General features: G+C 36.4%; 2 protein-coding genes, 1 long non-coding RNA gene and 1 other non-coding gene across 6 annotated transcripts; 2 read left to right on the top strand and 2 right to left on the bottom strand.

Annotated features, from left to right (window-relative positions):
* The first annotated feature begins 14580 nt into the window (after positions 1–14580).
* On the top strand, positions 14581–79125 carry USP53 (ubiquitin specific peptidase 53). Of its 2 annotated transcripts, XM_019418539.2 has the most exons (16): positions 14581–14771; positions 29331–30011; positions 40803–40895; positions 44393–44527; positions 45870–45983; positions 46131–46213; positions 49052–49157; positions 50157–50303; positions 51093–51242; positions 59013–59175; positions 60243–60395; positions 61857–62003; positions 63113–63848; positions 65355–65431; positions 73532–73628; positions 75604–79125. In XM_019418539.2, exons 2-16 carry the CDS (start codon positions 29868–29870, stop codon positions 76589–76591), a joined length of 3333 nt encoding a protein of 1110 aa, XP_019274084.2. In that variant the 5' UTR covers positions 14581–14771; positions 29331–29867; the 3' UTR covers positions 76592–79125. The 2 variants fall into 2 exon arrangements, with proteins under 2 accessions (XP_019274084.2, XP_019274087.2); XM_019418542.2 differs by lacking the exon at positions 50157–50303.
* LOC128776815 (U7 small nuclear RNA) lies at positions 36501–36565 on the top strand. Its single transcript, XR_008421975.1, has one exon. It is a non-coding gene; the product is annotated as a U7 small nuclear RNA (small nuclear RNA).
* Positions 79126–79984: 859 nt separating the features above from the next.
* CUNH4orf3 (chromosome unknown C4orf3 homolog) lies at positions 79985–83068 on the bottom strand. Of its 2 annotated transcripts, none has more exons than XM_019418634.2 (2): positions 82860–83068; positions 79985–81372 (listed from the first exon to the last, which is right to left on the bottom strand). In XM_019418634.2, coding segments are annotated over exons 1-2 (207 nt in total). In that variant the 5' UTR covers positions 83066–83068; the 3' UTR covers positions 79985–81371. The 2 variants fall into 2 exon arrangements, with proteins under 2 accessions (XP_019274179.1, XP_019274189.1); XM_019418644.2 differs by having other exon boundaries at positions 79985–81352.
* Positions 83069–83820: 752 nt separating this feature from the next.
* Positions 83821–86378, bottom strand: LOC109248725 (uncharacterized). The gene is made up of 3 exons (XR_002072223.2): positions 86096–86378; positions 85568–85697; positions 83821–84337 (listed from the first exon to the last, which is right to left on the bottom strand). It is a non-coding gene; the product is annotated as an uncharacterized LOC109248725 (long non-coding RNA).
* Between the last annotated feature and the right edge of the window lie 19543 nt (positions 86379–105921).

Raw genomic sequence — 105921 nt, 5'->3', positions numbered from 1 at the left:
AAAGTAGCAATATCAAAGTATTGTATTTACATATACCGAAGTTGTAGAGAATTTGTATAATTTAAAATATATCTTTAAATGTGTATTTAAAATATAACTTAGTTTTACTTATGTCTTGGTGTTTACCTGTTTTAAAATAGTAATGTTGGCATCTGTGATAAGCTAGATGTGAGGCTCCCACCATACCATTTTTTGTCCATTTTTAATGTTTTAAAAAATAAAAATGAGTCATATTCTATGATGCATTATGATGAAATGGTTTAATTTTTATTAGTAGTTTGAGATGAGTTACTATTTTTCATTAAATTGAAATTTTATTGCATGATTTCAGCTATGTCCAAATAACTAAACTCTATGTTCAGTATCCCCATTCTGTCAACCACCAAAAGGGGCCCAGCGATAACAGTACCGACCCCCCAGTACCATAAAGGAATATTTAAAAAGGGAAAATCCTAAATATTTTTTTTAGGATTGGATACAAAATGATGGAATAACTCTGTTCACTATTGTATTTCTTCCTTTCCTGGAAGTATCTGTTAATTCTAGTTCAGCTGTCTGACACCTTTAGAAATGCCAAAATTTCACACTCTGGTTGCTACACAATCGAGAATTTGAAAGCAATTTTGACTAGTTTCCACTGACCTGAAAAACAGCTAAATATTTCAAAGTCTGAAGAAACAGAATAGTCTTTTTAGAACAGCAAAAAGACTGTGGCATCTTTTCCAGCCAGATTTGTATACATGAAAAACGGAAGAAAGGAGAAAGAAAATTAAAAGAAAAAGTAAAAGAATAAAAATAACTTTTATTGATAGATTACTAAGTGCCAGGTACTATACTCATGGCTTTATAAAGACTTTTTAACATATATTCAAAATATTTTATTTGCATAATTATCCTGTGAGAAAGGTATTATAAGTAATCTTAATTGTATAGAAAAATTAAGTCTTAGAGAACTCAGATGATTTGCTTAATTCTAGCTCAAAAGGGAGAGAACTTGATAAGTCTGGCTCTAAAATATATGCTCTAAAAAGTCATTGTTCGTCTTGTCTTTCAGAATAAAATTCAGCCTTAAACTATTTTATTACATTAGATAAAATAATAATAAATCTCCATTATCTCAATTGGGGAAAATATAGCTATAAATTGAGCAATTTCCAAGTATCCCTCCAAAGTCCTTCAGGCACTCATGATCAGAGGAAGCTGAGCTTTCAGACTGTGTTGAAAGTGAACTAAATAAAACAAGCAACATGCATGTTTAATTCTGAAATTTGAGAAACACAAAAATGCATTCTGATTAAATTTGCTCATTTCTGCTTTTAATCTGTGTCATCTTCCTTTTCTTTCCCCTATAAAGGCAAAAAAAGGAGGAAAGAAAGAGGAAAGAAATGCAGGACACTAAGAAACCATAAGGTTGAAAGAAGTCATCTAGTGTGATAATACGCCAAAGCCATTCCTTTAAATGAAAATATTTTCTGCTTTTCAAAACTTTAGAAGGAACCCACTCAATTTCCATTATACTGTTCAACAGACTTCCGGATCATGAAATTATATCTCCTATTTTATGTAAGCCAATTTCCTGATGATCAGCTGGCCAATTGTTCTCTAGATAATAACTACAGCCACATTAATAACTAGAGTTATCGTTAAAAGGCCACTCTCTTCAATCATTTCTCAAAGTTAGGATTTTGCATTTCTTAACTCAATATTCAAAAGTACTTGATAATTTAAAATAACTAATTACTGGCTATTACAAAATCAAGGCAAATAAAAACAATCATTTTGAGTCAGAATGACCATTTATTGAATCCATTTAAACTTTTACATTTTCTAAATAGGCCCATTTATAAATGTTTTAGCAGCTTGGAAATGGAGAGAGCCAATTATTCTCACAAAGGCTAATGTGGAGCAAAATGTCCAGTCGTGAGTATGAAAAGAACATCCTGAACTTTCCAACTCAGGGCACAGCTGTACCAGCAGACTTATTAATTCTGGAATTTCCTCACTCTGCTGCTTATGCAAGATAAAACTTGCATGACATCATTGCAGTTTCTCAGCTACGACTGCTTTTTATTAAGCTTAGGAAAGTGTTGCTTTGAACGATTCTTTTCTTATGAAAAATACTTTCAACCTCTACATGCTCTACTCTGTAGGAAGAAGGGCACTTCGCTTTCTATGAAAGATGGAAGAGTGCCAGCTTTTGCCGAAAGAGCAAGCAAGGGGAATCGATTCTGAACTAACTGATCAGGGCACTTCATAAATATATCAAAGAATATTTAGAAAATTATAATACATAAAAAAGTTAAACTTTCAAAAACTAAGAAAAAAGTAAGTAAAACTGTGTCAAGATTTCCCTGGCTTAAGCTGGAGTGTTATTAGATAAATAAAAGGGTGTGTCTCTTAGAATTCCTTAGATGGAAGGGCTAGATTTTAACCTAGAATAGAAAGTTCTTCCGCTTTCTCAATATAATGTGACATCAATAGGAAGATTTGGCCCATATGGGCAAAAAGGGGGAATATGCTAATTTTAAGATGTTATATAGCTAAGATCCAAAAAGGATGTGCTTATTTTTCTAACTTGTGTTATATTTTGAAACACATTTCAGTGCCAACTTAGGCACTGAAGGAGATGGAGATGTTTCAGGAAACAAGACCGGAAAAAGAAGGAAAAAAGATAAACTCAATGTCATACCCTATTTTAAAACTGTTGATTGAAAAAACTAGTATAGAAGTTACAGCACTAGCAAAATAAATACAAAGGAACAGGGCAAAATGGGAACACCAGAATGAAGCAGGATGAAAGGAAATATGGGCTAGCCTGTACAGGAATTAATTGTGTTATGCTGTGGTTTCTGCAGGATTTTCCTCATATCTTTGGAAGTAGATTCTGATTCTGCATGTACCAATTGTGTAATGTGAAATGTCATCTAAACTGATGCTCCCATTACACTTTCTTTATCATCACTTACCTACAAATAACATACAAAAGCAGTTGTTTGAAGGTGCTAGCTATCTACTGATCTACCACCAATCAGTGATGTCATCTCGAGCAATTTACTTCACTCTGTGCATCAGTTTTCCCCAATTATTTATGTGTTGAAGTGCAACCTCTCTGCCTGAGACCTTCCCTTGCCATCCTTATTTAAGAGCATCTATTTCTAACCCTTATTATTTTATTTTTTCTAATAGCACTTGTTACCCCCTAACATAACATGTTAGTCTGGGGCCTCAGAAAAGCAGATGCCAAGATGGGGTTATATCTGAAAGAATTTAATGGGAAAATGCCCTCAGAAGTGAAAATGGCAGGGGCACCTTGATGGCTCAGGCAGTTAAGCCTCAGACTCATTGGCTCAGGTCATGGGATTGAGCCCTGTATCAGGCTCTGCACTGAGTGTTAAGCCTACTTGAGATTCTCTCTCCCTCTCTCTTGTGCCCCTCCCCTGCTTGCACTCTCTCTCTCTCTTTTTCTCAAAAATAAATAAATAAACTTAAAAAAAAAAAAAAAAGAGTGAAGAAGGGGAAGGAGTCTAGCAGGCTGGGAGAGCCAAGAGACTTCAAATGGAAGTGCATGGACTTGCCCCACACTGCCATACAGTCTAGGGAAGATGCAGCAAAGCTGTTGGAAGATCCTGGAGTCAAAGTCACCTGCAAGAGAGGCCCTGTGTTTCCCTGAAACAGTTCCACTTTAGTGTCACTGTGACAGTCAGTCATTGGCTGGCAGCCGACCATGGAAAGCAGCCTAGGCACAAATGTAGTGATGGGGGTTGCAGTGCACCAGAACTGGAACCCTTGGTCAGTAATGTTGTTGGAGATCTGCAAGGAGCGTTCTTATGGCCACCACATATAATATATGTATTTGTTCCTTTACTGTTTATCTCGTCCACCAGAATGAAAGTTCTCCAAGGGCAGAGACTTTCCTTTTTTTTTTTTAACTGCTCTACCCTCTATGCCTGGTGAGTAGTACAGAACAATAAAAATTTGTTAAATGAATAAATGTTTCTGAATTATGGGGATAATATTAGAATCTATATTAAAATAAATGCATTATAAAGTATACTACCACATACACAGTAAGTGCTCAATAAATGTTAGCTATTGTTATGAATATAAACATTTATCAACATCATGCATTAAGAAATCAAAGGCATTTAGAACTAAGTTAGATTAGAGGTTACATTGAAACTTCTTTGGGATAAATAGAGTAGGCTCTGATTTGGAACTAATATATGTTGAAATAAGGAATTTATTAAATATAGACATAGTCAGAAACAGTAAATAGGCCTGACTACTTTTTAAGATAAGCATGAGCTTTAGCTCAATTCTCTAGACTCAAAATTGCAGATGAGATAGTTTTTTTTAGGATCTTGATAGAGTAGTCTTATTTCCTGTGATCCTTTACATATTTTGTATGTCAATTAAGATTTTTTTTTCACAGTGCTTGGGCTCTATTTAATATCACATCCGTAACCAAGAGGCAGCTTGGAATTCACAGTCAGCACACAGCCAGAAGGCCCACGGCTCACCAGGACCCACTTTCTCCCAGCCCACCCTTCACTGACATAAGACACAGGGCCTGCATGATGAAGGTGTGGGGGTTACAGGTTTTCACAGATCACTTACAGGTTTTTAGAACCCTCATAATGTGAGTTCCTAAACCAGCTGCTTCTTGTGGAAACTCGGACACTGGATGGGTGGGTCAGGGTAGGCTCTGGTCTTCTTTTTTATTTCAATCTAAGCTTGTTCCAAATCACCTCCAGGTCTATTTTCCCCATGAAGAAGATGATGGCAAAATTGGGCTGTACCAGTCTCAGTTATAATACATGTGCTTCTGAAAATTTTTACTTAAAAATTCCTGTAAAAGTCATCCATTTCTCTCTCATTCAATGTCGCTGTTTGACCCGATTCTGCTTCAGTTCCCAGGCTTTAAGCTTTTAGTCTTGAGTGAACAAGTTCTTTTTTTCTTATGAAAAGTCAGATTTTGGTTTGCCCAGAACTTTTGGTTCCATCCTTCTGTTTCTTGTCTTAATTCTCTTAGCTTTTGCTTCAACGGTGATTCATTTTCAGGGATATCAGAGTGAACAGGTCGATGGTTTACATTTTTATCTGGGATTCCTATTCAATCATGGCAAAATGTTCTTGGTAGAATCTTGAGACTGCTCTGTGCTGCACTCCCACTCAGGGTGGGGGGTAAGCTGATAGCTGGGACCAGCAAATTTGCTGAAAAAAGAGGGAGAAAGGTCCTCATCCCAGGCAGCAAAGCCTCACTATGGCCCCAGGTTGCCTATTATTAATTTTTAAATATCAATATGGTGGATACTTTCTTACCTCTTCAGAAAACATATTATGTAATCAAAAAGGAGTTCCCATGGATCTGATGGCTACATAACCCTTCCTCCCCCCCCCCCCCCCCGCCCGCCCCCAACTAAAATGAGTTTTTCATTTAAATTCTTGTTTGGAATATTCAAAGAAAGAAGCATATTGCCCCTGGGGCACCTGGCTGGCTCAGTTGGTGGAGCCTGCAACTCGATCTCACCGTTCTGAGTTCTAGCCCCATGTTGGGTGTAGAGATTACCTAAAAATAAAAACAGAATTAAAAAAAAAAACAAAAAACCATATTGCCCCTGGATTCTAATGTTTTGGCACAATTATCTCTAGAATATAATTAATAAAAATAATCACTCCCAAGTCCCTTTGGGGGCTGAGACAGTCTGTCTTGCTCAAAGAAATTAGGCATCTGGAGGTCATAAATAGGGGAAGGAGTTAATTCCCCTATGAGCTGATGCTAAAATAATGAAAAATTCACCTCAATTCAATCTACCTGAAATAACCTTTTCTTCTTTTCCACCTTACCTTGAAAAAGCAAGCAGGAATACTTTCCAATTTCCACTGTCAAGCTTAATTTTAAAAGTCACTTTTTAATATCTATTTTACCTTAATTCCACCTATGTGAAAAATTGGGACTAATGAAGACTCTACAACATAGCTGATTTGCCTTAGGTCCCAGGCCTCCTCAGCAAGACTCTGTTCTGGGCCATACAGCACTCCAGGCTCAGCACTTACTTTGGAACATAGAGTCAAATGTGAACATGGGCCACATTTATTTAAGAAAAATATTCTTTACTTATGATATATAGAAAGAGATGTGAACACAGTATATGATTACAGTTTTCTTACAAACTGATCAAAATAATAAAAACACACCAAACTTAACATAAACTTACAAACCTATTAAGGTATAGACTGAATGTAAGTGTCTCCTTTAAAATTCATATGCTAATATCCTAACCCTCATTGTGATGGTATTGGGAGGTGGGGTCTTTGGCAGGTGATTGGATCATCTTAAGAGTGGAGCTCTCATGAATGGGATTAGTGCCCTTATAAAAGAGACCCCAGAGAGCTCCCTCACCTCTTCCCCTGTGTAAGTACATAGTGAGAAGACAGCCATCTGTGAATCAGGAAGCGGGTTCTTACCAGACACTGAATCTACTGGCATCTTGATCTTGGATTTCCCATTTTCCACAACTTGAAAGATAAATTTCTGTTGTTTATGAACTACCCAGTCTATGATATTCTGTTATAGTAGTCCAAACACACTAACACGTGTAGCAACACAGAAAAATTATCACATTTTCAGATGCATATATGTATAAATGTATCAATTATGATTAATGATCATAATTATCGGAATGTATTAGACTATGCCATTTGTATAATTCCATATCTTGATATTTACTTGTGTTCTCTTGTTAGCATAGCAAAGGAATATTAATATTTTAGATACAATAATAAGAATAAGCAATGAACAAGTTGTTATTTTGCCAAATTTAATCCACTAGTTCTATGTTAATGGCATAATAAAACACTCTTTGGTTTAAATAAACAACCATCAAAGAACTTTAGACACTGTCTTAAAATATTCTAGATCAATTCCCTCATTTACAGAATGGAAACTTAGATCAGAGAAGTTAAGAAACTAGCCCAATCTCACATTGCACATCTAAAATTAGGACCCAAGTGGCGCCTGGGTGGCTCAGTCAGTTAAGCGTCCAGTTTCGGCTCAGGTCATGATCTCATGGTTTGTGAGTTAAAGCCCCTGCATTGGGCTCTCTACTGTCAGTGAAGGGCCCATTTCGGATCCTCTGTCTCCCTCTCTCTCTTCCCCTCCCCCACTATCTCTCTCTCAAAAATAAATAAAAACATTAAAAAATGAATTTATTTAAAATAAACAAACAAACAAACAAACAAACAAACAAACAAATAAATAAATAAAATTTGGACCCAAGAATCCTGCTTCTGATCTCACGTTCCTTCCACTATCATATTCTCTCTACTATCTCAGTTAAGAATACAATCCATAGACATCATCCACACACCTTCTGGCAGCATACTGTAAATAATTTCATGTTGATCTATAACTATATAGATACAGCCTTATATAATTTGTACATTTCATTTATTAACCACAGAGAATTAAAACTGTGAATAGGGGTAATGTTAGTAAAATGTGGAGCCAAAGAGTAACGGCCTTTTTACAATGTTAGGAAGTTTTTAATCAGTGAAAAATTCTTGATGTGGTAATATCAAACAAAAATGAATATTTGTTCTAACCAGATGGGAGTAAATTTCCACACTATATTGAAGAATAAACTGTTCCTTCTACTAAAGCCCTCTTGGTTACAGCTTTCAAACTATAGTTGTGTCTGTTAGGCTGTCTGGGAATCAATTTAGTTGGTTATGATCAGAAGCTTTTCAAATGAAATAGAAGAGAATAAAATATCAGAGCGCGTCACTCATAGTAATAATCTTGTTTTAAAAGATTACTGGTTTTAGGCAACAACAGATATTGGCAAGGATGCAGAGAAAGAGGATCTCTTTTGCATTGTTGGTGGGAATACAAGCTGGTGCAACTACTCTGGAAAACAGTATGGAGGTTCCTCAAAAAACTAAAAATAGAACTACCCTACGACCCAACAATTGCACTACTAGGCATTTATCCAAGGGATACAGGTGTGCTGTTTTGAAGGGACACATGCACCCCCATGTTTATAGCAGCACTATCAACAATAGCCAAAGTATGGAAAGAGCCCAAATGTCCATTGATGGATGAATGGATAAAGAAGATGTGGTATATATATAAAATGGAGTATTACTTGGCAATCAAAAAGAATGAAATCTTGCCATTTGCAACTACGTGGATGGAATTGGAGGGTATTATGCTAAGTGAAATTAGTCAGTCAGAGGAAGACAAATATCATATGACTTCACTCATATGAGGACTTTAAGAGACAAAACAGATGAACATAAGGGAAGGGAAACAAAAAGAATATAAAAACAGGGAGGGGGACAAAACATAAGAGACTCTTAAATATGGAGAACAAACTGAGGGTTACTGGAGGGGTTGTGGGAGGGGGGATGGGCTAAATGGGTAAGGGACACTAAGGAATCTACTCCTGAAATCATTGTTGCACTGTATGCTAACTAATTTGGATGTAAATTTAAAAAAATAAAAAATAAATAAAAAAATAAAAACTATTATTATTATCAAAATATATTAAAAAAAAACCTACTGGTTTTGTTTTCTATATATCCATGTGAACTGAATCATAGTGTAAAATATACTGCTTTCTCTCCGCTGCAGTCCACAGTGTTTGAGACCTACAGTTCTACTTCTTGCTAGCTGCCGTTTGAAACTGAAATGTCAGCACAGTTTTTGACAACTGAAATGACTTCTCTTTGTCATATTAAAACTATTATACTAATTTGATAAAGAGAGGTATTCTAATTAGATAAAGAGAGTTATTCAGAATTAAAAGAATTTGAAACAGTAATAGAACAAACGTGTAGAAAACAATTTAATCAGAAAACTTTGATTTTAAAATGTACAAAGTCTTTAACATACATTCCTGGGATATTATTTGCCAAGAGTTAGATTGTTTGTTTTTCCCCAGCACACTTTCAGTTTTAGGGCTTGTTTTAGAGATAAGAGAATGAAAGACTCAAGAACAATAATAGTTGAGAATTAGAAATTTCTGTTTTAGATATACCTATAATTCTTTGAAGTATTTCTATCACTGAATATTTTCCAACAATTTTTATTACTCTATTAAAAAATGTTTTATTTCCCTTTTTTCTTTTGACTGTGAAGTGAATTTCAATAAGGAAGTTCAACTTGAAAACACCGGTGCCCTGAATATTTTTGTCATCTTTACAAAGAAAAGTGTTCTCCAGGGCAACTTCCTTTGGGTTCAGTGCTTCAGCCAATATGCTATGAGCAAAAGACACAATGTTATTCTACTATTGTATTTCTTTAAGAACTACTTTAAACACAGTCAGTCCAAGATATAAAGTGTGTGTGTGTGTGATGTGAGTGTGTATGTGTGTGTGTGTGTGTGTGTGTGTATACATGGCTTGGATTTCTCCCTGGGGTGAGAAAATAAATTTGGTAAATTTCCAAACATCTTAGTGTTTTTCATAAAGTCAGAGTACTAGCATAGATACCACAATTCAGAAAAGGAAAATCTTATGGAATGCTCTTGACTTCCTTCTTATATGCCCCTTCCCTTGTCTTTCAAAAGGGTACAAAGATGCCAAGAATATTTATCACCATACTTGAATTTAGAAGAAATTTCATTGCACTTTAAGAAACAAAAGAGTACTATCTCTTATGAAACCTCAGAATATTTCAGGGAAAATATTTCACACCAGGCCAATTCCAAGTGTTTAGGAATTGGGTTTCGGTTCTGGTTCTACCAGCATCTAGCGTGAGCTTGTGTAACTTTACTTCCCTGAGCTTAAGTTTTCTCATCTGTACAATGAGAGACTTTAACAAAGTAATCTCTAAGATCCTTTCCATTTCTTTTTTTTTTTTAATGTTTATTTATTTATTTATTTATTTATTTATTGGGTTATTGGCTTTTTTAAATATGAAATTTATTGTCAAATTGGTTTCCATACAACACCCAGTTCTCATCCAAAATGTGCCCTCCTCAATACCCATCACCCACCCTCCTCTCCCTCCCACCCCCCCATCAACCCTCAATTTGTTCTCAGTTTTTAAGAGTCTCTTATGTTTTGGGTCTCTCCCTCTCTGACTTTTTTTTTTATTTTTTATTTTTTTTATTTTTGAGAGAGCCAGAGCGGAGTGGGGGAGGGGCATAGACAGAGGGAGACACAGAATCCAAAGCAGGCTCCAGGCTCTGAGCTGTCAGCACAGAGCCCGGAGTAGAGCTCGAACTCAAGGACCATGAGATCATGACCTGCCTGAGCTGAAGCCCGATACTCAGCTGACTGAGCCACCCAAGTGCCCCAGATCCTTTCCATTTCTAAGAGACTTATTCTTTCCATCTAAAGAAACTTACAAGTAAAACATGTTATAAAACTTGTTTATTAAAAATTTTTAAAAATTATATTTACACACAAACCATGATTGGGCTAATTGAAAAAATCTGTTTTAATTTTTGGGCGTCACATTTTTTTTTTCAGAAGTTAACACCAAAAGTGCATCCTGAATTCAGTTTTATGGATGGTATATGAAATCTGTTACTGCATTTTCCAGGGACATGTTGATGAGTCCATTGCCCATGAACATAGATAAGAGCCTCCTTAGACGAAGGCCCTCATGAGGGGAAAAACATTGCAGATGATGACAGAAAAATGTTTTCCTGTTACTGATAACTTCCATATCATACCCACTTTTGATTTTTAGATTGGAGCCAAACAAGTTTAAGGTACAGACTCATGCATATTTTTGTTCTTTTGCTCTCATTCTTTATGTTCTACTGGTATTACAATCTCATAGCTCTGATTCTTATTATTTATATTTGATCATTATGTTATATGTTTGAATTCATTTTATTATTATTATTTTTTAGAATTCATTTTAAATCCTTTGTAGGATGATATCAAATATTGTGAATGAATGAATTCATTAGCTTAATATTTACTAGGCCCTCAAAAAATTATTGAGAGAACTGAGTATATTTACCTTGAAAAAACAAGTGTTTTCAAAGTTAAACAGTGTCTTATGGAAAAGATAATATAGATTTCTGTTGCTACAAAGGACAGATGTATGGAAATTACAGGTAGATTTCAATTACATTTAGATTTCAATTCCCTGTGATGAAAAGTTCTTAACAGTCTTAAAAAGGAATAGGCTGTCCCACAAAGCATCACATTTTTTATCATGTTACTATATTTGAACAGAACTTGGACAACCACTGGTGGGGATGATCCTTCAGTGAGTGGGAGGCTGGGCCAGATGTAATCTAATGCCTCCCACATCTTTGAGATTGTAATGAAATACATAAGGCAGCAAGAAAAACAATATATAGGTTCTTATAGCATCACATTACATTGATGATAACAGTATTGGTAATCATAATAATAGCACTAATGGCCATAATAACACAGTACAGTACTTTACTTGCTTTTATCTGGGTCAGTATCAAAAGACATCATATATAAGTATTATTTCTCATCACAGTTTTACAGATAAGAAAATTAGAATGTTTCAAGGTGAAATAATATACAAGGATAATGAAATTGCCTAAGCTGGTAGTAACTCAGCAAAAATTAAGGAGGCAAATGTTGACTCTGGTATAGCAGAGATCTAAAAGGATGGGGATGTAGGGCTAGTAAAGTTTTGGCTAAGGAAGAGCTGGCTGTGATACTAAGGATATTGAATTTGATCTTCTGATATTTAACAAAATGTCATGCTGCAGACCTTTGAGGAATCCAGTGAACACTTAACTCCTTAATTCCCTATTTTGGAAGAGGATAGAGGACCTTCAGGGACTCTCTTCTCTCTCTCCCATATTTACATTACATTATTTACATATTTACATTATTCTTTCAGACCAGCGACTCTAAAAGGCAACACACATTGTTACAAGCAGCTCTCAGCTCCCATCTTTACAGCTTTGCAACCAGAGAAAAGATCCAATTTGAAACTGCTGGAAAGGATGCTGATTAACCTGAACAACCCGTACACCAATCACTGGGCTAGAAAAGGCAAAATGCCCGACATGGAGCTATGCCCACCCTGTGGTTATTATTAAAACCTGTGGGTGTGTTATTATTAAAAGCAAGAGAAGACATTCCTAGCTACAAAGTTTTCTGGGTGCGATATGTGGTGCAATGTCAGTGTTCCTTTTTCTCATCTGTTTGCTTCAGACTGCTCTCTTGATGCTTAACTTGTGACCTATTACAAGCCTATAATTTAAAACTCAGTTCTTAGATATGCCAAGAACTGGTAGAAAGTTTGAACTTACAGGATTAAAAAAGTGTTCAGTCAGGATTTAGTCAAACTCTCAAGCAGGGTGAACTAAAGGGCATTCTTCTGTAATCTCTAAGTGAGGAAAGGAGATAGTATGAGACTTTATTATCCACAGTTCAAATTATTTTTTAAGAGTGGAGATAGGGGTTGCCCTGTCAGTTACATTTGCAAATAATGATAGTACAATATAATTGTTATCATAGAAGTAAGTCCAAAACGGGTGAAGGAAAGGCAAGTCTGTCTTAGAAAGTTATGAAAAATTCAATGGAGGAGGTAAGTGTTCAATTCAAATGAGACCTGAAGGATCTTGAAAGAACCTGGTAGGATCACAGAAAAGCAAGGAGTTCAGTGTGGCTAGTGTGGAGTAAATGGGCAAAAATGGCAGATGATGTTAACAGTCTGGAGCCAGATCATGAAAGGTCCCCATGGTGGTGGGAAGTCCCTGAAAAAATCTTGGCAGAGGAATATTGTGATCATATTTTCATGTTAGAAAAACTATTAATAGCATGTAGGTTGGACTGGAGTGGGAAATAATGAGTGATTGCAATTGTCCAAGGAAGATGAGTCAGGAGAGGTGTTAATTACTTGATGGACTAAGACAGTGAGAGTGAAGATTGAAGAGGAGTGGATTTGAGAGATACTTAAGTAGATAAGAGTCAATAGAATTTGATGTTAGGATAGAGGAAGTGATGAAACTGTAATATAGGGGGGTATTCATGGATTTCTGTCTTGGGTAACTGGGTGCCATTATCTGAAATAGGGAATGAAATTGGGCTAGTTTCTAGATGGGTGGGGAAAGTCATGGCATCAGGAATAGGTAATGGTAAAGATACCAATGCCAATTTAGGACCTAATTAAGGTATCTGTGTGATATCCAAAGCAGATGCTGTTGCTTAAAATAGTCTAACCTGAAGATATACATCTGGGAATACTTGGTGTGCTGGGAAAGCTGGTAGCCAAGTCCATGATGGCAAAGAGACTGCTCAAGGATACAAGAGGAGTAAGGTCAAATTAACAAAAGAAAATGGAGAGCTTGGGAACAGAGGGCCTTAAGAAAAATATTTAAAGTGTATCAGAGATACAGTTGCAGAACCAAGATTTACTGGGGCTGGGGAAACCAAAGGGAGAGTTAATGCTGTCATCATTTTTTAATGCAGAGGTTTTTTCCTCCTCCAGAAGTTTTACATTTCTTGAACGCAGGAACTGCCTTCACTTTCACTATTATTTCATGTTTAATTCAGTGAAAGGAATCTATACACGCTCAATACATTCTCATTCAGTCTTAAGCACAATGCACCCATATCAATGTAAAATGTTTCTTCATTCTAATTCTTCAAATAAACTTCTAGTTGCCCATGAGTTTACTTAAATCAATTTTTATAATCTGTATGTTCTGCCGGCACCAGCTTTGAAATGAGTTTCAAAATTTTATTTAATTCTTATTGAGGGATCTTTGATACTAAAGATGGTAGTGTTTTTTTTTTAACTTCTGTTTTTAAAAAAGTTTATTACAAAACAAAGTTTAGCCCAGTTCCCAAGCAGTAGCTTCTAACTTCAAACCTGTTCTAAAGCATAGTAAAGAGACAGCCAAATTTTTCTTAACACAATTAACCATTAACCGAGTCAACACGGTTATTGCAGCTTTGATTTTATTAACAGTCACGAAACAACCAGTTAGGGAATATACATTCATGCCAATGGAAGCCATTTAACTGCAAACAGATCATAATGATTCACAGAAAGCTAAAGGAATTGCATATTCGCAAGTAGTTTCGGTGCCAGGCAGTACAGATTGTTCCCTCTCAGGTAACAATGCCTAACTAACCTAAAGCCCAGTCCTTGGTAGGTCCGCGTTCCTGAGCTTAGAAAATACCGAATATAATGACCAAGAGCACCGGAATAATCACCTCCACTTGAGGAGAACTAGCCCTCCTTCTACACCACAGAGCCAACCTGCACGCACCTTTCCCAACTGCTCAGCAAGCCCTCCCACACCGCCCCTGCCTTAGGGGAAATGTTCAAGCTCCCGCTCTCGCGGGATCTCGCGCCTTGGAGTAAGTCAACTGGATCGCGCGCCCAATCGAACCCCCGCGGGAATACAGTTCGCCAGGTCCGGAAAGCCGGGAAATCGCGTGCGGGGCGGGGTTAACTCGGTGAGCGTGAAGGCGGAGCCTTTCCCAAGGAGGCGGGGCGGGCGCGAGGCGGAGATTGGGGCGGGTCTCCCGGGACCTGTTGATCGCAGGTGTCACTGTCCTGACTGGCCCTTGGGTGTTGGGGCGTGTGCGCATGCTCCGTGCTCCAGGTCGAGCTCTGGGCGGCGATACCAGACGCCACTGCTCCAGTTCCCGGTGAACCTCGGCTACGGTGGCAGCTGTTAGTATCAGCCGGGTGTTGGCGTGAGGCAGGGCTGGGCCAGCGGGAGGTAGCCCTGTGGAAGTGGAAGGCCCGTGTTTCTCTACCTGGACCGCACGCTCCTCTCGTTAGGAGGGCAGAGCTCAAGGTAAGTCTCCGAAACTAGTCTCTAGATAGAGATCCAACGACTGGAGACCCCGGGCCTGAGTGGGAGACCCCAGTTTCAGCGCCAGACCTTGTCTCTCCCCTAGCAGCAGCCCTGTGACATCCTCCGCTCCTGCTCCGCGGACTTTTCGCCCGGGTTCAGGCGCCCGAGGGCACGCAGCCTGCCCGCCTCCTGCCCGTCTTGTCCCGGCCTGGCGGAGATGCCTCTGGGCAGGCTGGAGGCGCGCGGGAGGCGAAAGGAGGTGCTCTGTTTACTGGGTCGTGGCTGTTCTTGCTGCTGGGTTTGAGGGCGGGCAAGAGGCAGAACCTGGAGTCCAGCTGGGTGCGTTGGGATTGTGAATATAGCTTACTTGGCCCCTGCGCCTTGCTTGCGAAGCCACTGCCACTCCCGAGCAGCAGCTCTATAAAGGGGTCCAGATGGTTATGTTGTCCTCCTTGGAGAAGAGAGATGACTGGATACGTAAGAATCTTTGGGCTGGTGGTTTCTGGTTGGTAGTAGTAATTTATGAAGTTAATGTTTAGCTTTTAGACAACAACTTATGGGACATTTACCAAACTACTTTTAAACATCGTTGGAGAACAGGAAGTACTTGTACAGGTGTACTAGGGAAGCCTTCTAAAGACTGCAATCTGAGCGTGTTCTGAGGTTTTGTTATCTTGCTGCAAGGTTTTCTGTATCAATGCAAAGTCTGATTAATGCTTGCAAAATGTACTGGAAGGCTTTGTTAGACAGCAGAGTATGCCAGAATGTTTCCTTATCTGGAAAAATATATATACACTTTTGCACTGGATTTTCAAGGCTATTGTGAGGGATGTTTAAACTTCGGAAGTTCTTTGTAATTAGGGTCTGATTCGCTTTTAACTCTGTTCTTTAAAAGAACATTGCTAATTCTCAGTGTTTAAAGGAAGTAACAAGTACTAACACAAAATTCTGATTGAAATGAGCTTTTGGCTAAATGGGTACTTGTTAGTTTAATTTTCTATTTTTGGTTTCCTGATGATGGCCTAGGCAAAGCTCCTTCATCCTGTGAAGGAGAAATTAGAAAAATAAAACTTATTTTGTAAAAATAATACATGACTTATCTGCCATTGTCATAAGAATTCAAATAGACAAACTCAACTGTAAGTAAGAGTTAATTACAGTCTGGAAAAAACACAGGTTTTGTTTTTGTTTTACATTTTGGAGGCTCTTAAAATGAGCTTTTTTGGACAATTTGTCTACATTCGTGATTACTGGTAATAAACTATAAAGTGATTAAGTTTGTTCACAAATTAAACTCATAGGTAGTTATGTGTATTTTTTCCTGCAGTGTAGAAAATAAGTAATCAAGAACACCTTTATTTCTTTATTAGTTAAAAACTTTTTATAAACATATGTAGATTGTATATTGTTCATGAAACTTGACACTAGTTGTCAACCCATTAATATTCTCTAGAAGATACAAAAAGAAGTTTTTTAAAAGATAGCTATTTTAATATGGGAGGGGTACCGTTCTCCACCGTGTTTGTTCTCTTCCTTAAAAAAGAAAATTTCTTTTCAAAATTTTTTATGATTTTACAGTGTACTGTGATTCAAGATTTTTTTGTATTATATTTAGTGTCAAATAAATGTTTCTTTTAAACTGTAGTATCAAACACAATTTTAGAATTATGGTTTAGAAGTTTTAGCAAGACAAAGAGTTAAAAAATAAAAATTCTGATTTATTTTAAGGTGATATGCCCATTAAAGAGTCAAAATCAGAGTTATTTTTATTTTCCCTGTTGATACTGTTTGGAACTCACTCACCTACCATGCTAGGGAGGATGTTGCTGTACCCTACAATTTTCCAAAAGTATGTTTGAAATCTATAAAGTGGTAGATTAAGTTATCCTACAAAGACATTTAGTTACTACAGTACTGAGCAGATCTTGTTATTTGACAGCTTTAACTATAAGGTGTTTCTTAATTATAGATCCCAAAGACAACCTACAGTGAGGTCGTTTATGTAGTGCATCTGAAAGTATTCTGAATACAGAGCGTGCTAGGTGTGCTGGGGCCCAGAAGATTGTCAGTCTAGCCTACTAGTACTCATGAGCTCTTGGATTAAGGGAGGAAGTGTACTAGATGTCGTGTTTGGAAAACTAGCTAGAGATTAGTGATGATACAAATATAGCATTAGTATATTCTTATTAATTTTGTACAGATGAAATGATGTTAGAAAATTTTGCATTACAACAGATGCACATAGTAGGAATAAGAAATGGAAGCAGCCTGTTCTACCACAAATAAAACCTTCAAAAGTTATTTAAACTTTAAATATTAACTTTATATAATATCCTAATCTTGGTAATTTATTATGAGCTTTTTTAAGATAATAGGAATATTACATATATATGGGGGGGGTGCTCTTTAGGTAAGAAGTGTCTATTCTTTGCTTTTCCAAGTTAACTGATATCCTCTATCAAGAATTCTTAAAGGAGGGTCCATGATTAGAACTGTAGTCTGTGGTTAGAACTGAATTTTAACATAATTGATGAATTATATTATGAATTTTATTTTATGCATTTACAAACGTTTTCCCACGGAGTCCATAGGCCTCATTAGGCCACCAAAAGTGTCTCTGACATACACAAAAATGCTACAAACCATTGGATGTAGTTGAAGAATTTTTGTTTTATGAGTCACTTCAGAAAAGTTGCTGCTTATATTCATATTTGTAATTCATCAGAAACTAAAATATTATGCAACATAAACCATGTTTCAGTACCTAAACTATCATTTATCTGAATTGTGATTTTTTAAAATTAATTTGGTATTTTTGAACACATTTTGTAAATGTAACCTGTGTTTACTTCTATTTTGTAAATATTGACTTGCAGAAAGCCTTTTGAAGAAATACTTTTCCTTTGGAATTTGGAGCCTCCAAATTCCAAACTTTTTTTACTTGTTGTGATTTTCTGAGTTAGCAAATTTATTCAGTGAACATTTATTGACCTATTGTATGCTAGGCACTAGAGAATCAAAAATCAATGAGACAAAGGTAGTCAGAAATAGGAGGTCTTCCTTTTCTGAGCCTCATCTCAGCCTGTTCCCAGTCCTCCCCCAAACTGAAATGAGTTTCCAAAGATCCAATAGTTCATGTTTTCTTATACCTTACCTTTGTAAGATACCGCTTCTCCTCCTCCCATTACCCTTTCAACTTACTGGTCACCCATACCACACCTGTGAAGTATTTTCTAAGCCAGCAAAGGACAGTAGATTCCTTCATTTTTGTGTTACCACTGCACTTTGTACATTTCTTTTAAAACTCTGTACTGTGTTTCTGTAGAGGGAACGCGGAGTAAGAGAACCTGGAGATGACGGTATGTGTGCTGTCATCTCAGGTGTACAGAGAGTACCATATGGACACCACGAAGGGTGGGAGGCAGGCAGAGGAGCTTTCTCCGGGACCCAGAGACATGATGAGAGCAGTGTCCAGATGCATTTTGGGTGCTCTAGTTATGTTTTATGGCTGGATGGATCATGTTATTTACGAATTAAAGTTCTCATTAAGGAAGTTTGTAGTTATTTTTCTGAAAAGTGGTACATAGGTTGAATTTTTCTAAATTAAACCTCTTTTGTTTGCATTGTTATTCCAGAGTTGCTTTCCATTTATTTCCGATGCATTGCCTTCTAATGTTTTAACTTAATTTCTCTTTCTCTAGTCCAAAAGGTTGTAATGAATGTTTAAAACAATACTGTGATGAGTCCATTTGTAAAGTGAAGCATTCCCAAACACTTTTTTTTGTAAATTAGAATTTTTCATGTTAAGTTTCTTACAGTAGGATAGCTCTGTAAATGAAATTGTTTTATTTTCTACTAAGAATAACTTATTCACAGATACTAAAATTTAGAAATTGATACTTTATTGTACAATTTATCTGACCTAACTAAGGCTATAGTCAAGATTGATACATCAGTGTAAGGAAATGGAGAAAGATAGCAAAATGAGATATATATAATACAGCTTTTACTTTCTTTTCAAATGTTTCTTTATATTATTAAAGACCATTTACCTCAAAGGTAGTGTTGCTGCTATCATTATAGTTAGCTTACATTTATTGAATGCCTGCTTATTTTGGGCATTTATTAGGTATTTTATACATGGTTTATGATATTTAACAACTACGAACCTTTTTATATCATTATGATTATAGATTATGTAACTGATATGATTTTAATGATTGAATAGTTGAGTAATTTTCTGTGATGCTAGAAGCTTTATCATTGGTGGAATAAATAATTGTGGGACACTTGAGGTCAGTATCAGACCATAGATTCTGTCCTTGTCAAGAACCTATCAGGGCATTCTTTGTCCACCAGATGTCTTCTAAACTTCTTGGCCTGCAAAGTAAAACTCTTGCCCCTCTCATGGTGGCCTTCCGTTTCAAGCAGGATGTTTGAATTCTGGAAGACTTTTCCTCCTATATAGTATGTTGTATAGGCCTGAAATAATCCTACCTCCTTGGCAATAGTACTGACAATGATGTAGCTGCCACTTGTTGGGAGATTGTCCCGAGTCCTGATTGCCTAGGTCATCTTTGTTATAGGAGCACTGATTTGTTGATTGAGGTTTCACTTTATTTCCTGAGCTTTCTTTAATAAATATTTAGTGAGTACTTACTGTGTACTGTGCACTGTTTTACATGCCTGGGATTCCCTTTACATTCTAAGATGATTGAGAGGAGAAACAATAATAATCCTAGTAAGTCAGTTATATAGTATATAAGATGGTGATAAATGCCAAGGAGAAAAGAAAGGTGGTAGAGCAGGGTAAGGGGAGTTGAGAGTGTGGAGTGGAGGTTGTGGTTGCAATTTTAAATCAATATAGGCCTCATTTAGAAGGTGTTTTTTGAACAGAGCAATCCCGAAGGGAGCCAGGGAGAAGTCATGTGGGTATCAGGGGGAAGTGTGTTCCAGGCCGAAGAATAGCCACTTTAAAGCAGGTGTTTGCATGGTGTGTTCAGAAACAAGGAGGGTGATACAACTGCAGTGGAGAAAGTATAGGAAAAGTATTTAGAGGTGAAGGTGAGGGGATGGGCAGGTGTGACATAGTAAGAAATACATACAGTATTTGATCTCTGGCACCATTTTCTGGCACACAGCTTCTAAAACCCTTGGAATCTCTGGAAGCAATAAATGTGTTTTTTTGCATGCTAATGAGATGACTGGTGGTTCAGAGCTCCTAGATAGCCTTAGGAGGGGGTGCTGGTTGCCAGGGGAACCAACTGTGTGATTAGAGGAATTGAACTTTCAGCCTGTCCACCTCCCTCCACTTCCAGGGAGGGGAGCGCGGTGGATTTCGAGCTAATCACTAATGGCTAGTGATTTAATCAGTTGTGCCCTGTGTAATGAAGCCTCCATAAAAAATCCTAACTGAAGGGATTTGGAGAGCTTTTGGATTGTTGAACATAGGGAGGTGCCGGGAGGGCGTATGTCTGGAGAGGGCATGGACATTCCATCCCCCTTCCCACATACCTTACCCTTTGCCTCTCTTCCATCTGGCTGTTTCCGAGTATCTTTTCATAATAAACCTCAAGTCTAGTCGGTAAGCTGTTTTCCTGAGTTCTGTGAGCCATGCTAGCAAATTAATTGGATCTATGGAGAATGTCATGGGAACCTCCAAATTATAGGCAATTAATCAGAAGTACAGGTAACAACTTGGGACATGTGATGAGCAGCTGAAGTGAGTGGGATGGTCTTTTGGGACTGAGCCCTTGTCTTGGGATTTGACACTGACTGCAGGTAGATAATGTCAAAATTGAGTTAAGTTGTAGGTATTGTGTTGGTGTCCACTGAGAATTGGAGAATGGCTTGTGGAAGAACACATCTGGTCTCATTAGTGCAGTGAGAGTATAGAAAAAAGTGTTTTTTACTTTTGGCAGGTAGTATAGGGCCTTGCAGTCCATTGTAAAGACTTTTTGGGTTTTAATCTGAAGGTAATAAAGACCCATTGAAAGATTATAAGGAGGGGGATGACATTATGATTTAATTTTAGATGGTTCTTTTTGCCTGTTCTTGAGGGTAGGTTTTGTTGGGTAAGGGCAGCATCTAGGAGACAATTAGGCTATTCTAGCAATCCAGGCAAGATTTGATGATGGATACATCGAGAATAGTAGAAGCGAGAATAGTAGAAGCAGAGGGGGTGAGAATTGGTCACATTCTGACAGAGGTAGGTGAGAAAGCAGAGTCAAAGATCATAGCAAGATACTTGTTCTCAGCAACTGGAAAGACAAAGTTACCATCAAATGAGATGAGGGGGAAGATATAGGCAAAGCAAGAGTTCCGTTTTGGCCTTTGTCAAGGCAAAGAAATGTTAGGTTATGCCTGCTTTGGCATAATTGGCTTCTGAAGTCGTATCTTAAAACAGATTGCTATAAGCCATTGTCTTTAATGTTCATACTCTATATTCTGGATACACATGAACTCATGTCTTTCTCTGGTTAGTTATCAGTGGGAACTAGTGAGTAGGTAAAAGCCATGAGAGATAAAGCATAGTTCTTTTTTAGATGAAAAGAAATAGTGCAAAAAAGTACAGAACATTGGGAATTACTTAAAATTTGCTGTTTTTGTTTGTGGTGGTACAGTATTTTCTTATGACTTTAATCTCATTTTCTGTCTTTGTTTTATAAATGTTCTAGTACACTCTTCTCCAATACCTCCATTTGTGGGGTGACAGTGGTTTTGTGTGTCAAAGGATATCTGTTCTTCAGTTGTATCTTCCTTACTCTAATCCTTCAATTTACAGAAGTCAAGATACCTCTATAATGAATTAGGCTTTTAATTGCTTCACCTTGCTATACCTCTTCACCTTGCTATCGAGTTATTGAAAATGAAACCTTGAATACTTTTACTAGTTAGGTGAACAGTTGTAGTGTACCAATAAAAAGTCTTCAGCGTGTCTTTGAGTTGCTGTATTGCTTATTAGTGAAAAGATGTTAAAATGAAATTTTACTGTATAGTTTGATGGTTAGGCCAGGATACTATTAAAAATATATTTCAGTAGCTTTATTAGCAGTGATTTTATGTAGGATTATGGGTATTCTATATTTTCCCTATGCAGTACTTCTATGTTATTTTAAAAATCTATGTAATATTTTATAATCAAAACAAATCCCAATAAACGTAAAAGAACAAAGGAATTTCATAGCTTTATTAGCGCTTTTATTAGTTTTCTAGGACCGCTGTAGCAAAGCAGAACAAAATGAATGACATAAAACAATAGAAATTTATTCTCTCACAGCTCCAGAGTCTGGAAGTCCAAAATCAAGGTTGGCAGAGTTGTTTTCTTTCAAGGGCTCTGAGCAGAAGCCTTCCTTTCCCCTTTTTGCTTCTGGTGGTGGCTGTCAATCCTTGGTATTCCCTTACCTGTAGTTGTATCGCACCATTCTCTGCCTGTCATTAAACAGTATTCTCTCTGTGTGTTTCTGTCTCTTTTAATGATAACTGCTAGCCTTATCGGATAAGGGCCCACACTAATGACCTCATCTTAACCTCATTACATCTGCAAAAGCCCTATTTCCAAGTGTTCACAGGCACTGGAGGTTAGGACTCTAATATGCCATTTGGTGAATACAATTCAATTTGTTTTCTAGCTTAATATTCACTTTTAAATCAATTGAAGAAAAGGGAACACATCCAAACTCCTTTTTATGAGGCCAGCTTTACCCTGATAACAAAGATAAATAAGGACACTACAAGGAAAGAAAATATAGGCCAATATCCCTGGCAAGTATAGATGGAAAAATTCTCAGCAAAATGTTAGGAAATCAAATTCAGTAGCATATTGTAAGGATCATGTACTATGATCAAGTGGGATTTATTCCTGACGTGCAAGGATGGTTCAATATTTGAAAATCAATAAATGTCATATACCACATTAAAGAAAGGAAAAATTACATGCAGAAAAGCATTTAACGAAATTTAATACCCTTCCAGTATAAAATTTCTCAACAAAGTGGGTATAGAGGGAATGTGCCTCAATATAATAAAAGCCATTTATGACAACTACACAGCTGACATCATTTTTAATTATGAAAAGGCAAAAGCTTTTCCTCTAAGATCAGAAACAAAACAGGGTGCCCATTCTCACCACACCTATTCAACATAGCACTGGAAGTCCTAGCCAGAGCAGTTAGTCAAGAAAAAGAAATAAATGGCATCCAAATAGGAAAAGAAGAAGTGAAACTATTAAGGCTCCAGCAGGAACTGTTAGAACTAATGCTCGAATTCGGTACAGTTACAGGATACAAAATCAATGTAGAGAGATCAGTTGTATTTTTATTCAGTCAATTTTATCTGAGCCTAAAATTGCAATATCAAATTTCTTTTCATTTGTTGTTTTCTGGTATGTCGTATTTATTTAAATTTTTTGTGTGTGTATACACGTACATAACTTATAATGTGTGAATGTAATTAAGATACATACTATAGGTTTTTTCCGTACAGGCTTTTTTTTTTTCACTTTTATTTTCAAGTTTGGCTGTCCATCCCCATTTTAATAAAACATATACACACTCTTCCTTGTTAAGAAGTTCATGTAAAGCATATATATTTTTTCACATATGTTTTACAAAAATGGGATTATATTACATTTCTGCATTTTGCCTTTGTCACTCAAAAACACCCTCATATAATTATGTTCCTGTTTATGGATATTCATTTTGATTCTTTCCTTATTTATTGCACCTACATAGTATAGCTCAAAAAGGTAATACTTTTGGGGGGGCATAGAATCTCAGTATTAGAGCTTTTAGATTGAAGGGTGTTTGTTTTGGGGTGCCTGGGTGGCTCAGTTGGCTGAGTGTCCAACTCTTGATTTTGGCTCAGGTCACGTTCCCAGGGTTGTAAGATCAAGCCTCGTGTCAGGTTCTGTGCTGAGTATGGAGCCTGCTTAAGATTCTCTCTCCCTTTCCCTCTGTCCTTTTCCCCTTCTCTCTCTCTCTCTCTCTCTCTCTCTCTCAAATGAAAAATAAATAAATAAATAAATAAATAAATAAATGTTTTTAAATTTAACGGTTGTTGCCAGGTTGATGTAATATTTCTGCAAGGGTAGTACAGTATAATCACATGTTTTATTAGTCAACAAGAAGAGAAAGCACTTCTTTCCATTTATCCCAACCAACAGTGTCTCTTTTAACTTTGCAAGCCTGGTAGAAACAAAGTACTTTCATAATGCCTCTGTGTTGAGGTCTCCAAGATCCCTCTCATTCCCAGGTTTGGTGATTTTGTAAAACTCCGAGTACTCAGCATATAGTATTTCCTGGTATGCTTTATTAATTATGGCAAAAAGAAATAAAGCAAAATCAGCAAATGGGGAGCGATCATGGGGTGATGTCTGATGGAAATCAGGCACAAGTTTCTCACAATTTTATTCCAGCAGAGTTACAAAAAACACACGAATTCCTCCAGCACCAAATTGTGGTGACAAGTAGTGTTGTCTGTCAGAAAGCTGTTTAGAGACTCAGTGCGTAGGGTTTTATTGGAGTAGTCACATAGTTATCCTCTGCTTCATAGGTTATCAAAATTCCATACTTCCAGAAGGAAAACAGGTGTTCAGGATAAAACACAGTTCAGGCACAGTAACCAGCACTCACTAGTTATTGTGGTGGGAATCCTCTCAAAAATTTAAATTCCAAAAGCCTAAAACCTTGCAAACAGGCCTTTCTGAGATGGCAATCTCTGGTCTTGCTATGTTGTCTTTTTTCTTTTTTCTTACATAGTTTTATTGAAATATAATTCACGTGTCATACAATTTACTCATTGAAAGTACAATTCAGTAGTTTTTAGGCAGACCTATCACCACAATTTTAGAACATTTTCATCATCTCGAGAAGAATCCTTGTATCCTTTAGCTGTTACTCTTCCCTTCTCATCTCTATAACCCCCATTTCTAGAGTCAAAGCAATCACTGACTGTCTCTAGATTTCTCTGTTCTGGACATTTTGTGTCAATGGAAACATAACGTGTGGTCCTGCATGACTGACTTCTTTCACTTAGCAAAGTGTTTTTGGTGTTCATCCATATGGTAGTATGAAAAGTACTTCATTTCTTTTTTTTTTTTTTTAATTTTTTTTTTAACATTTATTTATTTTTGGGACTGAGAGAGAGATAGAGCATGAACAGGGGAGGGTCAGAGAGAGAGGGAGACACAGAATCTGAAACAGGCTCCAGGCTCTGAGCTGTCAGCACAGAGCCCGACGTGGGGCTCGAACTCACTGACCGCGAGATCATGACCTGAGCCGAAGTCAGGCGCTTAACCCACTGAGCTACCCAGGCGCCCCAACTTCATTTCTTTTTATAGCTGAATAATATTCCACTGTTAGAGTATGTATACACATGTAACATGCTCATACCATATGTTGTTTATCCCTTCCGTTAGTTGATGAACATTTGGGTTTCCACCTTTTGGCTGTTGCAAACATTGCTTTGTTAGCTCTTTTCTGCATAACCTCCCGAATATTTATTGAAAGCATAAATATAGAATCACATTTGCATTCCTGGAATAAACCCTCCTTGACTATTCTTTTCAATAGTGTATATTATTCTTTGACACATTGATGCATTATGTTTGCTAGTGCTTTATTTATGAGTTTTATATCCAAGTCACATTAGTCTGAAATTTATCGTGTTTTGATATTCAGGTTATGTTAGCTTCATGAAATGATTTGGGATACTTTGTATATTATTTTTCCTGTGCCCTGCAATAATATACCATTAGAATTAACGGTTCTTTAACTTTTAGATAAAATTGAACTTTGAATCCATGTGATCCAGATGGCATTTGCGGTGGGAGAACTTTTGTTTCCACATTGTTCTAGGTTTCAAAAATATTTTCTACTTTTTCTTGGCTTGATTTTGTTAATTTGTATTTTTTGGGGAAATTACCCTTTCCTTTAGATTTTGGAAGTTATTGCCATAAAACTTAAGTGATATTCGTTTATAGTTCTTTTGGTTGCTTCTGTATCTGTGGTCATTTCTCATTTATCAATTTCCTTGGTGTTTATATATGTTTCTTTTTTTCCTTAATCAAGCTTGTGAAAATTTTGTCTGTTATATTAGTTTTTACAAAAGTTTATTTTTTGATTCATGTTTTCTTTCTTTTTAAAATGTATATTTTGAGAGAGAGAGAGAGAGCAAGCGAGCAAGCTTGCGTGTTGGGGGGGGGGGGGGGGGCAGAGAGAGAGAGGGAGACAGAATCCCAAGCAGGCTGTACACTCAGCACAGAGCCTGACACAGGGCTCAATCCCACCACCCTGGGATCGTGACCTGAGCCAAAATAAAGAGTCAGAGGCTTAACTGAGCCACCCAGGTGTCTCCATTTCTATTGTTTGCCAATAAATGGGCTTGAAAATCTCTTTTTTCTCTCTCTTTTCAGTTTAAGCCTTCATAACTTTCATCCTACTTCCTTCCCCACATCATGTGTGGATTTTTTTGAGTTATGTATTCTCTGTCTGTGAGTTTTTTGGCTTTTAATTGTGGAAAAATCATAGTCATTTTTAAAAGTGTTCACTCAATTTAGTTTTTCTGGGAATTCTTTTAGATAGTATTGATAGTTTTAGATTTCACTCATGCCTTTTAGCTTTTTTGAAATGTTTATATTTTCCACTTCTTTACTCCTTTTTTAGTACTTGCAGGAAAATTTCCTGATCTGAGCTTATTGCTTCTTAATATGGTTTTCACTTCTATCCATTTTGCTAGTTAAGTCATTCTTTTGCAAAATTGCAGTATTTTAAAAAGCTGCCATATTCAGTTGGTGGATATTTATTGTTTATTTTAAATTTGTATTTCCTTCGGTCTGTTTATTCTGTTTCCTATGTTGTAAAATGTTCAGTTTGCTCCTACTCCTCAAGTGTCTGGTTGTCTTTTTCCTGGAGTACAACCAAATTACAAACTAATAATGTTTACATGAGACGGGTGAACTCTCATTTGTGTTTATTCAAATGATTTCAGTGAGTAGAGGTAGGATGTGAGTAGAGGGGCTTGATCTGGAGTGATGCAGCCTGAGACTGTTACCCAGCCTAGCGGCATGATTTTTTCCAGATCCTACTAATCTCTGTTCTATTTGTGAAGTAGGCATGAGAGAAGAACACACAGGGCCCTTGCAGGTCCCCGTACTTGTTACCAGTTCCCAAACTGGTAACCAAACTGGTTGTGCTCTAGTGCTTTCCTGTTGTTATAATGTTATAATCTCCCTTACACTCCAGATGGCACTAGCGGGGTAGCTGAACTTTCCTGTTTCATTGCATTGTGTGGGGTGGGAATTCTCTGCCGAGAGCAATGTGAAGAAAGGAAAAGGTCCTAACTCGAAAGCTCTTTTCCAGTCTGTAGCACTTGTCCCTCTCTATTTCTTGGCTGCTGTTTCCTTCCCACTTTAGAAGCCAGTTACTTTGGTGTCCTTAAGGTTTCTTCCTGTTTCTCATTTGGCTACCTATTCCTTTTGTATAATCTCCAGACTTGGGCTGGGGTTAGGGAGCAGAGGGCATATACTAGTTTGACATCTTGCACAAGAGTGGAAGCCACAGTATTTTAAAATTATCTGTTTGTGTGTTTGCCCTTCACCAAAGTAAGCTCATTAAAGGGAGGGGTTGTTTTATATACTTCAGCACAGTTCATGATGCAAACCTGGTGCCTAGTAAATGATGAAAGAGTATCATTTTAATAGGATTCTTTCATTAAAAATACAAATTTACTACCAATGTAGAGCTCCTTTAATGTTGTAATATTATGCATTTATTAAAAACTTAATTTATATTAAATATTTGGGGATCATTTAGATCACTTTAGGGAAGGTTGCAATCCACAGAGTTAAAAAGGAAACAACTAACATAGTATAGTGTTTTAGAATTCTTGAAACATTTAATCTATGTTAATTGGGGCTATTATTGTTATCTCCATTTTATAGATGAAGAAGCTGTAAATCAGAGAGGATAAGGATTTATCTAAGACCGAACAGCTAATAAGTGATGAGCTAATATGTTGGGCTGGAAGTAAGCCCTGGCTTTAATTCTTTAGATAAGATGCTTCTTTATTCCTCAATGCTTTCCTTAGTGGGCATTTGACCATTGGTATTGAACTGATCTATCTCATTCTTTCGTAGGTTTTTGTGCTTTGAAAAAGAGTTTAGAGCCAAAGTCCTCACAGAGGTTTTTCAGTGCCCCACATGATCTGTTCCCATCCCTCCTTTTCATCTTGATGTTCTTTGTTCACATTTCTTCTGCCACATTGAATAGCTTACCATTTTCCCAACATGGTAAGCATGCTATTCAAATTCACTCTGTTCGGGATGTCTTTTTCCCAGGTGGTATCTTCACCACCTTCAAACATTTGTGCAAAGGTAACAATTCGCAACTAAACTTTCCATGACTATCCTGTTTAAAAGTGCAAACTGTCTCACCTTATATGCATTTTCCACCCTCTTTCCTTGCATTGTTTTTCTGTTAGCACTCAGCACATAGCTCTTCTAGTACAAGTTACAAGTTGTTACTCATTGTATTGTCTGCCTTTCCTCATTATTAGTCCAGTGCCTGGCGGAATACCTGGCTCAGTAAATGTTTGTTGAGTGAATGAATATAGGAAGGAAGTTTAATTGATTAAACAAAACTTATTAATAATACTTGTTTTATTTTTAAAATTTTATTTATTTAACTAATCTCTACACTCAATTTGGGGCTTGAACTCATGACGCTGGGACCAAGAATTGCACGCTTTTTTGACTGAGCCAGCCAGGCACCTCAGTGATAATTGCTTTTAATTAAATTTAAAGTCCTTTTAGTCAAGAACATGCATTTGTGAATAATGTAGAAATTTACTTTAGTTCACCAAGATTTGTTTATCAATTTAAGGTTTCTTCTGAGTTATTTTATTTATTTTTTATTAAAAATTTTTTTTTCTTAATACTTATTTTTGAGAGACAGCATGAGTGGGAGAGGGGCAGGGAGAGAGGGAGACACAGAATCCAAAGCAGGCCCCAGGCTCCAAGTTGACAGCACAGAGCCAACGCAGGGCTCAACCCCACGAACCGCGAGATCATGACCCGAGCCAAAGTCGGAAGCTTAACCGACTGAGCCACCCAGGCGCCCCTCTTCTGAGTTATTTAATGCATATCAATTTGTGTAAAATCTCCTGGGTTTCTTGGGAAAATGATATGATTCTGTGTAAGAAAGATAACATAGAATGTCTGTATAAGTATTTGTTTTAATAAACAAGGCAATTTAGTGTTGACAACAAAGTTAGTACTTTTGAAAATACTACCTGAGATCTAATTTAATTCTAGTTTTCTGTAAAATATTTGCCTTATGAAACCACTCACCATTGAAATGTTCAAGTAGGTTGTGATTGATGTCACATGGATATTTTTTAAAAGTTTTTAATGAAGAATAATGTTTTCATTTTTATATTTTAGAACATTATTAGTTATAATCCTCCTTGGGTATATATTCGGTATTTGTGTTCAAATAGTAAGGTAGCAATTTTCTTGGTTAGCCTTTACTTTTATTTAAACATTTATTTTCTTTCTTGTAGATTTGCTTTGAAGTCACGTTGATAACAAATATGGAGTCACCTTTGATAACTTCACCTGGAAAAGAGAATCTTCTTATTAAAAAAACATAAGGAAAACAGATGACCAAAGGAATCGTGCCAAATGCGAACTCAACATCTTTTTGTATCATCTGGTTTTTAAATCATCAAGACAGATGGCTTGTACTTCAAAGAAAATTATTTGTTCATTGACATTGTTTTTAGCAGTTTAAAAAAAAAATCTTTTTTTTACCGTAACTATACAACTCTCTTATAAAATTAAACACATATAAAAATTTTAAGGTCATGTTTAAAATAGCTTTCTTTTTTAGAACTTCAGTGTTTGTGTGCCCTATTTTTGCTTGACAAAGTCATCAAAAATTTACAGCAACAGGAAAGATATGGACTTGGAAACTTATGTTATTATAATTGACTGCATTGAATTTAGGTGGACAATTCAAGACATCATCCCTTTTATCATCAGAAATATCATGTAATATATATTATTCTTAGCTTTAATGTAAACAGAGTTTCTTGAAAATGGCATGGGTGAAATTCTTACGGAAACCTGGTGGCAATCTTGGAAAAGCTTATCAACCTGGAAGTATGCTGTCCCTAGCCCCTACCAAAGGCTTGTTAAATGAACCAGGACAAAACAGCTGCTTTCTTAATAGTGCTGTACAGGTGAGACCATAATTTCTTGTTTAATTTTCAAAAGTGCTTTTCAAGAAGTCCTTTGTTTAATGTTTCTTATACTGTAAATTAAGAGTAAAGTTATTATTGACTGGAAACCCTTTTTAATATTACTTTTAATTGTATCAAAAATATTTTGGCTTGGCATTTTGTTTTTTTATTATAAACAGAAGTGAATATTATTTGTTTAATATAAATGGGAATGTTTTTGCAACAGAATAATGCATATCTATGCTATAAAAACATCTTTTGACTTAAAATGTTTATTTAGTAAGTTAAAAATATGTTTCTGAAATACATAAAATAGTTTTTTTGAATCAACTAATCTCTTCCCCCCCTCCCCCTTTTCTTTTAAAAGGAATCTAGTGAAATCCCCATAGATAGCCTGGGTTGAGATGAGAATGCACAGTTAATTCTCAGGATTCAAACTCCCTTCGCCTTCCACTGCAGCCTTAAATCGTCTCTGTGGTATCATAATTTAGATACCACTATTTTAGTGGAATTGAAAATTAATCCATTTTGCTTCAGTCCTTGTTGAGATTCTTTTAATTAGCAAATATGTACTAACCTTGCTTTTCTATCAGCATTCTGATATACATTGGGACCCTTAAATGGCAGTCACTGTTCTTCCCTGGCCTAAAGATCCCACTGGCATTAAGTGCTATGAGAAGTGCAGGAAAATATTTATTGAATGGCACTGGATATAGGGAAATACTGTATACCAAAAAAACGTGGAATGAAATGCTTTTAATTAAATCAGCTGTGAGAAAGGGCTTCTATCACAAATATTTTTCTGTTAACCCTTTTCTAGGTCTTTTTTTTTTTTTTTAAACATATATGTATATATATTTCTCTCTATTTCTGTCCTTTTCTCTGGCTTCCAAAATGCAGTATGTAGTTGTGTAAAGCATACTTACATGGTACAGAAAATGGATAAATATTCCAGTGGCAATATATTTTTTTAAATGAACATTCCATTGCTCTTTACCATGAAGGTTATTTATACTCCTCTACATAGTTATTGCCGTTTCTGTTGCTCATCACTCCTTTGTGTAGATCCTGGTATCACTTATTCTCCTTGAAGGAAGTCTTTTAACATTTCTTGTAGGTCAGATCTGTTGTTAATGAGTTCTTTCAGCTTTTGTGTGTCTGGAAAAAAATGTTTCAATTTTGTTTTTGAAAGATATTTTTACTCATTAAAGAAGTCTAAGTTGGCAGTTTTTCTCTTTCAGAACTTTAAAGATTTTGGCCCTTTATCTTCTGGCTTGCATTATTTCTAATGAAAAACTGTCATCCTCTGTACCTCTGTATGTAATGTGTCCTTGTTCTCTGGCTCCTTATAAAATTTTCCTTTTTTCACTAGCTTAAAGCAATTTGATATTGATGTGCCTCAACATAGTTTTCTTCATGTTTCTTGTGTTTGGGCTTATTGAGCATCTTAGATCTGTGGGTTTATGATTTTAATCAAACTTGGAAAGTTTTTGACCATTATTTCTGACTGTGTCAGAACAGAGCTCAACGCGGAGCTTGAACTCATGAACCATGAAGTCATGACCTGAGCCGAAGTTGGATGCTTAACTGACTGAGCTACCAGGCTCCCCAACCATTATTTCTTCAAACTTTTTTGTCTGTCTCTTCCTTTGGAGGATTCCAGTTATATATAAAAGTGGTTGCCTCAGGTTGTCCCACAGCCCACTGATGCTCTTTTCATTTTCACTCTCAATCTTTTTTTCTTTCTCTTGATTTCATTTTGTATGGTTTCTATTACTATGTTTTCAACTTCATTAATCCTTTCCTTTGCAGTGTCTAATCTATTAATCCCATCCAGCGTATTTTGATTTCAGACATTGTAATTTTACCTCTAGAAGTTTGATCTGGGTCTTTTAAAAATCTTTTTGAAGTCTATACTTAACATGTTCAGTCTTTTCTATAGCATCTTGAACATTTGAAATATAGTTATTGTTTTAATGTACTTGTCTACTAATTCTGTCATTCTGCAAATTATGGGTTTCAACTGATTTTTATCCTCATTTGGGAATATGTTTTCTTGTTTATTTTAATGTCTAGTAATTTTTTATTGGATGTAAGACATTTTGAGTTTTATCTTGTTGGGTGATGGATATTTTTATATTCCTAGAAATATTCTTGAACTTCGTTCTGGTATACTTTATTTGGAAACAGTTTGATCATTTTACTTTTAAGCTTTGTCAGGCAGTCCCAGAGTTGTGTTTAATCTAGGATTAATTTATCTACTACTGGACAAGACCCTTCTTTCTTTAATCAATTATCTGTGAATTATGAAGCACTCAACTTCGGCTGTTGGGAGCAGGCACTGTCCTGGGTGGGTTTGAGTTCTGGGGACTATCCCCTCTAATCTTTTGGAATACTTCTTTCCCCAGCCATAGGTGGTTTCCTCACAGTATTGCCTGAATACTCAAAGGGGACCCTGTGTAGAGCTCTGGTATTTGCTCTGTGCAGCTCTCTCCTCTGCAGTTCTCTGCCCTGCCAATTCTAGCTGCTTTGGTGTCCCTGAACTTCCACCTCTATCTCTTCAATTCAGGAGATCTGTTGTCCCGGATGTTAAAATGTGTGCCATGTAAACTAATTTTCAAAGCCAATCCTTACTAACAAAACAATTATTCAAATAGATTTTGTTAGAAAAAGCCTGACTTCATTTTTAAGAATTCAGAATGTAAATATTGTTATGCAGTTTGATGAATACTTTTAAAAACCACTGAGAAATAAATTGTGGAGTATGTCTTGTAAGAAATTACTAAAAGTAGACATTATTAAAATGTACTGTTTTCAGTAGTGACGCACTAATTTACATTCCCACCAGCAGTGCATGACGGTTATCTTTTCTCCACATCCTTACCAAAACTTGTTATTCTTTTGTCTTTTTTGATAATAGCCAATCTGATACTTGTGAAATGATATCTTATTGTTTTGATTTGCATTTCCATGTTGAACATCTTTTCATGTGTCTGTTGGCCATCTGTATGTCTTCTTTGGAAAAATATCTATTCAAGTCCTCTGCCCAATTTTTAATTGGGTTGTTGTTGATGTTGATATTAAGTTTTATGAGTTCCTTATATACTTTGGATAACAATCCCCTATCGTATGTATGATTTGAAAATCTCTTTTCCCATTAATTAGGTTGCCTTTTTGTTTTTGTTCTTTTTGTTTCTTTTTCTGTTTGTTTCTGAGCAAGAGAGAGAGAGAGAGAGAGAGACAGAACACGAGTGGGGGAGGGGCACAGAGAGAGGGAGACACAGAATCCTAAGTAGACTCCAGGCTCTGAGCTGTCAGCACAGAGACCTATGTGGGGCTTGAACTCACAGACTGTGAGATCCTGACCTGAGCCGAAGTTGGACGCCCAACTGACTGAGCCACCCAGGTGCCCCTGCCTTTTTGTTTTGTTTTTTAAATATTTTTTATTTTTAAGTAATCTCTACACCCAGTGTGGGGCTCAAACTTACAACCCTGAGATCAAGAGTCACATGATCTGCCAACTGAGCCAGTCAGGTGTCCTCCTTTTTTGGTTTGTTGATGGTTTCCTTTGCTCTGCAAAAGCTTTTAGTTTAATGCAATCCCATTTGTTTATTTTAGCTTTTTTGCCCTTGCCTAAAGAGATTGGTCCAAAAAAAACGTATTACTGATATCAGATAGAGCTTAGTGCGTATCTTTTCTTCTAGGAATTTTATGGTTTCAGGTTTCACATTCAAGTCTCTAATCCATTTTGAAGTTATTTTTGTATGTTGTGTAAATGTGGTTCAGTTTCATTCTTTCACATGTAGCTGTTCAGTTTTCCCAACACTATTGAATAGACTGTTTTTTCTCCATTGTATGTTCTTCTTTTGTCATATATTAATTGACCGTATAAGCATGGGTTTATTTCTGGGCTCTTTGTTCCATTGACTTATGTGTCTCTGTATTCCTGTGTTTACCACACCATTTTGATTACTATAGCTTTGTAGTATAGTTTGAGATCAGGAGGCATAATGCCTCCAGCTGTGTTCTTCTTTCTCAAGATTGCTTTGGCTACTCAGGGTCTTTTGTGGTTCCATGTTCTATTTCTGTGAAGAATGTCATTGCTATTTTGATGAGCATTGCATTGAATCTGTAGATTGCTTTGGGTAGTATGGGCATTTTAAGAATATTAATTCTTCTAATCCATGAGCATGGAATATCTTTCCATTTGTGTCATCTTTGGTTTCTTTCAACAAATGTCTTGCGGCTTTCAGAGTACAGTCATACCTTGCTCTATTGTGCTTCACTTTATTACACCTTGCAGGTACTGCCTTTTTTTTTTTTTTTTTTTTTTTTACCAACTGAAGGTTTGTGCAACCCTACATCAAACACGTCTGTGGACACCATTTTTCCGATAGCATTTGCTCACTTTGTGTGGCTTAGTCACATTTTTTAAAATCTTGGAGTATTTCAGACTTCTTCATTATTATATTTGTGATGGTGATCTGTAATTACTAGCCTTGATATTACTATTGTAATTGTTTTGGGGCACCACAAACTGCACCCATATGGGATAGCAAACTTAATTGGTTAATGTTGTATGTGTTTTAACTGCTTCACTGACTGGCTGTTCCCTCATGTCTCTCCCTCTCTTTGGGCTTCCCTATTCCCTGAGACATAACAACATTGAACTTAGGCCAATTAATAAACCTACGGTGCCCTCTAAGTGTTCAAGTGAAAGGCAGCCTCATGTATCTCACTTTAAAGCAAAAGCTAGAAATGATTAAGTTTAGTGAGGAAGGCATTGCAAAAGTCGAGAGAGGCTGAAAGTGAGGCCTCTTGTGCCAAACAGCAAAGTTGTGAATACAAAGGAAAAGTTCTCAAAGGAAATTAAAAGTCCTACTCCAGTGAAAATACAAATGATAAGAAAGTGAAAAAGCCTTCTTGCTGAAATGGAAAAAGTTTCAGCAGTCTGGATAGAAGATCAAATCAGCCACAACATCCCCCTAAGTCAAAACCTAATCCAGAGGTAAGCCCTAACTATCTTCAATTCTATGAAGGCTGAGAGAGGTGAGGAATCTGCAGAAGAGATGTTTGAAGCTAGTGGAGGTTGGTTCATGAGGTTTATGGAAAGAAGCCTTTTCTATAACAGAAAGTGCAAAATGAAGCAGCAAGTGCTGATGTAGAAGCTGCAGCAAGTTACCCAGAAGATCTAGCTAAGATAACTCATGAAGGTGGCTACGCTAAGCAACAGACTATCAGTGTAGACAAAACATCCTTCTATAGAAAGAAGATGCCACCTAGAACTTTCGTAGCTAGAAGAGAGAAGTCAAAGCCCAGCTTCAAAGCTTCAAAGGACAGGATATCTTGTTATGGGCTAATGTAGGTGGTGACTTTAAATTGAAGCCAGTACTTATTTACCATTTCAGAAATTCTAGGGCCCTTAAAAATTATGTTAAATCTACTCTGCCCATTCCCTCTAAATGGAACAACAAAGATGACAGCACATTGTTTACAACATGGTTTATCAAATCATCCTGCTAATGAGACTTACTATTCAGAAAAAAAGAATCCTTTCAAAATATTACTGTTCATTGACAATGCACTTGGTTACCCAAGAGCTCTGATGGAGATGTACAGTGAGATTAGTGTTGTTTTCATGCCTGTTAACACAACATCCATTCTGCAAGGAGTAATTTTCACTTTCAAGTCTTGCTATTTAAGAAATACATTTCAGTGGCACCTGGGTGGCTCAATCATTTGAGCATCTGACTTTTGATTTTGGCTCAGGTCATGATCTCAGGGTGGTGAGATTGAGTCCTGCATCAGGCTCGTGCTGGGGATGGAGCTTGCTGAAGATTCTTTCTCTCCCTCTCTCTGTCCCTCCCCCTGCTTGGGCACTCCATCAAAAAAACAAACAAAAAAACATTTCATAAGGCTACAGCTTTCATAAGGCTATAGGCATAGGCATTGATTCCTCTGATGGATCTGGGCAAGGTAAATTAAAAATATTCTTGAAGACTAATGAATCTAGATGTTACTAAAAACATTCATGATTCATGGAAAGAGGTCAAAATATCAACATTAATAGGTTGGAAGAAGTACATGGATGACTTTGAGGGGTTTACAACTTTAGTAGAGGAGGTAACTGCAGATGTGGAAAAAGTAAGAGAACTAGAATTAGAAGTGGAGCTTGAAGATGTGAATTGCTGCAATCTCATAAAACTTCAGTGGATGAGAACATCTTACAGATGAGCAAAGAAAGTGGTTTCTTAAGATGGAATCTACTCTTGGAAGATGCTGTGAAGATTGTTGAAATGTCAACAAAGGATTTGGAATATTACATAAGCTTAGTTGATAAAGCAGCAGCAGAGTTTGAGAAGATTGAGTCCAATTTTGAAAGTTCTACTGTGGGTAAAATTCTGTCAAGCAGTATTGCATGCTACATAAAAATAGTTGGCGAAAGGAAGGCAATGTGGCAAGGTTTATGGTCTTATTTTAAGAAATTGTGAGTGTTACAGCTCTTTTAGAATTTGTCTAGCAGGGTTTCCAGTCCTTACTGGAAGACAACCCCACCCTACCACTGCCAAAAAAAAAAAAAAAAAAAAGAATTGTACAACCACCTCAGCTTTATACAGCCACTACCCTGATCAGTGAGCAGCCATCAACATTGAGGCAGGACCCTCCACCAATAGAATAATTACAACTTTCTGAAAGCTCAGATGATGGTTATCATTTTTGGCAATAAAATATTTTTAAATTAAGGTATGTACATCGTTTTTTAGTCCTAATGCTATTGCACATGTAATAGATGACAGTATAGGGTAAACATAGCTTTTGTATACACTGGGAAAATAAAAAGTTTATTTGACTGGTTTATTGTGGTATTAGCTTTATTGTGGTGGTCTAGAACTGAACCTGCAATATCTCAGAGGTATGCCTGTACAGGTCTTTCAACTCCTTTGTTAAATTTATTCCTAGGTATTTTATTTTTGTTGATGCAATTTAAATGGTATTGTTTTCTTAATTTCTCTTTCTGATAGCTCATTATTAGTGTATAGAAACAACTAATTTCCACATGTTAATTTTGTATTCTGTGACTTTACTAAATTCATTCTAAGTTTTTTGGTGGAGTCTTTAGGGTTTTCTATGTATATTATCACATCATTTGCAAATAGTGACAGTTTCACTTCCTTTCAACTTAGATGCCTTTTATTTCTTTTCTTATCTAATTGTAGTGGCTAGGACTTCTTGAATAACAATGACCAGAGTGGGTATTTTTGTCTTGTCCCTGATCTTAAAGGAAAAGCTGTCAGTTTTTCACTGTTGAGTATGTTATTCTATGTCATATATGGTCATTGTTATGTTGAGGTATGTTTCTTTTATTTTTAACTTTGTTGAGAGTTTTTATCATAAATGATGTTGAATTTTTGTCAGATGCTGTTTCTGTATATATTAAGATCATAAGATTTTTGTTTTGTTAATGTAGCATAATGTTGATTAATTTACAGATATTGAACCACTCTTGGATCCCTGGAATAAATCTCACTTGATAATGGTGTATGATCCTTTTCGTGTACTGTTGAATTTGGTTTGCTAGTATTTTGTTGAGGATTTTTGCATCTGTATTCATCAGAACTATAGGCCTGTTATTTTCTTTCTTTGTGTGCTGTATCTTTGTCTGGTTTTGATATGAGGGTAATGTTGGCTCTGTAGAATGAGTTTGGAAGTGTTTCTTCTTTGATTTTTGACAAAGATAATTACCAACTCTTTAAATGATTAGTAGAATTCACCTGTTAAACTAATTCTGGGGTTTGAGGTTTATTGGTTTTTTTTTTCTTTTCAAAGAACCAGCTTTTAGTTTCACTGGTCTTTTCTAAAAAAAATTTTTTTTAGTCTGTCTTTTATTTATTTCTACTCTGATCTTTATCATATTTCCTTCTACTAAGTTTGGGTTTCGTTCTTCTTTTTCTAGAGTCTTTACATGTAAAGTTTATTTATTTGGACTTTCGTTTCTTTAGGTAGGCCTGTATTGCTGTGAATGTCTTTAGAACTGCTTTTGCTGCATACCCTAGATTTGGGAACATTGTGTTTCCATTTTCATTTGTCTTAGGGGTTCCGCCCACTCCACATTTCTAAGCAGTCCCCCCCCTTTTTTTTTTTAACTTTTTAAAAATGTTATTTATTTTTGAGAGAGACAGAGCACAAATGGGGCAGGGGCAGAGAGAGAGGGAGACACAGAATCTGAAGCAGGCTCCAGGCTCTGAGCTGTCAGCAGAGGGCCCGACGCGGGGCTCGAACTCACAAACCACAAGATCATGACCTGAGCTGAAATCAAGAATGGGCCACTTAAACTGAGCCACCCAGGTGCCCCATTCCCCTTGGTTTTTTATTCAAGTGTGATTAACTTGCATATTAGTTTCAGGGGTACAATATAAGAATTCAACAATTCAGTACATTTTTCAGTGCTCAAGATAAATATACTCTTAATCCCCTTTATCTATTTCACCCATCCCTGGCCCATTGACCTGGTAGCAACCATCAGTTTGTTCTCTGTATTTAAGAGTCTATTTTTTATTTTGGCTCTTTTTTTCCTTGTTTGTTTTGTTTCTTAAACTCCATATATGAGTGGAATCATATGGTATTTGTTGTTCTCTCCCTGACTTATTTCACTTAGCATTATTGCCCTCTAAGACCATCCATGTTGTTGCAGATGGCAAGATATCACTTAAATTTTTTTCTTTGATTTCTCCCTGGATCCATTGGTTGCTTGTAGTCAACATTTTAAAATGAAGTAGGATAAGGATTAACTACAATTAGAATAATTTTTGCTATTTTGTTAAAATAAGAGTTAAACTATTACACTGAATAATGTATAGAGAAGTCACACAAAGTATTTTTTCTATAGTTTAGATCTAGTGTAATTTAAACATTTTGCTAATCCGGAAAACATTCCAGTTACATTTTTTTTTTAAATTTTTTTTTAACGTTTTATTTATTTTTGAGACAGGGAGAGACAGAGCATGAACAGGGGAGGGTCAGAGAGAGGGAGACACAGAATCTGAAATAGGCTCCAGGCTCTGAGTTGTCAGCACAGAGCCCGACGCGGGGCTCGAACTCATGGACCGTGAGATCATGACCTGAGCCGAAGTCGGCCGCTTAACCGACTGAGCCACCCAGGCGCCCCCATTCCAGTTACATTTAAAAGAATCACATCACTAGCCTTATAAGCAGATTATGGAAGGTATTCTCTTTTGGCTGAATATTTTAGAATTTTATCTGATGATGTAACTACAATTAAGTAGTTATGACATAGGGTATGGTTTTAAATTCTCTGAAAACAAAGTTATAATCTTTAATAGCTCACATTTATTGTGTTCTTACTGTGTGTTGGTACTTAACCTGAACACTGTATGTTCTCTCTTATCTAATTCCTCCAACAATCCTAAGAGGTAAATACTGCTTTTATCTTCATTTAACTGATGAGAAAATTGAGTTTCAGAAAATATTTTATTCAAGTCAGCCCAAGAGCTGGTAAGCAGTAAATCCAAAATTAATACCCAGGTAGCCTGCCTTCAGATGTTATATTATTAAGCAAAGTGCTGTGACACATCCCGAGGTTGTACTGTCATGGTCTTCATCTTGGTGGATGAATGAATGAATTCCAACACCATGTATTTTATGGTATGATTTGATACGTATGATATGCAAGAAAATTATTAAACATTTTCATGTGCTTTGTAAAACACCTAATTATTTATTATAGATAAATGGATTCTATTAGTTTTCTTTAAGAAAAAGCAACTGTCAAAGGGAAATTCTGAAATGACCTTTAGTTATTGAGTAATTGAAAATATAGGAACTCATTAAAATCATTTGTTTTTATTAATCTTTGTTTCTAGTTGGGAGAAATAAGTGCTCGTTAATGGGTTTTCTAAGTTCTATTATTTGAGAAAATGAAAGTTAAAGGGAAACTTGGAGATCTTATCTGTTTCTTGTAATAGTAATTATAGCAACAAATAGCAGCTGGCATTTGTGCCAGTTATGTACTGGGCAGTCCTCTAAATACTTTATGTATTATTACATATTATTTAATCCTTACAAGAACAGCAATGAAGCAGGCAAAATTATCCTCACTGTACATTTTTCAGATTTTTTTAGAATGATTTTAAGTACTGGATTGATTTATTGAAACAGTTACAGTGGTTTTTATTTGTCCTTGTCTTTTAGTAACAACTAACATGCATAATTGCAGCAAATATATTCATATTACTCCTTAATTGATGCTTTTTACTGTGCTGTCTCCGTTACCACACAGCTGGCCCTTTTTTCATTCAGTATACAGTGACCAGAGGCCTCCTCATTTTTTTTCTTGCTGTTACATACTGACCCTTATTTGATACACCCTACCTTTCAACTCCAATTTTTTTCCTTGCTAAAGTTCAGTTTGTTCCAAGTATTATAATCACTTCCTTTTTAATGTCACTGCCAAGTTCTCCATTCAGTGTCGCATGTTTCCTGTTCATATAAAATCCTTAACTGAGGAATTAGTTTTTTCTTATTCTGTGTCTGTCAGTTTTTGCATGTGAATCAACAGGAATATCTTCTAAACCCATCTTATATATATTCACTACATGTATGTAGCAGTTTAATAGTTGCTGGTAGTTTTAGGGGTTGTATATGTCTGTGCACAAGAGATTAAGTTATTAGCCTTCTACAATTAAAAAAATATTGAAATCTGTCTTTTATCTTAGTAAGAAAAATTTTATTATATTTCTTTCTTCACTGTTTTTTTTTCTTACAATTTTTTAGGTTTTATGGCAATTGGATATATTCCGAAGAAGCTTACGGGTTCTAACTGGACATGTTTGTCAGGGAGATGCCTGTATATTTTGTGCATTGAAGGTAACCTTTTAAAATTTAATTGTATTTGATAGCTTGTTTGGTTTAGTTGACAGATTTGGTTAGTTTATTTGAAATTAAAGTTCATTGTCAAGATGACTTAGAGCTTTGAAGGTGAATTCTTAAAATATGATTTATTCAGCTTTATGGTCCCCCCTTTTATGGAAGAACAGTGAAAATTAATATTCTAAATAGTATAAAATATTAGGAATGTTATATTTTTCACTATTTTGAAACAATTCTTTATTCATTTTATAAAACGTTTGAGCTACTGAATTTTGTGCACCTCTAGTTACTGAGGATACAGCAATGAACAATCTGATAAAGCGTCAGACCTCATGGAGCTTATATATTCTTGTAGGACAGGGGAAAATAAGTAAGCAAAATATAAAGTATGTTAGGTGGTAATAATTAAAAAAGGAGGGGAAGTAAATCAGGGAAAGGGAATAGAGAGTGTTAAGTAGCCAGGAAAGCCTCACTGAGAAAGTTTAAACTATAACCTGGAAGAGGTGACGGAATGGAATATTCCAGGGAAGTAGGGAAACAGTAACTGGAAAGGTCCTAAGGTGAGTATGTGTGACACATTCAAGGTAATCTGGGTGGTGGAAGCTTTCTGAGCAAGGGGGAGAATGATAGGAGGGGAGCTCAGAAGTAAGGTGAATTTTCGTGGCTTTAAAACATATCTTCAGATTCTTCTGCACTCTTCCTATCAAAAGGTGGAGTCTAATTCTTTGAATATGGGCTGGCCTTAAGGATTCATCCCCATCAAATAGAATGTAGCAGAAATGATGCTGCAGACATTTGAGATTAGATTAGAAAAGCTGGTAAAGTTTCTATCTGGCTCTGTCTGTTGGGGTGTCATTCTTGGGAGTGAGCCCCCATGCTGCGAGAAGGCCAAGCTGGCCACAGCTATATCAGAAGTCCCAAGCTGATTGGTAGTGCCAACAGCCACCATCAACTGCTCTATGTAATGAGCAACCTTCGGATGATTCTGGGTTCCAGCATTCAAACTGTCCTAGATAACTCCCAGTGGAGCAGAATCGAGCTGTTCTCACCCAAATTGATGATTTGTGATCAAAACAAATGTTATTTGTAGTATCTACATTTTGTGGTGGTTTGCTACGGAGCAATAAATAACTGGAACAGGAGTCCATATTGTGTACGTCCTTCTAGACCTTTGTGAGAACCTTGGCTTTCCTCTTGAGCGATTTAGGAAGTCTCAGGATTGTTTTGAGTGGAAGAGTGATATAATCTGTTTTAATTAGATGTAATATTTCAACTGGATCTGTTTGGCTACTTGGATGAAAATAGATGGAAGAGAGACAAAGACAGAAACAGGGAATCATGTATATAGTAGCATTTCATTTATGTCGTTGAGATTTTTACCTAAAAATTACTAAGATTATTATTAAGATTTTATTAACGTGTTTCAGAGATAAACATTTCATTCTTTTACATTCTTGAATATTTTTACACACACATACATACAAGAAAATAAAAAGTGATTTTCATGCTTTTTTTTGATTTATATTCCTGAATATAAATCACCAAAGAAGGCAATTTTACACTCTCTTTTTTAGAACATGGCAAAATAGGGTTATTGTTAGGGGATGAAGAATTACCTTAGATCAAATTATAATACCGCATTTTATTTACGCCACAGTAAATTTTGGATATTTTGTCCAGTTGTAAAAACTAGTATAGTTAAAATGTCTAGACTAAATCTTTCATAGCCTTACATAATCACTTACCTGCCTCCAAAACTTACTCCCTGTCTCACATACTGCACTTTAGCCAAACTGGCTACCTCCTTCCAATTTCTCAGAGCTGGCTTCCATCTGAGTGTTTTCATTGTTACTCCTTTTGTCTAGAATGCTTTTCTTCTAGATGTTTTTGTAGCTTACACTCTTCTTTTTAAATCTTTTTTTAAATGTTTTTATTTATTTTTGAGAGAGAGCATGAATGGGGGAGGGACAGAGAGAGGGACAGAGGATCCGGAGCAGGCTCCGCGCTGACATCATGAACCGTGAGATCACGACCCGAGCCGAAGTCGGATGCTCAACTGACTGAGCCACCCAGACGCCCCCTGTCTTATTTCTTTTATGCCAGTCCTCAAATGAGGACATCAGTGAGGCCCTCCCTGACCACCCTAGGTAATAATTAACCTCCCTTTTCTCAGCATCCCTATTTCTATTATAATACTTTATTTTTCTCTCTTCTATTTTATGTCTTTATTTTTCTCTATTGTGTCTATCATATTCCAACATATAATTAGTTACTTGCCTTCCCCTTACTACAACCAGAATGTGTACTCCACGAAGGCAGTGTTTTTGTCTGTTTTCTAGTGAAGATGCCTCACATACACTAGGCAGTCAAAAAACAGATGACAAATAAATGACACTCTTGTGTAGGATTAATATCTTAAATATTACCTTGAAAAGTTTATTACTTACATAAGAAATGATATCTAAAATATTTTTTGCTTTTTCATATTTGTAATTATACCTAAAAATTATAGTTCTAGATATCTAATATCATTTGGCATCTTTATTTTTCAATTTCTTATTTATTTATAAATTAGATTTTTCTTACAGTAGTGGAACAGGTTTTTGAAATATCTTCCTAGCCTATCAGATGTTGATCTGGAAAAAAAAAATTGATTTTGAGGTGACATACCCCTTGAGCTAATTATTTAAGAACTTAATATGACCAATTCTTACTTGGTGGGGTTGTCACTGAAAACCTTTTTCCCCCCACTTTCTCTCACCTAAAGTGATTGTCATAAAATTGGAACTTATTAAATAGTTTTTCTTCCTTAAATTCAATAAGGAAAATGGAAAACCAGATTAATACCTAAATCATGTTTTTGTGAGTGTTTCCACCGTTTTTTAGGCTTAGGTTAGAAATAATGCTCCAAGTGAGGAAAACTGATAATTTGAAAATTAAAACATTTTTCAAAAAATTAAAAGTCATCATCTTTTGTCTGACTTCATACAAATTGTACAGTGTCAGTTTTTAAAGACAATTTTAATTGGTGGGAAGTTGTCATCCCATTGAACTTACCTAATTTTTGTTTCTTTTTAAACCAGCATTTGTCATTTTCTGAGGTTTATTTATTTTTGATTAACATAATTTTAATTCCTATAGCATACTTTTAGATTTATAGCAACTTAGAACTTTTCCTTAAACAACTTGGATCAGAATTAGCTGGGAACAGTTTAAAAATTGCCCTGACTTCTGACTTCAGCATACTCAATCAGAATCTCTGAGGATGGGAACTGAGAACTCATTTAATTCTGTGCACACTGACACTTAATTTAGAGACTGGGGCAACCATTTCTATACATTGTTGATAGAAATAAATTTTGTATGGAATTTTAGAGCAAAAGACTATGTCCATTTCTAGGTATAGTGTGAGTTTCACTCTGTTATAGTGAAATTACTGAAGTGTTTCTTTAGTTTTTGGCTTTAAGCTTACTGATGTACTTGTTGATCCCCAGACAATATTTGCACAGTTTCAACATAGTCGAGAAAAAGCACTTCCTTCGGATAATATAAGACACGCTCTAGCAGAAAGCTTCAAAGATGAGCAGCGATTTCAGCTGGGCCTTATGGATGATGCTGCAGAGTGCTTTGTAAGTATTTTTGATAATCCCTAAATCAGGATACTAGCTTGTTTTCCTTAAGTGATGTGAATTTTGAGAGGAATGAAACATAAATTTATAACAATAGAAAGGAATCCATACTGCTTAGTGCATCCTTGTCTTACCCGCCCTTCAAAACTCTGTGTGTTTCATGACTTTTGGTTTTGATTTGACATTTATATGTTATTATCATTTTTTTAATGAGTATCTTTACTATTTTCTCAGACAGGTGGAAAGCTCTTTGACTAATGCACTGCTTAACACACTTTCCATGTTGATTAAAGTGTGTCCGAAACAGCATACACAGTCCTAAAATATACTTTTCATAATTCTCATGTTCATAATAGATCCATTATTTAAAATATAAATATATTTTGTACAATACCAAATTTTATAGTTTATTTTCACTTAAGTGAAATGTCCTAGTACATGGTTTGATAATTCATAGAATATCTAGAAATTTAGGCTTAAATAATTGAATGGTTTTAAATTTCCTGGGGCAGAGGAGGCAGATGTTTAGCTAATTAAAAGAATCCATTGGAGGTGTCTGGATGGCTCAGTCGGTTTAACATCCGACTTCAGCTCAGGTCATGATCTCGCGATTTGTGGGTTCGAGCCCCAAGTCAGACTCTGTGCTGACAGCTCAGAGCCAGGAGCCTGCTTCAGATTCTTTGTCTCCCTTTCTCTCTGCCCCTCCCCTGCTCGTGCTTTGTCTCCCTCTGTCTCTCAATATTAACATTAGATAAAAATAAAGAATCTATTTGATAGGCTTTTGCTAAAAAGGATTGTTAAAGAAATAAATATTCCTTATTGATCTGTATTATAAATTTGAAATTTAATATGAAATTTGTTTGCAGAGCAGATTTCTTGCATTAGGATGTTAGTGTAGGTATTGCAAGCCTTTGTCATTGCTATTTGAATGTGAGTTATACAGACTATTAAAATATCCCAAGTAGGATTTTTAAAAGATCAACTGTTTTTTTCAATGTGAGAATGCTGCAAATATGGGAAACTTATGTTTTCTATTAAATTCTACATGTCAGCCATCATGAATTGATTTTTTAAAGGGTATTAAAGATATTTATTAAATTAATGTTTCTTTTATTTAATTTTTTTAAAAAAGCTAATACTACAAAGGGTGAATAACTGAACGGTATTTGAAGGGTTGATTAAAGAGGAAAGCTGAAAAGCTGACAATATATATGGTGCTGTTAAATTTAACACTTTGGAAAATCCTAAAAAGATTTTTAAATTTATAAAGTTAAAAATAGTTGTATTATGAAGTATCTTCTGTAAGATTCACAAGTCATTTGTCTTTTAATTTTTAAATTAGGAAAATATATTGGAGAGGATTCATTTTCACATAGTGCCAAGCAGAGATGCAGACATGTGTACCTCTAAATCTTGTATCACTCACCAGAAGTTTGCCATGACTCTGTATGAACAGGTGAGATGGCTTAACCACCTTATTAGATATTGTATTTGTTATATTTATTTCATTCATTTGTACTTTGGTATAATATATAACATAAATAAATATATGTATTACATTTATGTTTTATGATTGATAAATTAAACATGTTTTTACCTGTAGTGTGTGTGTCGTAGCTGTGGAGCATCGTCAGATCCTCTACCTTTTACAGAATTTGTGCGGTACATTTCTACAACAGCCCTATGGTAAGAACCTTACCAGAGACGTTAATAATACATTTAAGCACATTGAGCATTTATTTTATAAAACCATAACATATGTGAATATCTACTCTCTGTCTTAAACTTAAAAAATATGCTGCCATCAGAAGTACTAAGTGACGTCTGTCTCAGTTGGATGTTTCTGTTTTAGCCTAAAATGTATACTTAATGAAATGTACCAAATATTAGTGAAAATTTGTATCTATTTATATTTATACCAAGTTTTTGGAATTGTGAAGCAGAGTTTAAAATGACAAGCTCAATGGTAAATGGAGCTGCACATTATTTCTTCATTTTTGCTAAGGTGCTATCTTTGTAGTGACCCATCAGCTCCATATCCCATCATGGTGATGGAAACTAGGGTAAGCAGAAAGGGGGGGTGGGGGGATGGTGACATTAATTCTTCATTAGATTTATTGAGTTTAAGGCCTCAACATTAACCTGAAATAAAAATTTGCCTATGCTTGGCTGTCCCCTCCCTCCCTGTGCATGAAACATTACTAATTAGGGATCCATATGATCCCTAGACTTTACATAAGAATTGTTTGAACATTTTCTAACAGGTATTTGAGAATATAAATATTTGATATATGGTAAACATTGAATAAATGTTTATAGGTATTTTAATACAAAAAAATAAAGCATGGATCAATAATTATTAATCAGAATAAATCAGTTCAACAGTTAGTTACTAAATGCTATTGGGGTGCCTGGGTAGCTCAGTCGGTTGAGCATACAACTTTGGCTCAGATCATGATCTCCCAGTTCGTGAGTTCGAGCCCTGTGTTGGGCTCTGTGCTGACAGCTCAGAGCCTGAAGCCTGCTTCAGATTCTGTGTCTCCCTCCCTCTCTGCCCCTCCCCTACTCACACTCTCTCTCTCTCTCAAAAATAAATAAACATTAAAAAAAATTTTTAAGGGGCACCTGGGTGGCTCAGTTGGTTAAGCGTCCAACTTCGGCTCAGGTCATGATCTCACAGTCTGTGAGTTCGAGCCCCGCATCAGGCTCTGTGCTGACAGCTCGGAGCCTGGAGCCTGTTTCAAATCCTGTGGCTCCCTCTCTCTCTGACCCTCCCCTGTTCATGCTCTCTCTCTGTCTCAAAAATATATAAACGTTAAAAAAATTTTTTTTTTTAAATGCTATCAATATTTTAATCATTGTACAAAGTGAATATCAGGTGCTTATCTGTTTCATTATAATATTAAACTACCTGGCTTTTTTTTGATATAACACAATATTACTTAAAGACTATTGAATAATATCAATTTGGTTATTTGAGTGTGTTTAGTATCTTTCTTAGTATATAGAGTTGGGGATATTGGTTTAAGGAAACATTCCCTAAACTTCAGTCAATTATAGGTTCATTTTTTTCACTTTGTATGAAAAGTAGGATAGTGTCTGAACAAGGATAGGCCACAAATTAAAAACTATAAAACTTTAAGTCTATTTTGAAACTCTTATATAATGACAATGCTCTGAGGCAGTATCTTATGTAACAGAGTTAGAGCTCCATCAGTCTCTCTGTAGAGATCTACACCACAAATTGCAAGAAACCAGACTTTAAATGGTAATTATGGTTGACCCTTCGGTAACACAGGTTTGAACTGCACAGGTCCACTTAGATGGAGATTTTTCAATAAATGTACGTGCAGTACTGTAAATGTATTACATCTTCCTTATGATTTTCTTAATAACATTTACTTTTTTCTAGCCTTTTTGTAAGAATACAGTATATACTACATATAACATAAAATATGTGTTAATCAACTGTTACTGGTAAGGCTTCCGGCCAACAATAGGCTATTAGTAGTTAAGTTGGGGGCAGGTCAGAAGTTAGTATGCGGATTTTGGACTGCATGAAGGTTAGTGCCCCTTACCTCCATGTTATTTAAGGTTTAACTGTAGTCACTTTCTTTTCATTGGTAATAAGTATTGAATACCAGTTACTGAATTCCAGGCTTAACAAAAATTGTCATTTTAAATGTTAACAAAAACACTATTTTAAATGTACAATTTGAATGAGCTTGTCAGATTTAGTGCATTTTAATACATTTATGAAGTACTTTAGAAGAATGGGTGCTCTTAGTTGTTACTGAATATTGTACATTATTTAAATCATGAAACTGTAAAGTATATCCAACTCTAGGACAGTTCACATTACTAAGCAGAACCAGAACATCTAGAATGGAAACTAGTAAGGATATTTAAGGTTACATTGCATTTCTTTTTGGAAATATTTAAATGGTTGTTTAAAGATACTTAATATTTTGGTATATAAAAATTAGATTCTAAGAGAGACTACACAAAAAGTGGCATAGATATCCTGCCTATGTTCTAATGAAATGGTCAGCATTCATAAGGCACAAACCTGACCTAAGTAGTTTTGGTTTGGACTTCTGCATTAATCAGCAAAAGGCCCCTCTATTAGCTGAAAATTATAACTTCGTTTTTGAGAATTTGAGGCCAGAGAGGGAGCCTTTCCCACAATTTGTTGTTCTTGTTAGGTCAGAGTTTAAACTCAAGTCCCTACTTGTTAAACAATAATGTAAAAGAAACATTTGACTTAAAACTTGGAGCATCTTATTATCTTGTTCATGTAGTTCCAGACCATGGTAATAAATGTTTTTCATCATGCACCTGCCAAATTCCATAATTTTTCACTTTATGGAAATTTACTTTATGGTTAATTTTTCGGACAAAACCTGTCTTAAACAGAAAAAATGATCATACCCATATTGAGAACTTAATTTCTTTTCATGCATAGTTTGTTAGATCTTTTTAAAGTTCATAGGACACATTTGGGACTGCTTCTTTCTTTTGTAGCAATGAAGTGGAAAGAATGATGGAAAGGCATGAACGTTTTAAGCCTGAAATGTTTGCAGAGTTGCTACAAGCAGCAAATACAACTGATGACTATAGGAAATGTCCTGTAAGTATAATTTGGAGAAAGCTAGTATGCTTATATGTTTGCATACTTGAAAATAAACATTCAGAAATTACCATGTAAATAGTAATTCTACATGAAATTAATTTTAAGAGTTAATTTTTCAGGGGCACCTAGGTGGCTCAGTTGGTTAAGCGCCTGACTCTTGATTTTGGCTCAGGTCATTATCTCATTGTTGTGGGATCAAGCCACACATTGGGCTCTGTGCTGATGGAGTGGAGCCTGATGGGGACTCTCTCTCCCTTCACTCTTTGCCCCTCTTCTCCACCCCTCTCCCCAAAATAAATAAATAAACGTTTTTTAAAATGTTATTTTTTCAGTGTTATTTTAGGCAACTCTTTATACCATGTGAGCTATTTAAGCACTATTAAAAACTCTTTGTGAAGGATTTAGTGTATGCTGATTAATTTTTTTAAGTTCTGACATCTGTCATTTGACTAAAGAGAAAGTTAGTTTCTTTTTTTTCCCTGCGCCTGGGTGGCTCAGTTAAGTGTCCGACTTCGGCTCAGGTCATGATCTCGCAGTTTGTGGGTTTGAGCCCTGCGTCAGGCTCTGTGCTGACAACTCAGAGCCTGGAGCCTGCTTCGGATTCTGTGTCTCGCTCTCTCTGTCCCTCCCACTGTTCATGCTCTGTCTCTGTCTCTCTCTCTCAAAGATAAACATTAAAAAAAAAAATTAAACATTACAAGTGGCATCATTCTTTTTTCTAATGTAATATTACTTCAAGTGTTTTAGGGCTCATTTTTTTAGATTGATTTCTTGCTTTAAAATTACAAAGATACCAAAGTACTTTGATTTAAAATAAACTTCCTGTTTAATCAATAATTAAGACAACTAGTTTGATAAAAGTCCATTTTAGTATGCTGAAAAAATAGATTTCTGATGTATGTAAAGATTGTTAATGTATAGTACAAACTGTCAGGCATCACCTATGGTATATATGTTTCAGTAATTTCAAAATTTGCCTTTTGTGTTTTTCTTTAGAGTAACTGTGGCCAAAAAATAAAAATTCGCCGTGTTTTAATGAATTGCCCAGAAATTGTTACAATTGGTTTAGTCTGGGATTCTGAGCATTCTGACTTGACTGAAGATGTTGTTCGGAATCTAGCAACACATCTTTATCTTCCTGGGGTATCTCAACTGTTTTCATTCACTTCCTTTTTGTTTTTAAATTCTTTTAAAACATATTCATATATTATAATATACTTTGTTTTTCAGAATTAAATTATCTTTCTAAAGGAAAGATGTAGTGCTGATAAAGTTCATCAAATCAGGCTAAGTGGAATGCCTTTCTTGCGTAGACTAGGAACGGCTTTTAGTTATAAACAATCTTGTGTTCTAATTCGATATCACTCTAGAATGGTGATATTGCTGATAAATATGTGTGTGTGTAGGGTAATGACCAATATAAATATTAACCTAGAAAGGTTTAAGATACAAAATTCATCTATAGCACTGATCTCTTAATATGCATATTAACATCTTAATATATTTTGAATTGGTTTATATCACCATTAATCTTTTAGATAATTATCTTTTATAAATATGTTAATGTTTGTTCAAATATGTGATTCAGTAAAAAAATTATTAGGAATTGTGTAATTTATCCCCCATTTCCAGTTTATGTATATAAAGTGTCAGTTCTGTGTTATTGGAGACAATGTGTTACTGAACTAAATTGTAGTGATTTTATTGGACTAATAATATTAATAGTTATATAGTTAATAGTAATTAATAGTTAATAGTAATTCTGTTCAGTACAATGTCAGTGTACCTTCTGTACTAATATAATAGTGGATTGGGGAAGCTTATATAAGAAGTATTTTTCATAGATAGTCTAATATATGACTCACCAAATTATTATTCCTCATTTTTAAAAAGATACAGTATTAAATTACATGTTATTATTTTTTTAAACAGCTTTTTTATAGGGTTACTGATGAAAATGCCAAAAATAGTGAACTTCACCTCGTTGGTATGATCTGCTACACCAGCCGACATTATTGTGCCTTTGCTTTTCATACCAAGAGTTCCAAGTGGGTATTTTTTGATGATGCAACCGTGAAAGAGGTAAGTGATATTTTCACTAACTGGGATAATTGTTGTGATTTTTACTTTTTAGGAATAAATGAAGATAATGATATATACAATGTATATCACATAATACAATTATGTGAAGTAATGATTGTATGTAAACACTTATTACAAAATTATTATTATATAAAATAATAAATGACCTTTATAATAGCATTGTTAAGTTCATACTTTTAATTTTTGAAACCTGGTTTATTTTAAAGCCGCCTTTTAAACCAGTCTATTTCCAGAATAATAAAAACGTGACTAATAAATGTTAGAATGCAAATACACAACTGTCAGTGGTCCATATGTATTCCCTTTTGTCTGATGCATAGTTGCTCTGTGTATTTCTTTGTGAATGATTCACAATTGCTTTGTATAATTAGTGATGAAAATTTGCTTGTTTTTTTAATTATTAGGACTCCCTTTTCAAACTTCGTGGTATTCAGAATTAGATATGCCTACTATTATCTTTGGTGAATTATTTATTCAAACATTATAATATCTACCAAACTAGTGAATAATAGTTTATAATAAGAAGTATGTATCAGAATCACCCTTGGAGCTTTTGAAAAAACGTACATGCCTGGATTCTTAAATTCTTGATTCAGTAGTATAGAGGCAGGTATCTTAATTTTTTACAAGTTCTACAGGAGATTCAGATTTTGCCACATTTGAAAACTTGATCTTGTGCATACTGTTTCTAGGCTTATGGGCTTTGAGAATCCTATTATTATGCAGTAAATGGACTTAAAAATGTAAGTTATTTCATTGTTATAGCAAATGGTGTACAGTTCCATTTGCTTTCATTTTAATATATAACAAAGGGCCATTTATCAGCATTATGAATTACTAAGTTAATAGAAGCTCATATATTTAGTATGTAGTGACTTTCTGTCTCTTTCTATGAACAATGAACTGCTATGGAAATTGCCCCTCTAGGGGCACCTGGGTGGCTCAGTTGGTTAAGCATCTGACTTGGGTTCAGGTCATGCTCTCACAGTTTGCAGTTCAAGCCCCCACGTTGGGCTCTGCACTGAGAACTCAGAATCTGGAGCCCACTTCAGATTCTGTGTCTCCTTCTCTCTCTCTGTCTCTCTCTCTCTCTCTCTCTCTCTCTCTCTCTCTCTCTGTCCCTCCCCCACTTGTGCATGTGCTCACTCGCGCGCTCTCTCTCAAAAATAAATAAATAAGCTGGAAAAAAAGTGGAAATAGACTCTCCAATATTAAAAATTAGAAAACCAAATAGATGAGACAACTTTTTAAGAAATTAAGTAGTAGGCAGTTGAACAGAAAAAAGGAAAACAAACAAGACGAGCCCTACAATTATTCCTGCTTACTGCCTATAGATTGTTTTTAGGTTGCAATTCAGGGAGGGGGACTCAAACAAAGCCTAGTAGTATCACAGAGTTGAGGAAACCAAAATTGGAATTCAGAGAGGTGAAGATGGCTAAAATCGCCGGACAGATTACCAGAAAAAAACACTGCACAGAGGGAAAGTGCTAGAGACTGTTAAAGGGGTCCCCTTTAATCTTTACCTGAATAGTGATCTGACATGTGTGGGGCAGATCTGCACAAGATGGGGTGGGGGGGAGAATTACTGGAAAACAGAAAGTCAGACAATTTTAAAAATTCATATATGGCTAGGACCAGTTTGCATCTATACCAGTAAGAGTAAAAAGATATTGTAATGCGGGGAGCATCAAGTAGAATCCTTAGAATAGTACCACCTGAATTATACCTAGACTGAATACTGCTCTGCACCTGACATAAAAAGCTTAAAATGAAGCCTTCAAAGGACAAAGATGATCCCACATAACTTAACAAATGCCAGAATGAAGTCCCAGCACTTTTTAAAGGAACACAACAAAATTCACTCAAAAATATAAATTTCAATTAAATTTCAATATGCTATTTCAAGATAGCATTCAATAAAAAGTTACCAGCTATGCAGAGAAGAAGAAAAATGTGACCCATCCCTGAAGGAATATTAATAAAAACAGACCTGTTCCACCACTCCCGTTTCTTCTGATCACATGGTAAGGGGTGAGAAAGCAAGGTAGGGAAATGGAGCACACCTTCTCTTCTGTCAGGAACTTCATCAGCTTCACTATTCCTACCCTCAAAAAAGAGGGTTCTGAATAATAGCCAGGTGATCTCCAAGGTCAGAAAGACTCAAAGTGACAGAGATGGAAATAATCAGACAAGAGTGTGATAATTGCTGTGTCAGTGTAGAGACATTGATTAGATACAGTCGATAAACATGGACCATAAAAATAAGCAATAAATTGGATTTCATCAAAACCTTTACTCTTCAGTAAGATACTGTTAGAATAAAAAGGCAAGACAGACTGGGACAAAATATTTGTCAAGCCTATATTTAATAAAGATTATATCCAGAATATATAAAGTCTCTTAAAACTCAAAAATTAAAAGATAAATCAATAGATTTATAAGATAGATTTAAAAGATAAACTCAATAATTAAAAGATAATAGGGGAAGATGGTGGAGTAGGAGGATCCTAAGCTCACCTTGTCCCATGGATATAACTAGATAATACTCACATCAGTATAAATAACCAGAAAACTACCCAAAGACTGGCAGAACAAACTCCACAACCAAAGATAGAGAGGAGGCCACATTGAATAGGGGAGGAAGGGCAGAGACATGGAGGTGAGGAGAAGGGAGAGAAACAAACTATCCCCATAACATTTGGCTTTGAAAACGAAAAGGCCAAATTTCACGAGTTCTTACAACCAGTAGGACTTAATACTAGCAAACTGAATCCAACAATATGTTAAAAATCATCCACGTGATCAAGTGGGATTTATTCCTGGGTTGCCAGGGTGGTTTAATAATCTCAAATCAATCAACCTGATACACCACATTAATAAAAGAAAGGATAAGAACCTCCATGATCATTTCAATAGATGCAGAAAAAGCATTCGACAAAGTACAATATACATTCATGATAAAAGCCCTCAACAAAGTAGATTTAGAGGGAACAAACCATATATGAAAAACCCACAACTAACATCATACTCAATGGGAAAAAAACAGAGGTTTTCCTGTATGGTCAGCAGCAAGACAGGGATGTCCACTCTCACCATTACTATTTAACATAGTACTGGAAGTCCTAGCCACAGTAATAAGACACCAAGAAGAAAACCTCCAAATCAGCAATGAAGAAGTAGAACTTTCACTATTTGAAGATGACGTGATACTCTACATAGAAAACCCAAAGACTCCACCAAAAAATTGCCAGACACACAAATTCAGTAACGTTGCAGGATACAAAATCAATGTACAGAAATCTGTTGCATTTCTATACACCAATAATGAAGCAACAGAAAGAGAAATCAGGGAATCAATCCTATTTACAATTGTACCAAAAACCATGAGATACCTATGAATAAACCTGACCAAAGAGGCGAAAGACCTGAAATTGAAGATGACACAAAGAAATGGAAAAACATCCTACGCTCATGGATTGGAAGAACAAATACTGTTAAATGTCTAGACTGCCCAAAGCAGTCTAAACATTTAATGCAATCCCTATCAAAAAACCGACAGCATTTTTCACAGAGCTAGGACAAACAATCCTAAAATTTATGTGGAACCACAAAAGACCCTGAATAGCCAACGCAACGTTGAAAAAGAAGCAAAGCTGAAGGCATCGTAATTCTAGAGTTCAAATTATATTACCAAGCTGCAGTGGTCAAAACAATATGGTACTGGCACAAAAGTAGACAAGTAGGTCAATGGAGCAGAACAGAAAACTCCAAAAGGAGTCCACAACTATGTGAGCAATTAGTCTTCGACAAAGCAATAAAGAATATGCAATGGGAAATAGTCTCTTCAACAAATGGTGTTTGGAAATTGGAACAACAACATGCAGAAGAATCAAACTGGACTACTTTTTTATACTATACACAAAAATAAAATGGATTAAATGTGAGGCTTGAAAACATAAAAATCACACAGAACACCTGAAACTAATATTACACTGTATGTTAGTTAGCTAACTGGAATTTAAGCACTTAAAAAAATTAATTACATAAACTAAAGCACACACACATACACAAAATATGCTCACAATACACATGTGACTTGCCTAGCCTTTTACTTGTGATACTAATTCAGAAACAGAAGGACAGAAAAAGAAAAAATAAGCACTCTCAGACAAAGCTTTGACGTGTAAAATTTAGCTTGAAGACTTCAGCATCCCTTTTCTTCACTTTTCCCCCAACCATGATGTGTGCCTGTTCCTGAGAGCTCTTCTCCCCTATGACTCCAAAACTCTTGAGGCTTTGCTCCAGAAAGAATTTAATGGGTTTACTTGCAGGATTGGTTTTGTTTGTTTTTTGTTTTGTTTTTTGGCTCTATCAAAATATTTTTAGCAGCAAGGTCAAATAAAAGGAAAATTTGTGGTCTGGGGAGCCCTACAGAGAGCTCCAGAGGGTCACACAGTATTGTAGTTACTCACCTTATTTACCTTTAAAGAAAATCATGAGAAAAGTAAATCTGACCAAGGTGTCTTAATGTCAGCAGAGGAAGTGTATAGTACTGTACAAGGACTTAGGAGGAGGACTGAAGAGCTCATTTATCTGTGAGTGACTCTGCAACCCACAGTGACTCCTGGGTCTTTGAGTGTATCCATTGCGTAGTGCCCTGATGGCTCATGGGAATGCATTAGGGACAATCTGGAAGGCTAGAGTGATAAGGTGAGAAGAGGGCTCACAGTATCTTTCTTGCCCCACAGTTAGGAGAATCCTCTCAGGGGCCTTCCTTCTTCCCTGTGACATGATGTGCATTGTTTTACCTCATCAGCTCCTGAACCTTTCTAATACATCAGGACCTGAGTAGCCAGAGAATGTAGTGGAAGGCAAAGAGGTACTGACTGTAGAAACAGAACAGGAGTGGAAAGATGAGAGGGGTGAGAGACCTGAGAGCCTTCCAGGTCTGAGTTTGTAAAACAGTGTCTTTTTGGAGTTTGGGATGAACGAGAATTTGGGGTCCCAGCCATAGGTATGAAGAAAGAAAGAGAGCAAAATGAAAAAAGGAATTGCAAGATTTTTGTGTGCATGAACTATTGGCTATAATTGCTTTTTGGGATAACCAAAATAAAGGTTTAATTTACTTTCCTATTTAAAAAATCCTGGAACTAAAAAAAAAATTCATGGACTTGGTTCTAGAAGAGCCTGAGAGTGGAGAGTCATAGGAAGTTGTGTCCTCGCCCTTAAAAAAAAAAGTGGTATTCAGTAAATTATTAGGTACAAAGAAAATAGACCTTCAGTTCACAATGAGGTCTGATTACTTACCTGTTAGAATAGCAAAAATTGAAAAGACTGACCATACCAAGAGTTGGTGATGATGTAATCTCTCACAGAAGAATCATGGAAATGGAAAATGAACACTTTAGAAAACAGCTTATCAGTTTCTTATAAACTTAAACATGTAGTTACCATACAAACTAGTAATTCCACTCTTTTGAAAACATGTCCGCACGAAACTTGTACTTTAATGTTTATAGTAGTTTTGTTCATAATAACCAAAACTGGAAACAACTCACATGTCCATCCATAGGTGAGTGGATAAACAAATTGTGGTATAAGCATTCAATGGAATATAATGCTCAACAGTAAAAAGTAATGAACTATTTATTGATGCAACAATGTGAAATCTGAAAAGCTGTATGTTAGAGAATGAGACATAAACAACTATGAGTCTTCTTATGTAAAATTCATGAAAAGGAAAAACAGTGACAGAAAGTAAATCATCAGTTGCCAGTCACTGCAAAGAGGGTACAGGGAAGTTTTCTTTCTGGGGGGGGGAGATACATGATTGTATGTATACATTTGTCAGAATTCATTGGCTTATATACTGTAACTGGGTAGTTTTGTTTCATGTAAAGTATACTCAATAAAGCCAATGAAAAATTTTTGGTATTACTTTGCTCATATTAGTTAGTACTTTGATATAGCAGTTTATTAACCAGTTCCACCTTGAGTCCATGTGTAGCAACGTTTTGACACTCTTACGTTCCATCCACATAGTTTAACTGGTCAAAATTTGAAGGAAGAATTGGGTATATAGTTACCTGTGAGCTTTATGTTTGTTTGGTGTTCAGACAAGTTCCTAGTTCCTCAAGTATCTCAGAATCCAGGGTAAGGATGGTAAACAGCTAAATATGTGTAGTTTGAAAAAGCTCCTCAGGAGTTTTTTTTTAAAAGATCCCTTCCTTCTCTACAAAGCCAGTATTCTAGAATGCTTTTCTTTTTATTCGGTTGGTTTTATTTTTAAATGAAATTTATAGAGGTGTAATTTATAAACATTAAAATGCACCCATTTTAAGTGTATAGTTGGGGCTGGGACAAGTGTGTACATACTTATGTAACCTACACAGTCATTATATAGAGCACTTACATCACCCAGAAAATTCTGTTATGTCCCTTTACTGTCAATACCCTGGGCCCCAGAAGAACACTAATCTCACTATAGATTAGTTTTGCTCATTCTACAGTTTTGTAAGAATGGTGTCTTACAGTCTCTGTGTTTGGCTTTCTTTACCAAGCATAATGTCTTTTAAGATTCATTTGTGTTAAAAAAAAAGATTCATTCATGTTCTGTCTGTGCTTCATTTTTATTGTTGTGTTCCATTGTATGGCTATATAACACTTTATCTACTTACCTGCTGAGGTATGAATAGTTTTTGTGTGAACATAATTTTTTACCCCATTGCTCTTAGCTAATGCTCAGAAGTGGAATTTCTGGTTGGTATAAGTGTGTGTTAAACTTTACAAGGAACTGGCAAATTGATCGTCAAAGTGATTGTACCAGTTTATCTTCCCATTAAGCAGTGTGTAAGCGTTCCAGTTGCTCTGCATTCTCAGTAGCATTTTACGTTGTTAATCTTTAATGTTAGCCCTTTTAATGAATGTATAATGTTAGCTCAATGTGGTTTTAATTTGCATTTCCCTTATGATTAATAATGTTTTGAGTACATTTTTGTGTGCTTGTTGGCCATTCTTATATTTTTTTGGTGAAGTGTCTTCAGATGTTTTGCCCATTTTAAATGGGAGTATCTAACTAATTAAGGAATTGTAGAGATTCTTTGTGCTGCACACCAGTCCTTTATTAGATGTATGTGGCTTGGTTATTTATTTTTTTTTCATTTTCTTAATGGTATCTTTCAAAGAGCAGAAGTTGTTAATTTATTTTGATACGAAGCCCATTTTATCACTTTTCTTCTGTGGTATGTTTGATGTCCTAAGAAATCTTTAACTTCTCCAACATTGTTAAGATTTTATCTTTATTTTCTTCTGTAAGTTTTATGGTTTTTGTATGACTCATTCTGATTTAATTTTTGTGCTATGTGTGTGTAGTGGTATCGAAGTTCATTTTTTCATATGACCATCCCTTTGTTCTAGCACCATTGTTGAATAGACTCTTGTATTTCTCCATTAAATTGCCTTTAAATCTTTGTCAAAAGTCAATCAACCATGTATGTGGAAAAGCTTTTTAAAATTTGATAGCCTAAATCTTGATATAGCAGGTGTACAATTTTACCCATCAATTTTTTAGTAATGTTTAAAAAATTTTTATTTAGACTAGTTTAAAATAAAAGTGATTAGATAACATGATGAGTGACTGAATTCTTAAAAATTTTTTAATATACAAATTTATTCAGTCTCTGCTATTTATGTAACACATTGATTAAAAGATTTTGTTTTGTTTTTCTTCATTGTGGTTTTTTTTTGAAGGTTGGAACTAGATGGAAGGATGTGGTCTCCAAGTGTATCCGATGCCACTTCCAGCCACTGCTTTTGTTTTACGCAAACCCCGATGGCACAGCAGTTTCTACTGAAGATGCACTTAGGCAGGTCATCAACTGGTCACATTATAAATCTGTTGCAGAAAATATGGGTAATTTTCAAAAGTTCTTTTTAGTGTTTTTTTTTAATAGTATCACAATCACACTAAGAATATTAATATACTGAAGATAAAATGAATTTTGAGGATAATTTCAAAATTTAGTTTCAGTAAAACAGAGTTCAGGAAAATTTTATTACTTTGAGTTAATCTTTATAAAGAAGGCTTTCCTCACCAATGGCCTCTAAAGCACCCTCAGGAGTTACCCACTTGTGTGGTCACACAAGCACGGAAGGGGATACTTGGCTGGAAGCTCTTTCTAACAGTGAATGTTGAGATTTAAAGTGAGTCATACACAGGAAAAGTCCAAAGGAGCTTACGCCCATTTTTGGATACATTACAAAACATACAGAAATCATTTAAAAATGTCTCCTGGGATGCCTGGGTGGCCTAGTCAGTTAAATGTCTGACTCTTGATTTCAGCTCAGGTAGTGAGATCAAGCCCCAAGTTGGGCTCATGCTGAGCATGCTGAGCTTGGAGCCTGCTTAGGATTCTTGCAGTCCCTCTCTCTCTCTCTCTGCCCCTCGCCCGCGCACACATGTTCTCTCAAATAATAATAATAATAATATGGATGCCTGGGTGGCTCAGTTGATCCAGTGTCTGACTCTTAATTTCGGCTCAGGTCATGATCTCATCATTTGTAGATTCAAGGCCCAAGTTGGGCTCCGTGCTATCAACACAGAGCCTACTTGGGACTCTCTTTCTCTCCCTCTCTCTCGCTGCCCTTACGCTCTCCCCTCTCAAAAATAAATAAAATTAAAAAAAAAAGTCTGGCAAATGTTCTCTTTAAAAATGTATATATATCAATGTCAATCCTTTGAGTTTGTAAGTGATTGTCTACAGTATTAAAAATGATTCAGGGGGAAAAAAAGAAAAAAAATGATTCAGGGGTGCGTGGTTCAGTCGGGAGCATGCACCTCTTGATCTCAGGGTTGTGAGTTCGAGCCCCACATTGAGTATAGAGATTACTTAAAAATAAAATCTATAAAAAAAGTTTCAAACTTCACTTCTTCTGGTGGGGAGGAGGATGGGAATAATACATTTTTGTTTGTCTTTTAAGGATGTGAAAAGCCCATAATTTATAAGTCAGATAATTCAAAAGAGAATGGATTTGGTGATCAGGCAAAACAGAAAGAAATTCAGAAATTTCCAACAGATAATATTTCATCATTTAATCGGAACCACATTCAAACAAGTGGTGGTAGAGGGCCAGGTATGTGTTTAAGTTATCATTTTTATATTGTCCCTGAGTAATTATGCTTCCCCCTTTCTCGTTTACTGAATCTGTAATTCCTGGTAAGTACCATACAGAAGGAGGGTGTTTAACTATTCTTGGCCATGAAGAGAAAATAACTAGATAACAACATTTTGTCTTTTAACTTAATGCATTTCTCTCAGACTTGTGGTTTTATCTGAACAATTGACTACTATGTGGGTTTCTCCATATATTGACCGCTGTAATAGGCTGGAGGCAATCTGGACTGTTACCAAAGAAAGTCATAATCTAGGAGTTAAATATTAACTTGGAGAGGAAAAACATGAGTTAATAATTTGGTTCATAGGCTAAAATTAAATTTACCATTAGTGAATATAGCAGTAGTTCAGAGTTATTATAGTTGTACTTTATATTTAACTTCATTTTTATTCAACTTTCTGTTGTTACATCATACCACAGATTTAATTTTCACAAACCAGGTTCTGTGACTTGGGTCCACAACGAGACATTGCCACATGGTGTGTGTAGTTATGGTTTAGAAATACATAAAACTTGAATTGGGTGGATGTTCAGGATGAATTTATAAGCAGCTTTGAAGTACATTAATGAAATAATGTCTAACTATAAAAGTAACCCATTTAATCAAGGGTGGTAGGATCCCGAATTAACAGTTGTCATCAAAGAATTACAGGGATGCCTGCGTGGCTTGGTTGGTTAAGCATACAACTCTTGATTTCTACTTAAGTCATGATGTCACGGCCATGGGATTGAGCTCTGTGTCGGGTTCAGTGTGGAGCCTGCCTGGAATATTCTCTCTCTCTCTCTCTCTCTCATAAATAAATTAAAAAAAACAAAAACAAGGAATTACAGTAAACGCTTTTAAAAGTTCTGAATGAGACCATCTTTTACCCTCTGTATTGGTCATACTCTTAGATTAAGCTGTTACCTATTTGTCAAAAGATAACTACTTGTAAGCCCCAAAACTGTATGTGATTACAAACACTGGACCAGACAACTTGGGTTCATAATCCTGGTTCTACATTTACAAGCTATGTGAACCTGGGAAAGTTTTTAACTTCTTTGTACCTCAGTTTCCTGATCCACAATGGAGATGGTAATTGTACCCACCTCAAAGAATTAAATGAGTTAAGACTTAGAATGGTGTCTGACACATAGTGATCACTCAGTTACCTTTAGCTTTTAGTATTTCAATATAAGATCTCTTTACACAAGTTTTTAGGAGCTATATAAGAAGTTCTTAAAGCCAACAGGCATCTCCAGTGTCAGGATAAAAGCACACTGAGTTTTTTGGCTAAGGATAAAAATGAGTTCATTGTATACTTCTTATTTTCTTTTTAATATATAACATGTTAAAAATTTTATATAGTTCAATTTGTACTTTTATTGAGCAATTTGAAAAATGATCTGTATCATTTATAAGAATGGTTTATTTTACAGTTAAGTTAAGTCACAATGATCAAAGGGAAAAAATAAAAGACATTTCCAGAGAATGTGCTTTAAAGGCCATTGAACAGAGAAACTTACTTTCGTCACAAAGGAAGGATTTGGAGAGGGGACCAAGAAAAGATTTGGGCCGACATAGAGGTAAGCTAAGAGCTTATAGTGTTCATTTGAGAAAAGGGGTTGCTAAAATCTTACTTTTAAACTAAATTTTGTAACCTTAATACAAATTAATACAATTTCTTTATTATTTATCATATATGCTTATGTACATATTATGTTATATATCTTAATATGATTTCTTTAATACACCTATTAAATCTATAAAAATAAATTCTGGAGTGTTCTTATTTAATTTTAGCCTGGAATACTTGTGGTTGTTTAGATGTTTTAACTTCCCTTGTAATTATAGATTCACTTCACTCATATGGTACATTCAAACAAGAAGGAAGATTATAAAATTAAGTGAGGAGAGCTTCTTTTCTTGCAGCTCCTCGCCTTTCTTCTGTTTCATCGTTAATAGTGTCCAGTTCATTATGAGCGTGCCTTACACTTTATGGTTTTATCCTCTTTTCGTTATGGACATGCCATTAACTTAAATGATACTGCTAGACTTTAAAACTTGATTTGAGATTTTTGCTGCAGTGATATCCTTTTACATACACTTTTGTATACTTTTTTTATGTATAGCAATAGCATAAAATTCTTTTAGGAGAATAGCTGGGTTAAGGTATGTATGTTTATTCTTAATTTTGCTGGATGTGGCTCAATTGCTCTCCTAAAAGCCTGAGCCATTCTGCACTCTCACTGACATTGTTTGGATGTCTGTTTTTTCACACCCTCAGCAGCAGTTGGTTTAACAAACTTTTAAACCTTTACCAATATAAGAAGTAGAAAATACTCTTGTTGTTATGATTTTCATTAATTATGAATGAGACAAAATACTGTTTTTTAAAAAAAATATTTAAATTACATTAAAGTATTTAAATTTTTTTTTAGATCTTATGATCTACCTTAGAGATCATTTTTTAAAATCAATATATAACCACTTATCTTATAAATGCCTCTCATGAAGGATAGAGAATGAAAAAAAACACTTTTTAACTTCAAACCTCTATGTGATATACTATAAATCTTATTGTTTACTTATTACTGCTTAACATTTCTTTACAAACAAGGTGTTTGACTTGTGACTGAGAAATGTCTCTGAAGAGTACTCATTTGTATCTTCATTTGATTATTTATTTTTAAAGATTTGGTTGATGAAGACCTTCCACATTTCAAGTCTGGATCACCTCCTGCCCCAAATGGCTTTAGGCAATATGGAAATCCACATCTATATCATAGTCAAGGAAAAGGTCCATATAAGCATGACCGAGTTGCCCATCAGAGTCGAGCTTCTGCACAAATACTGAGTTCAAGTAAATCCCAGATTCTTGCCCCAGGAGAGAAAGTTACTGGCAAAGTTAAGAGTGACAGTGGCACTGGATATGATACAGACAGCAGCCAAGATTCTAGGGATAAAGGAAGCAGTTACAGTGGCAGCAGTAAAAGCCGGAACCGTGGTTGGAAACCCATGAGGGAAACATTAAATGTTGATAGTATTTTTAATGAAAGTGAAAAAAGGCAACATAGTCCAAGACATAAATCAAATATCAGTAACAAACCTAAATGTAGCAGAGATCAGAGTTTTAACAATTGGCCAAAGGAGAACCCAAAGCAGAAATGTTTAATGACCATATACGAAGATGAAATGAAGCAGGAAATAGGCAGGAGTTCCCTTGAATCAAATGGAAAAGGAGCAGAGAAAAATAAAGGCCTCAAAGAGACTAAAGTTTACGGTGACAATTGGCAGATGCAGAGGACTGAGTCTGGATACGAAAGTAGTGATCATGTCAGTAATGGATCTGCTAATTTGGATTCACCTGTTATCGATGGAAATGGTACAGTAATGGATATCAGTGGTGTTAAAGAAACAGCATCCTCCAGGTAATGCACAAATTAAATGAATGCCTTTCCCCCATAGTTATATGAAGTGATTTTCAAAGTCTGAGGTCAATAAAGTGTAATGGAAAGAGCTTGACTTTAGAATGAAGAAACCTGGGATATCACAAGTTATTTGATATTTCAGGTTTCTGTTTTTAATAGTTACCTCCTGATTCTGAAAATAACTTTATTTTTAGGAAATTTTAGAAGTGCAGAAATACATTATCATTGTTGCCACTGATAAGAATTAATATATACTACAGGTTTTTTCTTTTTTTTTTTTAATTTTTTAATGTTTTTATTTATTTTTGAGACAGAGAGAGACAGAGCATGAACAGGGGAGGGGCAGAGAGAGAGGGAGGCACAGAAGCCGAAGTAGACTCCAAGCTCTGAGCTGTCAGCACAGAGCCTGACGCGGGGCTCGAACTCATGGACTGTGAGATCATGACCTGAGCTGAGGTGGGATGCTTAACCGACTGAACCACCCAGGTGCCTCTATACTACAGATTTTCAAGTGTAGATTTAAATTGGTTGCATCTCTGTCATCAAGCTAATTATTTAATTCTTCAATCTATTTAATGTTCATTATCCCATTTCTTTTTTTTTTTTATTTATTTTTTTTATTATTATTATTTTTTTTAATATATGAAATTTACTGTCAAATTGGTTTCCATACAACACCCAGTGCTCATCCCAAAAGGTGCCCTCCTCAATATCCATCACCCACCCTGCCCTCCCTCCCACCCCCCATCAACCCTCAGTTTGTTCTCAGTTTTTTAACAGTCTCTAATGCATCATTATCCCATTTCTAACATCTATAACTCAGAAGTAGGGATATTTTCTACTTTCATAGCCAACTCCATGGAAGAGATATTTTTCCTTTAGCAAGTATAAAAGAATACAGCCAAATAACTAAGTTTGTGTTCAATTAATTCTGAATACATTTTTATGTTTCTGTTAGAAGCACATTTGCCCTTTCCTGTGTAACCTCTAAAACACATCCACAGCTTAAATGGTGGATTTCTTACATCAGTCTAGCCACAATTTCTGCTTTTAATCCAAGTAAAACATCTTAATTTGTTATTAGCTGGTGTTTTACCACATTTATTATTAAAAAGCCAGATTCACAAAAATCAACTGCTTGTATTATATTAAATAATCATTGCCATAAAGACTTAGGATGGCAGGGCAATTTCATAACACTTCTTGGAAAGGGGTAGCCTAGGGTAGTAGAAAGGTCAGGACTTTGTAACCAGGTAGTCTTGGATTTTAAGTATTGGGCAAATTAATTTGACTTTGACAGCCTTAATCTTCTGTTGTAAAATGAGGATGATAGCTACTTTTAAGTGTTGCTGTGAGATGTAAATTAAATAATGTACATTAATCCCCTAGAACAGCACATGGCATATAATAATTCTTTAACAAGTATTATTTCCTTTTTCTTAGATTCTAACTGAAATAATCCACGATAGCTGATACACTTGGTGTGTGTTTTGTTCTGTTTTCTAGTGACCAGGTTAAAACAAGCAACCTAAATATAGAATATATCAACTGTTCCTCCCAACAGAGCAAAAACTACTTGGAAGGTAAAATTTTATTTAAATATATTGTAATAGTGGCTGTAAAGAATAAGTTGTGGTAATAAGAGTAAAGAAGCTAGGAACAGTGCTATTACTGGTAAGGTTATGAGTAATGAGCAAGTTGGGAGAATTCATGCTTGAAGGCTTTTAAAGGATGGGGATAGCTAGTTCAGGGACTGGGCCAAGAGGGGAATGTGTCAGTCAGGATAGGCTAAGCTCTAGGCTACACAGTGGTAACAACTTCAAGATCTCAGTGTGCCAGCACCCATTTGTGTTTTGCTCATGATACATGACCAGTGGAGGTCAGTATGGAGTCCTTCCTAGAAGTCACTCAGGGTCCCAGGTTAATGAGACTACATCTCCACAGATGCTTCTCTGATCCTTGCAGTATTGTGGGGAGAGGAGATTGAAGGAGGACACAAGAATCACGCCTGAGCTCTTAAAACTTCAACCCAGAAATGATGAATGTACTTTCACTCACATCTTGGCCAAGGCATGTCTTACAGCCAAGCCTAATTTCAAAGAGGGTGGAAAAAAGCAGTCTTACTAGTGCCTGGAAGGTGAACTGAAATATGCGTGAACAGTCCTGATGTCTACCACAGGAATTAAGGACAGGATAGAAAAATGGATAAACACCCTGTTAGAAAAGTTCAGTTTGGAAACAGTAATTATATTCATGGTGTGGGGCATTATTATAGGTGATCTGTTACTCATACATAGCCCAGAAACAAAATTAGATGTTATGAATGTGTGTAGAATTCAGGTTGCTATTGAAAGGATATAGCTGAAGGATCTGGGGGAGAAGGATCAAGGAAAATGATAAGCAAGGGGATTATTGAGGTTGCAATCAAAGACCATATTTTCAAATGTTAGAATTCAGAGGATTAGAAAAGGTAATTTTTCACAATAAAAAATAGCCATGAAGAACAAATTTTTAGTTTGTTTTTTAATCTTTATCATTCTTAAGGCTTTTGTGGAGATTATTTTAAGGTTACAGACATTGAATATGATGAAATGTTAAATTATGTTGTTTTTATCAAATGGTATAATATCAGAAGGAAACACTTATATTAAGGAAATAACCTTCCTTTCCTATATAAAATGTCTCGCCTGTTTAAAAATCTGATAAAAGTCTGGTAACCAAGTATTACAGGAAGCAGTAAAGGGTTGGCCAGAAATCAACAGCAGAAGTCGGTGAAATTGAACAATAAGTGCAAGTTCAGTACTTTTTACAAAATTATGCTTGCTTCCTGATAGTAATAAAAACACAAGGTCATAGAGATTGTGATGGTCAAGAATGTATTGCTGTAAGAGCTTTGTAGTGGGTTTCCCCATTTAATATCAGAGTATGTATATAACCTACTTGAGAATATTTTTTTATTGTGGTAAAATACACATTACAGGTTTGCCATTCTAACCATTTTGAAGTGGCAGTTGAGTGGTAGTGAGAACGTTCACACTGCTGTGCAGCCATCACCATCATCCATCTCCAGAACTCTTTCAACTTCTCAAACTTAAATTCTTGTACTCAGTAAAAAGCTCTCCATTTCCCCCTCCCTCCCAGCCCCCAGCAACCACCATTCTACTTTCTATCTCTATGAATTTGACTACTCTGGGTACCCCAGATAAGTGGAACCATACAGTATTTGTGTGTGTGTGTGTGTGTGTGTGTGTGTGTGTGTGTGTGTGTGTGACTGGCTTATTTCACTTAACATAATGTCTTTGAAGTTCATCCATGTTGTGGCACGTGTCAAAATTTTATTCCTTTTTAAAGGCTGAATAATAATACATTGTATAACACAACACATTTTGTTTATCCATTCATCTATTGATGGACATTTGGGTTGTTTCTATCTTTTGGGTATAGTGAGTAATGCTCCTGTGAACATTGGTGTACAAATATCTGAGAATTCCTGCTCTCAGTTCTTTTGAGTATGTACCAAGAAGTGCAATTGCTGGATTCTTTGGTAATTATGTGTTGTTGTTGTGGTTTGTTTTCTTTTTTTGAGGAACCACCACACTGTTTTCAACAGCAGCTGCACCATTTTACATTCCCACCAGCCATGCACAAGGGTCCCAACTTCTCTATATTTCACCAACATTTGTTGTTTTCTGGGGTTTTGTTTTGTTTTGATGATTACCATCACTAATGGGTATGAAGTAGGTTTCTTATTGTGGTTTTATGTAACCCACTTATTTAACTCATGAATTGTATTATGTTAAAATTATTTCTTATTTAACAAACTTCAGAGTCTACCAGAGTTCTCTCACCTGGTCTTTGCCTTGAGGATCTTTGTTAATGCCCCTGCCCATGGTGTCTCTATGGATTCCCCTTCCCTACTCTTTGAGAACATGTTAAAATAGTATAGGAGTTTTTTCCCCAAGCTAAACACATTCCCTGTGTGGATTTTTGTTTTAAGTAAGGCACAGTTTAATTTAATTCTTTGTGATTTGGTATGATTTCCTTGGCTTTGTCCTATTTCTTTATAAAATGGGGGCACACTTACAGTATCGACCTAAAGAATCGCTTTCTGTTATATGCTATAAGACTTAGAAAGTTAAGGAGCTTTAGAAAATTTTTACTTATTTATGATATTTAAGTCAGTTTTTAATATTAGCCTGTACAAGTTTATTTGATGTTAGAGAACCAAGAATCTACAGTAGTGCCATGCCATCGTAATTATTTCATTGATGTTTTTTCATTGACAAAGATACATAGATTTCTCTGCCTATGTCATGGTTTTTGCTGCCTAAAGCTATTATCCAGATACACTGTTGGAATTTCACAGTGCCATTTAGATTATTTTAGCTCCTCTTTTAAAATGGGTCACTAATCAGGAGAATTTCAAATGCCTTAAATTACATTCAAGACAGAAGAAATTATATGTTCACATGGTCAGGAGAAAGTATCACATTGGAAGAATACAGGTAGTTTAGTGTATGCAAGGCTGAGTGCATGTGTGGAAGTTGTCAGATGACAGATAGAGGGTAGATAGAAGCCAAATCATGATGAAACTTTTATGCTATTTTTAAATTCTACAGTAAGTGGAAAGGCAGCAGAGGACAAGAAGAGTAATACACTCCAGTCTGCATTTTAGAAAACCTCTGGTGGCAATGTAGAGGGTGAGTTCGGAGCAGTGGGAGAAAAATTAGATGACTACTTTAATAGCCTGGAGTGAAAGGGTGAGGGCATAAACTAAGACAGTACCAGTGTCAGAAGAGAAGATTTGAGTTTGTAAGAATTTATAGACAATGGAGTCAGCTTTTATGACAGATATACAAAAGGGAGGAAAAGGAGGAAGCTGTATTTGGGACTTACATAAATAGTTACACCACTTACCAAATCAAAGAATATAGAAAGAAGAAACAACTTTCAGGGGATGAAAGGAGATGCCCAAAGTATTTTGGGATTGTTTTGTTTATCATCTGGGTTAAATAGATGTATTAGCCAGTTAGGGACATATGTCTACAATTTAGGAGAGATTATGTACTGGGTAACCAGCCACATATATGGGAGTTGACATCACTCAGGAAAACTGGAGATTTCAGAGCAAAAAGTAGAGGAAAAAAGTTGGGGTTTGCTAAGAGAGATGAACTAAGGATAGAGAGAAGGAGCAACTTTGGGAAAGTATGGGGAAGAGCTAAAGGTATGAGAAAATACAGGACATAAGATTATCACAGGGAAACCAGGAAAATGGGGAGCTTCAAGAAGACAAGTGGTCACAAATTAAGCAGAATAAGGATTAAAAAGCACAGGTTTGATTTAGCGGTAAGTCATTAGTGAAAGAGTAAAAAGCAGTGTTAGAAGGACATTCGAAATAGAAGCAAGCTGAGGTAGGACTGAAGTATTATTGAGAAGTAAAGGGCCATGATGTTTCTAACTTAAAATGGCTCAGGGGCGCCTGGGTGGCTCAGTTGGTTAAGCATCTGATTTTGGCTCAGGTCATGATCTCGCGGTTTGTGAGTTCAAGCCCCACGTTGGGCTCTGTGCTGACAGCTCAGAGCCTAGAGCCTGCTTCAGATTCTGTGTCTCCCTCTCTCTCTGCCCTTACCCCACTTGTGCTCTATCTCTATCAAAAATAAATAAATGTAAAAAAAAAATTGCTCAGAAAAAAATGGAGCAAAATGTTAATAATAGGTGAATCTGGGTAAAGATATACAAGTATTCTTTGCACTAGTTTTAATCTTTCAATTTTTCTGGACTTTTTGACATTTTCAAATAAAACGTCTTAAGAAATTATAGTAGAATAATAAGTTAATAAAAGAGAAGTAAAGAAATGGATTTAGCACATGTCTCTCCAGACCTTTGCTGTGAATAGCGAAGAAGCAGTACCTAGAGGAGAAAGATGAAACCAAGAGCTTAGTTTTGCATTTAGGTTATGGACGGTAAGGAACTAATGATGTACAGAGGAAGAAAAAGGTGTGAAGATAAGAATAGAACAGAACAGTAATCGGTGGAATAAGATCTCTGGAGGCAGAGTGGAAAAAGAAACAAAGAAGGTAAAGAAACAGGCCAGTTAAAGTTTTGTGATTTTTCCAAAGTATTCAAATTTTATTTACAAAATTTTTGTTTTATTGTAAATCAGATCATTGATTGGATTATTGCTCTTGAATGTGTTTAGGCTTTGTAATAGTAGTGCTCATGTTATATTTTGAAATCTCCCCATACAACAAGAGTGAAGATTACATTGTCTAGACCAGCAGTTTGGTTTTATTGCTACCTAAGCCTGTTTTAAACCAGGGTCATCTTTTCAGATGAAGTATATATTTTGATTTCTTGACTATTGGGCTTTTAAAAAATACAGTATCAAAATTAGCATTATTAGTTCAAACCTTGGTGTTGTCTTCTGTGCCAAGTATAAAAATTGAACTATTTTGGTTTGCAAAGGACCTGGAGCCAAAATTCCCAGTAAAGACACATGGATGTCTATGTCAGCAGAAGAGAAAAATAACACATCTATTTTTAAGTTAGTTGGAATTCTGAAGTCAAACCACTTGGTTGAATGCCTGCCATAGTGACATGAAAATTTCAAACATATTTATAAGACCTCTGCTGCCTCCTGCTGTCTGTTGTACATACTTTAATAATAGTAAAGAGTTCTTTAAGAATTAAGTATTTTTTCTGGTGTTTGTGAATAATAAACTTGAAATTAGGGTAAGAAGTAAACATTCTGAAGTTAAAATCAAAGTGAGTAGAAAATTGTAATGTAACTTCAACTTTCTAATTTTTCAAGTCCAAAAAATTATCAGTTCTTTTTGACATTACCTTTTTTTTTTTTTTTAAATAATCATAAAGTAGCTGCTGAAGAGAGAGGCTGTTTTTGAGCCTCAGCAATCTGTCAGGCTTACAAGCAACTAACACTCCCTGGGATCAATGATACTGCCTTTTATTTTTAAGATTTTATTAGTGTGGCACTTGTTAAAGTTGAAATAGGTCAAGAGGAAAGGTAAGAAGAATTTGACTCAGTTTATACTTACCTAGTTCTGGTTCTGTGAGTTCGGAACGTTGTGGACAGGGTGGTGGTAATTTAAGAGAAGAAAAACAGTATGTTTTGCATGTAATTGTTTATTCATTTTCTAGACTTTCATTGAATGTATTTTATATGTTAGATATTATACTAAGGGAAACAATAACAAAAAGGGAATGTATCGTGTAATAATGAAGAGCTTACTGCAGTCTAGAGGACGTAGGAGTGTTAAGTCTTAAACAAATGAATGCCAGACTTGTAGTTCCTCTCATTCTACTATCTTAGGTTTTATTAGAAGCTAACATTTACTGTGTGAGCAATATTGCATATGGGGTATTAAATTCTCATATATATTACACAACTCTTTCTTAGAAATTGAAGATTTAATTTGCAAAGCCTGATGGTAATCAAATACAGATTTTTTTCCATAGGATAATAGTTAGATGTTTTGATCAACTATAGATTCCAGCTGAACTTTGAGTGACACCCAGAAGATCAACTTAGGGATAAAAAGCCATCTAAGATAAAGTTCTTTGTTATTGTTTAAAAAATAAAGTTGTTGCTTTAATAACTTTTGTTTTCTCTGAAATCTTTTTTTTTTTTAATGTTTGTTTATTTTTGAGACAGAGAGAGCAGGAACAGGGGAGGGGCAGAGAGATAGGGAGACACAGAATCTGAAGCAGGCCCCAGGCTCCTAGCTGTCAGCAGAGCCTGATGCAGGGCTCGAACTCACAAACCGTGAGGTCATGACCTGAAGGCAGATGCTTAACTGGCTGAGCCATCCAGGCGCCCCTTCTCTGTAATCTTCAATTCATAGGTTTGGAGTACAATTAAAAGCATGAGAATGAAAGAAAACATAAATAAATGTGATAACAATGCCATCTAAAAACAAGGGAGGATACAGGAAAAACTTAAGTAGAATTGTATAGAAGTATAGACAATCAATTGAAAATTCAAGCTAATGCCATATATTCTGATATCTTCTGTAGGCATCAGCACATTAAAGTGGATCATGTTATTTGATGTTCAAACTAGTGGCCTAGTTTCATCACAGGAGATTCTGTATGATGATCTCAGATTTTAGTAGCATATGTAAAAGAGAGCTTGCAGGTAGGGGAAAGGGCACTGACTTTGGAGTTAACCCTGGATTTGTTTGAATGCTGTCACCAGTTACATAGCATCAGTTGGGTCACCTAACTTCCTTGGGGTATAAAAAGGGAAATTTTGGGCACCTGGGTGGCTCAGTTGGTTGAGCCTCCGACTTCAGCCCAGATCATGATCTCACAGCTGGTAGGTTTGAGCCCTGCATCAGGCTCTATGTTGACAGCTCAGGGCCTGGAGCCTGCTTCAGATTCTGTGTCTCCTTCTCTGCCCCTCCCGCACTCATGCTCTGTCTGTCTCTCTCAAATAAACTTTAAAAAATAAAAATTTGAAAAGAAAAAAAAGGGGAGGGAATCATTTCACAGAACAGTTGTGACTGAGATTTTAAAAGACAACTATTTTCAATCAATTGTAGCAGTAGTTTTCAAACGTTTTGATCTCAGGATATTTTTATACTATTAAAAAATATTAAGGACCTCAAAGAGCTTTGGTTTTTATGGGCAATATATATTAATAATTACTGTATTAGGCTTTAAAATGGAAAAATTTAAGTATTTAAAGAATGATTTACTTTACTCATGCATGATGTTTTTTACTAACCTCATTTGGAAAATATTGATTTGCTAAATTTGCAAGTCTTCCAAATGTTGACACATTTCTTTATATAATTTAAAAAAGCACATTTGTTAATATTGCCACAGATGTTAGCAGAAAGTCTTTATAATTATCGGGAAGCTACAAAACTCATGATGGTGGATTCCCGTTTTCCAAAATTCTAATTTTCATCCAAAAGCTTGAATTCTATCATTGACAATAAATAATGCTAGTTGTTTTCTTGGGAATGATAGGTTCATGTCTTTAATTTTTAAGAAAATTTCTGCCAGGTACCCAACTCTGAGTAACCAGTGTTTGTTGTCTTTCAAGTAAAAATGGGGTTCACTTGTAAAGATTAAATGAAATAATTATTATCAACCTCTTAACAACTTAGCAGTCAGTAAATGGTAGCTAGTTAGTGATGATGACATAACATCTTACATGTTATCATAATACCTTCCCACATATTTAATTCAGTTCATGTTCCTAATGTTCATGTGAGGAAGGTAAAAGAGGTGTCATTATCTCATATAAATGAGGAAACAGATTGTAAGGGATTGAGAGGTTTGTTTAAAGTTACTAGCCCATAACTAGCAAATCTAAACTTCAACCCAAGCCATCTGTCTTCAGATGCACAATTTCCCTACCACTTTGTCAGCAAAGAATATGTCTTACGTAACTGGGGAAACAACATAGCTCCATGCAGTGTAGCCCCAATAACATTGCTAACATTTCCAAGTGGTAGTAGAAGTAGCCATTTATTTTGTATAAAGCATTCAGAAAAGAGGTATTATTTGAGCTGGGCCTTGAAGAATTAATTTCTGTTAGTTGTAAGAGAATTACCTATTTATAGGAAACCTTACGTAAATTATGGAGAAGTATAAGTGGAGTAAATTATAAAAGATCACTTAAATAATTTAATTTTTCTCTCTCCCCACCTCAGGCTTCAGAAAAGAACTCAAGAATTTGGAAGTAGGCTGTAAATCTCCTGAGTTCCACCCAGAGTCACATCTACAAATAAAAAATCCTTTGATAAAGAGGTAATCAAAAATATTTGGAAAAACTAAAATTTTCTGTACTAAATGCATGTATTATAGGAACTCTTTATCAGATAGGCTGTAAATTCATATTACTGCTCTGAAAACAATGGGTCTACAATTTTATTGATGCCTGTCTGTTCATTAAAAGTGATCATTAAAAGGACCTGAGAATAGAGAGCCTGGCCTACAAAGTACCTGGTACAATACATGATTGTTGTCATCCTCACAGCACTTTTAGGAGGTAGATGGTATTATACCAAAGAGAAAATTAAGGGCTTTTATTAAGTAATTTGCCTGAAGCAATGGAGCTGAAATTTGAATATAGCTCTTATCCTACAGAGCCTCTTTTCATCAATTCCATGCAATTCACATGAGAAAAATAATTTTCATATAGCAAAATAAAATTTACAATGTAATATCATTTATCTTCACCATAGAAGTTAATTACCTAGGGGCAGCTGGGTGGTTCAGTGAGGTAAGCATCTGACTCTTGATTTCAGCTCAGGTCATGGTCTCACTGTTGGTGGGTTCAAGTCCCACGTCAGGTTCCATGCTGACACTGACAGTAGCACAGACATCCGGCTTAGGATTCTCTTCCTCCCTCTCTCTGCCCCTCTCCTGCTCACACGCTCTCAAAATAAATAAACTTAAAAAAATTGTTACCTATAAGGTTATCACTCTAACAGTGGTCTTTGAAGGGTTCCTGAGGAGTGCTGAGGAGTTTCTGAATTATTCAAACCCCCGTCAAGGCCTAACCTCAGGAGAACACAAAAATTGAAAGCTGAAATCTGTTTAGCCATATTATAGTTACCTGTCTGAAGGAAGACTGAGCTGCTAGATAGGGGCTGGTCAACATGAGGTCTAGAAAAGGGAGGCCAAGAGTTTGACAGTATTTGTCTAGTACTGACTCGGGGAGATGCTCTCTGGAATGTTGTGTCAGTTGTGTCTTACAGTTTTCTTGTAAAATTGGTAACTTGCCATTTAAATGATCTTTGAGTAGTGGCTGAGAACATGGCCTTTGGAAACAGATCTGGGTTCAATTCCTAGTTCTTCTGTTTATCATCCAGGTGATTTTGGCCACATGCAGGTAAAGGGGGATAGTAGTCTTTACTTGAATAATCTTTACCTGAATACTGTTGTAGATCAAAGAAAGTAACAGAAAAGCTCTAGTATAGTGGCCAGCATGTAGTTAGTGCTTACTAAATAGTAACTATTATTTTTACTTACAGATTGCTTTTGTTATCTGTGCAACTTAAAATCTTAAGGGCTGATTAATAATTGAAACAAATTAGAGTCGAATGTATAGCATTTTGTCATTAGCAAAAAAACATGGCTTTGTAGACAGGGTCTCTTGGAAATTGAGAGAGGGCTCAGACCATTTTTTCTCTTTTGTTCCTCTATTTGTTTTTGAAGCTCTTGGTATTATATAATATATAATAACAGAATAACAGATATACATATATATTAAAAATTCTAAAACTGGTTTCCAAAAAAAATCATTACCTAAAGGTACTCCTGATCAAATTATTTTTAATTAGTATGCCAGCCTTTTATAGCATTACATGTCAAAATTAAAGTTGTCTCTATTGGTATAAACTTTGTGATGTTGGTTGAGAAGTGTTTTAGGGAATTGAAGTGTTTGCTTATAACATTTCTTTTTAAGTCTGTGCTACATTTTATCACAAATAAATGCAATTTCCATGCTTGTAAGTTGAAATGAGTTTTTTTAAATTATGCTTCTAATTATTAGAAATCTGATTTTGGTAATGATAGGTGTTTCTGGCATTCATATATTTTAGCATAAATTTCGGACTAAGAGAGTGTAAAATGTTAATGGTTATAAGTATCTTCCCACTTCTGTTACAAAAATAACATAAAGTGTATATTGAGAAATTAAACTGCAGGACAAATGTTTGTTTCTCCCCCCGTTTTGCCTATTTATATATGGTGTTTTAGCTTTGTTTTTATGTTTCAGGTCACATATTATACATGAAACGAATGGAAAGTTGTTCCCTTCGTCAGGTCCACAGATACTGAAGGACACTGCAGCAAGAGAGCATATCCACCAGTCAAATGAACAGAAACTTGAAACATCAAGTGAATGCAAATTTTCTGAGTGGCTTAATACAGAAAATTCTGAGAGAACAGGTTTACTTCTTCACATTGATGATAATTCTGCTTCTGGAAAGATAATGAACAGTAACGAAATAGTGTTACCATCTTCTTTGTGGTCCTCACACATGAGACCTGTTGGGTTAAAGCCAGAAACTGCTCCCCTCATCGAGCAGCAAACTATGATGGAACAGTGTTCCTCTGAGAAGTCTCTATCCAGGGAACATATAATTCAGTCAGCCTGCAGATCTGATGGTCAGATGCCAAACCTTGTTAGCCATAATCCGCCTCCTTTGCCACCAAAGAAATATGCTATAACCAGTGTGCCACAGTCAGAGAAAAATGGTTCCACACATAATGTCAAACTTACAGAGACATTTAAAGCGAATTCTTTTAGTCTTCCAAAGCACAGTTTAAGTCCGGATCCAGAACCAGGTTCAGAAGTGGGTACATACATGAATGATGAAAGACTTCAGGAAACATTTCAAGTAAAAGAGCATGTTGGCAACACACCAAACTACCTGTCCGGCTCTTCAACTAAAGATTTTCAGGCAGACTTGGGTACAGTTGTTGATGCGTTTTGCCAACCAGAAATAGACTCTAGTTCTACTTGTCCAAATGAGACCATTTCATTAACTACCTATTTTTCAGTTGATAGCTGCATGACTGATACATACAGACTGAAATACCATCAGAGACCCAAGCTCTATGTTCCGGAGAGCAGTGGTTTTTGTAATGATAATTCGCTATCCCAGAGTGAAAGAGGGCTAGGACCGGTGTTACACAATAGTCTTGGTTCAAACTGCCCTTCTGAGCAAAGATATAAACCTAGTATACATTGTAGTAGATAAATGATGAAACCGGTAAGCTTATACTTCTCAGAGGCCATTAAAAATAATAGGAATTGACTGACCAAACCTGGTAACACATGAAATTAAAACCATGGCATTTTAAAAGTCATTAATCGCTTTAACTTTCTATATATATTTTTTATTTTGTGATCAACTTATTGGATATTTTAGAAATTCCCTTTGAATAGCCTTGGCGTGCCTGCAAAATAGAAAATTGGGGGGTATGCAAAAAGTCACTGCTGCAATTGAATAAAAATGTACTTTGTTCCTTGTGTGGCTAACAGACCCATAAGTATTAAACTAACCAATATTCACATATGTAGATTGATAAAACTATGCTAATGGAAAAATACCAGGTGATACATAGTTTGTGTAGTCAAAGCAGTATTTGCTTTACTAAGAAGCACTTTCTAATGGGTAAGGAACCAAGAGGGCTTCACCCATTTGTTTTTGACTTCTGTGATAGTCTATTACATGCAATCCCTTTAAGTGTCTTAAAAAATATCAACCCATGAAATTGATAGCATTTGAAAAAGAAAAAAAAAGCCTTAATGATAAAGCAATTTTTAAATTAAATTCTTAAGGTCAGAAGAGAAGAAACTTAATTTTGCTCCTAGAACTTTTATCTACAGAATGCCTAGTTAACATAAATTAGGCCTTTGTTGTATGTATTCATAAACTGATTTCAGCCATGTAAGCTAAAAATAAATGAAATTCTTAACTTTAGTATATTTATTTGTTAACACTTTTTCTAACTTTATATGAAATGTGAAAGGTTTTATTTTGGTTTGGTTTACATTGGGCTGCTAATAACCAGTGTTAGGAATTAAGTTAGGGCCCTCTTATTGGGAATCTCACTGTGACTGCCTAAATTTCCCCTGCTGTAACCTTACATCTTTATAGGTTGTCAACCCATTTTAGTGATCTTCAGATTCTTGAATCTGAAAATATTTTTGGGTTTCCAGATTCAATTGCTGCCTTTCATAGAGGGTTTAATTTTAATGAAATGTATTAATTTGAGCAGCTCTCCCATTTTTCTACTCTAAACGGATAGTCGTTTTACCCTAACTACTTTCATGGAGAGGCCTTTATTTTAAAAATAAAGATTTCCATTATCAGGATGACCTTATAAGTTACTTTAATTGCCTTATTTCATTAGTTGTCATTTTATTTTGTACTAAGTCGGTAAACTTATTGTGGTTTAGGAGTTTTTGTATTGTCCACTTAAGAAAATAAAGAATTACATAATTAAAATTTTTCTTACATTCATTAATAAACTTTATACATATAACTTAATTCTGTAAAGTGATGAATAAATTTAACATTTTGACCAGTTCCTTAAACTGTTAAAATATTGCAAAATGTAAATGATTTAAAATGAGTATTTCTAGATAAATATAAAATATTGCTTGTAAAAACATAACCGCACCCAGTTATCAAACCTAGAGAAGTTTTTAAATAGCTTAACTGTAAATGTAGGTGATTATTACTCTATATTCTCTTACTTTAGAAATACTTGAATATGAACTATGTTAAACTTTAACTTTTAAGAAAGCTTATTTTTAACATAACTTTTAGTATGGAGGGTTTGTAAATACTGTAAAGTTTTTTAAATTGTATTTGAAATGTCTGTATTTAATTACTGCTTTTATAACATTGTAAAATACTAGAAAATGGACTTCAAGTATTTTTAATATCTTTCAAAAACTTTGTGTAGCTTTTATTTTAAATGTATTATTTGAAACATAAACATATTTCTGATATTTAACAGCAGTCTCATAGATTTGTATTTTCAACTCAGATGAGTTACAACATCTAATTTTGGCTCTTTTTAAAGTACTGTTCAGTTGAAACCACCTGAATTGTCATAGTACTAACAAACTAGAACTGTTTTTGTTGATTCAACACTCCAAATACAGATTTGAATACATAATTACTAACTAATCATTCACATGTAAAATTTTTACTGCTAGGGTATCTAATTTTTATAGATGTTTTCTTCTGGTTATAAAATTATAACTTCTGAAATAATGCAACCAATAATTGTTATAATGTTCAAAATACGTATCTTCAGACTGTTCTATTTTTCTGTGAAATCAGTTTTTTTCTGGTTCAGCATTTTTTTTTTTAAAGATAAACCGATTTTTAAGTTAACATGGTTGGACTTTTCTGTGCATTTATGAACATGTTGTGCATTCATGAACATTCTGTGCATTTCCCCCATGTTGATTATTATTTTATGAGAAATGTAAGTCAACTTAAAGTTCAGGGTACTTGGAATATCACTAATCATAAAGTGTTATCACTGGAGGCTCCTAAGACTGTAACTGTAGTGAAGTCTAAAATTGGGCTCCTATTGGAGTTGGCAAACTTTCTGTAAAGACCCAGATAGTAAATAATTTGGTCTTTGTGGACCATAGGGTCTTTGTAACAAACTACTCAACTCTGCCACTGGTTAAAGAAGTAAAGCAGCCCTAAATGGTATGTAAATGAATGGCATGTTTGTGTTCCAATAAAACTTTATTGATATTGAAGCTTGGATTTCATATAATTCTCATATGAAATTTTTTTATTTTTTTCAACCATTTTAAAATGTAAAAATCATTCTTAGCTCACAGGCCTGAGTAGTGGCCTAGATTTGGCCCATTGGCCATTGTTTGATGACCCTTGTCCTGGAACATAATTTACATTAAGTAACCTCAATGACTCTAAATATCCTGTAGTCTCTGAATGTATTCCCATGCCATTTAGGGACTAGATAGCGTGGAGAAGAAGTTTCTATTGCAAATTTTCAGGTTAATGGACTCCTAATGACTTCCTCACAACTGCTAGTCAGCTAGTTCATTTCAAATGATTATTAAAATAATCATTTGGTTTATATGAAATTAAGGTTTTGAAATTTATAAAGGAATCTATCAGATTAAAATCACATTAATGTTATTCTTTGAATGTCTTTTTGTCTTAGCAAGTTTGCCAACTTTTCTTGGTGCCCCATTCATCCTTTAGCCTTACCCGTTTCCCCTTTTACCCACTTAGCCTTCAGGTGTGGGTACTGTAAGCAGTCACTGTACTAGACGTGGCACAGTTCAGTGGTAGGCATAATTTCTTATTCATCAGCTATAGAAAAGATTCAATCCTCACGCTGCCACCATTTTTGTATACCATTTAGAGTCATGTCACAACACTAGGACTTTACTGCCTTCCCTCTATCAGAATTTTCAGAGTATCTAATAGTTGTGGTACTGGGCTCAGATTTTAGGCTCAGAAAGGTAGTAAGGATCATAAATCTTTGTGTGTAACCTACCATTAAGCTACATGGTAACTGTTAATCCTCTCAAAATAATACTATCAAGTAATTTGTTTAAACAAATGCAAAATCCAAATCAGACCAAATTTAATTATGTAATAAACGTTTATTGGACAAAATTATTAGCAAGCAGCAGAAAAATCGTTCACACTCGGTATGCTCAATGAAATCCCAGTTCTATGTTTCTTTAGATGCTTCAACCTTTGCATAAAAGGTTCTCTCCATGCAGATGCAACAATATCCTGAAGGCATGATTATTAACCTCATAGTCAGCAACAGGCAATTAAAATCCCCCAAAACCAGTCCCAGATTTCACTCTTAACTGCCATCCTAAAAGGGAGAGGATGTAGAGTTTACCAGATCTATGCCTTGTTTCTAAGGGAAGGGAATATCCTCAAAATACTGAGGCAATACACATGTATCAGATGTCACCAATTTCAACAAGAGCCCATTTCTAACGTTACATAAAGGAGTATCTGTTAGATAATAGGAATGGCTTCTGAAGGGCTTTTAGTAGCTGTTTTCGGAGTGTGACTTTCTGATTAAATAAAATTCTGATCCTCCTAGAATGTACATTCTTGTTAACATTTAGATAAGTAAGAGAATGTAAGCTCCATGAAGGCAAGGATTTTTTTTTGTCTGTTTTGCTCACCGCTGTACCTGGCCCAGAGTTAAGTGCTCAAATATTTGTTGAAATGAGTAAATATGCTGACTTTGCGGACGTATTTAATGTACAAACATTTTTAAAAAACATGTTCAGGCCACAAGCATTCTTAATGCAACCACAACAACAAAAAATAGGTTGGAAACACAGTCTTATCTTAGGGAAGTTCAAAAGCCTAAAAGGGAATGAACGGCAGGAAGCATCCAGGTGAGAGGACATGCACTCTAGATTTCCAATGTTGGATATTACATACTTTCCCTGCACTTGTATCAAACTGGCAATCATAACAGAGGACCACTTAATCTAAAATTAAACTGGTACTTACAGCCAATATATCGTGGGCCTGCATTTTCTGTACAGCTCTTAACTCCTTTTTCTCAAAACCCTTCTTCCCTTGCTTTTCAGTAATTTATTTTTAAATACTTCACCTTAATATTTCATCATTTTTGCATCATATGAAACCCTAGCTAACCCTTAAGATGTTATAGGCTAGACAGTACTGTATTTCTTAATGGATACAATAAACCCTTACATATAAATATTTCAATATTCAGCCCCTGTAAAGCCATCAGATGTTTAAAAAGTTTTTAAACATCAATCAGAGTCTAGTTTAAGAACTTAGCTATATGAATGGGTGAGATCATCACCCATTTTATGTAGTCCCCAAAATGAAGAGTATGTAAAATGAAAGAAAAGTCGCTTAGAGTTTGAAGTTCTGTTGCACAATCCTTTCTTCTCCAAGAGGTTTGTAGTCGTTTTCAGAATTCACTCCAGGAACCAACTTCTTAATCTAGACATAGGCAAACCATTCTGTAAAAACCAAATACTTGTCAACAATGTCTCCTTCCCATTTTAATACTTACCCTAATATTTGAAAATCTGTCAACAATGTCTCCTTCCCATTTTAATACTTACCCTAATATTTGAAAATCTAGGTTGTCTCAGTCACTTGCACATTCCTAAATGATTTACGTATTGATGAGACAGAGAAAAAAAAAAAAAAAAAAAGGCCTGGACTATTTCTCCTAAGGCTTCCATTTTCTACCCAGGAATGAAAACTTAAAAAAAAAAAAAAAAAAAAAAATCACTATATTTGAGGTATCAGTCTCTACCCAAAACAGGAGGGGAAGTAGAGGAGAGTGGAAACTCTATAAATGGCTTGGAAGAGGATTTTATAGAAATACCCATCTCTTCCATTCACCCCACTCAAACCTCTGCCTTCTAATTTACCACACTATCCAGCAACTCAGCAGCGATAGGGCCTTAAATACAATGACCTTATGCCCAAATCTTTGCCACAATTTGGGGGTGGGGAAAGAAGATAAAATTGCCTATCAAGGCTTGCAAATTCATAAGCATGACTGAGAGAGGTTAACTCCTGGTGAGAAAACAACCCCAAACTCCAAGAAAGCTCCTCAATGTCTAAATGAGCTGCACTGCTTTTCTTCCACAGGCTCTATCTTCAGGTCACTGCTTCTCTCCTGAACTTTTCCCTCATCAACTCAATCCTGTGTCCTTTTCTTGTTCTGCTCCCCTACTCCTTCTCTACATTTCCTTTCCTTCTCCCCTTCCAAAATTGTCTTTTCAGACTGAGTGGCAAGGAAAATGCAGAGCAAGGATTTTGCAAGTGGAACCTACAGAATTTGGTGTTTGGGGCTGTGTGGGTGTGTATAAAAGAGAGAGGAGAGTCAAAGAGCCTTAGGGTTCTGGGAGGAGTACTGAGTGAAAAAAGTTACTTACTGAAATGGCGGCACAAAAGTGCATTTTTTTGTAATAAGTTATTAAGAGTTCAGGTTTGGACCTGTTTGAGATACCTACGTGGCCTACTCATGGCCCAACCGTAGTATAGGAACAGTAGCTTCAGTCGAGCACTTACTGCTGCCAGGGAAAATGCAAATCGCTTTTAGATAAATTACTATCTCATTTAATCTTCATTCCACACCTATGGTTCCAAATGGTAAATGGAAAAATAAAGCTCAGAGAAGCGAAATAAATTCTCTGATTTCTTTGTGGTGGTGCAGGCACTCAAACCCAGCTGGTTTCATTCCATAACATGAGAAAAAAAATCATGGAGCCAAGTTTCTACCTGTTTGAAGACCCTCACTGAGGTGCCAAGGAAGAACATTTTCATTCCAGCCTTATCCCAATCTCCCCACCCACCCACCGACCCTGCCACTCACCAGCTACGTTATTACTTTGGACATACCATACTCTCTGGAATTCAGTTACCTTGCCTACCCCCAAAAGGAGTAGTGGTAAGCTCCCTACCAGTTCAACGTTGTATTCAGAGTACTCACCAGGGTAAAAGATACACGAAGATAAACAACACCAGGTCAAAGAGGATGAAGAGCCAGAGATCCAACCAGTAGGAATGTTTTGGAAACCGTTCTGCCCTCGATTGAGACCGCATTTCATGATTCTGCTGCTGCCTCCCAGCTTCACCCAAGGCTAGCCGCTCCCGGGGACCGTCTCGACCATCTTCAGGCGCCGCGCCCGCCTGCATCTCGCACCCGTCACCCGGCCGCAGTCAGAAGAGCTGGAAAACACTCACGTACCGTACTTCCGCGTTCACCTGGCCTTAAACTGGCCGCAGTCTGGCTGCCTACGCATGCGCGCTCCCCGCCCCCGGAAAAGGGCCCCCGAGCACCCTCCTCTTCTAGCGCGCAGGCGCCGCCCGGCGGTCCGCTGTCTCCGTGACTGCTAGCAGGCAGCTCGGCCTCCACCCGGAAGCGGAGTAAGAGGGCCCGCCCGCTCCGCCCTGCTGCGCCCTCGGGGAAAGCTGGTGAAACAAGTTTCGCTATAAGAAAAACTCTCTGGCCGGACCGGAAGTCACCCTCACGTCCCATTCCTGTCAGGTGATGGATTCCGTCCTGGAACTCCCCACGGTCGCCTTTTCTTATCCCCGCATGGGTCCATATGCCAAGGTTTTGGAGCCCCCTCTGATGGGTTTTGTGTATATAGCACGTTCCACTTACTTTATTTAATCCTGAAACACTATACTGAGATGGAAGTCGTAATTACGAGCGTGAGTTTCTAAGGGGGCCAGAGAGCAAATCATGAGAATTTTGCATGTATCTCATGGGAGTGAATATAAGAATAACCCAAAGGTTTGGGAATGTGATCCCCTGCGAGATTACAGTGCTAGCAGAAAGAAAATTATTGACCATTGTCGGTGAGGAAAGATTCTCCAATACTTACCCTCTTTGGGTCTCCAGCAGGGCCTAAAAATTAAACTGACGTAAGACAGATTAACTGGAGAAAGGCATACAAGTTTTATTATTATTTTTTTACATGTACATGAGAACCTTCACAAGAGAATGAAGACTTGAAGAAGTGACCAGAACAGAACGCTTTTATATCTTTTAGACAAAGAACCAAGTAAGGCCAAGGAGTTTGGGCCAGGGGTAGTAAACTGTGGAGAAATGACTAGGAGGATAAGCATTAGTGTAACAAGTCTTGTTTGTACAGATTTCTCAGCCTGATTCCCCATCTCTGGTGAGGGGACTGATTTTCTTCCTCCTGGTAGAGGGAGGGGATCTTTCACATGGGAGTTTTATCTCCTGCCAGGAAGAATAAGGAAGGTCAGAGTGCCCCTCTTGTACCTGCTGTTTCTCAAGCTCCTTTAACTTAAAATAATCAATATGCTAAAACAGCATATTTTGGGGTGACATGCTCTGAACTCCTTCATTTCCTCTGAAAGTTTCTTAGAAGTTTCACGTAAAAGCTGCATTTGTGGCACTGGAAGGAAGAATTGGATTAGCAACCAAGAGTCTATCTGCAAAGGGAAAGAAGAGCATAAATTAGAATAAGAATGAATAAACAAGAAATACAAATCTAAGCACACTTCCCCATATCCTGTTAAATCAGTCTCCCATCTGGGAATAGGTCCCTCGTATAGAATGGCTGAACCTCATTTGTCTGACCGAGAGTGTGCAGCTCTGGACACTGTTTGTCTCAAGCAATTTACACAGAAGCAGCCTCCTTCGCCAGTGACGAAGCTCCTCCTTTTGGGCTGTCAGTGTGTGTAGGGGAAGGCAACTTTGGAGTACAATAGAGCCTAAACTACTAACTTCTGGTAGAATGGCTTCCAGTGTTTGTGTAGTGATAACTAAACTCTTGTTCTGTTACTATGGAAAGATTTAGAACGATCTTTTCCAACTCAAGTTCCAAAGCCTGGGAAAAGGGAGCTCAGTATTGAGAAAAAACTTACAATTGTGATACACAAGCCAGTATTCTGTAACATCTTGTCTAGTATATTTATGTGGCACTACTTTATGACCAAAGGAACCCAAGTTTGTAATTTGGCTGGCATTTAAGGTGGAGTACCTGATGACAGAGGGCATCAGGAATCGGAGGCCCCATCATCTTGGCCGTCTAGGTGGAACTCTGTATATACCTTATCATCACATAAGATTAAAAAAAAAAAAACAGTATTGTTCATGGCTAAGGTCACAATGAAACTTGTGACTTACTAAGTTGGGGTTTGGTGTATCTTGTCACCTGTCATGTTGTTATCTGCACATCTTTGTCTTCTGTGTATCCTTGTCAGTCCATAGGAGCAGAACAGGTTGTGAAATATCTGATGTAGGAGACCTGCAGTTAGGCCTTGGCCGCTGTAAGGCTTGGTCTTGTTACCTGACCAACTTAGTGCAATGTTTTGGTCTCCCCATATGTAATCTTTGGCCTTTGGCAGCTCAGCTGCTCCCAGGTCACGCAAGGGTGGCTTGTGAGCCAGCTGTAATATCTGATGGTTTGGCAAGGGTCTGTACTGTAAGAGCCAGTAAGTATTGAGACCATTTCTGACCTTCACGAGAGGCTTGAGGATGCTACCTGTGGAAGTGCACCACAAGGTTTGATTGTAATATTGTCTTGGTATGTCAGGTGGGAAAAGCCCAGTACCATCACAGTTTTCAATGCTAAGCGGGGAGAGATCCCTTCTAATGTCTTTGAACAAAGGACGGTCCTTGAGCTTCTGTAGAGGCTTTCTCGTGTACAATTTACTCACCAAAAAGAGAAGTGATGTGTTTTTCTGGTCATGGATGCCATACCCTGTCATGCATCCATTTTCCAGAGTTGGTCCACCAGTTGGTCTTACTGGCAGGAATAAAAATTAATTTCAAGTTCTTTTGCATGATCTAGATGTTGATATAATCAGCAATCAGATTGATTAATGTGGCCAGGGTTTGAAAAGTGGTTTAGGAGGTGTCAGGTCTGTGCATAACTTGCTGAGAAAACAGTAAGGGTTAGTAAGTGAGACGCCAGCTGGAAAGAGAGCCCATAATGGAGGATCAGGGTGAAAATGGGATAGATTGAGACAAGCAATCTCCAGCCAGCCTTTTAATAAATGGCTAAAGAAGGGGGAGGCTTTGTTAAAAGGAAGATCTTTTAAAATTTCCCTTTGGGAGTAGGGAGACCCATTGGGGGAGAAAATAGGTGGAAGTGAATGTTTCTTGATCTGTGACCTTGGGAAAGCTGTGTACTTGGTGATTCTGTCTGTTTCTGGTGCCTGGGAATTTGCCCGGGAAATCCTTACTTTAAGGTCAACTTAAGGGGTGGTCTTCCAGTTGTCCTGAGAGTGCTAATCCTGGTCTAACTTGGCATGGTTTGTGTGAGTCTAGGAAGGTTTTTCTTTTATTTTGATAGCAGTGTGAGTGGTTAGCAGTACATCATAATGGTCTTCTCAGTGAGGTGACAATGCTTTCTTCTAAAAGCCTTGATGTACATCTAATCTTCTGGTCAAAAGGGATGACCAGCCAGCAGAGGCCATGCCATTGTAACTTGCTGATGATATCCTCCAATTAAACTAGTTAGTTCTTGTATGTAGCTAGTCATGGTGATGTGGAGAACAAAGGCAAAAGAAATGCAGATAAAATGAAATCTCCTTAGAACTTGCAGCCCATTGAAAATACTTGAGGCAGGCAGAGTATGACATTCCTCAGGAACTCACAGCTGCCTTAAGTTAATGCTTTGCTACAGGCAAAAAGCAACCTTAGCTTGACATTGGCCCGACCTGTACAATCCTATAAGTCTTCTTTAAGATATGAAAATCCTTTTGGAAACTTCCTTTATCTCTGCCCCTCACACCCAATTTAAAGTATAATCACTTCTCACAGTCACATTGCAGCTCTTCTGCCCCCAGGTCCTGTACCATGGTATAATAAAAACACTTTTTTTGTACCATCTCAAGAAATCTTTCTTGATCTTTCACTCCTGGCCCATATCACATCAATAGCATCGAATTTTTCACTTAAGCCCCTGTAATGTTCACTCAATCCAGGAATAGAAGGTTTAGGGATGCTAATAGGAATAAAGTGACCAAACATTATTTCTAAAGATGTTAATAATGTCTTCCCTTTGGAGTATTCCAGATTTTTATAAGGGCCAGAGGTAATGCTTCTGGCCATTAAGTCCAGTTTCTTAACAGACTTTTTCTAAAGTCCTTTTGACGTCTAGATTTTTATATTCACTTTGCCTTGAGGATTAAGAATGGCACAAAGTGTGAAATTTTAATGAGTACCCCAAAGTTTTTTCAAGAAAGTGGTTAATTTCTGCTGTAAAATTAGTCCCTTTATATGACCCAACCCATAAAGAATGCCAAAACAAGGAATACTCTCAGTTATTAATTCTTCACCATTGCTGTGGCATTGGTACTTCTAGCTGGATAGTATTCAGTCCACCCACTAAGTATACAGACATAACCAAATAGTGGGAATAGCCTGACACTGGAGATAAATCTATGGTATCTATTGTGGGGTTTCACAAGGGACAATGTGGGTCTTGGAGGATTTCCTGAGGTACGTTGGTTAAATTTGGTGAGATTTGTAAGTAGTACAGTGGGAAATAATTTGGCCAGAAATTTTGTGGATGCCAGGGAAGAACGAATTCTCTTTTACTCCTTAAGTATCTCCCATCAATCCATATGTCCCATCTGATGGGAGATGAGTGCAAGCCAAAAGGTCAAAAGAAAGGGGACCACAGGAAGTCTGTTTGACCCAGTGTATAATCTAATTGTTTGGCACTCTTTTGTATCCATTTGTCTTTTTCAGATTGTGGGGTATTTGCCTGAATGGTTAATACTGTCAGGGATAAAAGCAGGGTTTTAAATTGGGTGGAAAAAGAAAAGGGGTTCTATTTGGGGCTGCACAGGTAGCAGCCTTGCCAGCCCTGCTATTCCCTAGAGATACAATATCTGTCTCCTTAGTATGGCTACACAGCAAACAATATCAATTTTAGCAGGGAAGTGAATAGCATGTATAGGGCAGCAATTATATGCCCATTGGCGAGAGGAGTACCAGCAAGAGAGGTTAAGAATCCACAGGATTTCCAGATTGTGTCAACAGCCTGATGAGTTTAGCAGCTTGGGCTAACTAACTTTACATGGGCAGAGAGTGTGCCTCAGATGTTTTATGTGGGGAAACTATGGTACAGCCAGTTATTATGTTTCCCCAGAAATTTCCTCTGTAGGAACGATCACAAAATAGAACTTAAGTCTCGGTTGTGTAAAGGGGGTGGTATCTAAGAGATCCTCTCATGGCTTTCAGATAATTTTTGTTTTTGTTTTTTAGAGAGAGAGTGTGTGAGCATGTGAGTAGGGGAGAGGGGCATAGGGAAAGAGAGAAAATCTGAAGCAGGCTCCACACTCAGCACGGAGCCCAATGCTGGGCTTGATCTGCCAACACTGGGATCATGACCTGAGCCAAAAGCAATTGGCTGTTCAACCGACTGAGCCACCCAGGTACCCTGAGACAATTTCTATATTTGTAAAGTAATTCTGTGGAATGGAGTGATGTTCTCCATTATCAAGGAAGGGATAATAGAGTAGTCAGATTTAAAGTGTTACAGTGATGGAAGATGAAAGAAGGGTTGGATAATAGAGGCCACCACGTAGAGAGGTGTGGTGTCTTATGAACATAAAGGAACATAGAGGTGAATGGGGAGCCTGATCTCAGGGAACTGGCTTTGTCAGTTAGGGAGGCAGCTGTGGCTACCGCACACAGGCATGAGGGCATGCCTGCTGTCACAGGATCCAGCTGACAGGAAGGACTTACCTGAGAGGCAAAGATTTTCCTGGAATTCCCACAGCAATCCTAGTATTTTTGTGGCACTATAGGAAAAAAAAAAAAAAAAAAAAAAAGGTTGTCAAAATTAGGTGGCTGAGAATTGTGGGTGTTCACAGTGCTAATTTTAAGCCTTCCAAGGAGGTTAATGAGGGCCCGGAAATGAGCTCTGAAGTAGTATCCAGGAGGAGGCTTCTAAAGATTTAGCCAGGGCAGCAAAGTTAGGAATTCATTTGTGGCAGTAGCCAGCTGCCTCTAGAAATTTATGTAGCTGTTTTTTCATTTGTGGGAGAGGGATGGGCAAAACTGACTCAAGGCATTTGAGAGTGAGCTTTTGAATGACTTGAGGTATCTCATGTCCTTAGTAGGTAACAGTTGTTTGTACCCCTACAAGTTTAGTTTAAGAGGATTTATGGCCTCTTTCAGCTACTATAAGAGCATGCTGCTTAGTTTGGTTACAAAGTAAAAGATCATAAACATACTGAACAAGAGTAGAGCCTTGGAATCTACCCTGGCTTTAGGGACTTGGGAAAATATTGAGGGAAACTTGCAACGTCCCTGAGGTATACCAGTCTATGTTAATTGTCTCTCTCTCTAAATGTAAATACAAAGAGGAATTGTGAGTTAGGGTGCAATGGAGTTGAAAAGAAAGCCGAGCAGAGGTTAATTACTGTAAATCAGGCTGGGTCAGCAGGAATTGAGATAAGAATGGTAGCTGAATTAGGGACTATGGAGTGATGAGGAATTACAAAGGCATTAATGGCTCTCAGATGTTCTATAAATTAATAGATTTGAATCCAGTCTGAACCCAGTTTCCCCCTTTCTTTACTGGTAAGATTGTAGTGTTACAAAGCGAGGAAGTGAGAATATCCTGCTGTAAAAGAGAGTAGGTTCAGTGCCTCACTGCGCACTAACGAGGGCACTAACGAGGGCAGCACTGGGCTACACTGAGGCCTGGGTGCTAGTTGGGATATCTTTTAAGATTGCATCTTCTTCAGAAGATTTTCAGTTGAGATGGGTTTCCATTAGGGTAAAAAAGTTTGCTGTTTGGTCAGATGCAGGAAAATAAAAACACATTTCTCATTACACTGTATGGTGGCATTAAATTTACATAACAAATTTCTACCTAAGAGATTTGCTGGGGAGGAGTCAGAAAACAGAAAGGCATGATGGGTGTTAAGAGGGCCTAAAGGTATCCGGGAGGCCTAGGATATAGACAGTGAAATAGGTTGCCCAGAGACTGAAAGCTTGAATAGAATCAGAGGTGACAGGTAGAGATAAAATCCTCTGAACAGATGGTAAAGTCACATCAGTGTCAATTAAGAACCAGTTCCTGATCCTCTACTATGACGTTGATGGTGAGCTCTGGGGTGCACCTTGGGGTTAGTTGACCCTATCAGGAGGGTATTGCCCCACAGAAGGGGAGAAGGGAGTGAACCCTCTGAGGGTGCTGGGTCTAGAGAGATTGTTTCCTTTTTTTTTTTTTTTTTTAATGGCTATTGGAAATCAAAAACAAGAATACTCATAACAGAAAATATCAAATCACTATGCCTAAAGAACTAGTTCACACCAGTGTTTTCTTCTGCTAATCTAAATTTGGAAAAGGTAAAACATGAGGAGAGACTCTTAATACTTTTGTTGGATTGGATCTTGCAGGCAGAGATCCAGGAGACTAACTGGTAAGAATTCTTACCTTGTGCTGGCTGTGTCAGAGATCCCAGGATCTCTCAGCTGCAGTGGCCCTGGAGTGAGCAGTGTACAACCAGTGACATCCCATCCTTGTCAGCAAAACTGTAGGTAAGGAAAAATGCTCCTCTACCTACCCTCTTTGTGTCTCCAGCAGGGCCTAAAAGTTAAACTGACATAAGAAAGTTTAACAGGAGGGGGGCACCTGGGTGGCTCAGTCAGTTGAGCATTGGACTCGATTTTGGCTCCAGTCATGATCTCATGGTCATGGGATCAAGCTTCAAGCTGGGCTCCAGGCTGACCTGAATGTGGAGCCTGCTTGGTTCTCTCTCTTTCCCTCTGCTCCTTTGCCCCTCTTGCATGCACTCTCTCTCTCTCTGTCTCTCTGTCTCTCTGTCTCTCTCTCTCAGAAAGGAAAGAAAGAAAGAAAGAAAGAAAGAAAGAAAGAAAGAAAGAAAGAAAGAAAGAAGAAAGAAAGAGAAAGAAAGAAAGAAAGAAAGAAAGAAAGAAAGAAAGAAAGAAAGAAAGAAAAACAAGATTAACAGGAGAAAGGCATACAAGTTTTATTATTATTTTTTTTTTTACACGTACATGAGAACCTTCACAAGAGAATGAAGACTTGAAGAAGTGACCAGAACAGAACGCTTTTATATCTTTTAGACAAAGAACCAAGTAAGGCCAAGGAGTTTGGGCCAGGGGTAGTAAACTGTGGAGAAATGACTAGGAGGATAAGCATTAGTGTAACAAGTCTTGTTTGTACAGATTTCTCAGCCTGATTCCCCATCTCTGGTGAGGGGACTGATTTTCTTCCTCCTGGTAGAGGGAGGGGATCTTTCACATGGGAGTTTTATCTCCTGCCAGGAAGAATAAGGAAGGTCAGAGTGCCCCTCTTGTACCTGCTGTTTCTCAAGCTCCTTTAACTTAAAATAATCAATATGCTAAAACAGCATATTTTGGGGTGACATGCTCTGAACTCCTTCACTATACTACCTGGATTTTCCCTGGTGGCTCCCATTTTAAATATTTTCTCCCCTGTCATGTTATGAATCTTGGATTGTTCAGAAAATGCAGGTATGTATTAGTGGTTCTCTTCGTACAGTATGAATGAAGGTATGGCTGTGTGCCACTAAATCTTGATAAAACCTCTTTGAAGCTGTGATTACTCCATTTTACAGAATTAGAAAGTGAGACACAAAAGGGGTACAGAGTCTACAGTTACTAAAAAAAAATTATAAAGCCTAAAATTGATTCCAAATCCAGCATTTTTTTTTGAACATTTATTTGTTTTTGAGACAGAGACAGAGCATGAATGGGGGAAGGTCAGAGAGAGAGGGACACACAGAATCTGAAACAGGCTCCAGGCTCTGAGCTGTCAGCACAGAGCCCGACGCGGGGTTTGAACTCACGGAGTGTGAGATCATGACCTGAGTCGGGCGCTCAACCGACTGAGCCACCCAGGCGCCCCACAAATCCAGCATTTTTCATGCTGTTCTACAGATGCCTACACTTGCTTTAATTTGCCTCCAAATCAATTACCCAGTAATAGAGACAAACATAGTCTGCTACCTTAAAGAAAAATACCATTGTCCTTTTGCTTTGTAGCTTTGGGGAATGAGAAGACTGTTATCTGAAAATTAGCTAGACTGTGTGATGTAGCCCAGATTATAGGCTGGTAATAGGTTGGAAAAGACCCTGATCATAGTGACACTGAGACTTTACAAAAATTAATGGAGGCAAGCGAACTATTACCCATATAATGATGGAAGCATTCTTTTCAGTGGCAAGATTGAATCAGCTACTTCTAATTATTGAAATAGGATTGATAAAAATCATTGAAATTGTAAATGTAGAAATAGCCTGACATAAACTGAACAAGTTCTGAAATGGTTTGAATCTTGTCCTTAGCAAAGAGTCACATGTTCATCTGTGAGAGGATGTTGGTACTAGGGTCTGATTTCTTGAGTAGGAAGGTCTGTCACGTTTGGGAGAACAATTAATACAAACAGAGAGGGGTCATGTAGACTAAATTCATTGGAAAGAGTCTGTCACCTGTTCAGACTTCACCCCTGTAAAAATTCCAGTGATTCTTGATTATTCTACCTGATAGACAGAAATGAATATGGAGTATGGTGGTAGAATTCACTATGTTCCTTAAATTATAAGCAATTGAATTTCAAAGAAAGTACTTTACTGAAATTCAGATACATTGTTAGTGAGGTAGGAGCTTAGCATTTTCCCTTAAACCTTTCTGCCTGATATGTCCGTGAAAAATATGTACCAGAAACTACAGAATGAGTTATTATACTGCAACCGTGATCCGTCATGTTCACAATACTGTCAACACAATTAATCTGATTGGAGCTAGGGTAGAGAAGATAGTGTATGAGCATGCCATTACCATCAGGCCAAAGATAGGTATTTTTTAGGAAGACATTCCAAACTTCTGAAGTTCAAGTGTAGTAAGTTCTTAAGAGGGAGTGATAAATTATGCTTTAACCTAAGGTGATAATACAGATTTCTTCAGACAGCTGTTGAGTTAGTATGTCCGTATAATAAATCATCCTCATGGTTATCCTAGGAGTTAAACTAATTTTATAGATAGAGTAACCTTTCCAACAGTAAATAAATAAATAAATAAATAAATAAATAAATACTTTGCTAATTGTCATCTGAAAACATGGATTTTTCTTAAGTTACCCCTTTCTTCATTGCATTTTTGTCTCCTTTCCAAATTGAATGAGTGTTCCAATAACTCTGTGGATTGGTACACCAAGTTATTTCTCTGTCTTCTGGGGAATTTTGTCTGTTTTTTTCTTTTCCACCATCATTGCTGTTCACTTCTATTATCGTTTCCTTTGAGCATTGTATAGTCATCACAATTAATTGCTATTTGTTGCAGCTTCCGTTTTATCTTCATCTTGGCCTTCAGCAGCTCCCATCCATGTATCCCACCATTAGTCTGTCTCCACCCTACTCAGTTAAACTCGTGTCCAGCAAACACCTTTTGCTGTAGCCAGATTGCTATCTTCCTTCTTTCTCAGAGAAACTGTTCTCCTCTTGGCCTTTGATGTGTGTACTTATTAACCTGTAATACTTCCCCTTCTATCCTAATCCTCTGCATCCTTTTTCAATTCAAATGCCAACTTCATAAAGTTTCCCTCTAGAAATCACATTGATTTCTCCATTCTCAGTATTTCTAACGTACCAATTGTGAAAACTTCACATTTAATTTGTCTCCACCTATTTCATATACCATGCTTTCTTCTTGGGGAGAGGGTTAACTTCTCAAGATCAAGGCAGTAAAGTATTTACTTCCATACTTTTCTTACCTTCCTTTTGCATTAGTTATTATCCTCTACATTGTATAGCAACCACCTGTTGATGAGACTATCCCCTGGGCTGATCATTTTTCCAAATTTTTTTTACCTTCAACTCAAAAAACGTCAAAATGTTCTTGACATATTGTCTGGCACACTGGCTTGCTCTATAACACAACGTTATATAAATTTTCTCCCCTATTAGAGTATTAAGTATCCTTTAGAAGGGAAACTATATTTTTTACCAGCTTTGTAGTTTCCACAGTCCTTCAACAGTACCTTGAACATAGAAAAATTAAATATTTATTCAATTATATTTTGTTGTGTTCTGCAACCACTGATACAATCCTGGTAAAAAAAAAATACTTGTGGAATTAGCTGTGTTTTAACATAATAGTATAATGATACCACTAAGATATGTCACTACTGATCTACCACTCTCAGTGGGGATGCTTTCTGAGGTTTTTTTCCAGTGGTAGTAATGGATATGCACTAATCCATTCTCCCCTTTTGGATTTCTTGTCTTTAATTTCAATAAATACTCTTTAAATAAATGCCTCCTGTGTGTCAGGCTCTGTCTGAGCAGCCAAAGGTTTAGGTGCAGTAGTCATTTAATTCATTAGCAGTACTGACTGAGGACATTTAGCAGAACAATGTGATGTTCACTCTGTCCCAGAGTCCTGAGGTCCTGCATCATGGTTTTGGTGTTAGGAAGTCTGAGCAGGATTGGCTGTGAACAAACTACCTATCCTCTTCCACCTACCTTCTCACACAGGTGCACACTTCAACCACAGAAGCTCAGTTTTGTTTATTTAAATTTTAGAGTTTCATGAAAGATTTCATTTCAATATAAAGAAGGCATTCTGCTTCTTTTTAAAGTTTCAAAACAACTTCAGTAGGGCAAGGCTTAAATTGGTAGGCATAGATGACAAAGATGTTGAAACCTACAACCTAGAAATCTCATTATACTAATCAACTGAGTGATCAACCTGTTTTTGTTTCATTGAAAGGTGTAGGAGGGACAGGCATTTAATTGGAGATTGAAAGATTAGTCAATACTTGACAAGTCTTCTCTTATAAAATTATATAATAGGCTTCCAAGGGTAGACATGGTGATATTAACATAGGCATGAATGGAATAACAGTGTTAAGTAAATGGATGCCAAGGTGATAACTGCTATATATATCCATTTATATATTATATATATAATGTTAACCATTATTAAACTTATTTTGTAAACATGAAAAATGTTGACATATTATCAGCAGTTATTTCTGGAAGATGGGATCACAGATCATTTTGTTCTCTGTGCTTTTTCGTATTTTCCAAATTTTCTCAATGAAAATGCACTAGAAGTTGGGAAGAAGGTTTTATGAAAACAAGTAAGTTTAAAAATAAGCAAGAGATAACTTAGCCCCAAATTAATTATTATTTAACTGTTTCTAACATCAGATCATAAGCAACAGACACATAACTATGAAGGGGTATAATGGCTTATAATACTGCTTTTCAAACTACTTTTCATGGAGTTCTATGATTCCTCAGGGGCTGATATGAAATGGAAGAGATGGATGCAGGAATGACCCCTGCTAGAGAAGCCCCTACTAGAGAGGGTCAGTTTTTATGTTCATATATAAATATGTCCTGTTAGAAGACATATTTACTTTTTTTTTTTTTTTTTTTTCTTTTCTGCTCTGGTGAGAGCTGTGTCAAAAAGTCACCTTGGGAGACCCGTGTTCAAATTGGTGGAGTAGGCAATGCCAAGCCTCTAGAAACATTTAAAAATAGGCAGAAACTATTTGAAACGAGTTTGTCAGAACTCTGGGAAATAGTCAGGGGTTTACAACAACCAAGCACATGTTTAATCAAAATATATGAAGAATACAAAGCCAGAATTAAAGGGAGAAATAGGTGGTTCTACAATACTAGTTAGAAATTTCCATATCCCGGGGCACCTGGGTGGCTCAGTCGGTTAAGCGTCTGACTTCAGCTCAGGTCACGATCTCACACTCTGTGAGTTCGAGCCCCGCGTCGGGCTCTGGGCTGATGGCTCAGAGCCTGGAGCCTGCTTCCGATTCTGTGTCTCCCTCTCTCTCTGCCCCTCCCCCGTTCATGCTCTGTCTCTCTCTGTCTCAAAAATAAATAAACGTTAAAAAAAAATTAAAAAAAAAAAGAAATTTCCATATCCCACTTTCAATAATGGGTAAAAGATCTAGACAGATGATCAGTATGAAAATAGGGGTCTTGGGGCACCTGGGTGGCTCAGTCAGTTGAGTGTCTGACTCTTGATTTTGGCTCAGGTCAAGATTCCAGTGTCATGGGATCCAGCCCTGTGTTGGGCTCCGTGCTAAGCATGGGGCCTCCTTGAGATTCTCAATCTCTCTCTCTCTCTCTCTCTCTCTCTCTCTCTCTCTCTCTCTCCCTCCCCCCCCCCCACCCCTCTCCCCTGCTCTCTCTCTCTGTCTTTTTTTTTTTTAATTTTTTTTTTTTTTAACGTTTATTTATTTTTGAGACAGAGAGAGACAGAGCATGAACGGGGGAGGGCCAGAGAGAGAGGGAGACACAGAATCAGAAGCAGGCTCCAGGCTCTGAGCCATCAACCCAGAGCCCGACGCGGGGCTCGAACTCACGGACCACGAGATCGTGACCTGAGCTGAAGTCGGACGCTTAACTGACTGAGCCACCCAGGCGCCCCTCTCTCTTTCTCTTTTAATAAAAATTTTAAAAAAATAGACGTTTTGAGCAACTCTATAAATCAATTAGACCTAATAGACATATATGGGATACTCCACTCAACAGCTATAGAATATACTACATCAGTTCTAACCCAGGCAGAGTAGAATACTGTATCAACTTTAAAAACTGGGAAGAATAAAGTTCATGAAGTTTTCAACACTGCCAACTCACAAAGTAATCCTACACAAATTCCAGCTCAAAATAAATGCAGAGGCTGTTGGCTCTTTTAATAATGCCCAGTTTCATTATTCTGCTCTTCCTAAGCTAGCAACTTGGAGCCCTCATAGAATGTGCTAGTTAGGCCCTTTATATTGCAAATCCCAGAAAGTCACTAAATGTAACTCCAGGGCTATTTTAATACTGTCATGTATCCAAGGATCCAAACCCAGGACTCTTACTCTACCTAATATCATATAGGGCACACTTAGAATGGCACATTCCCTCACTTCTTTCAGTTATTGCTCAAACATCACCTATTCAGGTTATGGTCCTTGAACACCCTATTTAAAATTGTACCCACCATCTCACCCCTGGCACTCCTCCTCATCCCTCTTCCTGACTTTTTTTCTCCATAGCATTTATACCATCTAATATACCACATATTTTACTTCTTGTATATTATCTGTATCCCCTTCATGAAGACAGGGATTTTTGGGTTTTGTTGTTGTTGTTCACTGTTGTATCTCTAACAGCTAGATAAGCACCTACATATAATAAATGCTCAATAAATATTTGCTGAATGATATTTTGGAAGAAAATTTGCCTACATAATCACATCAAATTAAATTGAATCTGGATTCCAGAACCTCTAGACTCTAAAACCAGACTGCTTAGGTTCAAATCCTGGTATAGCCACTTACTGGCTATTAACCTTAGCCAAGTTATATAACCATTCTTTGCCTCAGTTTCTTCTTTTATAAGATGAGTATAGTAACACTAGTTCTTATTGTATAGAATTGTGAGGATTAATGTGAACTGATTTTTATAAAGCACTTTGAACAACATCTAGCATATTCTAAACACCATATGTGTTGACTTGTGGTAGTAAGAGTTGCATTGAACTGCATCTGAATGTATTCTGTGAGTAAAACAATTGTTTAGATTTTACAGTTTCTTCTTTGTATTTTGGAGCAAATTTGTATTGTGAAGATTTTGTAGGCCCTGGGAACTAGCATTTTCATGTATGGTTACAAATGAAAATAAGAATGAAAAGAATCTCAAGTGTGTGTTAGGCCTCTTTGAATTCAGGAAGGCCTATATAACCAGTCATCTTGGCAAAAAATAGACCAATAGAAAATATAATCTAAGATGTTGCATGTTTCTATGAGAATCTACACTACTTCTTTATAACATGTATCACAGTTGTTTTTACTTGTTCAGTGTCAGTATTCTACTTCTAGGTTCTAAGCTTCTAAGCTAGATTCAAAGCTCCATGGGAACAAAATAGATTTCTCTTGTTCACCACTGAAACGCATGTCATATTTGTCACATAGTAGGTGCGTAGTTCATATTTGGTTAAAGAAGTATGTATTCTTGGCCACCCAGGATCCAACGATGCTGTGGTGAACAAGTTATACTTTCATCCACCAGAAGCAAGAATTCATCATTTCTACCTCTAAAAACCTACTGTTTCACACCTTTTCTTCTATCCAGTTTTTTATCGGAACTCGATCATGACCCTTTTTGCCTCATGGTCTCTGTTGTCTGCCTTTTCTTCTGTGCCTTTGAACTTTTGCCCATCATTACTAGCTGATGACTTTTTCCACATATTGAAGTCAGGTTTCCAAGAGAGACTCTAACTCGTTTAATTAATTAGTATTATTGATCTTGGACAAAATTCTCATATTATAGGCTGCTCTCAAGTATTATAGATTGACTGTCCTTGCATCAGCTAGCCTAATAAATGACCAGGGTACTGGTGACCTGGTTCAGAATAAGGTTATCTGGATATAAGGAATAACTAGAACTGGTTCCCTCTGTAGAGCTTCCATATATAAGTTCTCAGAACACAGGATGGTGAAGGCTGGCTTGCTGAGGCTGATTCTTTTTAGCAGGTCCCATTTATTTATTCAACTACAATTGTTGAAGTTTACTTTGTGTTAAAGGGGTGTGGTGGAGTATAGATGTAACTCTCTATCCTAGCCCTCCCAAACCTCACAGACTAGAAGAGACAGTCAAACAAATTTAATACAGAATAATGATATTGGTGAGCACATTGTGCTATGGAATCACAGAACCAACAGCCAGTGGGGATTGGGAACGTGAAATAAGCTCCGTCTTCACTCAGGTTTTTCTGTTCTAAGGATGTGTTGAAGAGAAGTCCTGTGTCATATTTATGTCCTTTGATACCCTTGCTAATCTTGATATATTGTATAAAAAATTATCTAAAGCAAACCAAGAAATGGCATTAAGCATAAACTCCTTCACTAAAAGGACTTTTGGGTTTTTTTGTTGTTTTAATTTTATTTTATGATCTCTACACCCCACATAGGACTCAAACTCAAGACCCCAAGATCAAGAGTTGCATGCTCTTCTGACTGAGCCAGCCAGGCTCAGCCAGGCCCTGGATTTTTGTTTGTTTTTGAGTGAAGAAACAGAGTCTTTGGCTCTCAGATATTTTCTCCAGTGAATGTAATGAGTGTATAAGAATTGTTTGAAAATAACCAGTTATACCCCTGTAGTCTGAGTGATGTGGCCTTAAACTGGACTGAGATCTGGGGAGAACTTCCTCCTCCTCCTCCAGATTTCAAATTTCTGTTTTTCTTCTCCCTTAACAGCAGCCCTCACCAGCAATTATTGGACAGGTATTTAAGCCCCCCCACCACCTCCCGCTTTTTTTTAATTTGAGTATAGATGACACACAGTGCTATATTAGCTTCAGGTATACACCTTGGTGACTTGACAAATTTATACATCATGCTAAATTCCCTTTTTTTCTTTCTGGTAATCTAGATATTGTAGAAGGGAGTGCTTCTGGTAATACTTTATTTTGATAGAATTCTTAGTGGGGGTAGATATTCTATGATGAGAACCTCCCTGGAACACTAATTTTTTTGGGTGACTATTAATTTGTTCCATGTCCCCTAACTTTCTTCACCTTCTGCCACTGCCTTGCTTACTCTTTTTTTCCCAGTCAATCCTCCAGGAATATCTGCTTTACCCAATAGGCTGAACGTAGGTCACTGGGCCTGAAGGTCATAGATATATATGATCTTGCATATTAGCATACACTGAATATAAAAGTATAACTCTACCCCTACAAGATGATGATGATATTCTAGGTGTTCTGATTCAGACCGAAGATGAACCTGAACATTTGAATTCATTCGATGAAGCTCTTAATGACCTAAATATCTCTACTGTTGGGTGTTCATCATTGACCATTTGATGCCTGCTGCATAGTGCTTTTTAAAAATTGTTTTTTGTTGAATAAAGAAAAGCAGGTGTAAGGGATTGTTCAAGTGGACAGGTCTTTGTTATTACTTTAGTTTGGAAGCTGTAACTGAGGAAGCCCTTAATAATTATTGTTTTAAACTGCAGAATATGTTAAATCTTTCTGGATTACCCTTTGGACACTGAAATGTAAAGACCCTGAATTGGAAGTCTTTCAAAGACTTTGTGTCATTGACCAGTAGATGGCAGTCTTATACTATAGTTCAGAGAAAGCAAGTAGTTGCAGAAGGTAAAGAAACATTTAGTTTGAAGTATTCATCCACAGTGAACTTCCTCCCTTTCTGATCCCCATAAAACCCCCTCCCATTCACATTCTACCCCAGACAACTATATTACTCACCTAGTCACTTCTCTTCAGGCTCCCAGGGATCTCTTGCTGCCAGTCTCTATTTGCTCACAGGAAATATCTTTTATACTTATTCATAGTCAGCTCATAGGAACAGGACCAGCTACATAATTTGCAGGACCCAATTTAATATGAAAATGTGAGCTTCTTGTTCAAAATTTATTGAGAATTTTAACACAGTAACAGCAGCACGTTAAACCAAACACAAGGCCCTTCTGAGCCCGCACGTGCACCTGCATGAAGCTAGCCATGCTTTTATGAGCTTAAGAGATATCTCCCTCTGCCCAGCCCACTCTCTGTTATTGCAGTGCCTTCTGATGACACATACCAGAGGGCTATTTAAAGAATCACTGAATGTTATTCAGATTTCATAGAATCTTAGTACTGTGAGAGAATTATTAAAGATCATCTAGTCTAATTGCCTTATTTTGAAGATGATTGGGCACCTGGCTGGTGTAGTGGGTAGATAGAGCATGTGACTCTTGATCTAGGGGTCATGATTGGACACAGAGCCTACAAAAAAAAAAAAAGATGATTGAACTCAATTCTGAAGAAATGAAGTGGCTCACCCACAGTCCCTAGCTAGTTCTATCATAGACCGGACTAGAACTAAGAGTTCTCATCTGCCAGGCCAAGGCTTACTCTACCACATAGGCTTAGTGAGGGATATTTTGAGAAAAGAGTTTTCCTGTCTGTTCAATCAAGACTACTTTGTTCTGTTTTCTCTGTAAGAGAAGGGTACATGTTCTTACCTATGTTCTTATGTTATTACTTACTTTACTGAAATATCAGCTATATGCTAGGCACCATGTTAGATGGTTTACATATTTATCACACCTCAATTAAAAACAATTGCAGAAAATCATTACTATTTTCCCCATTTTTTAAGTAAGAAAAATTAAGGATCTGAATTTGACTTTTAGTAAGTGGGAAGACAAGAGTTTAAGCAAGTTTGTATGATTCCAAAACCCATTTTATTTTTACCACATCATTTCTGAGTTCTAGGAATGCTGAGTCAGCTTGTATTTCCTGAACATTGCTTCTATTTTTGGTCAGCTCTATAGAAGATTTGGGGGACTCATACTAGGTTTTCTGTGTTCTTCGGCTTTACCAAGCTTGCTCCTGTTTTAGGGCCTTTGCTGAAGGGTATTTTTTCCACTTGGAATTATTTCTCCCAGACAATCCATGAAAACAGGAATGCATGTCAGCTAAATAGGGGATCTGATTGTAGGCCACTGAGGATACAGGCTTTTTCTCTGAATGAAATGGGAGACCTTTCAGTGTTTTGTCAGAGTGACATGATCTGATTTAGATTTTAAAGGATCCTTCTGGCTGCTGTGTTGAAAAACACAGGGTAAGGAAGGGAAGGTAGATATTGGGAGGCTTTTTAAGGGAGTTATATTAATCCAAGGGAAAGATAATGGTGATTCAGTGGAAGTGACGGGAAGGGGTGGGTTTCTGGAGTTATATATGTATTTAAGTATTATATTTCTAACTTCTTTATGGAAAATTTCAAATATATACAAAAGTAGGAACAAATAAGATTAGAGAGATAAAAGTACTTTGAACATTTATTTTTTTTAAAAAGTGAAAATCTAAGTAATTGCTATTTTCTTTTTATTTATTTATTTTTAATTTTTTAAAATGTTTTTATTTATTTTTGACACAGAGAGAGACACAGAGCATGAGTGGCGGATGGGCAGAAGAGAGGGAGACACAGTATTTGAAGCAGGCTCCAGGCTCCGAGCTATTAGCACAGAGCCTGACGCGGGGCTCAAACTCTCGGACCGCGAGATCATAACCTGAGCTAAAGTTGGACGCTCGACCGACTGAGCCACCCAGGCACCCCAATAATTGCTATTTTCTATGTGAAGTTTTTCATGCAGTTATAAAATTAACAGTGGATTTAAGTTCTTATTTTTGCAAATGATTACATATACCCTAATCTATTTCTTTTCATCCCGTACTCAAATGGTTTTCTTCCCTCACTATAATGTATCTGCCATATGTATATACCATTTAGAACAGTGCCTGACACGTAGTAAGAATTATATAAATGTTAGCTGCTATTTTCATCATTGTGAAAAAGAATTAATCAAAACAAAAGTCCATAGTTAAATACTGAAAAAGTTGATTCCCCTCTCCACCCCCTAATACACACCTTCTTAAAATATAATTGCTTGAAGTGTATAAAATAGTACATCATGTGAGAATACGAGGAAAAGAAAACTTTTTGGGCCCTAGCCAGTTGTCAGAATCAGTGTTTATGAAAAAAAAAAAGGGAGGAGGAGGTGGCAGTTGAAGGTGACACTTTTGGTGTCTGACGGCCCAGTTGTTCTCAAAGACTGGTTAGTAGACCTGCTGCAGCAGAACTACTGGGAGCTTTCCAAGATCTCTGGTTCTGTTTTCAGAGATTCTATCCAGTAGGTTAACAGTAGAGATGAAGAATGCAAAAATTTGGGGGTTCCTGGGTGGCTCAACTGGTTCAGCATCCAACTCTTGATTTCAGCTCAGGTCATGGTCTCATGGTTTGGGAGTTCAAGCCCCAGTTTGGGCTCTGCGCTGGCAGCATGAAGCCTGCTTGGGATTTTCTCTCTCTCTCCCTCTCTCTTTCTGCCCCTCCCCTGCTCAAGCTCTCTCTCTCTCAAAATAAATAAATCAACATTTAAAAAAATGCAAAAAATTTTTAGTTTCTCTGGTGATTCTGATTCTTAGCCAGATCTGAAAATCACTAGTGTAGAAAAATATAGTTCTTTGACTTAGTATTTCATTTATTTCCTATCATATTGTTCTGAGTGATATTAATGGGGAAATATACATATCTACACCAAGAGAAGGGAACTAGGAGGATATCTATCAAAATCAGAATGGTGATAATCTCTGGATTGTAGGTTTATGGAAATATTTATTTTGCAATTGCTTTTCTTATTTCTGAGTTCTAATTGAATGTATATTATTTTTGTAATAATAGATGTTTCTAAGGAAAATATTTACAACCAGTGAAAGATTTGTTTTCATTGAGTCATAATTGGCATGTAATATCCTATTATTTTAAGGTATACATCATAGTGATGCCGTATTTTTTATACATTATGAAATGATCCCCATAATAAGTCTAGTTACTGACACCATACAAAGTATTACAGTAGTATTGACTATATTCCCTTTTCTGTACATTACATTCTTATGAAATTTATTTTATAACTTGAATTTATACCTCTTAATTCTCTTTACCTACTTTGCCCACCCCTCAATACCTTCCCATTCTGGTAACCAACAGTTTATTTCCTGTATCCATGACTGTTTCTGTTTGTTTTATATGTTTGTTTGTTTAATTTCTTAAATTGTACATTTGTGTAAAAGCATATAGTATTTGTCTTCCTCTGTCTGACTTATTTCATTTAGCACACTGCCCTCCAGGTCCATCCATGTCACAAATGACAAGATTTCATTCTTTTTTATGGCTGAGTAATATTTCAGTGTGTGTGTGTGTGTGTGTGTGTGTGTGTGTGTGTATGAGTGTGTGTGTGTGTGTGTGTGTGTGTGTACATCACATTTTCTTTATCTACTCATCTATTAATAGACAGGTTATTTGGTTGTTTCCATATCTTGGTAATTGTAAATAATGCTGCAGTGAACATGGAAGTGTATGTATCCCTTCAAATTGGTGTTTTTGTTTTCTTTGGATAAATACCATGAAGTAGAATTATTGGATCATATGGTAGTTCTGTTTTTAATTTTTTAGGGGAACCTCCAGGCTGTTTTCTACAGTAGCTGCACCAATTTACATTCCCACCAACAATGTATGAGGGTTCCCTTTTCTCTACATCTTTGCTAACACTTATTTTTTGTCTTTTTAATAATAACCGATCTGACAGTTGTGAAGTAAAATTGTGGTTTTGGTTTGCATTTCCCTGATGTTGAGCATCTTTTCATATGACTATTGGCCATCTGTAAGTCTTCCCTGGAAAAATATCTATTTAAGTTCTCTTCCCATTTTTAAATCAGGTTATTTGGGGTTTTTTTGATATTAGGTTTTGCAAATTCTATATATTTTGAATATTAACCCCTTATCGGATGTCTGATTTGCAGGTTATCTCCTCCCATTCAACAGGTTGCCTTTTCATTTTGTTGGTTTTCTTCTCTCTGCTTTTTACTGTGATGTAATCCCATTTATTTATTTTAGCTTTTGTTACTTTTGCCTGAGGAGACTAGTCAAAAACATATATATATATTTCTAAGACTGATGTCAAAGGGTTTATGCCTATATTTTCTTCTAGGAGTTTTATGGCTTCAGGTCTTGCATTCAAGTCTTGAAAACATGGTGTGAGATAGTGGTCCAGTTTCATTCTTTTGCACGTAGCTATCCAGTTTTCCCAACAGCATTTATTGATGAGACTATCTTTTCCCTGTTGTGTATTCTTGCCTTCTTTGTCATAGATTACTTGTCGATGTAAGCATCGGTTTATTTCTGAGCTTTCTATTCTATTCCATTAATCTATGTGTCTGTTTTTGTGGCAGCACCATATTGTTTTGGTTACTACAGCTTTGTAGTATAATTTGAAATCAGGGAGTATGATACCTCCAGCTTTGTTCTCCTTTCTCAAGATTGCTTTGGCTATTTGGAGTCTTTGTGGTTTCAAACAAATTTTAGGATATTTTGTTTTAGTTGTATGAAAAACGCAAAGGCATTTTTCATGGGGATTGCTTTGAATTTATAGATTTCTTTGGCTAATACCAACATTTAAACAATATTAATTCTTCTAGTCTTTGAGCACTGTATGTCTTTTCATTTGTTTGTGTCTGCTTCAATTTCTTTCATCAGTGTCTTACACTTTTCAGAGTACAGGTCTTTCACCTATTTGGTTAAATTTATTCCTAGGTATTTTATTCTTTTTGATGCAGTTATAAATGGGATTATTTTCTTTATTTCTCTTTTCCGGTAGCTTGTTATTAGTGTATAGAAATGCAAACGATTTCTGTATGTTAATTTTGTATTCTACAAGTATACTAAATTGGTTTATTACCTCCAATAGTGTTTAGGATTTTCTGTATATAGTATCATGTCATCTGTAAAGAGTGATAGTTTTACTTCTTTCTTTACATTTATTTATGTATTTATGTATTTATTTATTTATTATCATTTTTGAGAGAGAGAGAGAGAGAGAGACAGAGCATGACTTGGGGATAAGCAAAGAGAGATGGAGACACAGAATCTGAAGCAGGCTCAAGGCTCCGAGCTGTCAGCACAGAGCCTGATGAGGGGCTCAAACCCACAAACTGCAAGATCATGACCTGAGCCGAAGTCAGATGCTTAACTGACTGAGCCACTCAGGTGCCCCTTTTTCTTTCAAATTTAGATGCCTTTGTTTCTTTTTCTGGCCTAATTGCAGTGGCTAGGATTTTCAATACTATGTTGTATAAAAGTTGCAAGAGTAGGCATCCTTGTTTTTTTCCTGATCTTAGAGAAAAAGCGTTCAGCTTGTCTCTTTTGAGTATAATGTTAGCTGTGGGTTTGTCATATTTGGCCTTTGTCATTTTGAGATACATTTCTTCTATACCCACTTCAAGACTTTTTATCATAAATGGGTACTGAATTTTGTCAAATGCTCTTTCTGCATCTGTTGAGATGATCATAGGATTTTTATGCTTTGTTTTGTTAATGTGATGTATCACGTTGATTGATATATAGAAGTTGAACCATTCTTATATCCCTGAAATAAATCCCAGTTGATTGTGGTATATGATCCTTTTAATGTATTG

The sequence above is a fragment of the Panthera pardus genome, unplaced genomic scaffold (assembly GCF_024362965.1).
Source record: "Panthera pardus isolate Hobbes unplaced genomic scaffold, ASM2436296v1 HiC_scaffold_13, whole genome shotgun sequence".
In the NCBI taxonomy this organism is placed as follows: domain Eukaryota; kingdom Metazoa; phylum Chordata; class Mammalia; order Carnivora; family Felidae; genus Panthera; species Panthera pardus.
Note: the sequence above shows the minus strand (reverse complement) of the source record. Positions and strands in the feature narration are given on the sequence as shown.

Bases quoted from the DNA above. Each gene is read 5' to 3' on its own strand.
- USP53 (XM_019418539.2), top strand. From the start codon at position 29,868: ATGGCATGGGTGAAATTCTTACGGAAACCTGGTGGCAATCTTGGAAAA. The intron at 50,304-51,092 runs GTATCTCAACTG...TTTTTTAAACAG, and splicing joins CACATCTTTATCTTCCTGGG to CTTTTTTATAGGGTTACTGA. The intron at 62,004-63,112 runs GTAAGCTAAGAG...TTATTTTTAAAG, and splicing joins AGATTTGGGCCGACATAGAG to ATTTGGTTGATGAAGACCTT.
- CUNH4orf3 (XM_019418634.2), bottom strand. From the start codon at position 83,065: ATGCAGGCGGGCGCGGCGCCTGAAGATGGTCGAGACGGTCCCCGGGAG.